Source organism: Odontesthes bonariensis, chromosome 11 (assembly GCF_027942865.1).
Source record: "Odontesthes bonariensis isolate fOdoBon6 chromosome 11, fOdoBon6.hap1, whole genome shotgun sequence".
Classification (NCBI taxonomy): domain Eukaryota; kingdom Metazoa; phylum Chordata; class Actinopteri; order Atheriniformes; family Atherinopsidae; genus Odontesthes; species Odontesthes bonariensis.
This window is the reverse complement of record NC_134516.1, coordinates 28,564,841-28,705,122: the sequence shown is the minus strand read 5'-3', so window position 1 is coordinate 28,705,122 and position 140,282 is coordinate 28,564,841. Positions and strand designations below refer to the sequence as shown.

Genomic DNA, 140,282 nt, shown 5'->3' with positions numbered 1-140,282 from the left:
AATCTGGTAAGATCATGTCAGATTGGGTCAGAAGGAGTTGTTCACAATGGTTGTAAGAATAGAAAGATTTTTTGGGGAAGTCTAGGGGGATTTGATACTATTAGCACTACAGGACAGAATAATCATGTTAATCCAAGAACAGACGGAGTGTACATGCACAGGTGGAGTCGGGAAAACAGGGTAACTGTGGAAAATGGGTTAAGGCAGCACAGGATATGTGGTATAGATGGGCATGGTACACTACGAGAGAACTGACAGCGACGGAGTGTCTCATATGCGCAGACGCTCCAGGAGCATTGCCTGTTGTTGTTCTAGAGCCACACACCTTCAGGGACTGTGCGGTGGTCCAGCAACAGGAATGCTGAGAAGGTAGGTTCACATCGGAAGAGGATAAATGGTTATTGTTTCCTATGTGGGGTATTAAGTGCAGATTGATGTTTGGGCAAAAATAAATTACATAGTTATTTTCAAAATAAGGGAGGGCCACAAATTGGAGTCTTCTTGATTAAGTTTAATCGGAGTACATCACAGGATGGGCCTCCCGCAGATTATAGAGTAGATTACGATGGTGAGTTTGTATGCTTTTGGAACTCGCGTAGGTAATACTACTGTTAAATGAAAACAAGATTTATTAGGATTTATTTATTTGGATCAATAATGCGAAAATATAGAAATGATAATTTTAACGCTATATCTTTTTGGGGATCAGACACACCCTGTAGCTGGGAGTTACTGGATGTGTGGAGGTCATGTTTTGTTAAATGTGTTACCCAACAGGTGGATAGGCCTGGGTGCACTGGTGAGGAAGAACACATCGGTTGTGTTAGTGTATGACAAGGTAAACGAGATGCGAGGTTTGGATGTAGGAGGAGGGGGAGTTAGAGATCTAGTGGTGACTACATCAGGGATAAGCACGTTTACTTGGATGCAATATGACAGCCGAGAGGGATTCCTTTCGAGTTCAAAGCTCGCAGGGAGATTGCAGCTGGATTTGAGGCTGGTTTGCAGGGGATCATAATTAACAAAATGGTGAGTGGATTAATTACATATAATACAACCAACAGAGAATTCTTAGCTACACGAGGGAAGGGTTTGCAGGCTTTGGAGAACAACTACATGAGACGAGTATGATGGCTTGGTAGAACAGACAAGTTTTAGAACGGTTTGGAACGGTTACAACAGCCGTGAAGAAGTTCAGAGAACGGAGAGAGGAGCTGACGTGTGATGCTGGGGGAGGTGAACGGTGGTGGACTGGTCTGTTTGGGATTTTGGGAGAAGGGGGAGCGATGACAGTTAAGGCGGGAATAGCAATATTGTTGATAGTGATAATGGTCTCCCTATTGGGGTGTTGCATTATACCCATTCTGAGAAGGTGTTTGCTGCAAGTGATGTTCGAACAAACAGCGGAAGGAATCTGGAGGCAGATGACCATGCGAGACCAGGTCTAAGGACCAACGCATGGGAGAGCGGGTCAACGAATGAAGGTTACCAACGGACGGTTCACAAGTTTCTTTCCTCGAGGGTGGAACCAAGGTTAGTCTAATAGGGAGAAGAGATGCTGAAGATCTCTTTGATTGGGAGTGACGTACTGGCGACCTCTCCTCCCAGAGTTAGCTTAGCAGTTCCAGACCCAGCCGGACGGATGTTCGGCCAGAAGCAGACGACACCAGAGTACAGGAGATGGGACGGGACTGGAAGAGCTGCATTACATTGCATTTTATTATTATTTGTTGTGTGCTAATCCATAATTTTGTGTATTGTACTTGGTACAAAACTGTGATTAACTGAATTGATGGTGGTGTATTCAGTCTATGTGTATTATCAATCAAAACTGATCACTGATATGTGCATTGCCAATTGTGTTAGTCAACTGTTCGGAGTGCGACCTTGGTAAAGTGGTCGGTCGCCAAGTGGGGTGGGGCCGTAGGTGAGTTTTCCCAAGATAAGAACATGAGTTACGAAAGTAGCAGCCGGTGGGTTTTTCGCACCTATGCACTGCGAACAGTGGACAAGTGTGATGGCAATGTAAAACTTGTAGTGTTGTTGGATTCAATATCGTTTAATTTAATTTAATCATTTAATGTGATTCGGGTACACATATATGTATTCCTTTTCATTTATTCAAAATGGTCCCGTTGATTGATATTGTAGAATTATTAGAATAATTTAGTGTTGATTATGTGAATTAATTATTAATTAACTATGTGGGATGATTTTCTTTTATTTTAGATTATTTCTTTATTAAATCACTGATAAGTGATTTCAGGGGGGACTATGTGGGAGAAGGATGTCATGACATGCTCATGACTTCTGGCCTAGTTACATCCTGGGCCTTGTTGACTGGTTCAGAATATTGTTGATAGTTAGAATGAGCGTGTTTATGATAAACTGCAAAAGCTAGGCGCCTCCAGAGAGGGCCACGTACACTTGTTATGATAAAACGGTATAAAAGGGTGTCACCAGATGAGCTCGTCGGACATTTTGTACATTCTGTGTGCACATTTGCTGTGACGGTTTGTTCAATAAACTTCCCAATGGACGGCTGACCAACGCGGGATTCGACTCTAATTTCTCCACAACATTAGGCGAACGTGACAACCACTACACTACGGAAACCGGCGCAATGCCTATTCACTAGTGTTCCGGAAGCCAAAGAATGAGGTAAGTTTTCCCAAATTTTGTTGCTCGCGGAAAGAGTTTGTGGAGTTGCAACAAATTGAGTCAGAAGTGGGATTGTAACACACTCCTCTGGGAGAGCATGGATAAATAGAAGCATGGTAAATGAATATGCAAGAAGAAACCAAAAAAGATTCAACTAGCAACACAGAGGTGTGACATCACATACCACAGATCCTCTCAGCTGGAATTGAGCACTGGTGTCATTTCACAACTGACTAGCCTACTCAACTGATCTTCTTTCCAGAACGCAACCATGACAGCACACACCTGAAAGTTCCACCGAGATTTGAACTTGGATCACTGGATTCAGAGTCCAGAGTGCTGACCTTTACACCATGGAACTCCTTCCGCAGTCAATTTACGCTCTCAGTCATGCAAATGCTTGACAATGAAAGGGTTTTAACGACGTGATTTTTTTTTGTCAATTTTTCAGTGATACTCTTACAGCTTGTATTCTCAGAATTCGCACGACAGTCAAGCAACACATTCTGTATCTTCTTCAATGGTCAAAGGTTAGAATCAGCCTGTCAAGCGGAGGAACAGGGTTCGATTCCTTGACGGAAGGCTGCCATTTTCGCTCAGCAGCTAGGGATTCGCCAAAGTCCGTTTCACACCATAGCATCAGAAAATCTTTTAAAAACCTGCAAAAATTGACTTTACATGTCAACAATAGCAGATGAGGCTCCCCTCCTATCCATAATTATGAATATGTTGATGTTCCTATCATTAATGTGCAGTCATACATCTTCACACAAGGATGAAATAAATAATGGAGGAGCAAGTAATGTTTCCGCCCAGTTTCGAACTGAGGACCTTTCGCGTGTTAGGCGAATGTGATAACCGCTACACTACGGAAACTGAAGCCATGCCTATTCACTAGTGTTCCGGAAGCCAAAGAATGAGGTAAGTTTTCCCAAATTTTGTTGCTCGCGGAAAGAGTTTGTGGAGTCGCAACAAATTGAGTCAGAAATGGGATTGTAACACACTCCTCTGGGAGAGCATGGATAAATAGAAGCATCGTAAATGAATATGCAAGAAGAAACCAAAAAAGATTCAACTGGCAACACAGAGGTGTGACGTCATATACCACAGATCCTCTCAGCTGGAATTGAGCACTGGTGTCATTTCACAAGTGACAAGCCTACTCAACTCATCTTGTTTCCAGAACGCAACAATGACAGCACACACCTTAAGGTTCCACCGAGATTTGAACTCGGATCACTGGATTCAAAGTCCAGAGTGCTGACCTTTACACCATGGAACCCCTTCCACAGTCAATTTACGCTCTCAGTCATGCAAATGCTTGACAATGAAAGGGTTTTAACACCGTGATTTTTTTTGTCAATTTTTCAGTGATACTCTTACAGCTTGTATTCTCAGAATTGGCACGACAGTCAAGCAACACATTCTGTATCTTTGCTGGTCAAAGGTTATAATCCGCCTGTCAAGCGGAGGAACAGGGTTTGATTCCTTGATGGAAGGTTGCCGTGTGATTGCTGCTGCTTGTGCTTTTTTGTTTGTTCGTTTCTGTGTTTGTTCTCTGCTTGTCTGCTTACAGGTGCTCCTGGTGCCTCTAAGGCTGGATTCCCCACAAAAGCCTTGGATTGTCTTCAGTTTTGTTTTTACAGGTGTAGCAGCTGGTTTTCTGATTTTTCATTGTTTTTTATGTTTGTCTCTTCATATTTCTGTTCCTTTTTTTCCCTTCTTCGCTCTCCCTCTCTCTCTGTCCCCCGGTCCGGTTCGGCACTATCACACTATCACATCATGTTAAGTATTGTAACAAAAATAAATAAATAAAAATAAGGAGTTGATGGAGGGGGCTGCACGGTGGTGTGGTGGTTAGCACAGTCGCCTCACAGCAAGAAGGTTCCAGGTTCAACACCCAGCCGGGGCCTTTCTGTGTGGAGTTTGCATGTTCTCCCCGTGTATGCGTGGGTTCTCTCCGGGTACTCTGGCTTCCTCCCACTGTCCAAAAAATTGTCCTTGAGTGTGAGTGTGAGTGTGAGTGTGCATGGTTGTTTGTCTCTATGTGGCCCTGCGATGGACTGGCAGGGTGTACCCCACCTCTCGCCCATTGACTGCTGGGATAGGCTCCAGCGACCCGACCAACGGATTCAGCGGTATAGATAATGGATGGATGGAAGGAGTTGATGGGCATCAAGGGGAGCTTTACATTCATAAAGCTTCCCTTGGTATAGCAAATGTGTTTGGCATAAACAGTATTCAGATTACAATTCTGCTGCCATAATGCTGGACAGGACAAGGGGTTTAAAAAAAAAAAGAAGTGAGTGCTCATCAAACACAGCAGTCCCCAGGTCAGAGCCAGCCTTCTTTAGCAGTTTGCTCAGTTTCTTTGAGTCGCTGGCTCTGATGCTGCTGCCACAGCAGATGGTGCTGAAGAAAGATGCACTCTGCACCACAGACTCATAAGAGATATGCAACAGGTAAACTCCCAGGTGTTCCTCAGCCACCTCTTCTCCTGGGATGGAGACGCTGTTTGGCTTATTGGTGCTCCTCCTAAAATCAGCAGCTGAGGTGATTATTCCCACACCAGGCCACACAGTGGTTGACCACCTCCCTGCCTCTTGTCCTTCCTTCCCTGGTTACCTGTCAGATTTAAAAAAATAACTGACATTATTCTGTCTTGGGAAACACTGCTGGTGGAAAACATGATACTGGCTGCTGAAAAACTGGCAGAAGTGGACCTTCCAACGTGACAGTGACAGGAAGTAATCAGCTGAAGTCGTCCAGAGATTAACAGAGAACACAAATCAACATTCTGGAATCCGGACTTCACTTCCATCCAGAATCTGTGGTTGGAACCACAGACCAGAAGAGACAGAACAGAAGCCTTCACAAAGCTGTGATGTCATCACTGTAGTGACATCACAATCGATGTCATCTCTGATCTTGTTTGACATCACAAAGTTTATACAGGCCAGACATTTTCACTGCTTTTTCACAGCTGGTCAGGAGTTTATCTGAAGAAACACGTCCAGTTTTTGAAGCAGATTTGAAAGTCACAGCAAACGGTTTTCACATCGCCTAAAAAACACTTAATTACTATCTGAAATAATCATTTTAACAAGCACTTAGAAACAACGCTTACTTACTATCTTAAAAAGTCATTTTGATTTTAAGTTCTTAAAAACAACAAGCAAAATGAGTCAAACCAAGAAATCATCTCCTCCACTTCAGTGGTGTGACATGGCAGACGACGATTTGCCCGAGGGTTTCTACATGTGTCCCATTACTTTTGGCAGTAAGGAAAGTTATGAGGAACCCAGCAACTTTTGGAAAAAGAACAACCCCAGGTCTCTGCTGCAGCTGGGACTCCTCACTCAGAGGATGTCCAGCTCCTGCAGGATCATCTCCAGGCCTCCGTAGTTCCTCCAGTCAAGTGGAAGTTTCCAGTTTCACAAACCGAGGGGATTCCCTCTAACGCCTCTGCTGCCGACCGAGATTATGGATCAGAGAAATGACAGAACTCTTACCGACAGAAGAATGACAAGATCAGCTATTTATAGCATGGGATGGATATTCTGAGGACAAAGCTGCTGAAGAAACATTTCTTTCTGACAGGAGAAAAAGACAGAAGAGTGGCAGCAGAGAGCGGCTGCTCCATGACTGAGGAAAAACTAAAGAAGGTGCAAAACTGTTTGACGTGTGAGCGGCATCTCCGTCAAAAGTGTGAGCAGGAGCTCAAGCAGTGCAACCGAGTCCCTGCAGGATTGTGTGAAACTCTGAAAGCAGCAGCAGCAGAAAGTGAATATCAGTCAGTTCTGAAAGAGGCAGAGAGCTGGAAAGAGCAACTGAAAGAAAAGAGCCACGTTGGTGGAGCGGAACTCTCTCTTAGATTAGCCAGAACTATCGAGAAAAGCCAGGCTTTCTGCGAATCCAGCTTCTAAATAGCACACAGCTTTTAAAGTCTCATTTATGCCTATTTTATGCTTTCAGCGAATCCAGCTCCGTGGAACACCCCTCAGGACTTCCAAAACTTCCAGACTTCCAAACTGGGTTCCAGTTCCTGCTCTTTATTCTTTCATCAGTTTTATGAACCATGTGGTGCTGTGGCTTAGTTGGTCAAAGTGCCTGTCTTGTAAACAGGAGATCCTGGGTTCAAATCCCAGCAGTGCCTTAAGGTGTTATTATGTACGTCAACATGGTGCCATAACTGTTTTCAGGAGTGCTTCAGGAGTGCTGGACTTCCAAAACAGTCTGTACTTGGAGGCACTTCATCTCATGGTTTTAACTATTCTTGAGTTACAGAAAATTAAACTGGGACTATATCCAATGTTTTCACATATAGAGATAATTTGAATAACATCAAGCCCTGATTTATGCAGAGATCACATGAATATAGGAAATAAATCACAAAAACCACTTCCTGAGGTGGATCCAGTTCCTGCTCTTTATTCTTTCATCAGTTTTATGAACCATGTGGCGCTGTGGCTTAGTTGGTCAAAGTTCCTGTCTTGTAAACAGGAGATCCTGGGTTCATAATCCCAGCAGTGCCTGTGGTCCTTCAGAGCTAGCAATGACTTGGCATGAGAAACTGGTTGTTATCAGGGTTCTACTGAATGCTTTACATTGTTGGTCTTCATCAAATGATGGACCTTTCAATTCGCATCATGGTTATTATGAGTCTGTTCTTTTGTCAGACTTGATAAAAAAGTTTTTCGAAGTCACAGTTAGTCTTGGGAGAGTCTCTGGAGCTCGTTTCCTGAAATTGATCCAGTTCCTGCTCTTTATTCTTTCATCAGTTTTATGAACCATCTGGCGCTGTGTTTTAGTTGGTCAAAGTGCCTGTCTTGTAAACAGGAGATCCTGGGTTCAAATCCCAGCAGTGCCTTAAAGGCCTACAGAAAGCTGACACTACACCCAATACATAATGATAATACATACACAGAGGAACAATAATGATCATTGGACTCTACACCAAAACATTTCATAAACGCATGAAATTTGAGATTTTGAATTTGCCGCTAGGAAACCTCCTAGAAAATCCGTGTGACGTCACACGTGCCATGGTTTTTCCTGGCTGCCGTGTTGCCGATTTAGCGACTTTGTCAGAAGACAGAAGCACTGCAGGACGGCGGCAACCCGGCATACCGTCATTTCCTGTCAAAACGGTAGTTTCAAGCTAGCTACAACGAGGGTAGGTTCACTTCCTGTTTTCAAAACAAAAGCACCTTTTTTTTTATCGTAATGGCTTTCCCTATGATAAAAGGCAACGGGTATTTTATTTTGTCAAAATAACCGGAAGTGCGTTGCTCAATGCGGCTAGCTTTAGCAGCGCCGAATTCGTCGGAACAAAATATTTTGTCAGGTTTTCAACACGTTGGGGATCTAAACGACTACTTTCTCACCTGAAAAGTTTCAAATGTTGCGGGGACAGAGGAAGCAGAGAGACCTGCGGTCTTGTGTCTGTGTCTCCCTGTCCGCCTGCCTCCTCTCTGGTGAAATCAGCCGGAGCCATCCAGCCGTGTTCAGCTCCCTGCGGTGCGGACACTCAGGGGGAATCCACCTGGCGGAGAGCGGACACACCGCGGGATGGTTGCCCTGAAATCAGCCGACAGAGCGATCATCAAGAGCCCCGACGTGGACATGATCGCTCTGCCGGCTGATTTCCACTCTCCACCTGGCAGAGTGTGTCCGCTCTCCGCCAGGTGGATTCCTGTCCGACCGCAGGTCTCTCTGCTTCCTCTGCCCCCGGTGGTGTGAGCTGCTGCTGCTGAGGGCCAGTGTTGCCAAAAAAAAATCACAATAAGTAGCTATTGGCTCTCTGAAAAGTCGCTAGAAGTCGCTAGATTGCGTCATGACGTCATAAGTGACGTAACCACGCCCATATTATATATTTTCGCTCCTACCCGAGCCGAAATCAGCCGGCCTGAAGCTGATTTCAGCTCTAAACTCTGTAAACTTTAGCAACATTTGAAACTTTTCAGGCCAGAAAGTAGTCGTTTAGATCCCCAACGTGTTTAAAACCTGCCAAAATACCGGCTATTTACAATTTTGTTCCGACGAATTCGGCGCTACTAAAGCTAGCCGCAGTGAGCAACGCACTTCCGGTTATTTTGACAAAATAAAATACCCGTTGCCTTTTATCATGGGAAAGCCATTACGATAAAAAAAAGGTGCTTTTGTTTTGAAAACAGGAAGTTGTAGCTAGCTTGAAACTGCTGTTTTGACAGGAAATGACGGTATGCCGGGTTGCCGCCGTCCTGCAGTGCTTCTGTCTCGGCTTGTATGGTGTCGCGGGGCAACTGATTTGTCACTCATAAAACAAGTTAAATTGTCGCTAGATTCAGCCAGATTGAGTCCGAAAGTCGCTAGATTATTTTTTTTGTCGCCAGAGATGGCCAAAAGTCGCTAAATCTAGCGACAAAGTCGCTAAATTGGCAACACTGCTGAGGGCAACACACGCACTTCGTACATCTACTCGCAATAAAAACTGCACTGAACCCAACGTTTTATATTTCCAAGCGACGTCCCGCGGCACACATCGAAATTTGCCGTGAAGAAGCTGTCCAGGTCTGGCAAACTGCTGGCTTCGCTACTGGAACTACTGGTATCAGACATGTTTATTGTTTAGTGCACTCGTGACGTCACGCACCTGTCGTTGGTTTGCCAAAATTCGAATCAAAAGTGGTGATAGTTTATTGGGTCTAATCAGGACTATCCAGGGACCTAAAATTATTTTAAAATCATAAAACAATTCCATGGTATATAAGGAATCGATCTGCCATTTCAGTTTTGTGCAAAAAATAACCTCTCTGTAGGCCTTTAAGGTGTTATTATTTACATCAACATGGTGCCATAACTGTTTACAGCAGTGCTTCAGGAGTGCTGGACTTCCAAAGCAGTCTGTACTTGGAGGCACTTCATCTCATGGTTTTAACTATTCTTGAGGTACAGAATCACAAAAAACATTTTCTGAGGTGGATCCAGTTCCTGCTCTTTATTCTTTCATCAGTTTTGTGAACCATGTGGCGCTGTGGCTTAGTTGGTCAAAGTGCCTGTCTTGTAAACAGGAGATCCTGGGTTCAAATCCCAGCAGTTCCTGTGGGCCATCAGAGCTAGCTATGACTTAGCATATAAAACAGCTTATTATCAGCTTTCTACTAAATCCTTTTCACTGGTCCACTTAATGAAAGTGCGTATAAATAGCACACAGCTTTTAAAGTCTCATTTATGCCTATTTTATACTTTCAGAGTGTAATTTTCCTCCGTTCACATAACAAGTCAATTGGTTAGGGTACAGTACGGTGGAGGTTCTCCTCCTGTTACACTACATAACATCAAAATTAATGTACAAACTGTGAAATAGTCAGAGTTAGAGTAAAAGCTGAGGGCAGGACGTCATTTCCTTGAAATATGTAGCGGAAAATAATACTCAAAAGCATAAAAAAAGCCTTGTAAACACAGTAAATGAGTTGGCGTGTAATAAGTACACCGCTTCATGAGATCTGGCTGTAACTGGTGAAAGTGCCTTCCTCATGAACACCAGGGTCTGAGTTGAAGACCCAACAATATCTGCTAAATATGATGAAGTTTTGAACCAATTGGAGGCACTTCTACTCATGGCTTTAACTATTCTTGAGGTACAGAATTACAAAAACCACTTCCTGAAGTGGATCCAGTTCCTGCTCTTTATTCTTTTATCAGTTTTATGAACCATGTGATGCTGTGGCTTAGTTGGTCAAAGTGCCTGTCTCGTAAACAGGAGATCCTGGGTTCAAATCCCAGCAGTGCCTGTGGTCCATCAGAGCAAGCTATGACTTAGCATGAGAAACTGGTAGTTAGCAGGGTTCTACTGAATGCTTTGCATTGTTGCTCTTCATCAAATGATGGACCTTTAAATGAGCATCATGGTCATTTTGAGTCTGTTCTTTGGTCAGACTTGATAAAAAAAAATTTTTGAAGTCACAGTTAGTTTTGGGAGAGTCTCAGGACCTTGTTTCCTGAAATGGATCCAGTTCCTGCTCTTTATTCTTTCATCAGTTTTATGAACCATGTGGCCCTGTGGCTTAGTTGGTCAAAGTGCCTGTCTAGTGTAAAAATTGGCTTTGTTCTTAGACATTATGAATGAAATAGTCTCAGTACTTTTCCATGATGACCTAAAGTGATCCAGGAGTAGGGAGACAAAACAATTGGGAAAGCAAGGGCAGATTCACACGTACACATTGTTTTGGGCTGATCCAGAGAATATGACGAAGCATATTGGACCTACTCATGTCCAATCGTACTCGGTCGAGTGTGAGTCCAACCTATGAGGCTATAAATACAAATGATAACCGGAAGTCGAGGTGCAGTCTGACGGACTTCCTGCGGGATATGATATGCTTTGACGTTCCGGATCAGAATGCTGAACAGACGTTCAGCCAAGAGGAGAACCGAGCACCAAGCAGTGACAGGATTGGACCAGAAGAGACTACATGACATCATAAAAAATTGTATTTGTTCATCTGTTGTATTTCATGTAATCATTAAGCTGATTAATCATTTTGTGGGTATAAAACAACCAATCATTAGTATGACCATTGCCAGTGGGGTGACTCGGCTGTTTGGAGCGGGACCTTAGACTTTGAAAGGTAATGAGTTGGTCGGTCGCCAAGTGGAACTGGGGCCATAGGAGAATTTTTTTTTACGTGATAATTTTTGATAAATCAGTGTTGTGTGTTGTAATGGTACTTGTGGGGGAGCAAGGCCTTGTGAACCACATAGAGTTTTAGGCCATTATGAACAAAGAGTCCACACAGAGGATGGGTTCGGGGCCACATACACACAATACATATAGCAAAATATTATTTTCTACATATAATCTATTAAGAAATGTGCTCATTTGCGGAGTTATTATCAGTTGAGTGAGGAAGGTTTTAAACTTACTAGAAAAGAGTCTCTATTTCTAGAATCTTGATCAATACTCCTGATATAGAAGGTTTTTTGCTAACGCATTAGAATTGTTTTCTACTATTTCCACATGCCTGTGCAATGAAGACTTGCTTGCTGCTGTAATTGCTACAGCAGCACCAACATGGAGATGAATGAATATTGTAGTGGTTTGGAGCCGGCATATAGGGAAAGGTATTTGGCGTTAGTTGAGAAATACATTGGGCGTGACCCATACTTAAAGCTGCGGTCGGCAGCTTTTTTTTAGTCTTATTAGCTTGAACTGTCATGGGATTCTGGAAGTAGAATATAAAATAGGCTGTTTAGGAAAAATAACGAAATCTGTAGCTCCCTCTGAAGCCTGTAATCTTGCTTGCAAAAACCGAGCGCTCCCGGCTGTTTTTAACCAATCAAGTTAGGGTGGAGGAATCCTACCTGTCAATCACAGCTTGTGCACACGCTGCTGAGCGTGAGTCTGCCCCAGCTTGTGTGCGCTCACACTGGTGTGAACTCACGTGCACAACCTCGTCCACAGAGGGGGAGGGGTTTGGGGGGCGATTCGGAGCTTGTTAGAGGTTGGGGGAGGGACCTGAAAGTTGTATCAGTTCGAATTTTCCGACTTTAGACTCGTAATTTTGAAAACCTGCCGACTGCAGCTTTAATGAAAATGTCCGAATTTTCGCAAGACCGGAACGATTTGCCGAATATAGAGGCTGTGGACATAACGAGCTACCTGGTTCTCCAGACGTCTTACTACACCAAGCAACAGATGAAGGCCCACAAAAGTGTGGAGGCATACAACTATTACCACAGCGGATGGATCAGCAAACTCGGAGTAAAACGTCTACAGAATGATTGTGTTTTGGTGTTGGCCAGGGTCAGTTTGTTTTCTGTGTTGTTTATGGTGCATTATACCAATGGAAAATGCAGTGTGTAGTGCAGGGCTGGGCAGTAAAGCAGAACTTAACATGTTGAATGCCGAGCTGTGAATGTTGGCACTCAAATAACAATCAAAAATGTTTATGTTTTGATAAAATGCCGAGATCCAAATATCCAAATGCTGACATTGTGTCTTTGTTAGCCTAATGCACAAGAGAGAGAGAGAGAGAGATTCTGTTGTCAAGAACTTGGGAGCTAATGTGCACTGTTAGCACTTAAGCACTTCGTGGATACTACTGAAACGCGAAGATTGTGACGATGTGACAAATTTGTTTTGTTTAGATCAACCACTCTCAGAGATCGCATGAAACACCGATGGCGGTGTCTTAGCTCTGTGTTTTGGTAACCCAGCTTGACCGTCGGAGCCCAGTCCACTGACTCAGTAGCTAACAACGCGCTGAGGCAGCCTTCAAAACAAAGCCCAAACATAGCCCGTATTACATTACTGTTGATTGGCATTTAACAACATAACACTTTACTGCACTACCACTAAACAGTTAGATTTCGCACATACCTTTGACGAAGTGGTCACCGCAGACACGAGCATTTGCAGATTCAGTTCCTCCAGTCTGTAAACGTAGGTTGGCTATCCACTTTTGGCGGCGTTGTTTTATTAGTTTTTTCCATTTCTCACCTCTATGGGCGATAACCTTAGGTACTCGATAGTAACCCTTTCCCTTCTCTCAGTGTGACCGATTGCTACATCCAAAAACGCCACAAAACTGAGGCATTTTGGGTAAAAAAGTGGCAGACAAAACACAGTGTTTTCAATGGGATCCAGCTTCAGTTGCTCACCACTTAGGTTCCAGTGTTGTGCGTGAACGAGTTCAAAAGAACGCTTTCATTGAACACGCTCATTTTTTCGTGAACGTTGAACTGAACGCAACACATTTTTTAATAAAGAACTTGAACGTAAATTAGTTCACATTATGTGTCATGAACGGCAGACATTGTAAATGAACGTTGGAATTTGTTTTCCATTGAAAACTGAGTGACATCTGTTTTCTGTTTTGAAACGCAACAAGAGAAATTCCTCCCTCCTGTATTCTCGCTAGTGCCGCTTAAATCATGTATCACCAGACAGAAATGGTTTTGACATTGGGTGTGCAATGCATTGCGGGCAACGTAGTGTCCAGCTGAGAATAGTTGAATAACATACTGGCTTCCGCACGACTTTACCCGTGATTAATTGCGCGCGGAGGGCTGGAGGAGCGAGAGAGAGAGAGAGAGAGAGAGAGAGCAATGACGAGAGTGAGAGAAAGCGCTGCAATTTTTAAAAAAAGGTTAGTGGAAGTGATGGCACGGAGACAGACACCGATTCTCCTTATGAACATTTAAAACAATTTTACACTCTTGCAAACCAAGACCCCGACGGCAAAAATCTTACTTTTCTGTGTAAGATATGTCCACCTGCGCAGCAAAAACAAGTTAGGGCATCAACAACGTCCTTCTCGAATTTGAAACGGCACATTGAGTTAAAACATCCATCCAGTGTGAATGCATATATGCACGCCCTCGATGGTCATAAGGGAGGAAAGGGAAAAAAGACCCCCTGCCAACCCCAAACGCAAATGACACTGCCAACTGGTCTACCTTGTCTGTACTGCTGCAAGTTTCATCACCTGGTAAGAAACCCACAATTGCAGTGTCATGAGCAATGTCTACAATGAGCAGTTTCAAAGAACATATAGTGATTTCTAGCTCGTAGTGTGAAAAAAAGTATTTATTTGAATATCTCACGAAAAACGTAAAATGAACTGAACTTTGAACTAGTTCAGAATTAAAATTGTGGACTTTGAACGTGAACTGTTCACTTTGAGCATGTATGAACTGAACTTGAACTAGTTCAGAAAAGCTGTGAACTGGAACAACACTGTTAGGTTCGCGCGCTTAGAAAATACGGAAGTGAAGTCAAGAGAAACCCTCCTATAAACACTTCATTTTCAATTGAATTACTCCGGTCCATTCTTGAATTAAGGAACCAAATCTAACAATAGATAAAAATGTATTTGCAAGGAATTTCTATTTAATTTCTACCTAATTTGAGCATTTACATGGCTTTGAAGTGAAAGAGTACGACACTCTGGGACAGACCACATTCACTGCATAAATGTGAAGCCTCATTTTTGTGGGCAAATCACTCTCAGATCACCTCAAAGGAGTCACTCCTGATTCTTGTGCTCAAAAGTGCTTCTCTTTGGGGTTGTCTTGGTAGTGAAAATGTACAAGATCTGAAACTTTGAAACAAAATGGATTACTTCTAGGGATGACATGTGATTTTCCAAGTCAAATAGAAGATCAATATTGTGGTCACGATTAGAATGACACTTATTTTCTATCAGAAGCGAGACTTTGTCATGATAAGTGCCCTAATAGAAACACTGAGCTGTTCCTCATTATAGTAAGTGCTTCTTGTTGGGGTAGTTTCATGACCTGCAGATCTTCCTTATGTGAGCTGAACGGCGAGCTCACCGTTATCCACTTTTTTTTGAGAACATGGTGGAAAGTCGTGTTAAGTTTGGGTGAGATTCTGAACAGACTCCTTCGGCGATTGAAGACTGTCTTCCAAAGAATAAGAAATGATCTCAAGTAGTCGTGTGGATACCTCAGTAGGACATGCACTTCAACTTTATGCACATTCTTTGGAGAAAATGGTGGAAAGTGCATGAGGTTGGGGTGGGATTCTTGCCTCACTGTATGATGAATCCAGACTCTTAAATCTTTCCACAGTGTGGGGAGCCAATTTACAATCCACCCACTTTTTCTGTCTCTTACACTTGATACCAGACTGTACATTTGGTTTTGTCTTGTTTTGAAGTACGTGTGATGGAACTCCAACTGGAGGCTTCCTCCGTCAAACAAGTTTCATGGAGCAAACTTGCAGAAAGCTGATTGATCACTCATCAACACCTAACTGCCCTCATGTCTGCATTCATTCCAAAACGATTCTTCTTTGAATGGTTGTTTAATGGCCCATTGCCTTGACCATAGAAACCTTGTGGAAAAGGAAGGTGGAGTTTGTTGGAACCACAAACACTGAGCATATAAACTGGGCAACTCTGTTTAACACACTCACCCAGTTGGAAACGCAACGTGGAGGACACAAGAAAGTGAAAGTGAAAGTGAAGAAACTGGAGCCAGGAGAAATTCATGTAAGAAAAAAATCTGATTCACTGTCTGTGCTGACTTGTGTTTGAGTTCAGGAAGTGCTTCTGGTTGGGGCGATTGTACACGACAAATGCTATTGACTGTAACTGAAGCTAGCAGATGAGTGTATCACATGGAGACCACCTCAAACAGACACACTGATGGTTCTTGATTTCATAAGTGCTTCTCTTTTGGGGTTGTTTCGCTTGTGAGATTTTCTTCAATAAGACATGACTGTTCTTTCCTGAATTTGTCCCCAACATTACCTTAACACAGGCACTGACTACATTTCTTCAAAAAGTAAGTGCTACTTGTTGGGGTAATCTTGCAAACGGCTCTCATTCAAAGATCCTACTACAAAATATGAACTATAGATAAAAATGTATTTGCAAGGAATTTCTATTTAATTTCTACCTAATTTGAGCATTTACATGGCTTTGAAGTGTGCAACACTCTGGGACGGACCACATCCACTGCGTAAATGTGAAGCCTTATTTTTGAGGGCAAATCACTCTCAGATCACCTCAAAGGAGTCACTCCTGATTCTTGTGCTCATTCCAAAACGATTCTTCTTTGAATGGTTGTTTAATGGCCCATTGCCTGGACCTCAGAAACCTTGTGGAAAAGGAAGGTGGAGTTTGTTGGAACCACAAACACTGAGCATATAAACTGGGCAACTCTGTTCAACACACTCACCCAGTTGGAAACGCAACGGGGAGGACACAAGAAAGCATCAACTGGAGCCAGGAGAAATTCATGTAAGAAAAAAATCTGATTCATTGTCTGTGCTGACTTGTGTTTGAGTTCAGGAAGTGCTTCTGGTTGGGGCGATTGTACACGACAAATGCTATTGACTGTAACTGAAGCTAGCAGATGAGTGTATCACATGGAGACCACCTCAAACAGACACAATGATGGTTATTGATTTCATAAGTGCTTCTCTTTTGGGGTTGTTTCGCTTGTGAGATTTCCTTCAATAAGACATGACTGTTCTTTCCTGAATTTGTCCCCAACATTACCTTAACACAGGCACTGACTACATTTCTTCAAAAAGTAAGTGCTACTTGTTGGGGTAATCTTGCAGACGGCTCTCATTCAAAGAACCTACTACAAAATATGAACTATAGATAAAAATGTAATTGCAAGGAATTTCTATTTAATTTCTACCTAATTTGAGCATTTACATTGCTTTGAAGTGAAAGAGTGCGACACTCTGGGACAGACCAAATCCACTGCGTAAATGTGAAGCCTCATTTTTGTGGGCAAATCACTCTCAGATCACCTCAAAGGAGTCACTCCTGATTCTTGTGCTCAAAAGTGCTTCTCTTTGGGGTTGTCTTGGTAGTGAAAATGTACAAGATCTGAACCTTTGAAACAAAATGGATTACTTCTAGGGATGACATGTGATTTTCCAAGTCAAGTAGAAGATCAATATTGTGGCCACGATTAGAATGACACTTGTTTTCTATCAGAAGCGAGACTTTGTCATGATAAGTGCCCTAACAGAAACACTGAGCTGTTCCTCATTATAGTAAGTGCTTCTTGTTGGGGTAGTTTCATGACCTGCGGATCTTCCTCGTGTGAGCTGAACGGCAAGCTCACCGTTATCCACTTTTTTTTGAGAACATGGTGGATAGTCGTGTTAAGTTTTGTGAGATTCTGAACAGACTCCTTCAGCGATTGAAGACTGTCTTCCAAAGAATAAGAAATGATCTCAAATAGTCGTGTGGATACCTCAGTAGGACATGCACTTCAACTTTATGCACATTTTTTGGCAAAAATGGTGGAAAGTGCTTTGAAGTTGGGGTGTGATTCTTAACTGACTGCTTCAGCAATTGAAGACATTTCCTGGACTGTCTTCTAAATAGTAGGAAACTCTTGAAGATTCACATGGATTCCTAAGTAGGACATGCACTTCAACTTTATGCACATTCTTTGGAGAAAATGGTGGAAAGTGCTTTGAAGTTGGGGTGTGATTCTTAACTGACTGCTTCAGCAATTGAAGACATTTCCTGGACTGTCTTCTAAATAGTAGGAAACTCTTGAAAATTCATGTGGATTCCTCAGTAGGACATGCACTTCAACTTTATGCACATTCTTTGGAGAAAATGGTGGAAAGTGCATGAGGTTGGGGTGGGATTCTTGCCTCACTGTATGATGAATCCAGACTCTTAAATCTTTTCACAGTGTGGGGAGCCAATTTACAATCCTCCCACTTTTTCTGTCTCTTACACTTGATACCAGACTATACATTTGGTTTTGTCTTGTTTTGAAGTACGTGTGATGGAACTCCAACTGGAAGCTTCCTTTGTCAAACAAGTTTCATGGAGCAAACCTGCAGAAAGCTGACTGATCACTCATCAACACCTAACTGCCCTCATGTCTGCATTCATTCCAAAACGATTCTTCTTTGAATGGTTGTTTAATGGCCCATTGCCTGGACCATAGAAACCTTGTGGAAAAGGAAGGTGGAGTTTGTTGGAACCACAAACACTGAGCATATAAACTGGGCAACTCTGTTCAACACACTCACCCAGTTGGAAACGCAACGTGGAGGACACAAGAAAGTGAAAGTGAAAGTGAAGAAACTGGAGCCAGGAGAAATTCATGTAAGAAAAAAATCTGATTCACTGTCTGTGCTGACTTGTGTTTGAGTTCAGGAAGTGCTTCTGGTTGGGGCGATTGTACACGACAAATGCTATTGACTGTAACTGAAGCTCGCAGATGAGTGTATCACATGGAGACCACCTCAAACAGACACACTGATGGTTCTTGATTTCATAAGTGCTTCTCTTTTGGGGTTGTTTCGCTTGTGAGATTTTCTTCAATAAGACATGACTGTTCTTTCCTGAATTTGTCCCCAACATTACCTTAACACAGGCACTGACTACATTTCTTCAAAAAGTAAGTGCTACTTGTTGGGGTAATCTTGCAAACGGCTCTCATTCAAAGATCCTACTACAAAATATGAACTATAGATAAAAATGTATTTGCAAGGAATTTCTATTTAATTTCTACCTAATTTGAGCATTTACATGGCTTTGAAGTGTGCAACACTCTGGGACGGACCACATCCACTGCGTAAATGTGAAGCCTTATTTTTGAGGGCAAATCACTCTCAGATCACCTCAAAGGAGTCACTCCTGATTCTTGTGCTCATTCCAAAACGATTCTTCTTTGAATGGTTGTTTAATGGCCCATTGCCTGGACCTCAGAAACCTTGTGGAAAAGGAAGGTGGAGTTTGTTGGAACCACAAACACTGAGCATATAAACTGGCCAACTCTGTTCAACACACTCACCCAGTTGGAAACGCAACGGGGAGGACACAAGAAAGCATCAACTGGAGCCAGGAGAAATTCATGTAAGAAAAAAATCTGATTCATTGTCTGTGCTGACTTGTGTTTGAGTTCAGGAAGTGCTTCTGGTTGGGGCGATTGTACACGACAAATGCTATTGACTGTAACTGAAGCTAGCAGATGAGTGTATCACATGGAGACCACCTCAAACAGACACAATGATGGTTATTGATTTCATAAGTGCTTCTCTTTTGGGGTTGTTTCGCTTGTGAGATTTCCTTCAATAAGACATGACTGTTCTTTCCTGAATTTGTCCCCAACATTACCTTAACACAGGCACTGACTACATTTCTTCAAAAAGTAAGTGCTACTTGTTGGGGTAATCTTGCAGACGGCTCTCATTCAAAGAACCTACTACAAAATATGAACTATAGATAAAAATGTAATTGCAAGGAATTTCTATTTAATTTCTACCTAATTTGAGCATTTACATTGCTTTGAAGTGAAAGAGTGCGACACTCTGGGACAGACCAAATCCACTGCGTAAATGTGAAGCCTCATTTTTGTGGGCAAATCACTCTCAGATCACCTCAAAGGAGTCACTCCTGATTCTTGTGCTCAAAAGTGCTTCTCTTTGGGGTTGTCTTGGTAGTGAAAATGTACAAGATCTGAACCTTTGAAACAAAATGGATTACTTCTAGGGATGACATGTGATTTTCCAAGTCAAGTAGAAGATCAATATTGTGGCCACGATTAGAATGACACTTGTTTTCTATCAGAAGCGAGACTTTGTCATGATAAGTGCCCTAACAGAAACACTGAGCTGTTCCTCATTATAGTAAGTGCTTCTTGTTGGGGTAGTTTCATGACCTGCGGATCTTCCTCGTGTGAGCTGAACGGCAAGCTCACCGTTATCCACTTTTTTTTGAGAACATGGTGGATAGTCGTGTTAAGTTTTGTGAGATTCTGAACAGACTCCTTCAGCGATTGAAGACTGTCTTCCAAAGAATAAGAAATGATCTCAAATAGTCGTGTGGATACCTCAGTAGGACATGCACTTCAACTTTATGCACATTTTTTGGCAAAAATGGTGGAAAGTGCTTTGAAGTTGGGGTGTGATTCTTAACTGACTGCTTCAGCAATTGAAGACATTTCCTGGACTGTCTTCTAAATAGTAGGAAACTCTTGAAGATTCACATGGATTCCTAAGTAGGACATGCACTTCAACTTTATGCACATTCTTTGGAGAAAATGGTGGAAAGTGCTTTGAAGTTGGGGTGTGATTCTTAACTGACTGCTTCAGCAATTGAAGACATTTCCTGGACTGTCTTCTAAATAGTAGGAAACTCTTGAAAATTCATGTGGATTCCTCAGTAGGACATGCACTTCAACTTTATGCACATTCTTTGGAGAAAATGGTGGAAAGTGCATGAGGTTGGGGTGGGATTCTTGCCTCACTGTATGATGAATCCAGACTCTTAAATCTTTTCACAGTGTGGGGAGCCAATTTACAATCCTCCCACTTTTTCTGTCTCTTACACTTGATACCAGACTATACATTTGGTTTTGTCTTGTTTTGAAGTACGTGTGATGGAACTCCAACTGGAAGCTTCCTTTGTCAAACAAGTTTCATGGAGCAAACCTGCAGAAAGCTGACTGATCACTCATCAACACCTAACTGCCCTCATGTCTGCATTCATTCCAAAACGATTCTTCTTTGAATGGTTGTTTAATGGCCCATTGCCTGGACCATAGAAACCTTGTGGAAAAGGAAGGTGGAGTTTGTTGGAACCACAAACACTGAGCATATAAACTGGGCAACTCTGTTCAACACACTCACCCAGTTGGAAACGCAACGTGGAGGACACAAGAAAGTGAAAGTGAAAGTGAAGAAACTGGAGCCAGGAGAAATTCATGTAAGAAAAAAATCTGATTCACTGTCTGTGCTGACTTGTGTTTGAGTTCAGGAAGTGCTTCTGGTTGGGGCGATTGTACACGACAAATGCTATTGACTGTAACTGAAGCTAGCAGATGAGTGTATCACATGGAGACCACCTCAAACAGACACACTGATGGTTCTTGATTTCATAAGTGCTTCTCTTTTGGGGTTGTTTCGCTTGTGAGATTTTCTTCAATAAGACATGACTGTTCTTTCCTGAATTTGTCCCCAACATTACCTTAACACAGGCACTGACTACATTTCTTCAAAAAGTAAGTGCTACTTGTTGGGGTAATCTTGCAAACGGCTCTCATTCAAAGATCCTACTACAAAATATGAACTATAGATAAAAATGTATTTGCAAGGAATTTCTATTTAATTTCTACCTAATTTGAGCATTTACATGGCTTTGAAGTGTGCAACACTCTGGGACGGACCACATCCACTGCGTAAATGTGAAGCCTTATTTTTGAGGGCAAATCACTCTCAGATCACCTCAAAGGAGTCACTCCTGATTCTTGTGCTCATTCCAAAACGATTCTTCTTTGAATGGTTGTTTAATGGCCCATTGCCTGGACCTCAGAAACCTTGTGGAAAAGGAAGGTGGAGTTTGTTGGAACCACAAACACTGAGCATATAAACTGGCCAACTCTGTTCAACACACTCACCCAGTTGGAAACGCAACGGGGAGGACACAAGAAAGCATCAACTGGAGCCAGGAGAAATTCATGTAAGAAAAAAATCTGATTCATTGTCTGTGCTGACTTGTGTTTGAGTTCAGGAAGTGCTTCTGGTTGGGGCGATTGTACACGACAAATGCTATTGACTGTAACTGAAGCTAGCAGATGAGTGTATCACATGGAGACCACCTCAAACAGACACAATGATGGTTATTGATTTCATAAGTGCTTCTCTTTTGGGGTTGTTTCGCTTGTGAGATTTCCTTCAATAAGACATGACTGTTCTTTCCTGAATTTGTCCCCAACATTACCTTAACACAGGCACTGACTACATTTCTTCAAAAAGTAAGTGCTACTTGTTGGGGTAATCTTGCAGACGGCTCTCATTCAAAGAACCTACTACAAAATATGAACTATAGATAAAAATGTAATTGCAAGGAATTTCTATTTAATTTCTACCTAATTTGAGCATTTACATTGCTTTGAAGTGAAAGAGTGCGACACTCTGGGACAGACCAAATCCACTGCGTAAATGTGAAGCCTCATTTTTGTGGGCAAATCACTCTCAGATCACCTCAAAGGAGTCACTCCTGATTCTTGTGCTCAAAAGTGCTTCTCTTTGGGGTTGTCTTGGTAGTGAAAATGTACAAGATCTGAACCTTTGAAACAAAATGGATTACTTCTAGGGATGACATGTGATTTTCCAAGTCAAGTAGAAGATCAATATTGTGGCCACGATTAGAATGACACTTGTTTTCTATCAGAAGCGAGACTTTGTCATGATAAGTGCCCTAACAGAAACACTGAGCTGTTCCTCATTATAGTAAGTGCTTCTTGTTGGGGTAGTTTCATGACCTGCGGATCTTCCTCGTGTGAGCTGAACGGCAAGCTCACCGTTATCCACTTTTTTTTGAGAACATGGTGGATAGTCGTGTTAAGTTTTGTGAGATTCTGAACAGACTCCTTCAGCGATTGAAGACTGTCTTCCAAAGAATAAGAAATGATCTCAAATAGTCGTGTGGATACCTCAGTAGGACATGCACTTCAACTTTATGCACATTTTTTGGCAAAAATGGTGGAAAGTGCTTTGAAGTTGGGGTGTGATTCTTAACTGACTGCTTCAGCAATTGAAGACATTTCCTGGACTGTCTTCTAAATAGTAGGAAACTCTTGAAAATTCATGTGGATTCCTCAGTAGGACATGCACTTCAACTTTATGCACATTCTTTGGAGAAAATGGTGGAAAGTGCATGAGGTTGGGGTGGGATTCTTGCCTCACTGTATGATGAATCCAGACTCTTAAATCTTTTCACAGTGTGGGGAGCCAATTTACAATCCTCCCACTTTTTCTGTCTCTTACACTTGATACCAGACTATACATTTGGTTTTGTCTTGTTTTGAAGTACGTGTGATGGAACTCCAACTGGAAGCTTCCTTTGTCAAACAAGTTTCATGGAGCAAACCTGCAGAAAGCTGACTGATCACTCATCAACACCTAACTGCCCTCATGTCTGCATTCATTCCAAAACGATTCTTCTTTGAATGGTTGTTTAATGGCCCATTGCCTGGACCATAGAAACCTTGTGGAAAAGGAAGGTGGAGTTTGTTGGAACCACAAACACTGAGCATATAAACTGGGCAACTCTGTTCAACACACTCACCCAGTTGGAAACGCAACGTGGACGACACAAGAAAGCATAAACTGGACCCAGGAGAAATTCATGTAAGAAAAAAATCTGATTCATTGTCTCTGCTGACTTGTGTTTGAGTTCAGGAAGTGCTTCTGGTTGGGGCGATTGTACACGACAAATGCTATTGACTGTAACTGAAGCTAGCAGATGAGTGTATCACATGGAGACCACCTCAAACAGACACACTGATGGTTATTGATTTCATAAGTGCTTCTCTTTTGGGGTTGTTTCGCTTGTGAGATTTTCTTCAATAAGACATGACTGTTCTTTCCTGAATTTGTCCCCAACATTACCTTGACACAGGCACTGACTACATTTCTTCAAAAAGTAAGTGCTACTTGTTGGGGTAATCTTGCAGACGGCTTTCATTCAAAGAACCTACTACAAAATATGAACTATAGATAAAAATGTATTTGCAAGGAATTTCTATTTAATTTCTACCTAATTTGAGCATTTACATGGCTTTGAAGTGAAAGAGTGCGACACTCTGGGACAGACCAAATCAACTGCATAAATGTGAAGCCTCATTTTTGTGGGCAAATCACTCTCAGATAACCTCAAAGGAGTCACTCCTGATTCTTGTGCTCAAAAGTGCTTCTCTTTGGGGTTGTCTTGGTAGTGAAAATGTACAAGATCTGAACCTTTGAAACAAACTGGATTACTTCTAGGGATGACATGTGATTTTCCAAGTGAAGTAGAAGATCAATATTGTGGCCACGATTAGAATGACTCTTATTTTCTATCAGAAGCGAGACTTTGTCATGATAAGTGCCCTAATAGAAACACTGAGCTGTTCCTCATTATAGTAAGTGCTTCTTGTTGGGGTAGTTTCATGACCTGCAGATCTTCCTTGTGTGAGCTGAACGGCAAGCTCACTGTTATCCACTTTTTTTTGAGAACATGGTGGAAAGTCGTGTTAAGTTTGGGTGACATTCTGAACAGACTCCTTCAGCGATTGAAGACATTTCCTGGACTGTCTTCCAAAGAATAAGAAATTATCTCAAACAGTCGTGTGGACACCTCAGTAGGACATGCACTTCAACTTTATGCACATTCTTTGGCGAAAATGGTGGAAAGTGCTTTGAAGTTGGGGTGTGATTCTTAACTGACTGCTTCAGTGATTGAAGACATTTCCTGGACTGTCTTCTAAATAGTAGGAAACTCTTGAAGATTCACATGGATTCCTCAGTAGGACATGCACTTCAACTTTATGCACATTCTTTGGAGAAAATGGTGGAAAGTGCATGAGGTTGGGCTGGGATTCTTGCCTCACTGTATGATGAATCCAGACTCTTAAATCTTTCCACAGTGTGGGGAGCCAATTTACAATCCACCCACTTTTTCTGCCTCTTACACTTGATACCAGACTGTACATTTGGTTTTGTCTTGTTTTGAAGTACGTGTGATGGAACTCCAACTGGAGGCTTCCTTTGTCAAACAAGTTTCATGGAGCAAACCTGCAGAAATCTGATTGATCACTCATCAACACCTAACTGCCCTCATGTCTGCATTCATTCCAAAACGATTCTTCTTTGAATGGTTGTTTAATGGCCCATTGCCTGGACCATAGAAACCTTGTGGAAAAGTAAGGTGGAGTTTGATGGAACCACAAACACTGAGCATATAAACTGGGCAACTCTGTTCAACACACTCACCCAGTTGGAAACGCAACGTGGAGGACACAAGAAAGCATCAACTGGAGCGAGGAGAAATTCATGTAAGAAAAAAATCTGATTCATTGTCTCTGCTGACTTGTGTTTGAGTTCAGGAAGTGCTTCTGGTTGGGGCGATTGTACACGACAAATGCTATTGACTGTAACTGACGCTAGCAGATGAGTGTATCACATGGAGACCACCTCAAACAGACACACTGATGGTTCTTGATTTCATAAGTGCTTCTCTTTTGGGGTTGTTTCGCTTGTGAGATTTTCTTCAATAAGACATGACTGTTCTTTCCTGAATTTGTCCCCAACATTACCTTAACACAGGCACTGACTACATTTCTTCAAAAAGTAAGTGCTACTTGTTGGGGTAATCTTGCAGACGGCTCTCATTCAAAGATCCTACTACAAAATATGAACTATAGCTAAAAATGTATTTGCAAGGAATTTCTATTTAATTTCTACCTAATTTGAGCATTTACATGGCTTTGAAGTGAAAGAGTGCGACACTCTGGGACAGACCACATCCACTGCGTAAATGTGAAGCCTCATTTTTGAGGGCAAATCACTCTCAGATCACCTCAAAGGAGTCACTCCTGATTCTTGTGCTCAAAAGTGCTTCTCTTTGGGGTTGTCTTGGTAGTGAAAATGTACAAGATCTGAACCTTTGAAACAAACTGTGGATTACTTCCAGGGATGACATGTGATTTTCCAAGATCAATATTGTGGCCACGATTAGAATGACACTTGTTTTCTATCAGAAGCGAGACTTTGTCATGATAAGTGCCCTAATAGAAACACTGAGCTGTTCCTCATTATAGTAAGTGCTTCTTGTTGGGGTAGTTTCATGACCTGCAGATCTTCCTCGTGTGAGCTGAACGGCAAGCTCACCGTTATCCACTTTTTTTGAGAACATGGTGGAAAGTCCTGTTAAGTTTGGGTGAGATTCTGAACAGACTCCTTCAGCGATTGAAGACATTTCCTGGACTGTCTTCCAAAGGATAAGAAATGATCTCAAATAGTCGTGTGGATACCTCAGTAGGACATGCACTTCAACTTTATGCACATTCTTTGGCGAAAATGGTGGAAAGTGCTTTGAAGTTGGGGTGTGATTCTTAACTGACTGCTTCAGCTATTGGACAAGTTTCCAGGACTGTCAACCAAATAGTAGGAAACTCTTGAAGATCCATGTGGATTCCTCAGTAGGACATGCACTTCAACTTTATGCACATTCTTTGGAGAAAATGGTGGAAAGTGCATGAGGTTGGGGTGGGATTCTTGCCTCACTGTATGATGAATCCAGACTCTTAAATCTTTCCACAGTGTGGGGAGCCAATTTACAATCCTCCCACTTTTTCTGTCTCTTACACTTGATACCAGACTATACATTTGGTTTTGTCTTGTTTTGAAGTACGTGTGATGGAGCTCCAACTGGAAGCTTCCTTTGTCAAACAAGTTTCATGGAGCAAACCTGCAGAAAGCTGATTGATCACTCATCAACACCTAACTGCCCTCATGTCTGCATTCATTCCAAAACGATTCTTCTTTGAATGGTTGTTTAATGGCCCATTGCCTGGACCATAGAAACCTTGTGGAAAAGGAAGGTGGAGTTTGTTGGAACCACAAACACTGAGCATATAAACTGGGCAACTCGGTTCAACACACTCACCCAGTGGGAAACGCAACATGAAGGACACAAGAAAGCATCAACTGGAGCCAGGAGAAATTCATGTAAGAAAAAAATCTGATTCATTGTCTCTGCTGACTTGTGTTTGAGTTCAGGAAGTGCTTCTGGTTGGGGCGATTGTACACGACAAATGCTATTGACTGTAACTGAAGCTAGCAGATGAGTGTATCACATGGAGACCACCTCAAACAGACACACTGATGGTTCTTGATTTCATAAGTGCTTCTCTTTTGGGGTTGTTTCGCTTGTGAGATTTTCTTCAATAAGACATGACTGTTCTTTCCTGAATTTGTCCCCAACATTACCTTAACACAGGCACTGACTACATTTCTTCAAAAAGTAAGTGCTACTTGTTGGGGTAATCTTGCAGACGGCTCTCATTCAAAGATCCTACTACAAAATATGAACTATAGCTAAAAATGTATTTGCAAGGAATTTCTATTTAATTTCTACCTAATTTGAGCATTTACATGGCTTTGGAGTGAAAGAGTGCGACACTCTGGGACAGACCAAATCCACTGCGTAAATGTGAAGCCTCATTTTTGTGGGCAAATCCCTCTCAGATCACCTCAAAGGAGTCACTCCTGATTCTTGTGCTCAAAAGTGCTTCTCTTTGGGGTTGTCTTGGTAGTGAAAATGTACAAGATCTGAACCTTTGAAACAAACTGGATTACTTCTAGGGATGACATGTGATTTTCCAAGTCAAGTAGAAGATCAATATTGTGGCCACGATTAGAATGACACTTATTTTCTATCAGAAGCGAGACTTTGTCATGATAAGTGCCCTAATAGAAACACTGAGCTGTTCCTCATTATAGTAAGTGCTTCTTGTTGGGGTAGTTTCATGACCTGCAGATCTTCCTTATGTGAGCTGAACGGCGAGCTCACCGTTATCCACTTTTTTTTGAGAACATGGTGGAAAGTCGTGTTAAGTTTGGGTGAGATTCTGAACAGACTCCTTCGGCGATTGAAGACATTTCCTGGACTGTCTTCCAAAGAATAAGAAATGATCTCAAGTAGTCGTGTGGATACCTCAGTAGGACATGCACTTCAACTTTATGCACATTCTTTGGAGAAAATGGTGGAAAGTGCATGAGGTTGGGGTGGGATTCTTGCCTCACTGTATGATGAATCCAGACTCTTAAATCTTTCCACGGTGTGGGGAGCCAATTTACAATCCACCCACTTTTTCTGTCTCTTACACTTGATACCAGACTATACATTTGGTTTTGTCTTGTTTTGAAGTACGTGTGATGGAACTCCAACTGGAAGCTTCCTTTGTCAAACAAGTTTCATGGAGCAAACCTGCAGAAAGCTGATTGATCACTCATCAACACCTAACTGCCCTCATGTCTGCATTCATTCCAAAACGATTCTTCTTTGAATGGTTGTTTAATGGCCCATTGCCTGGACCATAGAAACCTTGTGGAAAAGGAAGGTGGAGTTTGTTGGAACCACAAACACTGAGCATATAAACTGGGCAACTCTGTTCAACACACTCACCCAGTTGGAAACGCAACGTGGATGACACAAGAAAGCATAAACTGGACCCAGGAGAAATTCATGTAAGAAAAAAATCTGATTCATTGTCTCTGCTGACTTGTGTTTGAGTTCAGGAAGTGCTTCTGGTTGGGGCGATTGTACACGACAAATGCTATTGACTGTAACTGAAGCTAGCAGATGAGTGTATCACATGGAGACCACCTCAAACAGACACACTGATGGTTATTGATTTCATAAGTGCTTCTCTTTTGGGGTTGTTTCGCTTGTGAGATTTTCTTCAATAAGACATGACTGTTCTTTCCTGAATTTGTCCCCAACATTACCTTAACACAGGCACTGACTACATTTCTTCAAAAAGTAAGTGCTACTTGTTGGGGTAATCTTGCAGATGGCTTTCACTCAAAGATTCTACTACAAAATATGAACTATAGATAAAAATGTATTTGCAAGGAATTTCTATTTAATTTCTACCTAATTTGAGCATTTACATGGCTTTGAAGTGAAAGAGTGCGACACTCTGGGACAGACCACATCCACTGGGTAAATGTGAAGCCTCATTTTTTGGGGTTGTCTTGGTAGTGAAAATGTACAAGATCTGAACCTTTGAAACAAAATGGATTACTTCTAGGGATGACATGTGATTTTCCAAGTCAAGTAGAAGATCAATATTGTGGCCACGATTAGAATGACACTTATTTTCTATCAGAAGCGAGACTTTGTCATGATAAGTGCCCTAATAGAAACACTGAGCTGTTCCTCATTATAGTAAGTGCTTCTTGTTGGGGTAGTTTCATGACCTGCAGATCTTCCTCGTGTGAGCTGAACGGCAAGCTCACCGTTATCCACTTTTTTTGAGAACATGGTGGAAAGTCGTGTTAAGTTTTGTGAGATTCTGAACAGACTCCTTCAGCGATTGAAGACTGTCTTCCAAAGAATAAGAAATGATCTCAAATAGTGGTGTGGATACCTCAGTAGGACATGCACTTCAACTTTATGCACATTCTTTGGCGAAAATGGTGGAAAGTGCTTTGAAGTTGGGGTGTGATTCTTAACTGACTGCTTCAGTGATTGAAGACATTTCTTGGACTGTCTTCTAAATAGTAGGAAACTCTTGAAGATTCACGTGGATTCCTCAGTAGGACATGCACTTCAACTTTATGCACATTCTTTGGAGAAAATGGTGGAAAGTGCATGAGGTTGGGGTGGGATTCTTGCCTCACTGTATGATGAATCCAGACTCTTAAATCTTTCCACAGTGTGGGGAGCCAATTTACAATCCACCCACTTTTTCTGTCTCTTACACTTGATTCCAGACTATACATTTGGTTTTGTCTTGTTTAAAGTACGTGTGATGGAACTCCAACTGGAAGCTTCCTTTGTCAAACAAGTTTCATGGAGCAAACCTGCAGAAAGCTGATTGATCACTCATCAACACCTAACTTCCCTCATGTCTGCATTCATTCCAAAACGATACTTCTTTGAATGGTTGTTTAATGGCCCATTGCCTGGACCATAGAAACCTTGTGGAAAAGGAAGGTGGAGTTTGTTGGAACCACAAACACTGAGCATATAAACTGGGCAACTCTGTTCAACACACTCACCCAGTTGGAAACGCAACGGGGAAGACACAAGAAAGCATCAACTGGAGCGAGGAGAAATTCACGTAAGAAAAAAATCTGATTCACTGTCTGTGCTGACTTGTGTTTGAGTTCAGGAAGTGCTTCTGGTTGGGGCGATTGTACACGACAAATGCTATTGACTGTAACTGAAGCTAGCAGATGAGTGTATCACATGGAGACCACCTCAAACAGACACACTGATGGTTCTTGATTTCATAAGTGCTTCTCTTTTGGGGTTGCTTGCTTGTGAGATTTTCTTCAATAAGACATGACTGTTCTTTCCTGAATTTGTCCCCAACATTACCTTAACACAGGCACTGACTACATTTCTTCAAAAAGTAAGTGCTACTTGTTGGGGTAATCTTGCAGATGGCTTTCACTCAAAGATTCTACTACAAAATATGAACTATAGATAAAAATGTATTTGCAAGGAATTTCTATTTAATTTCTACCTAATTTGAGCATTTACATGGCTTTGAAGTGAAAGAGTGCGACACTCTGGGACAGACCAAATCCACTGCATAAATGTGAAGCCTCATTTTTTGGGGTTGTCTTGGTAGTGAAAATGTACAAGATCTGAACCTTTGAAACAAAATGGATTACTTCTAGGGATGACATGTGATTTTCCAAGTCAAGTAGAAGATCAATATTGTGGCCACGATTAGAATGACACTTATTTTCTATCAGAAGCGAGACTTTGTCATGATAAGTGCCCTAATAGAAACACTGAGCTGTTCCTCATTATAGTAAGTGCTTCTTGTTGGGGTAGTTTCATGACCTGCAGATCTTCCTCGTGTGAGCTGAACGGCAAGCTCACCGTTATCCACTTTTTTTGAGAACATGGTGGAAAGTCGTGTTAAGTTTTGTGAGATTCTGAACAGACTCCTTCAGCGATTGAAGACTGTCTTCCAAAGAATAAGAAATGATCTCAAATAGTGGTGTGGATACCTCAGTAGGACATGCACTTCAACTTTATGCACATTCTTTGGCGAAAATGGTGGAAAGTGCTTTGAAGTTGGGGTGTGATTCTTAACTGACTGCTTCAGTGATTGAAGACATTTCCTGGACTGTCTTCTAAATAGTAGGAAACTCTTGAAGATTCACGTGGATTCCTCAGTAGGACATGCACTTCAACTTTATGCACATTCTTTGGAGAAAATGGTGGAAAGTGCATGAGGTTGGGGTGGGATTCTTGCCTCACTGTATGATGAATCCAGACTCTTAAATCTTTCCACAGTGTGGGGAGCCAATTTACAATCCCCCCACTTTTTCTGTCTCTTACACTTGATACCAGACTGTACATTTGGTTTTGTCTTGTTTTGAAGTACGTGTGATGGAACTCCAACTGGAAGCTTCCTTTGTCAAACAAGTTTCATGGAGCAAACCTGCAGAAAGCTGATTGATCACTCATCAACACCTAACTTCCCTCATGTCTGCATTCATTCCAAAACGATACTTCTTTGAATGGTTGTTTAATGGCCCATTGCCTGGACCATAGAAACCTTGTGGAAAAGGAAGGTGGAGTTTGTTGGAACCACAAACACTGAGCATATAAACTGGGCAACTCTGTTCAACACACTCACCCAGTTGGAAACGCAACGGGGAAGACACAAGAAAGCATCAACTGGAGCGAGGAGAAATTCATGTAAGAAAAAAATCTGATTCACTGTCTGTGCTGACTTGTGTTTGAGTTCAGGAAGTGCTTCTGGTTGGGGCGATTGTACACGACAAATGCTATTGACTGTAACTGAAGCTAGCAGATGAGTGTATCACATGGAGACCACCTCAAACAGACACACTGATGGTTATTGATTTCATAAGTGCTTCTCTTTTGGGGTTGTTTCGCTTGTGAGATTTTCTTCAATAAGACATGACTGTTCTTTCTTGAATTTGTCCCCAACATTACCTTAACACAGGCACTGACTACATTTCTTCAAAAAGTAAGTGCTACTTGTTGGGGTAATCTTGCAGATGGCTTTCACTCAAAGATTCTACTACAAAATATGAACTATAGATAAAAATGTATTTGCAAGGAATTTCTATTTAATTTCTACCTAATTTGAGCATTTACATGGCTTTGAAGTGAAAGAGTGCGACACTCTGGGACAGACCACATCCACTGGGTAAATGTGAAGCCTCATTTTTTGGGGTTGTCTTGGTAGTGAAAATGTACAAGATCTGAACCTTTGAAACAAAATGGATTACTTCTAGGGATGACATGTGATTTTCCAAGTCAAGTAGAAGATCAATATTGTGGCCACGATTAGAATGACACTTATTTTCTATCAGAAGCGAGACTTTGTCATGATAAGTGCCCTAATAGAAACACTGAGCTGTTCCTCATTATAGTAAGTGCTTCTTGTTGGGGTAGTTTCATGACCTGCAGATCTTCCTCGTGTGAGCTGAACGGCAAGCTCACCGTTATCCACTTTTTTTGAGAACATGGTGGAAAGTCGTGTTAAGTTTTGTGAGATTCTGAACAGACTCCTTCAGCGATTGAAGACTGTCTTCCAAAGAATAAGAAATGATCTCAAATAGTGGTGTGGATACCTCAGTAGGACATGCACTTCAACTTTATGCACATTCTTTGGCGAAAATGGTGGAAAGTGCTTTGAAGTTGGGGTGTGATTCTTAACTGACTGCTTCAGTGATTGAAGACATTTCTTGGACTGTCTTCTAAATAGTAGGAAACTCTTGAAGATTCACGTGGATTCCTCAGTAGGACATGCACTTCAACTTTATGCACATTTTTTGGAGAAAATGGTGGAAAGTGCATGAGGTTGGGGTGGGATTCTTGCCTCACTGTATGATGAATCCAGACTCTTAAATCTTTCCACAGTGTGGGGAGCCAATTTACAATCCACCCACTTTTTCTGTCTCTTACACTTGATACCAGACTATACATTTGGTTTTGTCTTGTTTTGAAGTACGTGTGATGGAACTCCAACTGGAGGCTTCCTTTGTCAAACAAGTTTCATGGAGCAAACCTGCAGAAAGCTGATTGATCACTCATCAACACCTAACTTCCCTCATGTCTGCATTCATTCCAAAACGATACTTCTTTGAATGGTTGTTTAATGGCCCATTGCCTGGACCATAGAAACCTTGTGGAAAAGGAAGGTGGAGTTTGTTGGAACCACAAACACTGAGCATATAAACTGGGCAACTCTGTTCAACACACTCACCCAGTTGGAAACGCAATGTGGAGGACACATGAAAGCATCAACTGGAGCGAGGAGAAATTCATGTAAGAAAAAAATCTGATTCACTGTCTGTGCTGACTTGTGTTTGAGTTCAGGAAGTGCTTCTGGTTGGGGCGATTGTACACGACAAATGCTATTGACTGTAACTGAAGCTAGCAGATGAGTGTATCACATGGAGACCACCTCAAACAGACACACTGATGGTTATTGATTTCATAAGTGCTTCTCTTTTGGGGTTGTTTCGCTTGTGAGATTTTCTTCAATAAGACATGACTGTTCTTTCTTGAATTTGTCCCCAACATTACCTTAACACAGGCACTGACTACATTTCTTCAAAAAGTAAGTGCTACTTGTTGGGGTAATCTTGCAGATGGCTTTCACTCAAAGATTCTACTACAAAATATGAACTATAGATAAAAATGTATTTGCAAGGAATTTCTATTTAATTTCTACCTAATTTGAGCATTTACATGGCTTTGAAGTGAAAGAGTGCGACACTCTGGGACAGACCACATCCACTGGGTAAATGTGAAGCCTCATTTTTTGGGGTTGTCTTGGTAGTGAAAATGTACAAGATCTGAACCTTTGAAACAAAATGGATTACTTCTAGGGATGACATGTGATTTTCCAAGTCAAGTAGAAGATCAATATTGTGGCCACGATTAGAATGACACTTATTTTCTATCAGAAGCGAGACTTTGTCATGATAAGTGCCCTAATAGAAACACTGAGCTGTTCCTCATTATAGTAAGTGCTTCTTGTTGGGGTAGTTTCATGACCTGCAGATCTTCCTCGTGTGAGCTGAACGGCAAGCTCACCGTTATCCACTTTTTTTGAGAACATGGTGGAAAGTCGTGTTAAGTTTTGTGAGATTCTGAACAGACTCCTTCAGCGATTGAAGACTGTCTTCCAAAGAATAAGAAATGATCTCAAATAGTGGTGTGGATACCTCAGTAGGACATGCACTTCAACTTTATGCACATTCTTTGGCGAAAATGGTGGAAAGTGCTTTGAAGTTGGGGTGTGATTCTTAACTGACTGCTTCAGTGATTGAAGACATTTCTTGGACTGTCTTCTAAATAGTAGGAAACTCTTGAAGATTCACGTGGATTCCTCAGTAGGACATGCACTTCAACTTTATGCACATTTTTTGGAGAAAATGGTGGAAAGTGCATGAGGTTGGGGTGGGATTCTTGCCTCACTGTATGATGAATCCAGACTCTTAAATCTTTCCACAGTGTGGGGAGCCAATTTACAATCCACCCACTTTTTCTGTCTCTTACACTTGATACCAGACTATACATTTGGTTTTGTCTTGTTTTGAAGTACGTGTGATGGAACTCCAACTGGAGGCTTCCTTTGTCAAACAAGTTTCATGGAGCAAACCTGCAGAAAGCTGATTGATCACTCATCAACACCTAACTTCCCTCATGTCTGCATTCATTCCAAAACGATACTTCTTTGAATGGTTGTTTAATGGCCCATTGCCTGGACCATAGAAACCTTGTGGAAAAGGAAGGTGGAGTTTGTTGGAACCACAAACACTGAGCATATAAACTGGGCAACTCTGTTCAACACACTCACCCAGTTGGAAACGCAATGTGGAGGACACATGAAAGCATCAACTGGAGCGAGGAGAAATTCATGTAAGAAAAAAATCTGATTCATTGTCTCTGCTGACTTGTGTTTGAGTTCAGGAAGTGCTTCTGGTTGGGGCGATTGTACACGACAAATGCTATTGACTGTAACTGAAGCTAGCAGATGAGTGTATCACATGGAGACCACCTCAAACAGACACACTGATGGTTATTGATTTCATAAGTGCTTCTCTTTTGGGGTTGTTTCGCTTGTGAGATTTTCTTCAATAAGACATGACTGTTCTTTCTTGAATTTGTCCCCAACATTACCTTAACACAGGCACTGACTACATTTCTTCAAAAAGTAAGTGCTACTTGTTGGGGTAATCTTGCAGATGGCTTTCACTCAAAGATTCTACTACAAAATATGAACTATAGATAAAAATGTATTTGCAAGGAATTTCTATTTAATTTCTACCTAATTTGAGCATTTACATGGCTTTGAAGTGAAAGAGTGCGACACTCTGGGACAGACCACATCCACTGGGTAAATGTGAAGCCTCATTTTTTGGGGTTGTCTTGGTAGTGAAAATGTACAAGATCTGAACCTTTGAAACAAAATGGATTACTTCTAGGGATGACATGTGATTTTCCAAGTCAAGTAGAAGATCAATATTGTGGCCACGATTAGAATGACACTTATTTTCTATCAGAAGCGAGACTTTGTCATGATAAGTGCCCTAATAGAAACACTGAGCTGTTCCTCATTATAGTAAGTGCTTCTTGTTGGGGTAGTTTCATGACCTGCAGATCTTCCTCGTGTGAGCTGAACGGCAAGCTCACCGTTATCCACTTTTTTTGAGAACATGGTGGAAAGTCGTGTTAAGTTTTGTGAGATTCTGAACAGACTCCTTCAGCGATTGAAGACTGTCTTCCAAAGAATAAGAAATGATCTCAAATAGTGGTGTGGATACCTCAGTAGGACATGCACTTCAACTTTATGCACATTCTTTGGCGAAAATGGTGGAAAGTGCTTTGAAGTTGGGGTGTGATTCTTAACTGACTGCTTCAGTGATTGAAGACATTTCTTGGACTGTCTTCTAAATAGTAGGAAACTCTTGAAGATTCACGTGGATTCCTCAGTAGGACATGCACTTCAACTTTATGCACATTTTTTGGAGAAAATGGTGGAAAGTGCATGAGGTTGGGGTGGGATTCTTGCCTCACTGTATGATGAATCCAGACTCTTAAATCTTTCCACAGTGTGGGGAGCCAATTTACAATCCACCCACTTTTTCTGTCTCTTACACTTGATACCAGACTGTACATTTGGTTTTGTCTTGTTTTGAAGTACGTGTGATGGAACTCCAACTGGAAGCTTCCTTTGTCAAACAAGTTTCATGGAGCAAACCTGCAGAAAGCTGATTGATCACTCATCAACACCTAACTTCCCTCATGTCTGCATTCATTCCAAAACGATACTTCTTTGAATGGTTGTTTAATGGCCCATTGCCTGGACCATAGAAACCTTGTGGAAAAGGAAGGTGGAGTTTGTTGGAACCACAAACACTGAGCATATAAACTGGGCAACTCTGTTCAACACACTCACCCAGTTGGAAACGCAACGGGGAAGACACAAGAAAGCATCAACTGGAGCGAGGAGAAATTCATGTAAGAAAAAAATCTGATTCACTGTCTGTGCTGACTTGTGTTTGAGTTCAGGAAGTGCTTCTGGTTGGGGCGATTGTACACGACAAATGCTATTGACTGTAACTGAAGCTAGCAGATGAGTGTATCACATGGAGACCACCTCAAACAGACACACTGATGGTTATTGATTTCATAAGTGCTTCTCTTTTGGGGTTGTTTCGCTTGTGAGATTTTCTTCAATAAGACATGACTGTTCTTTCTTGAATTTGTCCCCAACATTACCTTAACACAGGCACTGACTACATTTCTTCAAAAAGTAAGTGCTACTTGTTGGGGTAATCTTGCAGATGGCTTTCACTCAAAGATTCTACTACAAAATATGAACTATAGATAAAAATGTATTTGCAAGGAATTTCTATTTAATTTCTACCTAATTTGAGCATTTACATGGCTTTGAAGTGAAAGAGTGCGACACTCTGGGACAGACCACATCCACTGGGTAAATGTGAAGCCTCATTTTTTGGGGTTGTCTTGGTAGTGAAAATGTACAAGATCTGAACCTTTGAAACAAAATGGATTACTTCTAGGGATGACATGTGATTTTCCAAGTCAAGTAGAAGATCAATATTGTGGCCACGATTAGAATGACACTTATTTTCTATCAGAAGCGAGACTTTGTCATGATAAGTGCCCTAATAGAAACACTGAGCTGTTCCTCATTATAGTAAGTGCTTCTTGTTGGGGTAGTTTCATGACCTGCAGATCTTCCTCGTGTGAGCTGAACGGCAAGCTCACCGTTATCCACTTTTTTTGAGAACATGGTGGAAAGTCGTGTTAAGTTTTGTGAGATTCTGAACAGACTCCTTCAGCGATTGAAGACTGTCTTCCAAAGAATAAGAAATGATCTCAAATAGTGGTGTGGATACCTCAGTAGGACATGCACTTCAACTTTATGCACATTCTTTGGCGAAAATGGTGGAAAGTGCTTTGAAGTTGGGGTGTGATTCTTAACTGACTGCTTCAGTGATTGAAGACATTTCTTGGACTGTCTTCTAAATAGTAGGAAACTCTTGAAGATTCACGTGGATTCCTCAGTAGGACATGCACTTCAACTTTATGCACATTTTTTGGAGAAAATGGTGGAAAGTGCATGAGGTTGGGGTGGGATTCTTGCCTCACTGTATGATGAATCCAGACTCTTAAATCTTTCCACAGTGTGGGGAGCCAATTTACAATCCACCCACTTTTTCTGTCTCTTACACTTGATACCAGACTGTACATTTGGTTTTGTCTTGTTTTGAAGTACGTGTGATGGAACTCCAACTGGAGGCTTCCTTTGTCAAACAAGTTTCATGGAGCAAACCTGCAGAAAGCTGATTGATCACTCATCAACACCTAACTTCCCTCATGTCTGCATTCATTCCAAAACGATACTTCTTTGAATGGTTGTTTAATGGCCCATTGCCTGGACCATAGAAACCTTGTGGAAAAGGAAGGTGGAGTTTGTTGGAACCACAAACACTGAGCATATAAACTGGGCAACTCTGTTCAACACACTCACCCAGTTGGAAACGCAATGTGGAGGACACATGAAAGCATCAACTGGAGCGAGGAGAAATTCATGTAAGAAAAAAATCTGATTCACTGTCTGTGCTGACTTGTGTTTGAGTTCAGGAAGTGCTTCTGGTTGGGGCGATTGTACACGACAAATGCTATTGACTGTAACTGAAGCTAGCAGATGAGTGTATCACATGGAGACCACCTCAAACAGACACACTGATGGTTATTGATTTCATAAGTGCTTCTCTTTTGGGGTTGTTTCGCTTGTGAGATTTTCTTCAATAAGACATGACTGTTCTTTCTTGAATTTGTCCCCAACATTACCTTAACACAGGCACTGACTACATTTCTTCAAAAAGTAAGTGCTACTTGTTGGGGTAATCTTGCAGATGGCTTTCACTCAAAGATTCTACTACAAAATATGAACTATAGATAAAAATGTATTTGCAAGGAATTTCTATTTAATTTCTACCTAATTTGAGCATTTACATGGCTTTGAAGTGAAAGAGTGCGACACTCTGGGACAGACCACATCCACTGGGTAAATGTGAAGCCTCATTTTTTGGGGTTGTCTTGGTAGTGAAAATGTACAAGATCTGAACCTTTGAAACAAAATGGATTACTTCTAGGGATGACATGTGATTTTCCAAGTCAAGTAGAAGATCAATATTGTGGCCACGATTAGAATGACACTTATTTTCTATCAGAAGCGAGACTTTGTCATGATAAGTGCCCTAATAGAAACACTGAGCTGTTCCTCATTATAGTAAGTGCTTCTTGTTGGGGTAGTTTCATGACCTGCAGATCTTCCTCGTGTGAGCTGAACGGCAAGCTCACCGTTATCCACTTTTTTTGAGAACATGGTGGAAAGTCGTGTTAAGTTTTGTGAGATTCTGAACAGACTCCTTCAGCGATTGAAGACTGTCTTCCAAAGAATAAGAAATGATCTCAAATAGTGGTGTGGATACCTCAGTAGGACATGCACTTCAACTTTATGCACATTCTTTGGCGAAAATGGTGGAAAGTGCTTTGAAGTTGGGGTGTGATTCTTAACTGACTGCTTCAGTGATTGAAGACATTTCTTGGACTGTCTTCTAAATGGTAGGAAACTCTTGAAGATTCACGTGGATTCCTCAGTAGGACATGCACTTCAACTTTATGCACATTTTTTGGAGAAAATGGTGGAAAGTGCATGAGGTTGGGGTGGGATTCTTGCCTCACTGTATGATGAATCCAGACTCTTAAATCTTTCCACAGTGTGGGGAGCCAATTTACAATCCACCCACTTTTTCTGTCTCTTACACTTGATACCAGACTGTACATTTGGTTTTCTCTTGTTTTGAAGTACGTGTGATGGAACTCCAACTGGAGGCTTCCTTTGTCAAACAAGTTTCATGGAGCAAACCTGCAGAAAGCTGATTGATCACTCATCAACACCTAACTTCCCTCATGTCTGCATTCATTCCAAAACGATACTTCTTTGAATGGTTGTTTAATGGCCCATTGCCTGGACCATAGAAACCTTGTGGAAAAGGAAGGTGGAGTTTGTTGGAACCACAAACACTGAGCATATAAACTGGGCAACTCTGTTCAACACACTCACCCAGTTGGAAACGCAATGTGGAGGACACATGAAAGCATCAACTGGAGCGAGGAGAAATTCATGTAAGAAAAAAATCTGATTCACTGTCTGTGCTGACTTGTGTTTGAGTTCAGGAAGTGCTTCTGGTTGGGGCGATTGTACACGACAAATGCTATTGACTGTAACTGAAGCTAGCAGATGAGTGTATCACATGGAGACCACCTCAAACAGACACACTGATGGTTATTGATTTCACAAGTGCTTCTCTTTTGGGGTTGTTTCGCTTGTGAGATTTTCTTCAATAAGACATGACTGTTCTTTCCTGAATTTGTCCCCAACATTACCTTAACACAGGCACTGACTACATTTCTTCAAAAAGTAAGTGCTACTTGTTGGGGTAATCTTGCAGATGGCTTTCACTCAAAGATTCTACTACAAAATATGAACTATAGATAAAAATGTATTTGCAAGGAATTTCTATTTAATTTCTACCTAATTTGAGCATTTACATGGCTTTGAAGTGAAAGAGTGCGACACTCTGGGACGGACCACATCCACTGCATAAATGTGAAGCCTCATTTTTTGGGGTTGTCTTGGTAGTGAAAATGTACAAGATCTGAACCTTTGAAACAAAATGGATTACTTCTAGGGATGACATGTGATTTTCCAAGTCAAGTAGAAGATCAATATTGTGGCCACGATTAGAATGACACTTATTTTCTATCAGAAGCGAGACTTTGTCATGATAAGTGCCCTAATAGAAACACTGAGCTGTTCCTCATTATAGTAAGTGCTTCTTGTTGGGGTAGTTTCATGACCTGCAGATCTTCCTCGTGTGAGCTGAACGGCAAGCTCACCGTTATCCACTTTTTTTGAGAACATGGTGGAAAGTCGTGTTAAGTTTTGTGAGATTCTGAACAGACTCCTTCAGCGATTGAAGACTGTCTTCCAAAGAATAAGAAATGATCTCAAATAGTGGTGTGGATACCTCAGTAGGACATGCACTTCAACTTTATGCACATTCTTTGGCGAAAATGGTGGAAAGTGCTTTGAAGTTGGGGTGTGATTCTTAACTGACTGCTTCAGTGATTGAAGACATTTCTTGGACTGTCTTCTAAATGGTAGGAAACTCTTGAAGATTCACGTGGATTCCTCAGTAGGACATGCACTTCAACTTTATGCACATTTTTTGGAGAAAATGGTGGAAAGTGCATGAGGTTGGGGTGGGATTCTTGCCTCACTGTATGATGAATCCAGACTCTTAAATCTTTCCACAGTGTGGGGAGCCAATTTACAATCCACCCACTTTTTCTGTCTCTTACACTTGATACCAGACTGTACATTTGGTTTTCTCTTGTTTTGAAGTACGTGTGATGGAACTCCAACTGGAGGCTTCCTTTGTCAAACAAGTTTCATGGAGCAAACCTGCAGAAAGCTGATTGATCACTCATCAACACCTAACTTCCCTCATGTCTGCATTCATTCCAAAACGATACTTCTTTGAATGGTTGTTTAATGGCCCATTGCCTGGACCATAGAAACCTTGTGGAAAAGGAAGGTGGAGTTTGTTGGAACCACAAACACTGAGCATATAAACTGGGCAACTCTGTTCAACACACTCACCCAGTTGGAAACGCAATGTGGAGGACACATGAAAGCATCAACTGGAGCGAGGAGAAATTCATGTAAGAAAAAAATCTGATTCACTGTCTGTGCTGACTTGTGTTTGAGTTCAGGAAGTGCTTCTGGTTGGGGCGATTGTACACGACAAATGCTATTGACTGTAACTGAAGCTAGCAGATGAGTGTATCACATGGAGACCACCTCAAACAGACACACTGATGGTTATTGATTTCACAAGTGCTTCTCTTTTGGGGTTGTTTCGCTTGTGAGATTTTCTTCAATAAGACATGACTGTTCTTTCCTGAATTTGTCCCCAACATTACCTTAACACAGGCACTGACTACATTTCTTCAAAAAGTAAGTGCTACTTGTTGGGGTAATCTTGCAGATGGCTTTCACTCAAAGATTCTACTACAAAATATGAACTATAGATAAAAATGTATTTGCAAGGAATTTCTATTTAATTTCTACCTAATTTGAGCATTTACATGGCTTTGAAGTGAAAGAGTGCGACACTCTGGGACGGACCACATCCACTGCATAAATGTGAAGCCTCATTTTTTGGGGTTGTCTTGGTAGTGAAAATGTACAAGATCTGAACCTTTGAAACAAAATGGATTACTTCTAGGGATGACATGTGATTTTCCAAGTCAAGTAGAAGATCAATATTGTGGCCACGATTAGAATGACACTTATTTTCTATCAGAAGCGAGACTTTGTCATGATAAGTGCCCTAATAGAAACACTGAGCTGTTCCTCATTATAGTAAGTGCTTCTTGTTGGGGTAGTTTCATGACCTGCAGATCTTCCTCGTGTGAGCTGAACGGCAAGCTCACCGTTATCCACTTTTTTTGAGAACATGGTGGAAAGTCGTGTTAAGTTTTGTGAGATTCTGAACAGACTCCTTCAGCGATTGAAGACTGTCTTCCAAAGAATAAGAAATGATCTCAAATAGTGGTGTGGATACCTCAGTAGGACATGCACTTCAACTTTATGCACATTCTTTGGCGAAAATGGTGGAAAGTGCTTTGAAGTTGGGGTGTGATTCTTAACTGACTGCTTCAGTGATTGAAGACATTTCTTGGACTGTCTTCTAAATAGTAGGAAACTCTTGAAGATTCACGTGGATTCCTCAGTAGGACATGCACTTCAACTTTATGCACATTTTTTGGAGAAAATGGTGGAAAGTGCATGAGGTTGGGGTGGGATTCTTGCCTCACTGTATGATGAATCCAGACTCTTAAATCTTTCCACAGTGTGGGGAGCCAATTTACAATCCACCCACTTTTTCTGTCTCTTACACTTGATACCAGACTGTACATTTGGTTTTGTCTTGTTTTGAAGTACGTGTGATGGAACTCCAACTGGAGGCTTCCTTTGTCAAACAAGTTTCATGGAGCAAACCTGCAGAAAGCTGATTGATCACTCATCAACACCTAACTTCCCTCATGTCTGCATTCATTCCAAAACGATACTTCTTTGAATGGTTGTTTAATGGCCCATTGCCTGGACCATAGAAACCTTGTGGAAAAGGAAGGTGGAGTTTGTTGGAACCACAAACACTGAGCATATAAACTGGGCAACTCTGTTCAACACACTCACCCAGTTGGAAACGCAATGTGGAGGACACATGAAAGCATCAACTGGAGCGAGGAGAAATTCATGTAAGAAAAAAATCTGATTCACTGTCTGTGCTGACTTGTGTTTGAGTTCAGGAAGTGCTTCTGGTTGGGGCGATTGTACACGACAAATGCTATTGACTGTAACTGAAGCTAGCAGATGAGTGTATCACATGGAGACCACCTCAAACAGACACACTGATGGTTCTTGATATCATAAGTGCTTCTCTTTTGGGGTTGTTTCGCTTGTGAGATTTTCTTCAATAAGACATGACTGTTCTTTCCTGAATTTGTCCCCAACATTACCTTAACACAGGCACTGACTACATTTCTTCAAAAAGTAAGTGCTACTTGTTGGGGTAATCTTGCAGATGGCTTTCACTCAAAGATTCTACTACAAAATATGAACTATAGATAAAAATGTATTTGCAAGGAATTTCTATTTAATTTCTACCTAATTTGAGCATTTACATGGCTTTGAAGTGAAAGAGTGCGACACTCTGGGACGGACCACATCCACTGCATAAATGTGAAGCCTCATTTTTTGGGGTTGTCTTGGTAGTGAAAATGTACAAGATCTGAACCTTTGAAACAAAATGGATTACTTCTAGGGATGACATGTGATTTTCCAAGTCAAGTAGAAGATCAATATTGTGGCCACGATTAGAATGACACTTATTTTCTATCAGAAGCGAGACTTTGTCATGATAAGTGCCCTAATAGAAACACTGAGCTGTTCCTCATTATAGTAAGTGCTTCTTGTTGGGGTAGTTTCATGACCTGCAGATCTTCCTCGTGTGAGCTGAACGGCAAGCTCACCGTTATCCACTTTTTTTGAGAACATGGTGGAAAGTCGTGTTAAGTTTTGTGAGATTCTGAACAGACTCCTTCAGCGATTGAAGACTGTCTTCCAAAGAATAAGAAATGATCTCAAATAGTGGTGTGGATACCTCAGTAGGACATGCACTTCAACTTTATGCACATTCTTTGGCGAAAATGGTGGAAAGTGCTTTGAAGTTGGGGTGTGATTCTTAACTGACTGCTTCAGTGATTGAAGACATTTCCAGGACTGTCTTCTAAATAGTAGGAAACTCTTGAAGATTCACGTGGATTCCTCAGTAGGACATGCACTTCAACTTTATGCACATTCTTTGGAGAAAATGGTGGAAAGTGCATGAGGTTGGGGTGGGATTCTTGCCTCACTGTATGATGAATCCAGACTCTTAAATCTTTCCACAGTGTGGGGAGCCAATTTACAATCCACCCACTTTTTCTGTCTCTTACACTTGATACCAGACTGTACATTTGGTTTTGTCTTGTTTTGAAGTACGTGTGATGGAACTCCAACTGGAAGCTTCCTTTGTCAAACAAGTTTCATGGAGCAAACCTGCAGAAAGCTGATTGATCACTCATCAACACCTAACTTCCCTCATGTCTGCATTCATTCCAAAACGATACTTCTTTGAATGGTTGTTTAATGGCCCAATGCCTGGACCATAGAAACCTTGTGGAAAAGGAAGGTGGAGTTTGTTGGAACCACAAACACTGAGCATATAAACTGGGCAACTCTGTTCAACACACTCACCCAGTTGGAAACGCAACGGGGAAGACACAAGAAAGCATCAACTGGAGCGAGGAGAAATTCACGTAAGAAAAAAATCTGATTCACTGTCTGTGCTGACTTGTGTTTGAGTTCAGGAAGTGCTTCTGGTTGGGGCGATTGTACACGACAAATGCTATTGACTGTAACTGAAGCTAGCAGATGAGTGTATCACATGGAGACCACCTCAAACAGACACACTGATGGTTCTTGATTTCATAAGTGCTTCTCTTTTGGGGTTGCTTGCTTGTGAGATTTTCTTCAATAAGACATGACTGTTCTTTCCTGAATTTGTCCCCAACATTACCTTAACACAGGCACTGACTACATTTCTTCAAAAAGTAAGTGCTACTTGTTGGGGTAATCTTGCAGATGGCTTTCACTCAAAGATTCTACTACAAAATATGAACTATAGATAAAAATGTATTTGCAAGGAATTTCTATTTAATTTCTACCTAATTTGAGCATTTACATGGCTTTGAAGTGAAAGAGTGCGACACTCTGGGACAGACCAAATCCACTGCATAAATGTGAAGCCTCATTTTTTGGGGTTGTCTTGGTAGTGAAAATGTACAAGATCTGAACCTTTGAAACAAAATGGATTACTTCTAGGGATGACATGTGATTTTCCAAGTCAAGTAGAAGATCAATATTGTGGCCACGATTAGAATGACACTTATTTTCTATCAGAAGCGAGACTTTGTCATGATAAGTGCCCTAATAGAAACACTGAGCTGTTCCTCATTATAGTAAGTGCTTCTTGTTGGGGTAGTTTCATGACCTGCAGATCTTCCTCGTGTGAGCTGAACGGCAAGCTCACCGTTATCCACTTTTTTTGAGAACATGGTGGAAAGTCGTGTTAAGTTTTGTGAGATTCTGAACAGACTCCTTCAGCGATTGAAGACTGTCTTCCAAAGAATAAGAAATGATCTCAAATAGTGGTGTGGATACCTCAGTAGGACATGCACTTCAACTTTATGCACATTCTTTGGCGAAAATGGTGGAAAGTGCTTTGAAGTTGGGGTGTGATTCTTAACTGACTGCTTCAGTGATTGAAGACATTTCTTGGACTGTCTTCTAAATAGTAGGAAACTCTTGAAGATTCACGTGGATTCCTCAGTAGGACATGCACTTCAACTTTATGCACATTTTTTGGAGAAAATGGTGGAAAGTGCATGAGGTTGGGGTGGGATTCTTGCCTCACTGTATGATGAATCCAGACTCTTAAATCTTTCCACAGTGTGGGGAGCCAATTTACAATCCACCCACTTTTTCTGTCTCTTACACTTGATACCAGACTGTACATTTGGTTTTGTCTTGTTTTGAAGTACGTGTGATGGAACTCCAACTGGAGGCTTCCTTTGTCAAACAAGTTTCATGGAGCAAACCTGCAGAAAGCTGATTGATCACTCATCAACACCTAACTTCCCTCATGTCTGCATTCATTCCAAAACGATACTTCTTTGAATGGTTGTTTAATGGCCCATTGCCTGGACCATAGAAACCTTGTGGAAAAGGAAGGTGGAGTTTGTTGGAACCACAAACACTGAGCATATAAACTGGGCAACTCTGTTCAACACACTCACCCAGTTGGAAACGCAATGTGGAGGACACATGAAAGCATCAACTGGAGCGAGGAGAAATTCATGTAAGAAAAAAATCTGATTCACTGTCTGTGCTGACTTGTGTTTGAGTTCAGGAAGTGCTTCTGGTTGGGGCGATTGTACACGACAAATGCTATTGACTGTAACTGAAGCTAGCAGATGAGTGTATCACATGGAGACCACCTCAAACAGACACACTGATGGTTCTTGATATCATAAGTGCTTCTCTTTTGGGGTTGTTTCGCTTGTGAGATTTTCTTCAATAAGACATGACTGTTCTTTCCTGAATTTGTCCCCAACATTACCTTAACACAGGCACTGACTACATTTCTTCAAAAAGTAAGTGCTACTTGTTGGGGTAATCTTGCAGATGGCTTTCACTCAAAGATTCTACTACAAAATATGAACTATAGATAAAAATGTATTTGCAAGGAATTTCTATTTAATTTCTACCTAATTTGAGCATTTACATGGCTTTGAAGTGAAAGAGTGCGACACTCTGGGACGGACCACATCCACTGCATAAATGTGAAGCCTCATTTTTTGGGGTTGTCTTGGTAGTGAAAATGTACAAGATCTGAACCTTTGAAACAAAATGGATTACTTCTAGGGATGACATGTGATTTTCCAAGTCAAGTAGAAGATCAATATTGTGGCCACGATTAGAATGACACTTATTTTCTATCAGAAGCGAGACTTTGTCATGATAAGTGCCCTAATAGAAACACTGAGCTGTTCCTCATTATAGTAAGTGCTTCTTGTTGGGGTAGTTTCATGACCTGCAGATCTTCCTCGTGTGAGCTGAACGGCAAGCTCACCGTTATCCACTTTTTTTGAGAACATGGTGGAAAGTCGTGTTAAGTTTTGTGAGATTCTGAACAGACTCCTTCAGCGATTGAAGACTGTCTTCCAAAGAATAAGAAATGATCTCAAATAGTGGTGTGGATACCTCAGTAGGACATGCACTTCAACTTTATGCACATTCTTTGGCGAAAATGGTGGAAAGTGCTTTGAAGTTGGGGTGTGATTCTTAACTGACTGCTTCAGTGATTGAAGACATTTCTTGGACTGTCTTCTAAATAGTAGGAAACTCTTGAAGATTCACGTGGATTCCTCAGTAGGACATGCACTTCAACTTTATGCACATTCTTTGGAGAAAATGGTGGAAAGTGCATGAGGTTGGGGTGGGATTCTTGCCTCACTGTATGATGAATCCAGACTCTTAAATCTTTCCACAGTGTGGGGAGCCAATTTACAATCCACCCACTTTTTCTGTCTCTTACACTTGATACCAGACTGTACATTTGGTTTTGTCTTGTTTTGAAGTACGTGTGATGGAACTCCAACTGGAGGCTTCCTTTGTCAAACAAGTTTCATGGAGCAAACCTGCAGAAAGCTGATTGATCACTCATCAACACCTAACTTCCCTCATGTCTGCATTCATTCCAAAACGATACTTCTTTGAATGGTTGTTTAATGGCCCATTGCCTGGACCATAGAAACCTTGTGGAAAAGGAAGGTGGAGTTTGTTGGAACCACAAACACTGAGCATATAAACTGGGCAACTCTGTTCAACACACTCACCCAGTTGGAAACGCAATGTGGAGGACACATGAAAGCATCAACTGGAGCGAGGAGAAATTCATGTAAGAAAAAAATCTGATTCACTGTCTGTGCTGACTTGTGTTTGAGTTCAGGAAGTGCTTCTGGTTGGGGCGATTGTACACGACAAATGCTATTGACTGTAACTGAAGCTAGCAGATGAGTGTATCACATGGAGACCACCTCAAACAGACACACTGATGGTTATTGATTTCATAAGTGCTTCTCTTTTGGGGTTGTTTCGCTTGTGAGATTTTCTTCAATAAGACATGACTGTTCTTTCCTGAATTTGTCCCCAACATTACCTTAACACAGGCACTGACTACATTTCTTCAAAAAGTAAGTGCTACTTGTTGGGGTAATCTTGCAGATGGCTTTCACTCAAAGATTCTACTACAAAATATGAACTATAGATAAAAATGTATTTGCAAGGAATTTCTATTTAATTTCTACCTAATTTGAGCATTTACATGGCTTTGAAGTGAAAGAGTGCGACACTCTGGGACGGACCACATCCACTGCATAAATGTGAAGCCTCATTTTTTGGGGTTGTCTTGGTAGTGAAAATGTACAAGATCTGAACCTTTGAAACAAAATGGATTACTTCTAGGGATGACATGTGATTTTCCAAGTCAAGTAGAAGATCAATATTGTGGCCACGATTAGAATGACACTTATTTTCTATCAGAAGCGAGACTTTGTCATGATAAGTGCCCTAATAGAAACACTGAGCTGTTCCTCATTATAGTAAGTGCTTCTTGTTGGGGTAGTTTCATGACCTGCAGATCTTCCTCGTGTGAGCTGAACGGCAAGCTCACCGTTATCCACTTTTTTTGAGAACATGGTGGAAAGTCGTGTTAAGTTTTGTGAGATTCTGAACAGACTCCTTCAGCGATTGAAGACTGTCTTCCAAAGAATAAGAAATGATCTCAAATAGTGGTGTGGATACCTCAGTAGGACATGCACTTCAACTTTATGCACATTCTTTGGCGAAAATGGTGGAAAGTGCTTTGAAGTTGGGGTGTGATTCTTAACTGACTGCTTCAGTGATTGAAGACATTTCTTGGACTGTCTTCTAAATAGTAGGAAACTCTTGAAGATTCACGTGGATTCCTCAGTAGGACATGCACTTCAACTTTATGCACATTTTTTGGAGAAAATGGTGGAAAGTGCATGAGGTTGGGGTGGGATTCTTGCCTCACTGTATGATGAATCCAGACTCTTAAATCTTTCCACAGTGTGGGGAGCCAATTTACAATCCACCCACTTTTTCTGTCTCTTACACTTGATACCAGACTGTACATTTGGTTTTGTCTTGTTTTGAAGTACGTGTGATGGAACTCCAACTGGAGGCTTCCTTTGTCAAACAAGTTTCATGGAGCAAACCTGCAGAAAGCTGATTGATCACTCATCAACACCTAACTTCCCTCATGTCTGCATTCATTCCAAAACGATACTTCTTTGAATGGTTGTTTAATGGCCCATTGCCTGGACCATAGAAACCTTGTGGAAAAGGAAGGTGGAGTTTGTTGGAACCACAAACACTGAGCATATAAACTGGGCAACTCTGTTCAACACACTCACCCAGTTGGAAACGCAATGTGGAGGACACATGAAAGCATCAACTGGAGCGAGGAGAAATTCATGTAAGAAAAAAATCTGATTCACTGTCTGTGCTGACTTGTGTTTGAGTTCAGGAAGTGCTTCTGGTTGGGGCGATTGTACACGACAAATGCTATTGACTGTAACTGAAGCTAGCAGATGAGTGTATCACATGGAGACCACCTCAAACAGACACACTGATGGTTCTTGATATCATAAGTGCTTCTCTTTTGGGGTTGTTTCGCTTGTGAGATTTTCTTCAATAAGACATGACTGTTCTTTCCTGAATTTGTCCCCAACATTACCTTAACACAGGCACTGACTACATTTCTTCAAAAAGTAAGTGCTACTTGTTGGGGTAATCTTGCAGATGGCTTTCACTCAAAGATTCTACTACAAAATATGAACTATAGATAAAAATGTATTTGCAAGGAATTTCTATTTAATTTCTACCTAATTTGAGCATTTACATGGCTTTGAAGTGAAAGAGTGCGACACTCTGGGACGGACCACATCCACTGCATAAATGTGAAGCCTCATTTTTTGGGGTTGTCTTGGTAGTGAAAATGTACAAGATCTGAACCTTTGAAACAAAATGGATTACTTCTAGGGATGACATGTGATTTTCCAAGTCAAGTAGAAGATCAATATTGTGGCCACGATTAGAATGACACTTATTTTCTATCAGAAGCGAGACTTTGTCATGATAAGTGCCCTAATAGAAACACTGAGCTGTTCCTCATTATAGTAAGTGCTTCTTGTTGGGGTAGTTTCATGACCTGCAGATCTTCCTCGTGTGAGCTGAACGGCAAGCTCACCGTTATCCACTTTTTTTGAGAACATGGTGGAAAGTCGTGTTAAGTTTTGTGAGATTCTGAACAGACTCCTTCAGCGATTGAAGACTGTCTTCCAAAGAATAAGAAATGATCTCAAATAGTGGTGTGGATACCTCAGTAGGACATGCACTTCAACTTTATGCACATTCTTTGGCGAAAATGGTGGAAAGTGCTTTGAAGTTGGGGTGTGATTCTTAACTGACTGCTTCAGTGATTGAAGACATTTCTTGGACTGTCTTCTAAATAGTAGGAAACTCTTGAAGATTCACGTGGATTCCTCAGTAGGACATGCACTTCAACTTTATGCACATTCTTTGGAGAAAATGGTGGAAAGTGCATGAGGTTGGGGTGGGATTCTTGCCTCACTGTATGATGAATCCAGACTCTTAAATCTTTCCACAGTGTGGGGAGCCAATTTACAATCCACCCACTTTTTCTGTCTCTTACACTTGATACCAGACTGTACATTTGGTTTTGTCTTGTTTTGAAGTACGTGTGATGGAACTCCAACTGGAGGCTTCCTTTGTCAAACAAGTTTCATGGAGCAAACCTGCAGAAAGCTGATTGATCACTCATCAACACCTAACTTCCCTCATGTCTGCATTCATTCCAAAACGATACTTCTTTGAATGGTTGTTTAATGGCCCATTGCCTGGACCATAGAAACCTTGTGGAAAAGGAAGGTGGAGTTTGTTGGAACCACAAACACTGAGCATATAAACTGGGCAACTCTGTTCAACACACTCACCCAGTTGGAAACGCAATGTGGAGGACACATGAAAGCATCAACTGGAGCGAGGAGAAATTCATGTAAGAAAAAAATCTGATTCACTGTCTGTGCTGACTTGTGTTTGAGTTCAGGAAGTGCTTCTGGTTGGGGCGATTGTACACGACAAATGCTATTGACTGTAACTGAAGCTAGCAGATGAGTGTATCACATGGAGACCACCTCAAACAGACACACTGATGGTTATTGATTTCATAAGTGCTTCTCTTTTGGGGTTGTTTCGCTTGTGAGATTTTCTTCAATAAGACATGACTGTTCTTTCCTGAATTTGTCCCCAACATTACCTTAACACAGGCACTGACTACATTTCTTCAAAAAGTAAGTGCTACTTGTTGGGGTAATCTTGCAGATGGCTTTCACTCAAAGATTCTACTACAAAATATGAACTATAGATAAAAATGTATTTGCAAGGAATTTCTATTTAATTTCTACCTAATTTGAGCATTTACATGGCTTTGAAGTGAAAGAGTGCGACACTCTGGGACGGACCACATCCACTGCATAAATGTGAAGCCTCATTTTTTGGAGTTGTCTTGGTAGTGAAAATGTACAAGATCTGAACCTTTGAAACAAAATGGATTACTTCTAGGGATGACATGTGATTTTCCAAGTCAAATAGAAGATCAATATTGTGGCCACGATTAGAATGACACTTATTTTCTATCAGAAGCGAGACTTTGTCATGATAAGTGCCCTAATAGAAACACTGAGCTGTTCCTCATTATAGTAAGTGCTTCTTGTTGGGGTAGTTTCATGACCTGCAGATCTTCCTCGTGTGAGCTGAACGGCAAGCTCACCGTTATCCACTTTTTTTGAGAACATGGTGGAAAGTCGTGTTAAGTTTTGTGAGATTCTGAACAGACTCCTTCAGCGATTGAAGACTGTCTTCCAAAGAATAAGAAATGATCTCAAATAGTGGTGTGGATACCTCAGTAGGACATGCACTTCAACTTTATGCACATTCTTTGGCGAAAATGGTGGAAAGTGCTTTGAAGTTGGGGTGTGATTCTTAACTGACTGCTTCAGTGATTGAAGACATTTCCAGGACTGTCTTCTAAATAGTAGGAAACTCTTGAAGATTCACGTGGATTCCTCAGTAGGACATGCACTTCAACTTTATGCACATTCTTTGGAGAAAATGGTGGAAAGTGCAAGAGGTTGGGGTGGGATTCTTGCCTCACTGTATGATGAATCCAGACTCTTAAATCTTTCCACAGTGTGGGGAGCCAATTTACAATCCACCCACTTTTTCTGTCTCTTACACTTGATACCAGACTGTACATTTGGTTTTGTCTTGTTTTGAAGTACGTGTGATGGAACTCCAACTGGAAGCTTCCTTTGTCAAACAAGTTTCATGGAGCAAACCTGCAGAAAGCTGATTGATCACTCATCAACACCTAACTTCCCTCATGTCTGCATTCATTCCAAAACGATACTTCTTTGAATGGTTGTTTAATGGCCCAATGCCTGGACCATAGAAACCTTGTGGAAAAGGAAGGTGGAGTTTGTTGGAACCACAAACACTGAGCATATAAACTGGGCAACTCTGTTCAACACACTCACCCAGTTGGAAACGCAACGGGGAAGACACAAGAAAGCATCAACTGGAGCGAGGAGAAATTCACGTAAGAAAAAAATCTGATTCACTGTCTGTGCTGACTTGTGTTTGAGTTCAGGAAGTGCTTCTGGTTGGGGCGATTGTACACGACAAATGCTATTGACTGTAACTGAAGCTAGCAGATGAGTGTATCACATGGAGACCACCTCAAACAGACACACTGATGGTTCTTGATTTCATAAGTGCTTCTCTTTTGGGGTTGCTTGCTTGTGAGATTTTCTTCAATAAGACATGACTGTTCTTTCCTGAATTTGTCCCCAACATTACCTTAACACAGGCACTGACTACATTTCTTCAAAAAGTAAGTGCTACTTGTTGGGGTAATCTTGCAGATGGCTTTCACTCAAAGATTCTACTACAAAATATGAACTATAGATAAAAATGTATTTGCAAGGAATTTCTATTTAATTTCTACCTAATTTGAGCATTTACATGGCTTTGAAGTGAAAGAGTGCGACACTCTGGGACAGACCAAATCCACTGCATAAATGTGAAGCCTCATTTTTTGGGGTTGTCTTGGTAGTGAAAATGTACAAGATCTGAACCTTTGAAACAAAATGGATTACTTCTAGGGATGACATGTGATTTTCCAAGTCAAGTAGAAGATCAATATTGTGGCCACGATTAGAATGACACTTATTTTCTATCAGAAGCGAGACTTTGTCATGATAAGTGCCCTAATAGAAACACTGAGCTGTTCCTCATTATAGTAAGTGCTTCTTGTTGGGGTAGTTTCATGACCTGCAGATCTTCCTCGTGTGAGCTGAACGGCAAGCTCACCGTTATCCACTTTTTTTGAGAACATGGTGGAAAGTCGTGTTAAGTTTTGTGAGATTCTGAACAGACTCCTTCAGCGATTGAAGACTGTCTTCCAAAGAATAAGAAATGATCTCAAATAGTGGTGTGGATACCTCAGTAGGACATGCACTTCAACTTTATGCACATTCTTTGGCGAAAATGGTGGAAAGTGCTTTGAAGTTGGGGTGTGATTCTTAACTGACTGCTTCAGTGATTGAAGACATTTCTTGGACTGTCTTCTAAATAGTAGGAAACTCTTGAAGATTCACGTGGATTCCTCAGTAGGACATGCACTTCAACTTTATGCACATTCTTTGGAGAAAATGGTGGAAAGTGCAAGAGGTTGGGGTGGGATTCTTGCCTCACTGTATGATGAATCCAGACTCTTAAATCTTTCCACAGTGTGGGGAGCCAATTTACAATCCACCCACTTTTTCTGTCTCTTACACTTGATACCAGACTGTACATTTGGTTTTGTCTTGTTTTGAAGTACGTGTGATGGAACTCCAACTGGAGGCTTCCTTTGTCAAACAAGTTTCATGGAGCAAACCTGCAGAAAGCTGATTGATCACTCATCAACACCTAACTTCCCTCATGTCTGCATTCATTCCAAAACGATACTTCTTTGAATGGTTGTTTAATGGCCCATTGCCTGGACCATAGAAACCTTGTGGAAAAGGAAGGTGGAGTTTGTTGGAACCACAAACACTGAGCATATAAACTGGGCAACTCTGTTCAACACACTCACCCAGTTGGAAACGCAATGTGGAGGACACATGAAAGCATCAACTGGAGCGAGGAGAAATTCATGTAAGAAAAAAATCTGATTCACTGTCTGTGCTGACTTGTGTTTGAGTTCAGGAAGTGCTTCTGGTTGGGGCGATTGTACACGACAAATGCTATTGACTGTAACTGAAGCTAGCAGATGAGTGTATCACATGGAGACCACCTCAAACAGACACACTGATGGTTATTGATTTCATAAGTGCTTCTCTTTTGGGGTTGTTTCGCTTGTGAGATTTTCTTCAATAAGACATGACTGTTCTTTCCTGAATTTGTCCCCAACATTACCTTAACACAGGCACTGACTACATTTCTTCAAAAAGTAAGTGCTACTTGTTGGGGTAATCTTGCAGATGGCTTTCACTCAAAGATTCTACTACAAAATATGAACTATAGATAAAAATGTATTTGCAAGGAATTTCTATTTAATTTCTACCTAATTTGAGCATTTACATGGCTTTGAAGTGAAAGAGTGCGACACTCTGGGACGGACCACATCCACTGCATAAATGTGAAGCCTCATTTTTTGGGGTTGTCTTGGTAGTGAAAATGTACAAGATCTGAACCTTTGAAACAAAATGGATTACTTCTAGGGATGACATGTGATTTTCCAAGTCAAGTAGAAGATCAATATTGTGGCCACGATTAGAATGACACTTATTTTCTATCAGAAGCGAGACTTTGTCATGATAAGTGCCCTAATAGAAACACTGAGCTGTTCCTCATTATAGTAAGTGCTTCTTGTTGGGGTAGTTTCATGACCTGCAGATCTTCCTCGTGTGAGCTGAACGGCAAGCTCACCGTTATCCACTTTTTTTGAGAACATGGTGGAAAGTCGTGTTAAGTTTTGTGAGATTCTGAACAGACTCCTTCAGCGATTGAAGACTGTCTTCCAAAGAATAAGAAATGATCTCAAATAGTGGTGTGGATACCTCAGTAGGACATGCACTTCAACTTTATGCACATTCTTTGGCGAAAATGGTGGAAAGTGCTTTGAAGTTGGGGTGTGATTCTTAACTGACTGCTTCAGTGATTGAAGACATTTCTTGGACTGTCTTCTAAATAGTAGGAAACTCTTGAAGATTCACGTGGATTCCTCAGTAGGACATGCACTTCAACTTTATGCACATTTTTTGGAGAAAATGGTGGAAAGTGCATGAGGTTGGGGTGGGATTCTTGCCTCACTGTATGATGAATCCAGACTCTTAAATCTTTCCACAGTGTGGGGAGCCAATTTACAATCCACCCACTTTTTCTGTCTCTTACACTTGATACCAGACTGTACATTTGGTTTTGTCTTGTTTTGAAGTACGTGTGATGGAACTCCAACTGGAGGCTTCCTTTGTCAAACAAGTTTCATGGAGCAAACCTGCAGAAAGCTGATTGATCACTCATCAACACCTAACTTCCCTCATGTCTGCATTCATTCCAAAACGATACTTCTTTGAATGGTTGTTTAATGGCCCATTGCCTGGACCATAGAAACCTTGTGGAAAAGGAAGGTGGAGTTTGTTGGAACCACAAACACTGAGCATATAAACTGGGCAACTCTGTTCAACACACTCACCCAGTTGGAAACGCAATGTGGAGGACACATGAAAGCATCAACTGGAGCGAGGAGAAATTCATGTAAGAAAAAAATCTGATTCACTGTCTGTGCTGACTTGTGTTTGAGTTCAGGAAGTGCTTCTGGTTGGGGCGATTGTACACGACAAATGCTATTGACTGTAACTGAAGCTAGCAGATGAGTGTATCACATGGAGACCACCTCAAACAGACACACTGATGGTTATTGATTTCATAAGTGCTTCTCTTTTGGGGTTTTTTCGCTTGTGAGATTTTCTTCAATAAGACATGACTGTTCTTTCCTGAATTTGTCCCCAACATTACCTTAACACAGGCACTGACTACATTTCTTCAAAAAGTAAGTGCTACTTGTTGGGGTAATCTTGCAGATGGCTTTCACTCAAAGATTCTACTACAAAATATGAACTATAGATAAAAATGTATTTGCAAGGAATTTCTATTTAATTTCTACCTAATTTGAGCATTTACATGGCTTTGAAGTGAAAGAGTGCGACACTCTGGGACGGACCACATCCACTGCATAAATGTGAAGCCTCATTTTTTGGGGTTGTCTTGGTAGTGAAAATGTACAAGATCTGAACCTTTGAAACAAAATGGATTACCTCTAGGGATGACATGTGATTTTCCAAGTCAAGTAGAAGATCAATATTGTGGCCACGATTAGAATGACACTTATTTTCTATCAGAAGCGAGACTTTGTCATGATAAGTGCCCTAATAGAAACACTGAGCTGTTCCTCATTATAGTAAGTGCTTCTTGTTGGGGTAGTTTCATGACCTGCAGATCTTCCTCGTGTGAGCTGAACGGCAAGCTCACCGTTATCCACTTTTTTTGAGAACATGGTGGAAAGTCGTGTTAAGTTTTGTGAGATTCTGAACAGACTCCTTCAGCGATTGAAGACTGTCTTCCAAAGAATAAGAAATGATCTCAAATAGTGGTGTGGATACCTCAGTAGGACATGCACTTCAACTTTATGCACATTCTTTGGCGAAAATGGTGGAAAGTGCTTTGAAGTTGGGGTGTGATTCTTAACTGACTGCTTCAGTGATTGAAGACATTTCTTGGACTGTCTTCTAAATAGTAGGAAACTCTTGAAGATTCACGTGGATTCCTCAGTAGGACATGCACTTCAACTTTATGCACATTCTTTGGAGAAAATGGTGGAAAGTGCATGAGGTTGGGGTGGGATTCTTGCCTCACTGTATGATGAATCCAGACTCTTAAATCTTTCCACAGTGTGGGGAGCCAATTTACAATCCACCCACTTTTTCTGTCTCTTACACTTGATACCAGACTGTACATTTGGTTTTGTCTTGTTTTGAAGTACGTGTGATGGAACTCCAACTGGAGGCTTCCTTTGTCAAACAAGTTTCATGGAGCAAACCTGCAGAAAGCTGATTGATCACTCATCAACACCTAACTTCCCTCATGTCTGCATTCATTCCAAAACGATACTTCTTTGAATGGTTGTTTAATGGCCCATTGCCTGGACCATAGAAACCTTGTGGAAAAGGAAGGTGGAGTTTGTTGGAACCACAAACACTGAGCATATAAACTGGGCAACTCTGTTCAACACACTCACCCAGTTGGAAACGCAATGTGGAGGACACATGAAAGCATCAACTGGAGCGAGGAGAAATTCATGTAAGAAAAAAATCTGATTCACTGTCTGTGCTGACTTGTGTTTGAGTTCAGGAAGTGCTTCTGGTTGGGGCGATTGTACACGACAAATGCTATTGACTGTAACTGAAGCTAGCAGATGAGTGTATCACATGGAGACCACCTCAAACAGACACACTGATGGTTATTGATTTCATAAGTGCTTCTCTTTTGGGGTTGTTTCGCTTGTGAGATTTTCTTCAATAAGACATGACTGTTCTTTCCTGAATTTGTCCCCAACATTACCTTAACACAGGCACTGACTACATTTCTTCAAAAAGTAAGTGCTACTTGTTGGGGTAATTTTGCAGATGGCTTTCACTCAAAGATTCTACTACAAAATATGAACTATAGATAAAAATGTATTTGCAAGGAATTTCTATTTAATTTCTACCTAATTTGAGCATTTACATGGCTTTGAAGTGAAAGAGTGCGACACTCTGGGACGGACCACATCCACTGCATAAATGTGAAGCCTCATTTCTTGGGGTTGTCTTGGTAGTGAAAATGTACAAGATCTGAACCTTTGAAACAAAATGGATTACTTCTAGGGATGACATGTGATTTTCCAAGTCAAGTAGAAGATCAATATTGTGGCCACGATTAGAATGACACTTATTTTCTATCAGAAGCGAGACTTTGTCATGATAAGTGCCCTAATAGAAACACTGAGCTGTTCCTCATTATAGTAAGTGCTTCTTGTTGGGGTAGTTTCATGACCTGCAGATCTTCCTCGTGTGAGCTGAACGGCAAGCTCACCGTTATCCACTTTTTTTGAGAACATGGTGGAAAGTCGTGTTAAGTTTTGTGAGATTCTGAACAGACTCCTTCAGCGATTGAAGACTGTCTTCCAAAGAATAAGAAATGATCTCAAATAGTGGTGTGGATACCTCAGTAGGACATGCACTTCAACTTTATGCACATTCTTTGGCGAAAATGGTGGAAAGTGCTTTGAAGTTGGGGTGTGATTCTTAACTGACTGCTTCAGTGATTGAAGACATTTCCTGGACTGTCTTCTAAATAGTAGGAAACTCTTGAAGATTCACGTGGATTCCTCAGTAGGACATGCACTTCAACTTTATGCACATTCTTTGGAGAAAATGGTGGAAAGTGCATGAGGTTGGGGTGGGATTCTTGCCTCACTGTATGATGAATCCAGACTCTTAAATCTTTCCACAGTGTGGGGAGCCAATTTACAATCCCCCCACTTTTTCTGTCTCTTACACTTGATACCAGACTGTACATTTGGTTTTGTCTTGTTTTGAAGTACGTGTGATGGAACTCCAACTGGAAGCTTCCTTTGTCAAACAAGTTTCATGGAGCAAACCTGCAGAAAGCTGATTGATCACTCATCAACACCTAACTTCCCTCATGTCTGCATTCATTCCAAAACGATACTTCTTTGAATGGTTGTTTAATGGCCCATTGCCTGGACCATAGAAACCTTGTGGAAAAGGAAGGTGGAGTTTGTTGGAACCACAAACACTGAGCATATAAACTGGGCAACTCTGTTCAACACACTCACCCAGTTGGAAACGCAACGGGGAAGACACAAGAAAGCATCAACTGGAGCGAGGAGAAATTCACGTAAGAAAAAAATCTGATTCACTGTCTGTGCTGACTTGTGTTTGAGTTCAGGAAGTGCTTCTGGTTGGGGCGATTGTACACGACAAATGCTATTGACTGTAACTGAAGCTAGCAGATGAGTGTATCACATGGAGACCACCTCAAACAGACACACTGATGGTTCTTGATTTCATAAGTGCTTCTCTTTTGGGGTTGCTTGCTTGTGAGATTTTCTTCAATAAGACATGACTGTTCTTTCCTGAATTTGTCCCCAACATTACCTTAACACAGGCACTGACTACATTTCTTCAAAAAGTAAGTGCTACTTGTTGGGGTAATCTTGCAGATGGCTTTCACTCAAAGATTCTACTACAAAATATGAACTATAGATAAAAATGTATTTGCAAGGAATTTCTATTTAATTTCTACCTAATTTGAGCATTTACATGGCTTTGAAGTGAAAGAGTGCGACACTCTGGGACAGACCAAATCCACTGCATAAATGTGAAGCCTCATTTTTTGGGGTTGTCTTGGTAGTGAAAATGTACAAGATCTGAACCTTTGAAACAAAATGGATTACTTCTAGGGATGACATGTGATTTTCCAAGTCAAGTAGAAGATCAATATTGTGGCCACGATTAGAATGACACTTATTTTCTATCAGAAGCGAGACTTTGTCATGATAAGTGCCCTAATAGAAACACTGAGCTGTTCCTCATTATAGTAAGTGCTTCTTGTTGGGGTAGTTTCATGACCTGCAGATCTTCCTCGTGTGAGCTGAACGGCAAGCTCACCGTTATCCACTTTTTTTGAGAACATGGTGGAAAGTCGTGTTAAGTTTTGTGAGATTCTGAACAGACTCCTTCAGCGATTGAAGACTGTCTTCCAAAGAATAAGAAATGATCTCAAATAGTGGTGTGGATACCTCAGTAGGACATGCACTTCAACTTTATGCACATTCTTTGGCGAAAATGGTGGAAAGTGCTTTGAAGTTGGGGTGTGATTCTTAACTGACTGCTTCAGTGATTGAAGACATTTCTTGGACTGTCTTCTAAATAGTAGGAAACTCTTGAAGATTCACGTGGATTCCTCAGTAGGACATGCACTTCAACTTTATGCACATTCTTTGGAGAAAATGGTGGAAAGTGCAAGAGGTTGGGGTGGGATTCTTGCCTCACTGTATGATGAATCCAGACTCTTAAATCTTTCCACAGTGTGGGGAGCCAATTTACAATCCACCCACTTTTTCTGTCTCTTACACTTGATACCAGACTGTACATTTGGTTTTGTCTTGTTTTGAAGTACGTGTGATGGAACTCCAACTGGAGGCTTCCTTTGTCAAACAAGTTTCATGGAGCAAACCTGCAGAAAGCTGATTGATCACTCATCAACACCTAACTTCCCTCATGTCTGCATTCATTCCAAAACGATACTTCTTTGAATGGTTGTTTAATGGCCCATTGCCTGGACCATAGAAACCTTGTGGAAAAGGAAGGTGGAGTTTGTTGGAACCACAAACACTGAGCATATAAACTGGGCAACTCTGTTCAACACACTCACCCAGTTGGAAACGCAATGTGGAGGACACATGAAAGCATCAACTGGAGCGAGGAGAAATTCATGTAAGAAAAAAATCTGATTCACTGTCTGTGCTGACTTGTGTTTGAGTTCAGGAAGTGCTTCTGGTTGGGGCGATTGTACACGACAAATGCTATTGACTGTAACTGAAGCTAGCAGATGAGTGTATCACATGGAGACCACCTCAAACAGACACACTGATGGTTATTGATTTCATAAGTGCTTCTCTTTTGGGGTTGTTTCGCTTGTGAGATTTTCTTCAATAAGACATGACTGTTCTTTCCTGAATTTGTCCCCAACATTACCTTAACACAGGCACTGACTACATTTCTTCAAAAAGTAAGTGCTACTTGTTGGGGTAATCTTGCAGATGGCTTTCACTCAAAGATTCTACTACAAAATATGAACTATAGATAAAAATGTATTTGCAAGGAATTTCTATTTAATTTCTACCTAATTTGAGCATTTACATGGCTTTGAAGTGAAAGAGTGCGACACTCTGGGACGGACCACATCCACTGCATAAATGTGAAGCCTCATTTTTTGGGGTTGTCTTGGTAGTGAAAATGTACAAGATCTGAACCTTTGAAACAAAATGGATTACTTCTAGGGATGACATGTGATTTTCCAAGTCAAGTAGAAGATCAATATTGTGGCCACGATTAGAATGACACTTATTTTCTATCAGAAGCGAGACTTTGTCATGATAAGTGCCCTAATAGAAACACTGAGCTGTTCCTCATTATAGTAAGTGCTTCTTGTTGGGGTAGTTTCATGACCTGCAGATCTTCCTCGTGTGAGCTGAACGGCAAGCTCACCGTTATCCACTTTTTTTGAGAACATGGTGGAAAGTCGTGTTAAGTTTTGTGAGATTCTGAACAGACTCCTTCAGCGATTGAAGACTGTCTTCCAAAGAATAAGAAATGATCTCAAATAGTGGTGTGGATACCTCAGTAGGACATGCACTTCAACTTTATGCACATTCTTTGGCGAAAATGGTGGAAAGTGCTTTGAAGTTGGGGTGTGATTCTTAACTGACTGCTTCAGTGATTGAAGACATTTCTTGGACTGTCTTCTAAATAGTAGGAAACTCTTGAAGATTCACGTGGATTCCTCAGTAGGACATGCACTTCAACTTTATGCACATTTTTTGGAGAAAATGGTGGAAAGTGCATGAGGTTGGGGTGGGATTCTTGCCTCACTGTATGATGAATCCAGACTCTTAAATCTTTCCACAGTGTGGGGAGCCAATTTACAATCCACCCACTTTTTCTGTCTCTTACACTTGATACCAGACTGTACATTTGGTTTTGTCTTGTTTTGAAGTACGTGTGATGGAACTCCAACTGGAGGCTTCCTTTGTCAAACAAGTTTCATGGAGCAAACCTGCAGAAAGCTGATTGATCACTCATCAACACCTAACTTCCCTCATGTCTGCATTCATTCCAAAACGATACTTCTTTGAATGGTTGTTTAATGGCCCATTGCCTGGACCATAGAAACCTTGTGGAAAAGGAAGGTGGAGTTTGTTGGAACCACAAACACTGAGCATATAAACTGGGCAACTCTGTTCAACACACTCACCCAGTTGGAAACGCAATGTGGAGGACACATGAAAGCATCAACTGGAGCGAGGAGAAATTCATGTAAGAAAAAAATCTGATTCACTGTCTGTGCTGACTTGTGTTTGAGTTCAGGAAGTGCTTCTGGTTGGGGCGATTGTACACGACAAATGCTATTGACTGTAACTGAAGCTAGCAGATGAGTGTATCACATGGAGACCACCTCAAACAGACACACTGATGGTTATTGATTTCATAAGTGCTTCTCTTTTGGGGTTTTTTCGCTTGTGAGATTTTCTTCAATAAGACATGACTGTTCTTTCCTGAATTTGTCCCCAACATTACCTTAACACAGGCACTGACTACATTTCTTCAAAAAGTAAGTGCTACTTGTTGGGGTAATCTTGCAGATGGCTTTCACTCAAAGATTCTACTACAAAATATGAACTATAGATAAAAATGTATTTGCAAGGAATTTCTATTTAATTTCTACCTAATTTGAGCATTTACATGGCTTTGAAGTGAAAGAGTGCGACACTCTGGGACAGACCAAATCCACTGCATAAATGTGAAGCCTCATTTTTTGGGGTTGTCTTGGTAGTGAAAATGTACAAGATCTGAACCTTTGAAACAAAATGGATTACCTCTAGGGATGACATGTGATTTTCCAAGTCAAGTAGAAGATCAATATTGTGGCCACGATTAGAATGACACTTATTTTCTATCAGAAGCGAGACTTTGTCATGATAAGTGCCCTAATAGAAACACTGAGCTGTTCCTCATTATAGTAAGTGCTTCTTGTTGGGGTAGTTTCATGACCTGCAGATCTTCCTCGTGTGAGCTGAACGGCAAGCTCACCGTTATCCACTTTTTTTGAGAACATGGTGGAAAGTCGTGTTAAGTTTTGTGAGATTCTGAACAGACTCCTTCAGCGATTGAAGACTGTCTTCCAAAGAATAAGAAATGATCTCAAATAGTGGTGTGGATACCTCAGTAGGACATGCACTTCAACTTTATGCACATTCTTTGGCGAAAATGGTGGAAAGTGCTTTGAAGTTGGGGTGTGATTCTTAACTGACTGCTTCAGTGATTGAAGACATTTCTTGGACTGTCTTCTAAATAGTAGGAAACTCTTGAAGATTCACGTGGATTCCTCAGTAGGACATGCACTTCAACTTTATGCACATTCTTTGGAGAAAATGGTGGAAAGTGCATGAGGTTGGGGTGGGATTCTTGCCTCACTGTATGATGAATCCAGACTCTTAAATCTTTCCACAGTGTGGGGAGCCAATTTACAATCCACCCACTTTTTCTGTCTCTTACACTTGATACCAGACTGTACATTTGGTTTTGTCTTGTTTTGAAGTACGTGTGATGGAACTCCAACTGGAGGCTTCCTTTGTCAAACAAGTTTCATGGAGCAAACCTGCAGAAAGCTGATTGATCACTCATCAACACCTAACTTCCCTCATGTCTGCATTCATTCCAAAACGATACTTCTTTGAATGGTTGTTTAATGGCCCATTGCCTGGACCATAGAAACCTTGTGGAAAAGGAAGGTGGAGTTTGTTGGAACCACAAACACTGAGCATATAAACTGGGCAACTCTGTTCAACACACTCACCCAGTTGGAAACGCAATGTGGAGGACACATGAAAGCATCAACTGGAGCGAGGAGAAATTCATGTAAGAAAAAAATCTGATTCACTGTCTGTGCTGACTTGTGTTTGAGTTCAGGAAGTGCTTCTGGTTGGGGCGATTGTACACGACAAATGCTATTGACTGTAACTGAAGCTAGCAGATGAGTGTATCACATGGAGACCACCTCAAACAGACACACTGATGGTTATTGATTTCATAAGTGCTTCTCTTTTGGGGTTGTTTCGCTTGTGAGATTTTCTTCAATAAGACATGACTGTTCTTTCCTGAATTTGTCCCCAACATTACCTTAACACAGGCACTGACTACATTTCTTCAAAAAGTAAGTGCTACTTGTTGGGGTAATTTTGCAGATGGCTTTCACTCAAAGATTCTACTACAAAATATGAACTATAGATAAAAATGTATTTGCAAGGAATTTCTATTTAATTTCTACCTAATTTGAGCATTTACATGGCTTTGAAGTGAAAGAGTGCGACACTCTGGGACGGACCACATCCACTGCATAAATGTGAAGCCTCATTTCTTGGGGTTGTCTTGGTAGTGAAAATGTACAAGATCTGAACCTTTGAAACAAAATGGATTACTTCTAGGGATGACATGTGATTTTCCAAGTCAAGTAGAAGATCAATATTGTGGCCACGATTAGAATGACACTTATTTTCTATCAGAAGCGAGACTTTGTCATGATAAGTGCCCTAATAGAAACACTGAGCTGTTCCTCATTATAGTAAGTGCTTCTTGTTGGGGTAGTTTCATGACCTGCAGATCTTCCTCGTGTGAGCTGAACGGCAAGCTCACCGTTATCCACTTTTTTTGAGAACATGGTGGAAAGTCGTGTTAAGTTTTGTGAGATTCTGAACAGACTCCTTCAGCGATTGAAGACTGTCTTCCAAAGAATAAGAAATGATCTCAAATAGTGGTGTGGATACCTCAGTAGGACATGCACTTCAACTTTATGCACATTCTTTGGCGAAAATGGTGGAAAGTGCTTTGAAGTTGGGGTGTGATTCTTAACTGACTGCTTCAGTGATTGAAGACATTTCCTGGACTGTCTTCTAAATAGTAGGAAACTCTTGAAGATTCACGTGGATTCCTCAGTAGGACATGCACTTCAACTTTATGCACATTCTTTGGAGAAAATGGTGGAAAGTGCATGAGGTTGGGGTGGGATTCTTGCCTCACTGTATGATGAATCCAGACTCTTAAATCTTTCCACAGTGTGGGGAGCCAATTTACAATCCCCCCACTTTTTCTGTCTCTTACACTTGATACCAGACTGTACATTTGGTTTTGTCTTGTTTTGAAGTACGTGTGATGGAACTCCAACTGGAAGCTTCCTTTGTCAAACAAGTTTCATGGAGCAAACCTGCAGAAAGCTGATTGATCACTCATCAACACCTAACTTCCCTCATGTCTGCATTCATTCCAAAACGATACTTCTTTGAATGGTTGTTTAATGGCCCATTGCCTGGACCATAGAAACCTTGTGGAAAAGGAAGGTGGAGTTTGTTGGAACCACAAACACTGAGCATATAAACTGGGCAACTCTGTTCAACACACTCACCCAGTTGGAAACGCAACGGGGAAGACACAAGAAAGCATCAACTGGAGCGAGGAGAAATTCATGTAAGAAAAAAATCTGATTCACTGTCTGTGCTGACTTGTGTTTGAGTTCAGGAAGTGCTTCTGGTTGGGGCGATTGTACACGACAAATGCTATTGACTGTAACTGAAGCTAGCAGATGAGTGTATCACATGGAGACCACCTCAAACAGACACACTGATGGTTATTGATTTCATAAGTGCTTCTCTTTTGGGGTTGTTTCGCTTGTGAGATTTTCTTCAATAAGACATGACTGTTCTTTCTTGAATTTGTCCCCAACATTACCTTAACACAGGCACTGACTACATTTCTTCAAAAAGTAAGTGCTACTTGTTGGGGTAATCTTGCAGATGGCTTTCACTCAAATATTCTACTACAAAATATGAACTATAGATAAAAATGTATTTGCAAGGAATTTCTATTTAATTTCTACCTAATTTGAGCATTTACATGGCTTTGAAGTGAAAGAGTGCGACACTCTGGGACGGACCACATCCACTGCATAAATGTGAAGCCTCATTTTTTGGGGTTGTCTTGGTAGTGAAAATGTACAAGATCTGAACCTTTGAAACAAAATGGATTACTTCTAGGGATGACATGTGATTTTCCAAGTCAAGTAGAAGATCAATATTGTGGCCACGATTAGAATGACACTTATTTTCTATCAGAAGCGAGACTTTGTCATGATAAGTGCCCTAATAGAAACACTGAGCTGTTCCTCATTATAGTAAGTGCTTCTTGTTGGGGTAGTTTCATGACCTGCAGATCTTCCTCGTGTGAGCTGAACGGCAAGCTCACCGTTATCCACTTTTTTTGAGAACATGGTGGAAAGTCGTGTTAAGTTTTGTGAGATTCTGAACAGACTCCTTCAGCGATTGAAGACTGTCTTCCAAAGAATAAGAAATGATCTCAAATAGTGGTGTGGATACCTCAGTAGGACATGCACTTCAACTTTATGCACATTCTTTGGCGAAAATGGTGGAAAGTGCTTTGAAGTTGGGGTGTGATTCTTAACTGACTGCTTCAGTGATTGAAGACATTTCTTGGACTGTCTTCTAAATAGTAGGAAACTCTTGAAGATTCACGTGGATTCCTCAGTAGGACATGCACTTCAACTTTATGCACATTCTTTGGAGAAAATGGTGGAAAGTGCATGAGGTTGGGGTGGGATTCTTGCCTCACTGTATGATGAATCCAGACTCTTAAATCTTTCCACAGTGTGGGGAGCCAATTTACAATCCACCCACTTTTTCTGTCTCTTACACTTGATACCAGACTGTACATTTGGTTTTGTCTTGTTTTGAAGTACGTGTGATGGAACTCCAACTGGAAGCTTCCTTTGTCAAACAAGTTTCATGGAGCAAACCTGCAGAAAGCTGATTGATCACTCATCAACACCTAACTTCCCTCATGTCTGCATTCATTCCAAAACGATACTTCTTTGAATGGTTGTTTAATGGCCCATTGCCTGGACCATAGAAACCTTGTGGAAAAGGAAGGTGGAGTTTGTTGGAACCACAAACACTGAGCATATAAACTGGGCAACTCTGTTCAGCACACTCACCCAGTTGGAAACGCAACGGGGAAGACACAAGAAAGCATCAACTGGAGCGAGGAGAAATTCATGTAAGAAAAAAATCTGATTCACTGTCTGTGCTGACTTGTGTTTGAGTTCAGGAAGTGCTTCTGGTTGGGGCGATTGTACACGACAAATGCTATTGACTGTAACTGAAGCTAGCAGATGAGTGTATCACATGGAGACCACCTCAAACAGACACACTGATGGTTCTTGATTTCATAAGTGCTTCTCTTTTGGGGTTGTTTCGCTTGTGAGATTTTCTTCAATAAGACATGACTGTTCTTTCTTGAATTTGTCCCCAACATTACCTTAACACAGGCACTGACTACATTTCTTCAAAAAGTAAGTGCTACTTGTTGGGGTAATCTTGCAGATGGCTTTCACTCAAGTGCTACAAAATATGAACTATAGATAAAAATGTATTTGCAAGGAATTTCTATTTAATTTCTACCTAATTTGAGCATTTACATGGCTTTGAAGTGAAAGAGTGCGACACTCTGGGACAGACCAAATCCACTGCATAAATGTGAAGCCTCATTTTTTGGGGTTGTCTTGGTAGTGAAAATGTACAAGATCTGAACCTTTGAAACAAAATGGATTACTTCTAGGGATGACATGTGATTTTCCAAGTCAAATAGAAGATCAATATTGTGGCCACGATTAGAATGACACTTATTTTCTATCAGAAGCGAGACTTTGTCATGATAAGTGCCCTAATAGAAACACTGAGCTGTTCCTCATTATAGTAAGTGCTTCTTGTTGGGGTAGTTTCATGACCTGCAGATCTTCCTCGTGAAACAAGTTTCATGAAGCAAACCTGCAGAAAGCTGATTGATCACTCAAAGTGAGGACATTTAGTTTCTGGGTTACCAGGTAGATCATTACTGAGAGTTTTCAAAGAATGAAGAAGTAAAGGAAGTAAATCAGATCCTCTATGTGTCCAATGAGTGTGATCCTGACCGTATTCAAACCAGTCAAACTTCTGCTTAGTTCAGGTTCAGTTGAAGATTTAGTCAGTGGTGTTATTTATTTAGCCATTTACAAATCTGAAAAGCAGATCATAAAGCAACTGAAGTTTGGTGGATTAAAGCCTGCTGTTTAAAGCACAGAGCAACGTCACCTCCCAAACCCAACCTGCCACTGGCTCTAAAGGAGAGGAGCCTGTTAGCGGAGGGCCCTGCTCAGAGTCCTGCTTTAGTGAACTACAGCAACCAAGTAAACCTGCCAGACTTCTGTTGGGATCAGACTGATCTATGAGGGCTTCAAGATTCCATAAAGAGAAACATGCAGCTGGACCTAAATAAAACTTACAGAGAACTTACAGGAGAGGTTTTTAATGCTTTCATGCATCAATCTTTACTTCATTGGCTCCCTCCATGGGATTCAAATTTGGAACATTTTTCTAATAAAATAAAAAGATGTCAACGCTCAAAAAGCACCTTTATTATTGTTTTACTCTGTAATATATAGGATCCATAAACTCATTTATCACCAGCTCTATCAGCATGGAGAGAATCCTCTTTTCTCCCAAAAGATCCCCGGTGCTGCTCCTGAGGTGTTTCTGTAAGTTTATCACACCAGCTGGTGAAATGATATGAGTCCCTCTACAGTTGTTGGAGATATCAGCTGAGATTCAAACTAAAAGACACATTTTGTGTCTGAAACTGTGAGAGACTGTTCAAGTGGGACTGAAAGCAGATTCAGAGGGTTGTGATGTATGTGTTTCCACCCAAATGATCTGATAACTGTCAGAGATGCAGCAGTGCTATGAAATCCACTTTAGAAGCTGCAGTTATTGGACACAATGAAAGCTGAGCATCTCTGTGGCTCAGAGGAAAACTGAGCAACAAATGTTGTCAGTCTAAAGCTGAAATACTAAAGAATACTGCTCCTTATGTGGAACAAACCAAACTCCAGAGAAGCTGGAAGCACCACTGCGACTGAACTTGTGACATCATCACAGTTTACGCAACTTCCTCCAACATCTATGTCTCTTGAGGCCTTTACAAAATATATTTCTGACACTGATTTTTCTGATGAAGTGCTTTGTTTTATTGCCACTTAAATGAAGCAAACAATGCCCTTGTCGTTTAAACTGCACCAGCGTTGATTTATCTCTGTAATGTCTTGTGTTCTGTTCTGGGTGTTCATTCATTACAGATTGTCCAAATAGTGAAATCTAAGTGAAAAGAAGCCCTGATATAAAGCAGAACTATTCATGATGAATGCTCTTAACCTGTTGTAGTTTCAGTGAATGTGATCAACACTCTGCAGCTGGTGTATTTAAGGTGATTTCTGTAGTTTATATAGAAATATTCTATAGTTTATATAACTTACAAATGAGGACATAACGATGCAGCTAACAACAAAGCTAACAATAAGCTACATAGAAGGGAAAGCATCAGCCAGGCTCTGTCAGAGGTGACAGTGTAGAAACAGAGTGCAGCATAGAGGGAAGTACAGGTTAAGTGGTAGATTACATTTCTACACCTGAACAGGGACTTGAACCCTGGACCCTCAGATTAAAAGTCTGATGCTCTACCATCTGAGCTATCCAGGCCCTATGAGAGTGTGTCTGAGTGACAGCTGACATCTGAAACACTTCCTGAGTCCAAAGCTGTGACGCTGTTTTCTGAACAAACGCCTGGTTGATGTGAACTTGTGTTGCAGCCACTGAGCATAAAGAAGAAGGCCTTCATGGAGGGAAACAGGGAGCTAAGGAGGAGTGTGAAGAAAAAAGGAAGAGAGCAAGTCGGTGGGAAACTATCTGCAGCAGAACAGTGTGAGGGATGTGTGGTCAGGAATGGAAAAGCTCACAGGCTTTGGGATAATGTGGGATCAGACAGATGGAAGAGTTCAGACAAACTCAGCATGCTGCTGCCTCCTGCTACAGACCTCACATCCTCCATGTACCAACAGCTGCCCTGCCACACCTCAGCACATCTACATGAAACTATCACATCTATAGGAAAATAAACTATCGCCTCATCTGGATACAAACAAAAGAGATGATTGTGGATTTTAGGAGGAGCAGCAGGCAGCTGAACAGCGTCTCCATCCTCGGTGAAGAGGTGGTTGAGGATTACAGATACCTGAGGGTTCACCTGGACAGCAGACTGGACTGGAAATGCAACACTGAGGCTGTCTACAAGATGGGACATTCAGTAAACTATTCCTATAACTGTATGTATGCTAACCGAGTTGGCATGGGTTGGTGCACTAAACACATGTTACAGAGTTTAATATTTCTGCATCTTTTAGTAAAAACAGGAAAGAATGAGTGTATATTTCCAGCCAAATTCCCAATAAAGCTGCTCTCATCAGCAGTTCAGAATATTTGATCATTTATATTGATAATTTCATATTTATATATGTAAATAAAATACATAATACTCACAAGAGTTCCTGATTATTATCTATTTATGGACATAACACTGAGATGCTCCATATGTTAGTGCATTGTTGCCAGTTAACTGCAGCCTTGCAGCTTTCAGCAGCAGCTGTTACCGCTGAGCAATCAGTTCCCTCTGCACTGAGGATCATATGAAAGCAGCTCCTGCAGCTTCAGGTTAGTGTCACAGGGCTCTGAACTTTGTGTTAGTGCAGTTTGGCAGCAGCAGGTCCCAGGCAAGCTTTAATTATATTGCAGCAGAATGAGGTGAGTAACTGCTAGTCTATCCCAGTGCTTCTAAGTGGTGGCACTGAACCTCTGCTGCCTTAAATGTCTGAGGCAAGCAGAACCTCATTTGGTGGCAGCATTACACTATGAATATGCAGTTAAGCTCAACAGGAGTGGGCATGTTAAGGGGAGGTGGTGGTTGGACCCCACTGGTCTCTAAATGTACTCAGAACTTCATATGAGATGTCCCTGTTTCTGCAGGGTTTTGTGGATATCTTGTGTGCTGATTGGAAGCATCGCCTGCATTCCTGCACAAAGCGGTAAGCTGATCCCAATCAAAGCTCAGCAACTAAAAGCAGTTTAAATTGACTCGGGATGTAAATGGAAGGCTGATCTTTATTCTCCGTTTCCTCACCCATGTATTCAGTTTATGGGCAAGCTCTATCTAAGCCAACGTATCAGAAAGCAGCTGGAACCAGTGGTTCTGCAGCACAGCAGCATGGTGCTCAGGGAGGTCAGTCTGGAGCTCCTGGCAGCAATTACCAGTTTGAAGATGGGAGCTGGAGCCTTTCATCTGACACCAGCGGCGAGGACGAGCCAGTCTTCACTCCTGTGACCGACGAGGATCAAGTCTACGCTTACAAATCTCGGTCCCGCTACAACCAGAAGCGTGTGCTGTTCAGCCAGTTCCGCTACAGCCCAACAGAATCTGAGCCAGACCACGGCAAAACATCTCAGCACAAGGTTCCAGTTCAGAGCGGCTTCTGAGGATCTTTCTGGTGAGGCTCATTTTACTCTGCATGTGTGCTCTCTGTAGCTGCTGCTAGGTGACTGACTTTCTTTGTCTTGCAGATCTGCATATTCTAGAGGCATCGCTGCTGCTGCCGCTTGAATAAATGGCTTTAACTTGAATACCTTGTTGCTCCATCAAATGGCTCCTAGCTGTCTCTGGGTCATCCAGTTGTGGGTTGGAGGGGATAGTTGAGGGCCTGATGGGTTTACATGACTTAATCCTATAAATAAGGTGTTGGCATTAACTTAAGGACAGTATCTGCTCAAAGGTGAGCTTGTGACGGTCTTAACGGCTTCAGCTTGGAATGCATTCCCAACTAAAAATGGTTGAAAAGCCAACTGCAGCTCTCTGACAGCAGTGGGTAAAGGTGTGGCCTTGAGCTCTATCAGAAGATTCCACTGCTGCATATTGTGCTGAGGGGGAAACCTTTCCACTCTGTAGCAGTCCTCACCCTACAGCTCTGGGTAAGGGCAGACCCATCAGATGCTGGGGCCATGTGAAACCTGGGCAGTATTTTCTGCGAGTCCATGACCGAGGATGGCTTCATAACTATCTTCTGTGGCTGCAAAGGTCTTGTACTCTGAATACTTGTAATGAAGCTTGTGCTGCACAAATCAAAAGATGTGGCAGCTACTTTAAGTGGCTTGGGAACAAAATTTATTGGCTCAATGTTGACACTTACTCACTACCTGGAAGTAAGTTAGATCAGGTGGTGGGGGCAAACATCTAGTGGAGGACCCTGTTCATGACATCTTAAACACAAGGTTGAGTATTTTTATTAAATCTATACATTACCATTGAGGTTGGGTCATGGAAACTGAAAGGAGCCTCTCAGCCTCAATAGCAGAGGTGTGGCCAGAAGGTCATCATTGCCTATCAGGACAGTAGCATAGGACCTGCTTGTGAATATTGGCATGTAGGGAAAAATTAAAGCTGAAGAAAAGGCCTTTTGTGTTGGGTTGTTCAGGAGGTTGACCTGAAGCAGGTACCAGGTGGCCAAAAGGGCTGCATCATCAGTAGCTGCTCAAGCTAAAATTCAGGGATGGGAAGAATTTGTCATCTGTTCCCATTTCTTTGGTTGCATCTATAAAATAACAGTTTGACATGCATGAAATGGCATTTCTGCAGAAAACAGGTGATTCCCTGAGATGCATCTGGACCTTCAGCTGTTCAATGAAGCCTCATCAGAAATGGTCTCCATGGAAGGGTGGCTGTCAAGAAGCCGTTCTTAAGGAGGGGAAACGGGGAGAAAAGGCTGAGCTATGCCAAAGGACACGAGAAGTGGACTGAAAATCAGTGGCAACAGGTCTGATGGAGGGATGAATCCTCCCCAGAGCCTGGGGAGGGTTAGAATAAATGTATTAAATTAATGAATAAATCAAACAAGTCTCATGGATTCTGTTCATTACATCAGATTTTACAGATCAAACATCTATTTTGTTCTACATTTGGATGCAAGAAGGCGAGCCAGGTGTTGGAATATATTCAGTTAAGGCGTGAGCTGTACAACCACACAGTGGACTGTGCACAAAAGCATTCCCTATCCTGTCTGGAACATGAACAAACATGTCTGATTAATACTGGGCATAATGCAACATCAAATGTTCCATCTATATGTGAGAATCAGATGTCTTACCTGGTCGTCCCTACAGCAAGGACACTGCCTGTGGGGACTACTTGCACATAGTCGACATATAATTAAAAGAAAAACTTCTGTGGACTTGTTTCCACACTTTAAGTCACTCACATTGTTAACCTGCAGGTTGCAGTTTAAATATGAACATGATAAAGTCTGGTCTTTGTTGGATTTTATGAAAGTAATTATGAGGACAGATGATGTGAACTACTGTAACAAATGTTAGTTTTCAGAATTAAAACAACCTGGGGATATAAATATTCTCATTTTCATGAATAAATATGAAGTTCAGGTGTGACAGTCAACATTTTACAGTAAAAAAAGACTTTCTCAGAAACTTAGACCCATATTAAAAAAGAGCATTATTCAAATAGACATATTTTCCCTTTTTAAATGAGTTAAAAATGTAACTTTAACTTCAGTGTATTTTCAGTACAGTTCCACCTCACTGATGGCTGGTAAAGCCTCCACAGTACAAAGAACAGAAAACAGTCGCCTACAGACTATAAAGTGCTCAAATGTCACATTTCCCATGTTGGAAGTTTGCTGTGTCACAGGGAGTCTGTGGGAGTCTTTGGTTGTTCTCACAAGGCAACAAGTTTTCAGGAGGAATGATGGAAATCCACAGAAATCATCAAGACAAATTTGAGAAACAGTTACAGATATGAACAAAATGATGGCACAAGGTGCTTTAAACATTTAACCTCCGTTATGTCCTGTTTAATCAAGTTCATCTGAAATAAATCTAAGATCTCCTCCATATCACTTAATAAAAGAGCAGCTCTGCATCATGTTGTCTCACGTTTCTACATCTCAGCTCAGATATTAATCTGAGCTTTAAACATCTCAGAGTGCGCAGAAGGCAGTTAGCGTGACTTTAGGAAGAATACACCCTCTGCTATGTTCCAAACACATCCATGCTTCTAGATCCTCTGGATGAGAGAGCTGCAGAGCTCCTTATTCCTGCCAAGGAGTCAACATTATTTTAGAGTTATTTCCAGAACTCAGCAGGTTAACTTACTAAGACTCCAGTCTTATGTCACACTGAGCTCACTTTTTCCCCCTTGAAACCCAACTAGCAGCTCCCACTAGTGAAGTGGACAAGTGAAGTGTTGGACCCCAATTTCATGGCTGTTATATACGTCATGTATACGTCATATACGTTATAACCTGGAGTCCTTCAGACCAAATCTCTGCCACTCCCCTCACACTCCCCAGCCAGAGATTAGGGGCCCACAGTGATCTGCAGGACTTTGGTCCAGATGTTTAACACCGTATCTGACCAAGCGTAATTCACCTTCTTTAAAACATCCCATGTTCATTCCTCACATGTTGCAACAAACCTTTTTAAATGTCAGAAGTGTTCATTTTCAGAGCTGAATTGAATGCAGCACGATCTGACTGGGTCCCAGGTGAGGTTTATGAGTGTAATTAGAGCAGGTAGAGCACCAATATAAAGTCAGCTGCAGCCTCAGATGAGTTACAGCACAAATCTTCTCTCAACAGCAGTCACTAGATTGCTGTTTTTGGCCAGTTTTATCTGAATTGTGTTGCTTCTGTTTTGTCTTGTTCAACATGATGTTTAAGGTTTTCTTCAGGCGAGTCTTCATGTTTAATGGTTTAGCTTTTTGTTCTCCCATATACTAAAGTTTCTTTCTTTTCTTTTGAAATCCAAACAGGATTTCCTGGCTTTGTGTCCTGCTCTTCAGCATTGGAACATGTTATCCCCCCCAGAAAAGCAAGTATATCAACATTTAGGTGCAGTTTATATAAAGGCAGCCAACATGGGAAGTTGTTTAGTCTTGACATGCTCAACCCATGATGTTGGTAGGAATGAGAGGGAAGAGGGTCTGCAACTATATTAATCATGCAGCACCAAATCTTACAATATGTTAGACTTCAGGTTTAATGACCCAGTTGAACTGCAGATACTCCTTTAGCTTTGTTTTTTTTTACTAAACATATTGGCAGTGATACAGAGGCTACTGACAGCATGACTAACCATGCTGTCATACTTTGCTTCAACTAATTTCTGGGCTCAGGTCAAAACAGCGGCTCCTCTGGCTCCGGCAGCGGATCCTCTGGCTCTGGTAGTAGCACGTCTTTGTCTGGCTACGGCAGCGGCTCCTCTGGGTCTGGCTCCGGCAGCGTCTCCTCTGGCTCTGGCTCCGGCAGCGTCTCCTCTGGCTCTGGCTCCGGCAGCGTCTCCTCTGGCTCTGGCTCCGGCAGCGTCTCCTCTGGGTCTGGCTACGGCAGCGGCTCCTCTGGCTACGGCAGCGGCTCCTCTGGGTCTAATGCTGGCTTTACTGCACAGGACGCAGACTTTGCTCGTTTCCTTGCTGCCCTAATGAACTTGAAGATCGGCAGTTCTTTCCCACAGTCTGTCTGGACCTCCGACCAGGTCCCTAAGGACACATCTGAGACGCGCACTGTATACCCTTCATCCCACATCGTCCAGTCCAGCAATGGCTACCAACGAGCCCGCGACTCCAGTTCGTACGCCAAATACTCCCAGGATGCTTTTCACCACGTTGATGCCAAGACTGGGTCTAAAGGGCAGAAGTTGTACTAAGGTAAAGCTGGACTCGTGTCTGAAGTATTGAGACTCCTGTATCAATACTGACCCCTTCTGTTTTCTGCAGGTGACTCTCATGGACACTTCCATGGAGATTCCAACATGTGGCTGAACTCTGACAAAATAAACTTGACCAATAAAATTAGGTTGTCTGTGTATTGAATACTTTAACTCAAGGTTTGTTTTCACTTCATAAGGATTGAGTCTTCACCACACCCACTGAGGCTGACTCTGCTTTTGAAGGGCAAACTGAATACTTCTGCTTTAAATTCCACCACTACATGTTTCCTTCTCCTCATGGTTGAATTGCATTACACAAACCCAGACCAAAATAACTTGAAGCTCAGTACAGTGGCCCTGCTTGACCTTGCACCATGAAGGTGTTTCAGTTAAATCTGCACTCGCTGGCCTTTTCCAAGCTTTAATTGCATGTGACTCATTAGCCTATGCTACGTAGCCTTGCCCCTCCTCTGCTTGGCACCACTTGGTGTCTTCTGTGTGCCTCATCAGAGCCATACATCTCTCTTAACCAACTGTCTTGACTTGCCCTCTGTGTGCGGCCTTTATTCATCTCACCTGAGACACCAGCTGGAGGGCTTATGCCACTGTTCTTCAGACTCGGTCTGAAGCACGCGGATGAAGTGCTTCGAGCGGCTAGTCAGGACATGCATATGCTCCTCCCTCCCCGACACCCTGGACCCTCTTCAATTCACCTACAGGCAAAACAGATCAACCGATGACGGTGCACACCGCCCTCTCCCACTTGGATAAAGTTGGCACATACGTGAGGATGCCGTTTGTGGATTATAGCTCTGCGTTTAACACGATTATGCCCGCCAAGCTCAAGATCCTGGGTCTTAACAACTCCATCTGTAACTGGATCCTGAACTTCGTGACGGTCAGGCCCCAAGTGGTGAGAATGGGGAACCTCACTTCCTCCGAACTTACCCTGAGCACAGGAGCCCCCCAAGGCTGCGTGCTCAGCCCCCTGCTCTACGCCTTGTTCACACATGACTGTGTGGCCACTTTAAACTCCAACGTCATCATCAAATTTGCTGATGACACCGTCCTGGGTCTCATCTCCAACAACGATGAGACTGCCTACAGGGAGGAGGTCAGTACCTTGGCTACCTGGTGCCAAGAGAACAACCTCTCTGTCAACATCGGCAAGACGAAGGAGATGATTGTAGACTATAGGAAACGGCAGGAGGGGCACGCCCCCATTCACATCAACGGGGCTGAGGTGGAGAGGGTTTCCCATTTCAAATTCCTCGGCGTGCACATCAGCGATGACCTAACCTGGAGTAGACATTCTGACATGACAGTGAAAACTGCCCAGAAGTGCCTTTATTTTCTGAGGAGACTCAAGTTTGGCATGTCTACTGAAACTCTCACCAACTTCTATAGATGCACCGTCGAGAGCATCCTCTCCGGCTGCATCACTGCATGGTTCGGCAGCTGCTCTGCTGAGGACCGTAAGGCCCTCCAGAGGGTGGTGAAGACAGCCGAGCGCATCACCAGCTCCTCCCTCCCCCCGTGCAAGGCATCTACCACACAAGATGCCTGAGAAAAGCACGGAAAATCACTAAGGACTATAGCCACCCCTCATATGGACTGTTCAACCTTCTGCCATCTGGTAGACGCTACCGGAGCATCCGGGCTCGGACAAGGCAGATTTATTTTTTATGCACAATTTTTCTACTTTATCTTCTTCCTTGGTTTTCATTCACCCTTCTCAATTTATTTAATGCTGTTGGCGACGCCTCGTCACCAAGAATTTCAATGTATAGTATGACCCTGTGTCTCTGTACAAATGACAATAAATCTTGAACAAGGCATCACATCTTCCCATGTGTGGGACATTCATCCTACACAAGACTTAAATCTCTCCTTTGTGCATTGTTTTTCCTGACTCCACCTGAAGTGCACACATGAAGATGCATTCTCAAATGCCCTTGAGTGCAAAGCTATATGATCAATTTGGAGGTCTGGAAGCTGACACCCTCTCTACCTTTAAGATTATGCCTTAAACTTTGTTTAAATCAGAACAATGGCTAATGGGATTCCAATATCAGCACTTTTCTCCTTAAATCAGTCTAACATGGAATGCTGGGAGAAGACCGAATTACATGCATTTCAGATCAGTAAAATGTATCAAATCTGATAACCGGGACGTCTTATGTGCAGATGTTTACTTTTCTACAGATACCTTTTATAGTGTAAAGTGCTGTGGGATTAATTGCATTTTACACATCGTTAGGACTTAGTTTTGGTCCCTTCATTGTGTTAGTTAGCACAAGGCTTGATGTCATTTCCCGTTGGTTGTATTTTCAAAATAAATGTCAAAAACTGACTTTTGCTTCAGAGATCGGGCGTGTTCAGGGCTGTGTGGCCGTATGCGAGAGCAGTGGTCACAAACAAGCTTTTTATAGATAGAGAAACATCTATTATTACTGTATTCTGACTCCTAAAGTAGAACTATACTGTTTAGAACAGATGCAGTTTATGAGGACGTCATCAAATTGAGCTTCCTTGGTTTCTCTGTGACAATGAACACAAAACTACACACAGGGAACAGAGGAGCTTGACAGACACTAAGTTATCTGAGAGTCCCATTTTCAGCTGCAGAGAACAATCACATCAGGGAAGTCAATGTGCAGGCTCAACAGCAGCCTCTCAAGCCAGCTCTCTGGTAAAAATAGGGGAAACTCTTCGCTCTACAGCCTGCAGGGGGCACTGACCTACAATTAAATCACTTCACGGGAAGATTTTTGGAACAAATTCTTTAGAAACTGAAGATGACAAATCTACGATGATCATTGCAATCACACAGTCTTAAAGTGGAGCTTCTTATGTTTCTATGCAGCTGAGCACTCACATCATGATGACTGGCGCGTGGAGAAATCCTGCTCTTCAGCACATTTTATTTCACATCCTATAACGTTTAAAGTTCACATTTTTTTAGCTTTGATGCTGCTTCCCGTCATCAAAACCTTGGCATCTGGTGTGCAATTTAATGCAGTAAACACACGCAACACATCCTCTCGCTTAGAGTTGCTCCAACATCATTCCTGGACCATTTATGAGCAAAAACTGCTGGATAGAAATTGAAAGCTCGATGAGGAGCTGGGTACTGGGAGAGCACCATTAGTTCTACCAATACTTTGCTCAGTGAGTTAGAGCAGAATAGCAAATGAAAGATTTCACGTTTACTCAGTAAACCATGTACACTTCCAACTGTACAAGGACTTGATAAAGCTTACCCAGGATACCAACTAGGAAATTTGGCTTCCCATTTAGAAGTTGTAAATTCAGAGGATGCAACATCAATAGGCATGTTCTGGCACAACTGCAGAACCTGCCATTACAGAGTGGAAAGGCAACAAGTTGCCTATTAAAGCACAATAGTAGAGTGGTACAGGGTAGGGTTGTCAAAGAATATTCTAAATTTGAATAGAATGACGGGGTCTGGGACAGGTCACAGGAGTCGCACTGTCTGGTAAAGCGTCACTGCTGAAAGTTGACTTATGTGAAGATGGCAGAAAGTTCAGGGCCCAACTCAACTGCAGGCGCAGAGAAAGTGATTTTAATCCCCAAAAATATGAAAAATCCTTTCTGGAAATACTTCAGATATTGGTCGGTTGACATATTTTGGAGCCTCAAGTTAAAGTTGTATGGAAGCTACGGTTAGCTTATCATTCGACCACCAGCAACATGTTACATCTTGAAAATGTGCACCCAAATGAACATGGCATTGAAGTGTATGGACTCAGACAAAATGGAGGAGCAGGCCTTACTGAGTTCATTTGGGTACACGGCTGCATAAGTTCATGGTGTGCATAATTGTTGCGCACGCCTCCGTGTAAGGTACGGACATAGACTGAGAAATAAACACAACCAAATAAGGAAAGATTTGAACGGAGACATCCTTAAGTTAGACCATATCTCTTGGCTAAATGCCTGGATCAAGACAGCGGCCTTGAGCAAGGTACGCTCTTAAAAGAGAGGCTTCCCTTCAGGACAGGGAGAGGGTTTTTCATCTGGCTAATTGACACACTCTCTCCGGGAGATGCATCTTTTCTGTAAATTTGAGACGGACCTGACGACAGAAATAAAGATTTTTGTTCGACTAAGTCCGTGTCGGCAGACCTCTTCACCACTCATTTCTACATCGCCGACCTTCCCTCATTTACTACAGCATAATATTAAACTCAAATACGTTTAAACTACCTATACAAGTAGTTATGTCTCGTAGTTTGTCTTGCCATTGACACAATGCTGTCATCAGCTGGCTGATATAAAGCCCCCAGATGTGTATCAGACATGCGCAAATACAGATTTTTTATTTTTCCCCCCCATTTTAAAAAGATTTTTTGAACATGAGCAATTTTTACAGTCATAATATATGGATACTGGGAGACAAAAATATAAATCATGTTCATTAACTACTGGCTAGCCATTACTTTAGCATTCCGTCTGCAGGGTTTGGGGAAAAAACCCTGACAAGATCATATGACAACACAGCACTGGCTGTGGCTTAACTGCAGAAGAATATTTAAGGAGTATCCAGCCAAGTATTTCAAGCACAACGTTGGTTTGGCAAGCCTTCCGGTTGGCGACCGTGCACTTAGCAGTCTGTGCCCGGAGTTACGTGGTGGCACAAAGTTTTACCAATTTCAAGCATGCACTGCATAGAAGGGGTTGCATCTGGCTGCCATGTACAGGTGTAGAGAAATGGCTGTAAAGGATGCTGTAGCTAATTGCTATTGTCAATTGAGCAATGGGTGCAACTATTTAACACCTTCATAGCAATTCCTCTCAAGATGCAGAGCTTTGAGAAGCCATGCTTGAAACCAAAAGCAGAATGTCCGAGTCAAATATGACAGGCGATGCCTGCCATTTGCCTTGAACCCAGATGGTGTACACAGGACATTGTTTCCCTTAGTCAATCATTCTGAAGTGAGATCATGTGACAAGATTTTATTCAAAGACTAAAAAGAATCTTGTGCCGTTGAAGTCAGCTTTCCAATCTGAAACAGAACCAGATTAGTTACAGCATTGAGATAAAGACATTTGCAGGTACCACTCAACATACCCTCTGCACATCATGTTCAGCTCTAGCGGGCACTTGGGAAGAACTTTTTCTGCTGCCCAGAACCATGGCTGTCAGTAATATGCTCCTTCAAGTAGTGGACATCCTGAAAGTAGTCTTTGCCCTTCTCATGCTGCTGGCTGAAGGTGCTGTAGGTTCCAGAGGGGTACAAGCCATACAAAAGCCTGTAGTCAAAGTTAGGAGATCCACCCACACCAAAGCGTGGCACCAGTACGGTTGCGGATCCCGATCCAGACCCTTGGCGGTCATCCGGGTAGCCGAATTCCTCCGTCTGCTGCTGGTAATTCCCGAGTTCAGCTTCCTTGGTGACACTGGAGGTCTCCCCTGACTGGAGGACAGGGCCAGGTGGTGACAGAGGGGCTGCAGGGAGAACGTCAGTGAGGCTGAGGGCTTGGGCTGCCGCATCCTCAAAGACTGAGGGAGCAATAGCCCACTGGGTTTCTGTGTGGAGAGATTTCACAATTAGTCATTTTCACAGCAGAAGTTCTGAAAGCAGAGTCTTAACATCAGATTCCTAGGACGTAAAGTTAAAAGCTCCACTCCAAACATTTTGGGCCATCTACACTCCAAGCAGAAGATTTACCTTGTGGTCCAGATTGGGCAGCTCCAGGTTGCAGAGCGCCAGCGTCAGATCCTACGTCAACAGGCACATAAGTGACAGTAGAGTATCCTGTTGCAGGCAGGCCAGAGCTCAAGCTGCTCAATGCTGGACCCGTCTGAACAGCCTGTGGGACACCAGAAGCTTGCACAGCCATTTGCACGGGCACAACGGAGCCAGAGCTGCTGAATCTTGGGTCTGCCTGAAGATAACCTTGGAAAAGGCCAGGAGCTTGGACGAAACCGGGAGCTTGGACAACCAGTTGCGTTGGCACAAATGAGCCATAGCCACTGAGTCTTGGGTCTGCCTTAAGAACAGGTTGACTTAGACCAGAGGCTTGCACAGGTGTGGCCATATAAACGTCACTGGAAGCAGTGTAGGGCACGGTCACCGGGCGGCCAGCGGCTGCTCCCTGGTAAGAGCCAAAATTACCTGCAGCTCTTGTGCCGCTGCTGCTCTGGCCTGCTGATTTTGAACCTGGGTGCATGAGAACAAGTTTAGCAGAAGCTAATTCAAGCAAGCATGTAATGTTTTACCACAACAGATGATAGCACACCTTTAGTGGGAAAACCCCATGTAGCAGCAGTCAACAAGGCAAAGAGGGAAACCCTGAAATTATGTACAACAAAGAGTAAGAATGCAATATTAACTAATGTTTCCAATCAATCAAACAAAAACTGTGAAAGACAGCTTGTGCTTATACCTCAGGAAGAACCCAGCAGCTGTCATGGTGAAAACAAGCTATGAGAGGAAACAGCAAGGGTGAAGGTTTATAAATAATGCCACAGACCAGCCCAGACCAATCAAAGCTTAACGTGCTAACAACAGACAGCTGCTTGTGAGGGACTATCAGGACAGGTGGACGCTGGAGGCTCATTTGGTTGCTCTGGTATCAGCCTCATTCAGTGAGGTTACATGGCACTGAAAGAATCGGATTAAGGGCTAAATTACAATAAGACTGACTTATTAAGTTCATGTATACACCTTAATCTGACAAAAAATTGGATCGGATCGGGTTACTCTCGATCGGATCGAGACCCCGAGATAACTCGGTTGTGCATCGCGTTTGTGCAATAAGCAGCTCCTCACAAACAAAATGTAGAGGGACGTAGCGTAATCTTGCCCTTCGTTCGCAATCTTTCTCGAATGCCTGAGTTTGTTGTTGTTGGTGGTGGTGAAGAGGTCAACCGGAAGTGGCTCTATTAGCAATAGTTGAAACGGGTACAGCGCCACCTATCGTACCGGGGTATGACGTGCTTTGTACTTATGATTCGATTCATTCACCTCCATATATCCAAGGATAATTACCCTTGCTCAAATAAGGAGCATAACCCAACCATAGCTATAATGGAATTAATCTCATCACATAGACCCACTGAATATCACCTCTCACCTCCACCCTCCTGTCTGTGCTAAAGGCACTTAGTCACTGCCAAATATTGTACTGTCTGTTGTTGTGCACTTATTCTGAGTTTCTGTCAGAATTCTCAGATTTTCTATTTAGTTACATGTAGAAGCTGAAAAAAACTAGATGTTGAGTTTGCACACCGACACACTCACACATTTAACAAGTTAACTGAGGCCTGTAGAGTCTGAGATGTAGCTCTTATTGGTCCTTTAAAGGAGACATGTTTTGCCCTTTTTTGGTACAATTTCCCGAGGTCTTACTGAAATGTATGAGACAGGTCAGGAGCTCCTGGTCTTATTGGCCAAGTTTTCCCCCAAAAGTGTATTTTATTTCCTAAACATGATGCTTTTCTAACTTTAACCCAGTACTTTTAATGTTTTACACCTTTCGACCAAGTAGTTTTGGAAAAAAAGGTGAAAAACGAATGAAGGAAACAACGGTCTCACAGCAGTTCAAAGACTGGTGTCAAACACAAGTCCCGTGTTTAGGAGATGGTTGACTATCCTCTGCATCCTTTTTAGGCTACGGCTACACGAAAACGAAACGAGGTTTTTTTTAAAAACGGGTACGAAAATTATTGCGTCCACACGGGGAAGCTTATGTGTCCTCATGGAAACGATCAAAACGATCAAAACGATCAAAACGATGCAGTACACACGAAACACCTCTAGGTGCGCTGTAAGCCACCCCCACCGGTTACACCAGAACAATAGAAGAAGCAATGCGCATGCGTGTACGCCCCTACTTCTACCAGCGCGAAGCTCACGTTGTTTCTTCAACAACGCTGCTGTAGTTAGCAGTTTCTGCAGCAGTGCTGCTATCAATGTTGTGGGGTCCATGATGATCGCTGTCTGTCCTTGTTGTGTTGTCTTCTTCCGGATTTTGAATGGAAGCCGCTTTTTGTTCTGGTCACTGACGTATGTGTATACGTCACTGCGTTAGCCACGTGGCTATGACGCAGATGTAAACGAAAATGTTTTCGCTGTAACAATGGAAACGAAACGACCCCGTTTTCAAACTTGTTAAATGTGTGAGTGGGTCGGTGTGAAAACTCAACATCTAGGATGTTATTTCCAGCTTCTACGTTTAACTGAAATAGAAAATCTGAGAATTACGACAATTTGGGTAGAGCTATTTTACGACAGTAAAATATTTGACAGTGACTAAGTGCCTTTAGCACAGACAGGAGGGTGGAGCCGAGAGGAGACAATGAGGCTGATACCAGAGCAACCAAATGAGCCTCCAGCGTCCACCTGTCCTGATAGTCCCTCACAAGCAGCTGTCTGTTGTTAGCACGTTAAGCTTTGATTGGTCTGGGCTGGTCTGTGGCATTATTTATAAACCTTCACCCTTGCTGTTTCCTCTCATAGCTTGTTTTCACCATGACAGCTGCTGGGTTCTTCCTGAGGTATAAGCACAAGCTGTCTTTCACAGTTTTTGTTTGATTGATTGGAAACATTAGTTAATATTGCATTCTTACTCTTTGTTGTACATAATTTCAGGGTTTCCCTCTTTGCCTTGTTGACTGCTGCTACATGGGGTTTTCCCACTAAAGGTGTGCTATCATCTGTTGTGGTAAAACATTACATGCTTGCTTGAATTAGCTTCTGCTAAACTTGTTCTCATGCACCCAGGTTCAAAATCAGCAGGCCAGAGCAGCAGCGGCACAAGAGCTGCAGGTAATTTTGGCTCTTACCAGGGAGCAGCCGCTGGCCGCCCGGTGACCGTGCCCTACACTGCTTCCAGTGACGTTTATATGGCCACACCTGTGCAAGCCTCTGGTCTAAGTCAACCTGTTCTTAAGGCAGACCCAAGATTCAGTGGCTATGACTCATTTGTGCCAACGCAACTGGTTGCCCAAGCTCCTGGCCTTGTCCAAGCTCCTGGCCTTGTCCAAGGTGCTCTTCAGGCAGACCCAAGATTCAGCAGCTCTGGCTCCGTTGTGCCCGTGCAAATGGCTGTGCAAGCTTCTGGTGTCCCACAGGCTGTTCAGACGGGTCCAGCATTGAGCAGCTTGAGCTCTGGCCTGCCTGCAACAGGATACTCTACTGTCACTTATGTACCTGTTGACGTAGGATCTGACGCTGGCGCTCTGCAACCTGGAGCTGCCCAATCTGGACCACAAGGTAAATCTTCCGCTTGGAGTGTAGATGGCCCAAAATATGTTTGGAAGCCTAAAGGTGTCTGTGTGTTTTCATGTAGTCACTAGCAAATCTTGCTTAGTTAAGACTCTGTGGTTTCAGAACTTCTGCTGTGAAAAGGACTAATTGTGAAATGTCTCCACACAGAAACCCAGTGGGCTATTGCTCCCTCAGTCTTTGAGGATGCGTCAGCCCAAGCCCTCAGCCTCACTGACGTTCTCCCTGCAGCCCCTCTGTCACCACCTGGCCCTGTCCTCCAGTCAGGGGAGACCTCCAGTGTCACCAAGGAAGCTGAACTCGGGAATTACCAGCAGCAGACGGAGGAATTCGGCTACCCGGATGACCGCCAAGGGTCTGGACCGGGATCTGCAACCGTACTGGTGCCACGCTTTGGTGTGGGTGGATCTCCTAACTTTGACTACAGGCTTTTGTATGGCTTGTACCCCTCTGGAACCTACAGCACCTTCAGCCAGCAGCATGAGAAGGGCAAAGACTACTTTCAGGATGTCCACTACTTGAAGGAGCATATTACTGACAGCCATGGTTCTGGGCAGCAGAAAAAGTTCTTCCCAAGTGCCCGCTAGAGCTGAACATGATGTGCAGAGGGTATGTTGAGTGGTACCTGCAAATGTCTTTATCTCAATGCTCTAACTAATCTGGTTCTGTTTCAGATTGGAAAGCTGAATCCCAACGGCACAAGATTCTTTTTAGTCTTTGAATAAAATCTTGTCAAATGATCTCGCTTCAGAATGATTGACTAAGGGAAACAATGGCCTGTGTACACCATCTGGGTTCAAGGCAAATGGCATGCATCACCTGTCATATTTGACTCGGACATTTCAGCAGTGACGCTTTACCAGACGGTGCGACTCCTGTGACCTGTCCCTGACCCCGTCATGCAGTGTGCCGACTCAAGGCAGATGGCGGCTGCGCAGATGTTTTTCAACATTCGAATATTAATTTTCACCTTTGTTTTTTTTTTAAAACCTATTCAAATTTAGAATATTCTTTGACAACCCTAACCCTACTATTGTGCTTTAATAGGCAACTTGTTGCCTTTCCACTCTGTAATGGCAGGTTCTGCAGTTGTGCCAGAACATGCCTATTGATGTTGCATCCTCTGAATGCAATAATAAAGAATTACAGTAGTCAAATCCTGAAATAACAAATGCCTGGAGCAGTTTTACTGCATCACTGAGACGTTCCTGATTTTAACAATATTACAAAGGTGAAAGAAGGCAGTCCTAGAAACCTGTTTTATGTGCCTTGAATGATAACTTCTGGTCAAATAACTCCAAGGTTCCTCACTGTAGAACTATCTTACCATCCATTTACTTTACTCAATGTATCCAGTTTAGGGTAGTGGAAGCCTTTAGCCCAGTGATACTATTTTTTTTCCACAAGAGCCACATTGGCAGAGCAAAATCAAGGGAAGAGCAACTTTTGACAACATACTAAGTCCCCTTTTGCAAATATGCATTTCTACATATAAAACATCCCACAAAAAAAGAAACACAGCCAATATATTTTCAATTAAGACCGCATTTACCTGAATACTGGAATCCTTAATACTCAATACTGGAAGCTGGCATGCATGTCCTTGACTTTCTTCATGTTGTATTTGTAGTTTGTTGCAATCATAGTGAGACATTCAAGATGAGCATGGTTGAGTCCTTTTTTTTTTTAAATTAAAAACCGACCCATTGTGCCTGCATCTCGCTAAAGGAGCTAGCGTGCACTGTGGTCAAGTGTGACGGTGGTTTAAGCGGGCTGCGTTGCCAGGTTTAACAGAGCCCCCTTTAGGAAACACCATTAAGCCTTAATAAAAATACTTAATACTGTGCAGTATTCGCTGTATGTTATTTGAAAAAATTTGTTATTGTTACCATATTGTTATGAGCTACTATGCGAGTGCGAGCCACCAATTAAAGCTTGAGGAGCCGCGCAATGAGTATCTCTGCTTTAGCCTATCCCTGCTGCCAATTGAAAGAGTCAGGGTACACCCTGGACAGCTTTCCAGTACACTCTGCAAAAGGTCTAATAATTTCCACACTTCCATTCACTGAGACTCTGCTAGAACTGTTTGGAGACCTTTTCTAGAGGGCTGTATCAGAGAGCACTTTGAAAGTTTGATTGTGCCAACTATTGCTAGGTTAATAGCAAGTGATCTGAATCGAAGGAGTTAAAAAAATATTTTGTAAATTGATCATGTAGCTTTGCACTCGAGGGAATTTGAAAAGGCATCTTCCACATGTGGTAGAATCAGGAAAACAAAAGCAGAGGAGATATTTAAGTCTCGTGTAGGATGAAAACCAACATGGGAAGATGTGATGCCATGTTAAGGACCGAGTCTGTATGAAGCACAGTGTCCTAGCCCTCCAGCTGGTGTCCCAGGTGAGATGAACAAAGGCCGCACACACAGGGGGCAAGTCGAGACAGTTGGTTAAGAGGGATGTATGGCTCTGATGAGGCACACAAAAACACCAAGTGGTGCCAAGCAGAGGGGCAAGGCTACGTAGCATAGGCTAACGAGTCATATGCAATTAAAGCTTGGAAAAGGCCAGCGAGTGCAGATTTAACTGAAACACCTTCATGGTGCAAGGTCAAGCAGGGCCACTGTATTGAGCTTCAAGTTATTTTGGTCTGGGTTTGTGTAATGCAATTCAACCATGAGGAGAAGGAAACATGTAGTGGTGGAATTTAAAGCAGCAGTATTCAGTTTGCCCTTCAAAAGCAGAGTCAGCCTCAGTGGGTGTGGTGAAGACTCAATCCTCTATGAAGTGAAAACAAACCTGGAGTTAAAGTATTCTGATGTCAGCGCTCGATACACAGACAACCTCATTTTATTGGTCAAGTTTATTTTGCCAGAGTTCAGCCACATGTTGGAATCTCCATGGAAGTGTCCATGAGAGTCACCTGCAGAAAACAGAAGGGGTCAGTATTGATACAGGAGTCTCAATACTTCAGACACTAGTCCAGCTTTACCTTAGTACAACTTCTGCCCTTTAGACCCAGTCTTGGCATCAACGTGGTCAAAAGCATCCTGGGAGTATTTGGCGTACGAACTGGAGTCGCGGGCTCGTTGGTAGCCATTGCTGGACTGGACGATGTGGGATGAAGGGTATACAGTGCGCACCTCAGATGTGTCCTTAGGGACCTGGGGCCGGATTCACAAAGCATTCTTAAGAAAAAAAAAGTTCTTAACTGGTACTTTTATCTTAACTTTTGTCATAAGAAAAAAGCTAAGAACATTCCATATTCACAAATAAAATTCTTAAGTTTTTTCTTAACTTTCATGTTATCTTTTGTCTTAAGAACGATGTTAAGAATAATTGATATTCTTGAAAGCTTAGTTCTTAAGATTCTTCTTAGTTTTCCTCTTAACTTTAAGACAACCCTTCACCACATCTTAACACAGCAACAGAAAAAAGGTAAGCCTCTAATATTATTTATTTGAACACATTTCTACAAAAAAGAGAGAATCTTTGTTTAAACTTATGTTATGTAAGTTTGTTACCAATGTTTTTGTGTATGTTTTATTAATTATATTGGGTAGGTTATATACATTAGGCTCCAACTTACTGTTAGCTATTATTTACAATGGGCCTTAGCCTTAGCATGTTTAGTATATAGGCTATTGAATGTAGCCCACAGCACTGAGATATGTTGACCATAGATCATGAGGCCAAGGCCTATTTAAGTTAATAATTTAATCAGTCATTTCATTACGCTACAGTCGTATAGTGTGGATTATTTATTAATGACTATAATGTACACACTGACTGACTTTTAATGACTATGTAGAGGCCTAAACATTAATTGATTACTGACCTTGTTGTCTCTTCCAATTTCTAGATGGAGATGTTATGGCTTGCAGCTAGGGAGGAAAATCCACGAAGGCCTCTAAGAGACAGGATGGACCCCCTTAGACTGCCTGACCATATGTTAATGAGGCAGTACAGGCTCCCCAGGCCTGCAATTTTATTTGTCATACGTCTACTGGCGAATGATCTACAGAGGCCGACAAGACGCTCATCACCCCTCCCTGTAGCCTTACAGGTTATGCTGGCCTTAAGGTTTTTTGCGTCGGGGACTTTCCAGATGGTGCTAGGGGGCACTTTAGGGGCCAGCCAGTCCTCGGTGTGCCGTGCTGTGAGGGATGTGACAACTGCTTTGTGTAGGAGAGCGGGGATGTTTATTAAGTTCCCCACAACTGCAGCACAATGCATCACCACCAAGCAGCACTTTTCAGATATTGCGGGTTTCCCAAATGTGTTGGGGGCAGTTGATGGGACCCACGTTGCAATTAAAGTAAGTCAGGGTTGTTTTGTAAAATGTGCATACTCCTTAATTGTATTGAGAGTTAAAGATTATTTGTTTTATTTACAAAATGCTTCTGTTTTATAGGCACCACATGAGAATGAGGAGTTGTATGTGAACAGAAAGAACTATCATTCCATCAACGTCCAAGTCATCTGTGATGCAACACTCAAAGTGATTGACCTTGTGGCAAAGTGGCCAGGGAGCACCCATGACTCCTTCATGCTGAGCAATTCCGGGACCGGCATAAAATTTAATGAAGGAGAAATGCCAGATGGGTGGCTACTAGGTATGGAATTATACCACAGATTTCTAAATGTACTTTATGTGTTGTTGTTTACAGCATTATCATAATAGACCTTCATGTCATACCGGTATAGGTGACAGTGGCTACCCCCTGAGGCCGTGGCTCATGACACCAATTCTGCACCCGGCCTCTGTGGCAGAAGAGCGCTACACCAGGGCACAATGTAAAACAAGGAGTGTTGTTGAAAGATGCATCGGTGTGGTTAAATCCCGATTTCGCTGTATAGACCGCTCCGGAGGAGTGCTGCAACACTGCCCTGGAAAGGCATGCAAAATTATAGCATGTGCATTCATATTGCATAATGTCTGCTTAGCATATCATGATCCCCTACCCAACATCCCCCCCAATGATGACCATGAGGAAGAGGAAGAGGAAGAAGACGGCCTTAATCGCCAATCAGGAATGGAAGTAAGGCAGGATCTCATCCGACAACGATTTACATAGGCCTAATGTACATAACTCTTTGTTTTGGCATACAATAAATCCATTAAACATTCAATATGTGCATCATTGAAATTTTTATTTTAATATTCTCTTTTTTTTAGTTCAAGTTTTTCTTTGGCAATTTCTAATCTCTGTTTCTCCACCTCCAAAAGCTGCTCTTGTACTCGGCGTAGTGCAGAGAGTTCTTGCAGGATTTTGGCCTGCAGTGACAACATCTCCTCTGTCTTGTTGTTTACTGCTATGTCAGGCAATAGGCCTGAAAAGGACAGAATCGGGGACATCATTGATGGAGACAGGACATCATCGGGGTTCTGTAACAATATACAAAACAAATTCCTAAATGGTTAGGTGTTGAAGAAAAGAAAACATTTAAAGCAACACAATGTAGCAATAGCTAATCGTGATGATTCGCGAACGATATACTAGCGACCAGTGTTGGGTAAGTTACTTTAAAAATGTAATCCGTTACAGTTACAAGTTACCTTGTTTAAAATGTAATTGTAGTGTAACTTTTTGGATTACTTAAAAAAAGTAATGTAACTAATTACTTTTGGATTACTTTTACCTATTTATGGTATAGGATAATCTGTATATTATATGTATGATTCCATCTGTATTTATCACATTTATTTATACCATGCTATTTTTCTTTTCATTGTACTGCCATAACTACATTATACATTCTCTGCACATACATGCATTTCCCTTGGTAATTGATCTATTCTGCACATATCTATTAACCATCTTTCCTTACACTAGCTGTAAATAACTGCATTTTATCTCTAAATACTGCATGCTATACAATCTGCACGCGTTACACTTGATAAGATGCCAAACTGCATTTCATTAATACATGTGCAATGACAATGAAGTGCTCTACTTTAATAAATAAGCAAAGTAAGACTTTTACATCACATTTTATTTTTCTTTGCACACCCTTGCTTGTGTGTGTGCGCCAGTACTTCCGGTGAAAACTTCCGGTGATTTGACAGCTAGCTCGTCAGGTTAGGGCCAGTGGCCGTAAACAAAGGTTAACTTATAGCCGAGAAGAAAGATGATAATATAACGTAGCTAAAAAGACTAGCTTTCTTCAGTAGCCTAATGCTTACCGATTTAGCAAGCCTAGCAGCCTCGTTGCTAATGCTAGCCGCCGTAACGTTACCAAACATACCCGACGTCAAGGAGTTGGCTGAGCAGGGGCAAGATTATGGGGCTGGCAGAGTTAACTTCATAATGGGTGAGTGCAGGTTTCAATCACTTGTTTTCATTCTTTCACAGGATTGATTCACTTCGTTGGTTTATCCGATTGCTGGCCGCCGAGCCATTATGTGTCTGGGTTTGTGTAGGTTACTGATCATGGTTGTTAGCAGTCGATAGTCAGGTTGTGTGATGTGTGTGTGAGTGTGTATTTTTTCTATGGGTACATGCCATTGACTGTATGAGCGGTCTGTGCTCGTTTTTTTATAGCCGTTTTTGTAAGGTAAAATCGCTAACCCTAACCCTATTTCTTAGGGTAAAATAGTTACATTGGATTGATTTAACACAGGTCAGTGTGTGAAATCAGGTGGTGCATAACCGCTTTAAGTTAACTTACTTCTTGTTCCTCGGAGTTGGGGACTTGCGTTGTAAAGGACTGGGGGTCTGCTGGTACATCGTACAGAAATACAACAGAATCTGTAACAGAATCAAGGACACTATTAAATATGACAGGTACATCTGTGTGATAACAACTGTGTTGTACTGTGTTAAACTCGGCAATAGTACTATCTAGGCATATTGCCTATAGAAACAACGTCTTTATACATTGTAACAAGTCATCGATATGGCTAGCTGAGTTACCTTCGTTGTTGTCTGTTGCTGCTCCAGTGTCCAGTCCTCCCTCCTCTCCCGTCACGGACCTCTCCCCGATTATTGACAGTATTTTCTGTTCGATGGGATCAAGGTGAATAGTACACACCCCCCCACCCGTCTTCCCCTGTTCCCTAGCCCTTTCGGCTCCCTTTTTTTTGGCCAGCGACTTAATGTCCGCCCACTTTTTTTTTACAGCTTCGGCGTCTCTGCTAAACCCTCCCACAGATGACACAGACTGGGCGACCCTCGCCCACCCCCTCTTCTTATTTTCGGCAGTCACCCCCATGTTGTCAAACTTCCCTAGAAGAAGTCTCTTCCTCCCCGCGACCTCCTCCACCAAAACCTCCAATTCCTGCTTGGAGAAATTTCTCGACCGCTTTGCCTCCATCTTCACAAATATCGTTATTGCCGTTGGTCTCGCGCAAGTTTTTTCCCAACATTCTTCTTAAGTCATAAAAATACGAAGTTCCTAAGAAATGCCATTGTTCTTACGAAAATATTGAGGAATTTCACTTAAGATAAATCTTAGGAACTTCCTAATTTTTTTCTTAAGAATCTTCCTAAGATTTATCTTAAGAATAGTTTTGTGAATCCGGCCCCAGGAAGTTAACCAGCTTGGGCTGCTGCTGCTGCTGCTGATTGGTTGGCACACAGCTCTGTTTGGTTTTGGCTCTCAGGGACTGCTTTTGCATTTGACATAGCCAAACTGCATGCGCCTGGAGAAGCCAAAAGGCTTACAGCACCTGGTATTCCCAGGCGGTCTCCCATCCAAGTACTAACCAGGCCCTACTCTGCTTGGCTTCTGAGATCGGACGAGATCAGGCGTGCTCAGGGCAGTGTGGCCGTAAGCCAGCAAAGGAATCACAAACCAGCTTTTTATAGATTCTGAAACAGAATCTGTTATTGTATTCTGACTTCTAAAATAGAACGATAGTGTTTAGAGAAGACGCAGTTTATGAGCATGTCGTGGGATTGAGCTTCCCTGGTTTCTCTATATGACAACGGACACAAAACTACACACAGGGAACAGAGGCTTTTGACAGACACTAAGTTATCTGAGAGTCCCATTTTCAGCTGCAGAGAACAATCACATCAGGGAAGTCAACGTGCAGGCTCAACAGCAGCCTCTCAAGCCAGCTCTCTGGTAAAATAGGGGAAACGTATGGTTCCAGCACCTATATAACATATATTTGTCACAGGGACTGTGGCTTACGGCCACACCGCCCTGAACACGCCCGATCTCGTCCGATCTCGGAAGCCAAGCAGGGTCGGGCCTGGTTAGTACTTGGATGGGAGACCGCTTGGGAATACCAGGTGCAGTAAGCTTTTTTCTCTTCTCTCTGCGGCCTGCATGTAACATCTGACCATCACCGTGTGCCACACAGACACCAGGAAGTTAACCAGCTTGGGCTGCTGCTGCTGCTGATTGGTTGGCACACACCTCTGTTTGGTTTTGGCTCTCAGGGACTGCTTTTGCATTTGACGTAGCCAAACTGCATGCGCCTGGAGAAGCCAAAAGGCTTACAGCACCTGGTATTCCCAGGCGGTCTCCCATCCAAGTACTAACCAGGCCCGACTCTGCTTGGCTTCTGAGATCGGACGAGATCAGGCATGTTCAGGGCGGTGTGGCCGTAAGCCAGCAAAGGAATCACAAACCAGCTTTTTATAGATTCTGAAACAGAATCTGTTATTGTATTCTGACTTCTAAAATAGAACGATAGTGTTTAGAGAAGACGCAGTTTATGAGCATGTCGTGGGATTGAGCTTCCCTGGTTTCTCTATATGACAACGGACACAAAACTACACACAGGGAACAGAGGCTTTTGACAGACACTAAGTTATCTGAGAGTCCCATTTTCAGCTGGAGAGAACAATCACATCAGGGAAGTCAATGTGCAGGCTCAACAGCAGCCTCTCAAGCCAACTCTCTGGTAAAATAGGGGAAACGTATGGTTCCAGCACCTATATAACATATATTTGTCACAGGGACTGTGGCTCACGGCCACACCGCCCTGAACACGCCCGATCTCGTCCGATCTCGGAAGCCAAGCAGGGTCGGGCCTGGTTAGTACTTGGATGGGAGACTGCTTGGGAATACCAGGTGCAGTAAGCTTTTTTCTCTTCTCTCTGCGGCCTGCATGTAACATCTGACCATCACCGTGTGCCACACAGACACCAGGAAGTTAACCAGCTTGGGCTGCTGCTGCTGCTGCTGCTTGGTTGGCACACACCTCTGTTTGGTTTTGGCTCTCAGGGACTGCTTTTGCATTTGACGTAGCCAAACTGCATGCGCCTGGAGAAGCCAAAAGGCTTACAGCACCTGGTATTCCCAGGCGGTCTCCCATCCAAGTACTAACCAGGCCCGACTCTGCTTGGCTTCTGAGATCGGACGAGATCAGGCGTGCTCAGGGCAGTGTGGCCGTAAGCCAGCAAAGGAATCACAAACCAGCTTTTTATAGATTCTGAAACAGAATCTGTTATTGTATTCTGACTTCTAAAATAGAACGATAGTGTTTAGAGAAGACGCAGTTTATGAGCATGTCGTGGGATTGAGCTTCCCTGGTTTCTCTATATGACAACGGACACAAAACTACACACAGGGAACAGAGGCTTTTGACAGACACTAAGTTATCTGAGAGTCCCATTTTCAGCTGCAGAGAACAATCACATCAGGGAAGTCAACGTGCAGGCTCAACAGCAGCCTCTCAAGCCAGCTCTCTGGTAAAATAGGGGAAACGTATGGTTCCAGCACCTATATAACATATATTTGTCACAGGGACTGTGGCTTACGGCCACACCGCCCTGAACACGCCCGATCTCGTCCGATCTCGGAAGCCAAGCAGGGTCGGGCCTGGTTAGTACTTGGATGGGAGACCGCTTGGGAATACCAGGTGCAGTAAGCTTTTTTCTCTTCTCTCTGCGGCCTGCATGTAACATCTGACCATCACCGTGTGCCACACAGACACCAGGAAGTTAACCAGCTTGGGCTGCTGCTGCTGCTGATTGGTTGGCACACACCTCTGTTTGGTTTTGGCTCTCAGGGACTGCTTTTGCATTTGACGTAGCCAAACTGCATGCGCCTGGAGAAGCCAAAAGGCTTACAGCACCTGGTATTCCCAGGCGGTCTCCCATCCAAGTACTAACCAGGCCCGACTCTGCTTGGCTTCTGAGATCGGACGAGATCAGGCGTGCTCAGGGCAGTGTGGCCGTAAGCCAGCAAATGAATCACAAACCAGCTTTTTATAGATTCTGAAACAGAATCTGTTATTGTATTCTGACTTCTAAAATAGAACGATAGTGTTTAGAGAAGACGCAGTTTATGAGCATGTCGTGGGATTGAGCTTCCCTGGTTTCTCTATATGACAACGGACACAAAACTACACACAGGGAACAGAGGCTTTTGACAGACACTAAGTTATCTGAGAGTCCCATTTTCAGCTGCAGAGAACAATCACATCAGGGAAGTCAATGTGCAGGCTCAACAGCAGCCTCTCAAGCCCACTCTCTGGTAAAATAGGGGAAACGTATGGTTCCAGCACCTATATAACATATATTTGTCACAGGGACTGTGGCTTACGGCCACACCGCCCTGAACACGCCCGATCTCGTCCGATCTCGGAAGCCAAGCAGGGTCGGGCCTGGTTAGTACTTGGATGGGAGACCGCTTGGGAATACCAGGTGCTGTAAGCTTTTTTCTCTTCTCTCTGCGGCCTGCATGTAACATCTGACCATCACCGTGTGCCACACAGACACCAGGAAGTTAACCAGCTTGGGCTGCTGCTGCTGCTGATTGGTTGGCACACACCTCTGTTTGGTTTTGGCTCTCAGGGACTGCTTTTGCATTTGACGTAGCCAAACTGCATGCGCCTGGAGAAGCCAAAAGGCTTACAGCACCTGGTATTCCCAGGCGGTCTCCCATCCAAGTACTAACCAGGCCCGACTCTGCTTGGCTTCTGAGATCGGACGAGATCAGGCATGCTCAGGGCGGTGTGGCCGTAAGCCAGCAAAGGAATCACAAACCAGCTTTTTATAGATTCTGAAACAGAATCTGTTATTGTATTCTGACTTCTAAAATAGAACGATAGTGTTTAGAGAAGACGCAGTTTATGAGCATGTCGTGGGATTGAGCTTCTCTGGTTTCTCTATATGACAACGGACACAAAACTACACACAGGGAACAGAGGAGCTTGACAGACAGTTATCTGAGAGTCCCATTTTCAGCTGCAGAGAACAATCACATCAGGGAAGTCAATGTGCAGGCTCAACAGCAGCCTCTCAAGCCAGCTCTCTGGTAAAATAGGGGAAACGTATGGTTCCAGCACCTATATAACATATATTTGTCACAGGGACTGTGGCTTACGGCCACACCGCCCTGAACACGCCCGATCTCGTCCAATCTCGGAAGCCAAGCAGGGTCGGGCCTGGTTAGTACTTGGATGGGAGACCGCTTGGGAATACCAGGTGCTGTAAGCTTTTTTCTCTTCTCTCTGCGGCCTGCATGTAACATCTGACCATCACCGTGTGCCACACAGACACCAGGAAGTTAACCAGCTTGGGCTGCTGCTGCTGCTGATTGGTTGGCACACACCTCTGTTTGGTTTTGGCTCTCAGGGACTGCTTTTGCATTTGACGTAGCCAAACTGCATGCGCCTGGAGAAGCCAAAAGGCTTACAGCACCTGGTATTCCCAGGCGGTCTCCCATCCAAGTACTACCCAGGCCCGACTCTGCTTGGCTTCTGAGATCGGACGAGATCAGGCGTGCTCAGGGCGGTGTGGCCGTAAGCCAGCAAAGGAATCACAAACCAGCTTTTTATAGATTCTGAAACAGAATCTGTTATTGTATTCTGACTTCTAAAATAGAACGATAGTGTTTAGAGAAGACGCAGTTTATGAGCATGTCGTGGGATTGAGCTTCCCTGGTTTCTCTATATGACAACGGACACAAAACTACACACAGGGAACAGAGGAGCTTGACAGACAGTTATCTGAGAGTCCCATTTTCAGCTGCAGAGAACAATCACATCAGGGAAGTCAATGTGCAGGCTCAACAGCAGCCTCTCAAGCCAGCTCTCTGGTAAAATAGGGGAAACGTATGGTTCCAGCACCTATATAACATATATTTGTCACAGGGACTGTGGCTTACGGCCACACCGCCCTGAACACGCCCGATCTCGTCCGATCTCGGAAGCCAAGCAGGGTCGGGCCTGGTTAGTACTTGGATGGGAGACCGCTTGGGAATACCAGGTGCAGTAAGCTTTTTTCTCTTCTCTCTGCGGCCTGCATGTAACATCTGACCATCACCGTGTGCCACACAGACACCAGGAAGTTAACCAGCTTGGGCTGCTGCTGCTGCTGATTGGTTGGCACACACCTCTGTTTGGTTTTGGCTCTCAGGGACTGCTTTTGCATTTGACGTAGCCAAACTGCATGCGCCTGGAGAAGCCAAAAGGCTTACAGCACCTGGTATTCCCAGGCGGTCTCCCATCCAAGTACTAACCAGGCCCGACTCTGCTTGGCTTCTGAGATCGGACGAGATCAGGCGTGCTCAGGGCAGTGTGGCCGTAAGCCAGCAAAGGAATCACAAACCAGCTTTTTATAGATTCTGAAACAGAATCTGTTATTGTATTCTGACTTCTAAAATAGAACGATAGTGTTTAGAGAAGACGCAGTTTATGAGCATGTCGTGGGATTGAGCTTCCCTGGTTTCTCTATATGACAACGGACACAAAACTACACACAGGGAACAGAGGCTTTTGACAGACACTAAGTTATCTGAGAGTCCCATTTTCAGCTGCAGAGAACAATCACATCAGGGAAGTCAACGTGCAGGCTCAACAGCAGCCTCTCAAGCCAGCTCTCTGGTAAAATAGGGGAAACGTATGGTTCCAGCACCTATATAACATATATTTGTCACAGGGACTGTGGCTTACGGCCACACCGCCCTGAACACGCCCGATCTCGTCCGATCTCGGAAGCCAAGCAGGGTCGGGCCTGGTTAGTACTTGGATGGGAGACCGCTTGGGAATACCAGGTGCAGTAAGCTTTTTTCTCTTCTCTCTGCGGCCTGCATGTAACATCTGACCATCACCGTGTGCCACACAGACACCAGGAAGTTAACCAGCTTGGGCTGCTGCTGCTGCTGATTGGTTGGCACACACCTCTGTTTGGTTTTGGCTCTCAGGGACTGCTTTTGCATTTGACGTAGCCAAACTGCATGCGCCTGGAGAAGCCAAAAGGCTTACAGCACCTGGTATTCCCAGGCGGTCTCCCATCCAAGTACTAACCAGGCCCGACTCTGCTTGGCTTCTGAGATCGGACGAGATCAGGCATGCTCAGGGCGGTGTGGCCGTAAGCCAGCAAAGGAATCACAAACCAGCTTTTTATAGATTCTGAAACAGAATCTGTTATTGTATTCTGACTTCTAAAATAGAACGATAGTGTTTAGAGAAGACGCAGTTTATGAGCATGTCGTGGGATTGAGCTTCCCTGGTTTCTCTATATGACAACGGACACAAAACTACACACAGGGAACAGAGGCTTTTGACAGACACTAAGTTATCTGAGAGTCCCATTTTCAGCTGCAGAGAACAATCACATCAGGGAAGTCAATGTGCAGGCTCAACAGCAGCCTCTCAAGCCCACTCTCTGGTAAAATAGGGGAAACGTATGGTTCCAGCACCTATATAACATATATTTGTCACAGGGACTGTGGCTCACGGCCACACCGCCCTGAACACGCCCGATCTCGTCCGATCTCGGAAGCCAAGCAGGGTCGGGCCTGGTTAGTACTTGGATGGGAGACTGCTTGGGAATACCAGGTGCAGTAAGCTTTTTTCTCTTCTCTCTGCGGCCTGCATGTAACATCTGACCATCACCGTGTGCCACACAGACACCAGGAAGTTAACCAGCTTGGGCTGCTGCTGCTGCTGATTGGTTGGCACACACCTCTGTTTGGTTTTGGCTCTCAGGGACTGCTTTTGCATTTGACGTAGCCAAACTGCATGCGCCTGGAGAAGCCAAAAGGCTTACAGCACCTGGTATTCCCAGGCGGTCTCCCATCCAAGTACTAACCAGGCCCGACTCTGCTTGGCTTCTGAGATCGGACGAGATCAGGCGTGCTCAGGGCAGTGTGGCCGTAAGCCAGCAAATGAATCACAAACCAGCTTTTTATAGATTCTGAAACAGAATCTGTTATTGTATTCTGACTTCTAAAATAGAACGATAGTGTTTAGAGAAGACGCAGTTTATGAGCATGTCGTGGGATTGAGCTTCCCTGGTTTCTCTATATGACAACGGACACAAAACTACACACAGGGAACAGAGGAGCTTGACAGACACTAAGTTATCTGAGAGTCCCATTTTCAGCTGCAGAGAACAATCACATCAGGGAAGTCAATGTGCAGGCTCAACAGCAGCCTCTCAAGCCCACTCTCTGGTAAAATAGGGGAAACGTATGGTTCCAGCACCTATATAACATATATTTGTCACAGGGACTGTGGCTTACGGCCACACCGCCCTGAACACGCCCGATCTCGTCCAATCTCGGAAGCCAAGCAGGGTCGGGCCTGGTTAGTACTTGGATGGGAGACCGCTTGGGAATACCAGGTGCTGTAAGCTTTTTTCTCTTCTCTCTGCGGCCTGCATGTAACATCTGACCATCACCGTGTGCCACACAGACACCAGGAAGTTAACCAGCTTGGGCTGCTGCTGCTGCTGATTGGTTGGCACACACCTCTGTTTGGTTTTGGCTCTCAGGGACTGCTTTTGCATTTGACGTAGCCAAACTGCATGCGCCTGGAGAAGCCAAAAGGCTTACAGCACCTGGTATTCCCAGGCGGTCTCCCATCCAAGTACTACCCAGGCCCGACTCTGCTTGGCTTCTGAGATCGGACGAGATCAGGCGTGCTCAGGGCGGTGTGGCCGTAAGCCAGCAAAGGAATCACAAACCAGCTTTTTATAGATTCTGAAACAGAATCTGTTATTGTATTCTGACTTCTAAAATAGAACGATAGTGTTTAGAGAAGACGCAGTTTATGAGCATGTCGTGGGATTGAGCTTCCCTGGTTTCTCTATATGACAACGGACACAAAACTACACACAGGGAACAGAGGAGCTTGACAGACAGTTATCTGAGAGTCCCATTTTCAGCTGCAGAGAACAATCACATCAGGGAAGTCAATGTGCAGGCTCAACAGCAGCCTCTCAAGCCAGCTCTCTGGTAAAATAGGGGAAACGTATGGTTCCAGCACCTATATAACATATATTTGTCACAGGGACTGTGGCTTACGGCCACACCGCCCTGAACACGCCCGATCTCGTCCGATCTCGGAAGCCAAGCAGGGTCGGGCCTGGTTAGTACTTGGATGGGAGACCGCTTGGGAATACCAGGTGCAGTAAGCTTTTTTCTCTTCTCTCTGCGGCCTGCATGTAACATCTGACCATCACCGTGTGCCACACAGACACCAGGAAGTTAACCAGCTTGGGCTGCTGCTGCTGCTGATTGGTTGGCACACACCTCTGTTTGGTTTTGGCTCTCAGGGACTGCTTTTGCATTTGACGTAGCCAAACTGCATGCGCCTGGAGAAGCCAAAAGGCTTACAGCACCTGGTATTCCCAGGCGGTCTCCCATCCAAGTACTAACCAGGCCCGACTCTGCTTGGCTTCTGAGATCGGACGAGATCAGGCGTGCTCAGGGCAGTGTGGCCGTAAGCCAGCAAAGGAATCACAAACCAGCTTTTTATAGATTCTGAAACAGAATCTGTTATTGTATTCTGACTTCTAAAATAGAACGATAGTGTTTAGAGAAGACGCAGTTTATGAGCATGTCGTGGGATTGAGCTTCCCTGGTTTCTCTATATGACAACGGACACAAAACTACACACAGGGAACAGAGGCTTTTGACAGACACTAAGTTATCTGAGAGTCCCATTTTCAGCTGCAGAGAACAATCACATCAGGGAAGTCAACGTGCAGGCTCAACAGCAGCCTCTCAAGCCAGCTCTCTGGTAAAATAGGGGAAACGTATGGTTCCAGCACCTATATAACATATATTTGTCACAGGGACTGTGGCTTACGGCCACACCGCCCTGAACACGCCCGATCTCGTCCGATCTCGGAAGCCAAGCAGGGTCGGGCCTGGTTAGTACTTGGATGGGAGACCGCTTGGGAATACCAGGTGCAGTAAGCTTTTTTCTCTTCTCTCTGCGGCCTGCATGTAACATCTGACCATCACCGTGTGCCACACAGACACCAGGAAGTTAACCAGCTTGGGCTGCTGCTGCTGCTGATTGGTTGGCACACACCTCTGTTTGGTTTTGGCTCTCAGGGACTGCTTTTGCATTTGACGTAGCCAAACTGCATGCGCCTGGAGAAGCCAAAAGGCTTACAGCACCTGGTATTCCCAGGCGGTCTCCCATCCAAGTACTAACCAGGCCCGACTCTGCTTGGCTTCTGAGATCGGACGAGATCAGGCATGCTCAGGGCGGTGTGGCCGTAAGCCAGCAAAGGAATCACAAACCAGCTTTTTATAGATTCTGAAACAGAATCTGTTATTGTATTCTGACTTCTAAAATAGAACGATAGTGTTTAGAGAAGACGCAGTTTATGAGCATGTCGTGGGATTGAGCTTCCCTGGTTTCTCTATATGACAACGGACACAAAACTACACACAGGGAACAGAGGCTTTTGACAGACACTAAGTTATCTGAGAGTCCCATTTTCAGCTGCAGAGAACAATCACATCAGGGAAGTCAATGTGCAGGCTCAACAGCAGCCTCTCAAGCCCACTCTCTGGTAAAATAGGGGAAACGTATGGTTCCAGCACCTATATAACATATATTTGTCACAGGGACTGTGGCTCACGGCCACACCGCCCTGAACACGCCCGATCTCGTCCGATCTCGGAAGCCAAGCAGGGTCGGGCCTGGTTAGTACTTGGATGGGAGACTGCTTGGGAATACCAGGTGCAGTAAGCTTTTTTCTCTTCTCTCTGCGGCCTGCATGTAACATCTGACCATCACCGTGTGCCACACAGACACCAGGAAGTTAACCAGCTTGGGCTGCTGCTGCTGCTGATTGGTTGGCACACACCTCTGTTTGGTTTTGGCTCTCAGGGACTGCTTTTGCATTTGACGTAGCCAAACTGCATGCGCCTGGAGAAGCCAAAAGGCTTACAGCACCTGGTATTCCCAGGCGGTCTCCCATCCAAGTACTAACCAGGCCCGACTCTGCTTGGCTTCTGAGATCGGACGAGATCAGGCGTGCTCAGGGCAGTGTGGCCGTAAGCCAGCAAATGAATCACAAACCAGCTTTTTATAGATTCTGAAACAGAATCTGTTATTGTATTCTGACTTCTAAAATAGAACGATAGTGTTTAGAGAAGACGCAGTTTATGAGCATGTCGTGGGATTGAGCTTCCCTGGTTTCTCTATATGACAACGGACACAAAACTACACACAGGGAACAGAGGAGCTTGACAGACACTAAGTTATCTGAGAGTCCCATTTTCAGCTGCAGAGAACAATCACATCAGGGAAGTCAATGTGCAGGCTCAACAGCAGCCTCTCAAGCCCACTCTCTGGTAAAATAGGGGAAACGTATGGTTCCAGCACCTATATAACATATATTTGTCACAGGGACTGTGGCTTACGGCCACACCGCCCTGAACACGCCCGATCTCGTCCGATCTCGGAAGCCAAGCAGGGTTGGGCCTGGTTAGTACTTGGATGGGAGACCGCTTGGGAATACCAGGTGCTGTAAGCTTTTTTCTCTTCTCTCTGCGGCCTGCATGTAACATCTGACCATCACCGTGTGCCACACAGACACCAGGAAGTTAACCAGCTTGGGCTGCTGCTGCTGCTGATTGGTTGGCACACACCTCTGTTTGGTTTTGGCTCTCAGGGACTGCTTTTGCATTTGACGTAGCCAAACTGCATGCGCCTGGAGAAGCCAAAAGGCTTACAGCACCTGGTATTCCCAGGCGGTCTCCCATCCAAGTACTAACCAGGCCCGACTCTGCTTGGCTTCTGAGATCGGACGAGATCAGGCATGCTCAGGGCGGTGTGGCCGTAAGCCAGCAAAGGAATCACAAACCAGCTTTTTATAGATTCTGAAACAGAATCTGTTATTGTATTCTGACTTCTAAAATAGAACGATAGTGTTTAGAGAAGACGCAGTTTATGAGCATGTCGTGGGATTGAGCTTCCCTGGTTTCTCTATATGACAACGGACACAAAACTACACACAGGGAACAGAGGCTTTTGACAGACACTAAGTTATCTGAGAGTCCCATTTTCAGCTGGAGAGAACAATCACATCAGGGAAGTCAATGTGCAGGCTCAACAGCAGCCTCTCAAGCCAACTCTCTGGTAAAATAGGGGAAACGTATGGTTCCAGCACCTATATAACATATATTTGTCACAGGGACTGTGGCTCACGGCCACACCGCCCTGAACACGCCCGATCTCGTCCGATCTCGGAAGCCAAGCAGGGTCGGGCCTGGTTAGTACTTGGATGGGAGACTGCTTGGGAATACCAGGTGCAGTAAGCTTTTTTCTCTTCTCTCTGCGGCCTGCATGTAACATCTGACCATCACCGTGTGCCACACAGACACCAGGAAGTTAACCAGCTTGGGCTGCTGCTGCTGCTGATTGGTTGGCACACACCTCTGTTTGGTTTTGGCTCTCAGGGACTGCTTTTGCATTTGACGTAGCCAAACTGCATGCGCCTGGAGAAGCCAAAAGGCTTACAGCACCTGGTATTCCCAGGCGGTCTCCCATCCAAGTACTAACCAGGCCCGACTCTGCTTGGCTTCTGAGATCGGACGAGATCGGGCGTGCTCAGGGCGGTGTGGCCGTAAGCCAGCAAAGGAATCACAAACCAGCTTTTTATAGATTCTGAAACAGAATCTGTTATTGTATTCTGACTTCTAAAATAGAACGATAGTGTTTAGAGAAGACGCAGTTTATGAGCATGTCGTGGGATTGAGCTTCCCTGGTTTCTCTATATGACAACGGACACAAAACTACACACAGGGAACAGAGGCTTTTGACAGACACTAAGTTATCTGAGAGTCCCATTTTCAGCTGCAGAGAACAATCACATCAGGGAAGTCAATGTGCAGGCTCAACAGCAGCCTCTCAAGCCAGCTCTCTGGTAAAATAGGGGAAACGTATGGTTCCAGCACCTATATAACATATATTTGTCACAGGGACTGTGGCTTACGGCCACACCGCCCTGAACACGCCCGATCTCGTCCGATCTCGGAAGCCAAGCAGGGTCGGGCCTGGTTAGTACTTGGATGGGAGACCGCTTGGGAATACCATGTGCAGTAAGCTTTTTTCTCTTCTCTCTGCGGCCTGCATGTAACATCTGACCATCACCGTGTGCCACACAGACACCAGGAAGTTAACCAGCTTGGGCTGCTGCTGCTGCTGCTGATTGGTTGGCACACACCTCTGTTTGGTTTTGGCTCTCAGGGACTGCTTTTGCATTTGACGTAGCCAAACTGCATGCGCCTGGAGAAGCCAAAAGGCTTACAGCACCTGGTATTCCCAGGCAGTCTCCCATCCAAGTACTACCCAGGCCATACTCTGCTTGGCTTCTGAGATCGGACGAGATCAGGCGTGCTCAGGGCGGTGTGGCCGTAAGCCAGCAAAGGAATCACAAACCAGCTTTTTATAGATTCTGAAACAGAATCTGTTATTGTATTCTGACTTCTAAAATAGAACGATAGTGTTTAGAGAAGACGCAGTTTATGAGCATGTCGTGGGATTGAGCTTCCCTGGTTTCTCTATATGACAACGGACACAAAACTACACACAGGGAACAGAGGCTTTTGACAGACACTAAGTTATCTGAGAGTCCCATTTTCAGCTGCAGAGAACAATCACATCAGGGAAGTCAATGTGCAGGCTCAACAGCAGCCTCTCAAGCCAGCTCTCTGGTAAAAATAGGGGAAACGTATGGTTCCAGCACCTATATAACATATATTTGTCACAGGGACTGTGGCTTACGGCCACACCGCCCTGAACACGCCCGATCTCGTCCGATCTCGGAAGCCAAGCAGGGTCGGGCCTGGTTAGTACTTGGATGGGAGACAGCTTGGGAATACCAGGTGCTGTAAGCTTTTTTCTCTTCTCTCTGCGGCCTGCATGTAACATCTGACCATCACCGTGTGCCACACAGACACCAGGAAGTTAACCAGCTTGGGCTGCTGCTGCTGCTGATTGGTTGGCACACACCTCTGTTTGGTTTTGGCTCTCAGGGACTGCTTTTGCATTTGACGTAGCCAAACTGCATGCGCCTGGAGAAGCCAAAAGGCTTACAGCACCTGGTATTCCCAGGCGGTCTCCCATCCAAGTACTACCCAGGCCCGACTCTGCTTGGCTTCTGAGATCGGACGAGATCAGGCGTGCTCAGGGCGGTGTGGCCGTAAGCCAGCAAAGGAATCACAAACCAGCTTTTTATAGATTCTGAAAAAGAATCTGTTATTGTATTCTGACTTCTAAAATAGAACGATAGTGTTTAGAGAAGACGCAGTTTATGAGCATGTCGTGGGATTGAGCTTCCCTGGTTTCTCTATATGACAACGGACACAAAACTACACACAGGGAACAGAGGCTTTTGACAGACACTAAGTTATCTGAGAGTCCCATTTTCAGCTGCAGAGAACAATCACATCAGGGAAGTCAATGTGCAGGCTCAACAGCAGCCTCTCAAGCCAGCTCTCTGGTAAAATAGGGGAAACGTATGGTTCCAGCACCTATATAACATATATTTGTCACAGGGACTGTGGCTTACGGCCACACCGCCCTGAACACGCCCAATCTCGTCCGATCTCGGAAGCCAAGCAGGGTCGGGCCTGGTTAGTACTTGGATGGGAGACCGCTTGGGAATACCAGGTGCAGTAAGCTTTTTTTCTCTTCTCTCTGCGGCCTGCATGTAACATCTGACCATCACCGTGTGCCACACAGACACCAGGAAGTTAACCAGCTTGGGCTGCTGCTGCTGATTGGTTGGCACACACCTCTGTTTGGTTTTGGCTCTCAGGGACTGCTTTTGCATTTGACGTAGCCAAACTGCATGCGCCTGGAGAAGCCAAAAGGCTTACGGTAGGCGTCCACTATTCCGGCACGTCAACGTAACTCGCCGGATCGGATGCCTAGTCTCGCCGTGTTGCTGCTGCAGTGGGCGTGTACAGAGGGGCTTGTATACGATGTTGTAGATAGAACATACGGGCTCCGGGGGAAAGTAAATAACTTGTGATTTTAACCAACCGAAGTTTCTCCCTTTGAGTTTTGGAGGGAAATGAATGTGTATAAATCGTCAGCAATGGAACATTATTTCGTATTTCACCATGGCTGTGGATCTGCGAGCGAGGAGAGCTGCTGTGCTGCCGCTGCAACACAGGAGATCACATGATCTACTGTCATTGGACAACGCACTCCGTCTGCCGTGGCAAATTTGCATAAAGTTCAGCCGAGCCCAACTTTTTGACGTGCCGCAGGTCCGCCGCTCGCCGTGCCGGAATCCCAGCATGCTTTGCGAGCACGGCGACAACGATCGGCCGGATTTCATTGAAAATGAATTGAATGCGTTGGATACGGCTTGACGTGCCGGAATAGTGGACGCCTACCGTTACAGCACCTGGTATTCCCAGGCGCGCTCCCCTCCAAGTCCCTATCGCGACCAATGGTTGAGCGCTGTTGAGCACAGTTGAGCGAATGGTTGAGCCCTGTTGAGCACAGTTGAGCGCTCAACCCGCCAATCATTGAGCAGGGATTTTCCGCCGCCAATCATTGAGCAGGGATTTTCCGCCAATCAGCATCATGCCTGTCGCCACCTGTCCCGTTCGTCATTTCAGCCGTCATTTCGCTCACGTAAGTTTAATCTTCTTCAGTGTACATTAAACTATCTCGGTGCTGGTTTTGATGAATGAAAAGATTCTCTGAAAATTGGCAACTTCCTGCGTCAGAAACGTCATTGTTTACATATACGTTGTATAGACAACGTAGGCAATTGACAACCTGCCTTCCGGTAGTTTGGCATCTTATTGTTGTGAGAATTTATGCACATTCTATCACTTTTATCATTATGACAGCATTTTAACAAATCTATAACCTATTGTAGTTGTGAAACTTATGATTGTCAATCTATTATATATCTTAGTTTACCTAATCAGTTGACTATAATCCGTTTTACTATCAAAACATGCTAGCTAGCTAGCTATGTATCTAAAACTGGACAAAATACGATTCTTGTACAGCTGTATTGGAAAACTGAATTATGTTTGAAATATTTTTAATGTGAATCAAACAGTGTATCAACAGTACATCTATCCTTGATTTATACAATGCTTTGTTAATTTGTGACCTGAATAACAAATGTTTACAAGTGAAAAACAATAGACGGGAGAAAAAAATCGAGATATACAAAATAATAGATGAATAAAATAAAATAAAGAAATGGAAAACTGAATGAATTGATATTTGTTTATGTTGTAAAGGTCAAACATGGAGAAGAAGAGCCACGAGTGCAGTGTGTGCAACAGGACTTTCACTGAGAAGTCTAACCTGACTATAGGCACAAGAAGCTTCATGCTCCAAAGCAGTGGTTCCCAACCCTGGTCCTCAAGGCACACTGCCCTGCATGTTTCCCATGTTTCCCTGCTCCAGCACACCTGATTCAGATAATTGGGTCAGGTCTGAAAGCTCTCCAGAAGGCTGAGCACGACCCATTCATTTGAATCAGGTGTGCTGGAGCAGCACAGCATCCTAATTACCACAAGAACATAGGCATAAGCCTAATAATATAGGCAATGTACTACAGGTAAATAGGATAGAAAATTTAAGTATCAAATATCTACATGAAACCTCCCAGGCTTGTTCCTTACAAACAATATTTTTTATAGCAACAATCTTTAACCTGACTTTTATCAACATTTTCAGATTTCTACATCTGAAATGTATGCAAATTAGCACATAATTAATGATGTAAGACCTAATTTGCATGGAAAAACATAGCATTAACACAGTAATAACATAATCTCATCAGTCTACATCAACTCAAACTATGCAAATAATGCAAACAACATTCAGCAGCCAAGTGGATTTCAATCATCCAGCCCTCATGCATGCATGACATCTCTGTAAATAAAAGTTGAGGCCAGTGAACACCAGGGGGAGTCCTTCTTTTTGATCCTTTTTTGATCGATCCCAGGTTGAGCAATAGGGACTTGGGGGGGTCATGAGCCATTCCCAGGCGGTCTCCCATCCAAGTACTAACCAGGCCCGACTCTGCTTGGCTTCTGAGATCGGACGAGATCAGGCGCGCTCAGGGCGGTGTGGCCGTAAGCCAGCAATGGAATCACAAACCAGCTTTTTATAGATTCTGAAACAGAATCTGTTATTGTATTCCGACTTCTAAAATAGAACTATACCGTTTAGAGAAGACGCAGTTTATGAGCATGTCGTGGGATTGAGCTTCCCTGGTTTCTCTATATGACAACGGACACAAAACTACACACAGGGAACAGAGGAGCTTGACAGACACTAAGTTATCTGAGAGTCCCATTTTCAGCTGCAGAGAACAATCACATCAGGGAAGTCAACGTGCAGGCTCAACAGCAGCCTCTCAAGCCAGCTCTCTGGTAAAAATAGGGGAAACGTATGGTTCCAGCACCTATATAACATATATTTGTCACAGGGACTGTGGCTTACGGCCACACTGCCCTGAACACGCCCGATCTCGTCCGATCTCGGAAGCCAAGCAGGGTCGGGCCTGGTTAGTACTTGGATGGGAGACCGCTTGGGAATACCAGGTGCTGTAAGCTTTTTTCTCTTCTCTCTGTGGCCTGCATGTAACATCTGACCATCACCGTGTGCCACACAGACACAGACACCAGGAAGTTAACCAGCTTGGGCTGCTGCTGATTGGTTGGCAGACACCTCTGTTTCTGTTTGGCTCTCAGTCTCCATGTTGCTGATCCTGGATCTGCTGAGATGTCCCAGCAGGCCATTGTTGGCTTTGATCCTCATACATTTAACTTTGTCCTGAGAAAGGACAAGTTCCAAAAAGTCAAACAGGGACTACTTTTGCATTTGACGTAGCCAAACTGCATGCGCCTGGAGAAGCCAAAAGGCTTACAGCACCTGGTATTCCCAGGCAGTCTCCCATCCAAGTACTAACCAGGCCTGACTCTGCTTGGCTTCTGAGATCGGACGAGATCAGGCGTGCTTTTTTTTTTTTTTCTCTTTTATTATCTAAAAGCACAAATTTCAAAATACATCAAATCACATATCTACATGTATACTCATTTGAACCATGTATACACATATATTATTTACAATACAGTTAAAGCAAAAACACAAATTTGTGAGGCCATCATTTGGTCTTCTCCCTCTCTTCCATCCCACAGACCTTCTCACCAAACCATATAAATGGAACCAAAAGACAGAAATCCAATATGACAAAACAAAAAATTAGTGAGACAGCCCGTAGTTCTTCACTTCCCTCTCGCCCACAGGCCCCCTCACCAAACCATTGAAATAAATAAACACATTTAAAGCCACCCTTGCTCTACCCAAAGTCTAACTTCACACCCCCATCCCCAATCTGTATGAACGTGCTCCCCTCCACAAAACCCTCGGTGAACTCTTCTACCCCCAAGTGTGTTAAAACCCCGTGCACGTCTCTTTTCGTGATGCTTTTAAAGATACTCCACACCTCCACTTTCTTTCTTTCATAATGTGCTATGTCCCTCCTCATTTTTACTGCATACCTGGCGTGACTCAAAACATAGTTCAGCAGATTTACATTCTTCCCTTCCATCCTTCCCCTCACTCCAAACAACCACACCTCTCTCCAGCCCGTGTCCCCCCACACTTCTTTATCCCAACATCTGTTTATTAGCTCTTTCATTTTCTTGAAATACCCGACCAGTTCCCCACATTCAACAAACTCATGCATACACGTTTCCACCCCCACACCGCACACATCACATTCTTTCCTTACATTCACATCAAACCTACTTATTACTAAATTATTAAAAATCCTGTTGTGCCTCAACATAAAATTAAAGTTTTCGCATTCTGGCGTATTGCACTTAACCCTTAGGTTTTTCCATATTCCCTTTTCATCCATGTCCCCCATCACCCTCTCCCACACTTTCTCCGCTGCCGGTCTCTTTATTTCTTTCCTTCTCAGACTCCTGTATATCACCCTTGCTTTCACACTCATTACATTCATCCTCCCCTCCCCTTCCCCCACATACATTCCCATTTCTCCAGCTTCATTTTCATTTTCCCCCACCTCACCCGCAATCATTTTCACCCATTCACTCGGCATTCCCTCCCTTATTTATCAGTCGATATGATAAACTGGAAAAAACGACCCAGACCTGCTGGACCCAATGGCCAGTTGTCATTGCGGTAAGTTACCAAAACAAAATTTTGTTGAGATTTGTTATCTATTGGTTGAATGAAAAAACGTACCGTGTAAGCTATAATAACTAATAGTCCACAGTGTAACTATTATAATGTGCACTTATAATAATGTGACCCGGATACGCAGCGTCTCCATTGGAGTTTGTATGTCTAATCCTGCAGCTAGGAGCCAGAGTTTTGTTCTTTCCAGATCTTTTATTGGAAAATAATGGAAACTTTTTGGAACCCATCTATGGGCTCTATTGTTGCAATTAGCAAAGGCACACTGATTTACCATGTTGCCACGTAGTTGGTTTATAATCCGCTCGCAGCAAACTCGCTCGATCCAAACGCAGCAGATGTAGAACTAGCTTGGAACTAGCAGCTGAGTTAGTTACATCAAAACTGCCGAGAGTAAGGTACAATTCCGCTGACCACTATAAACTAGTCCCTCATATGATAAAAATCCATGTAATGCAAGGTCAGTTTTATTTCAAACATTACTCTATCACCACAAACCTTTACATCCACTGCCTGACATAATAATTGATTGCTTTGAGTGTTTATTGAATTGGGCAAGACTGTTTTCTTGTGGCAGGCTACCAAAAGTCGATCACTTGCGCTAGCTTAGCAACAGCGACCAGTGGTTTCACAAGGGCTGCATGGAATTAAAAAAAAAAAAAAGAAAACATCTGTACACATTTCTTACACTCTGGTTGACTCGGAAATGAGGTTCAATGTCGAAAATTCCGGAGTACCGCTTTAAAAGACCTTCTCACCCTTCACTGTCCTTCACGCTCTCTCCGTTCCTCCAACACCAACCTTCTTCACACTCCCAGAACTGGCTCCCGCACCATGGGAGACCGGGCCTTTTCCTGCGCTGCCCCTCGGCTGTGGAACGCTCTGCCTCCACATCTGAGGGCTCCACAGACTGTGGAACACTTTAAAATAGGCCTGGAAACCTTTCTTTTTACCCAATGTTTTTAATGATCTCCCTTTGAATGCTCTGTCCTGTATTTATTTCGTTTTATCATTTAAAGGACTCACTACTTTTATTTGTGTATTTTATTTGCATTTTACTGTCCCTGCTTTTGAACCTAATATCTGTCTTTTATCCCACTGTAGCACTTTGAGATTTTATTGTAAATGTAAAGTGCCTTACACATAAAATGTATTATTATTATTATAATAACACCTTAAGGCACTGCTGGGATTTGAACCCAGGATCTCCTGTTTACTAGACAGGCACTTTGGCCAACTAAGCCACAGCACCACATGGTTCATAAAACTGATGAAAGAATAAAGAGCAGGAACTGGATCCATTTCCGGAAATGAGCTCCAGAGACTCTCCCAAAACTAACTGGGACTTCTAAAAACACTTTTATGAAGTCTGACCAAAGAACAGACTCATAATAACCATGATACTCATTTAAAGGTCCATCATTTGATGAAGAGCAACAATGCAAAGCATTCAGTAGAACCCTGATAACAACCGGTTTCTCATGCTAAGTCATAGCTAGCTCTGAAGGACCACAGGCACTGCTGGGATTTGAACCCAGGATCTCCTGTTTACTAGACAGGCACTTTGACCAACTAAGCCACAGCGCCACATGGTTCATAAAACTGATGAAAGAATAAAGAGCAGAAACTGGATCCACCTCAGGAAGTGGTTTTTGTGATTCTGTACCTCAAGAATAGTTAAAGCCATGAGTAGAAGTGCCTCCAGTTGGTTCAAAACTTCATCATATTTTGCAGATATTTTTGGGTTTTCTACTCAGACCCTGGTGTTCATGAGGAAGTCACTTTCACCAGTTACAGCCAGATCTCATGAAGCGGTGTACTTATTACACGCCAACTCATTTACTGTGTTGTTACAAGGCTTTTTTATGCTTTTGCGTATTTTTTTCCGCTACATATTTAAAGGAAATGACGTCCTGCCCTCAGCTTTTACTCTAACTCTGACTATTTCACAGTTTGTACGTTCATTTTGATGTTATGTAGTGTGACAGGAGGAGAACCTCCACCGTACTGTACCCTAACCATTTGACTTGTTATGTGAACGGAGGAAAATTACACTCTGAAAGCATAAAATAGGCATAAATGAGACTTTAAAAGCTGTGTGCTATTTATACGCACTTTCATTAAGTGGACCAGTGAAAATGATTTAGTAGAAAGCTGATAATAAGCTGTTTCATATGCAAAGTAATAGCTTACTCTGAAAGACCCACAGGCACTGCTGGGATTTGAACCCAGGATCTCCTGTTTACTAGACAGGCACTTTGACCAACTAAGCCACAGCGCCACATGGTTCATAAAACTGATGAAAGTATAAAGAGCAGGAACTGGATCCACCTCAGGAAGTGTTTTTTGTGATTTATTTCCGAAATTCATGTGATCTCTGCATAAATCATGGCTTGATGTTGTTCAAATTATCTCTATATGTGAAAAAATTGGATATAGTCCAAGTTTAATCTTCTGTAACTCAAGAATAGTTAAAGCCATGAGATGATGTGCCTCCAAGTACAGACTGCTTTGGAAGTCCAGCACTCCTGAAGCACTGCTGTAAACAGTTATGGCACCATGTTGATGTACATAATAACACCTTAAGGCACTGCTGGGATTTGAACCCAGGATCTCCTGTTTACTAGACAGGCACTTTGACCAACTAAGCCACAGCGCCACATGGTTCATAAAACTGATGAAAGAATAAAGAGCAGGAACTGGATCCACCTCAGGAAGTGGTTTTTGTGATCTATTTCCGAAATTCATGTGATCTCTGCATAAATCAGGGCGTGATGTTATTCAAATTATCTTTATATGTGAAAACATTGGATATAGTCCCAGTTCAATCTTCTGTAACTCAAGAATAGTTAAAGCCATGAGATGAAGTGTCTCCAAGTACAGACTGCTTTGGAAGTCCAGCACTCCTGAAGCTCTGCTGTAAACAGTTATGGCCCCATGTTGATGTACATAATAACACCTTAAGGCACTGCTGGGATTTGAACCCAGGACCTCCTGTTTACTAGACAGGCACTTTGACTAACTAAGCCACAGCACCACATGGTTCATAAAACTGATGAAAGAATAAAGAGCAGGAACTGGATCCATTTCAGAAAATGTTTTTTGTGATTCTGTACCTCAAGAATAGTTAAAGCCATGAGTAGAAGTGCCTCTAATTGGTTCAAAACTTCATCATATTTTGCAGATATTGTTGGGTATTGTTTGGTCCGCATTGCCGGCATTAAGTCGGACATGTTTCCTGTGAGGGTTGGACTCCGTCAGGGCTGCCCTTTGTCACCGATTCTGTTCATAATTTTTATGGACAGAATTTCTAGGCGCAGCCAGGGCGTTGAGGGGGTCCGGTTTGGCGACCTCAGAATCGGGTCTCTGCTTTTTGCGGACGATTTGGTTCTGTTGGCGTCGTCGGGCCGTGACCTTCAGCTCTCACTGGAGCGGTTCGCAGCCGAGTGTGAAGCGGCTGGGATGACCATCAGCACCTCCAAATCTGAGACCATGGTCTTCGGCCGGAAAAGGGTGGAATGCTCTCTCCGGGTCGGGAATGAGATCCTTCCCCAAGTGGAGGAGTTCAAGTATCTCGGGGTCTTGTTCACGAGTGAGGGACGAATGGAACAGGAGATTGACAGGCGGATCGGTGCGGCGGTGCGGCGTCTGCAGTGATGCGGGCTCTGCATCGGCCCGTCGTGGTGAAGAAGGAGCTGAGCCAGAAGGAGAAGCTCTCGATTTACCGGTCAATCTACGTTCCTACCCTTACCTATGGTCACGAGCTGTGGGTAGTGACCGAAAGAACGAGATCGCGAATACAAGCGGCCGAAATGAGTTTCCTCCGCAGGGTGTCTGGGCTCTCCCTTAGAGATAGGGTGAGAAGCTCGGTCATCCGGGAGGGGCTCGGAGTAGAACCGCTGCTCCTCCGTATCGAGAGGAGTCAGATGAGGTGGCTCGGGCATCTGGTGAGAATGCCTCCTGGACGCCTCCAGGTGTTCCGGGCCCGTCCCACTGGGAGGAGGCCCCGGGGAAGACCCAGGACACGTTGGAGAGACTATGTCTCTCGGCTGGCCTGGGAACGCCTCGGGGTCCCCCCAGAAGAGCTGGAGGAAGTGGCCGGGGACAGGGACGTCTGGGTCTCTGTGCTCAAGCTGCTGCCCCCGCGACCCGATCCCCGGAGAAGCGGAAGATAATGGATGGATGGATGGATGGATTGTTGGGTTTTCAACTCAGATCCTGGTGTTCATGAGGAAATCACTTTCACCAGTTACAGCCAGATCTCATGAAGCGGTGTACTTATTACACGCCAACTCATTTACTGTGTTTTTACAAGGCTTTTTTATGCTTTTGCGTATTATTTTCCGCTACATATTTCAAGGAAATGACGTCCTGCCCTCAGCTTTTACTCTAACTCTGACTATTACACAGTTTGTACGTTCATTTTGATGTTATGTAGTGTGACAGGAGGAGAACCTCCACCGTACTGTACCCTAACCATTTGACGTGTTATGTGAACGGAGGAAAATTACACTCTGATATAAAAAAAGGCATAAATGAGACTTTAAAAGCTGTGTGCTATTTATACGCACTTTCATTAAAGCTGCCGTTGGCAGGTTTTCAAAATTCCGACTCTAAAGTCGGAAAATTCGAACTGATACAACTTTCAGGTCCCTCCCTCTCTGTGGACGAGGTTGTGCACGTGAGTTCACACCAGTGTGCGCGCACACAAGCTGGGGGCAGACTCACGCTCAGCATGGAAGACGTGGTTGGTGACTGTTCTGCTCAGATAATAGATAAATAATAAACCTAACGTGATTGGTTAAAAACAGCCGGGAGCGCTCGATTTTTGCAGGCACGATTACAGGCTTCAGAGGGAGCTACAGAATTCGGGATTTTTCCTAAACAGCCTATTTAATATTCTACTTCCAGAATCCCATGACAGTTCAAGCTAATATGACTAAAAAAAAGTTGCCGACGACAGCTTTAAGTGGACCAGTGAAAAGGATTTAGTATAAAGCTGACAATAAGCTGTTTTATATGCTAAGTCATAGCTTGCTCTGAAGGCCCACAGGTACTGCTGGGATTTGAACCCAGGATCTCCTGTTTACTAGACAGGCACTTTGACCAACTAAGCCACAGCACCACATGGTTCATAAAACTGATGAAAGAACAAAGAGCAGGAACTGGATCCATTTCCGGAAATGAGCTCCAGAGACTCTCCCAAAACTGACTGGGACTTCTAAAAACATTTTTATCAAGTCTGACCAAAGAACAGACTCATAATAACCATGATGCTCATTTAAAGGTCCATCATTTGATGAAGACCAACAACGCAAAGCATTCAATAGAACCCTGATAACAACCGGTTTCTCATGCTAAGCCACAGCGCCACATGGTTCATAAAACTGATGAAAGAATAAAGAACAGGAACTGGAACCCAGTTTGGAAGTCTGGAAGTTTTGGAAGTCCTGAGGGGTGTTCCACGAAGCTGGATTCGCAGAAAGCCTGGCTTTTCTCGATAGTTCTGGCTAATCTAAGAGAGAGTTCCGCTCCACCAACGTGGCTCTTTTCTTTCAGTTGCTCTTTCCAGCTCTCTGCCTCTTTCAGAACTGACTGATATTCACTTTCTGCTGCTGCTGCTTTCAGAGTTTCACACAATCCTGCAGTGACTCGGTTGCACTGCTTGAGCTCCTGCTCACACTTTTGACGGAGATGACGCTCACACGTCAAACAGTTTTGCACCTTCTTTAGTTTTTCCTCAGTCATGGAGCAGCCGCTCTCTGCTGCCACTCTTCTGTCTTTTTCTCCTGTCAGAAAGAAATGTTTCTTCAGCAGCTTTGTCCTCAGAATATCCATCCCATGCTATAAATAGCTGATCTTGTCATTCTTCTGTCGGTAAGAGTTCTGTCATTTCTCTGATCCATGATCTCGGTCGGCAGCAGAGGCGTTAGAGGGAATCCCCTCGGTTTGTGAAACTGGAAACTTCCACTTGACTGGAGGAACTACGGAGGCCTGGAGATGATCCTGCAGGAGCTGGACATCCTCTGAGTGAGGAGTCCCAGCTGCAGCAGAGACCTGGGATTGTTCTTTTTCCAACAGTTGCTGGGTTCCTCATAACTTTCCTTACTGCCAAAAGTAATGGGACACGTGTAGAAACCCTCGGGCAAATCGTCGTCTGCCATGTCACACCACTGAAGTGGAAGAGATGATTTCTTGGTTTGACTCATTTTGCTTGTTGTTTGTAAGTACTTAAAATCAAAATGACTATTCAAGATAGTAAGTAAACATTTTTTCTAAGTGCTTGTTAAAACAACTATTTAAGATACTAATAAAGTCTTTTTTAGGCGATGTGAAAACCGTTTGCTGTGACTTTCAAATCTGCTTCAAAAACTGGACGTGTTTCTTCAGATAAACTCCTGACCAGCTGTGAAAAAGCAGTGAAAATGTCTGGCCTGTATAAACTTTGTGATGTCAAACAAGATCAGAGATGACATCGATTGTGATGTCACAACAGTGATGACATCACAGCTTTGTGAAGGCTTCTGTTCTGTCTCTTCTGGTCTGTGGTTCCAACCACAGATTCTGGATGGAAGTGAAGTCCGGATTCCAGAATGTTGATTTGTGTTCTCTGTTAATCTCTGGACGACTTCAGCTGATTACTTCCTGTCACTGTCACGTTGGAAGGTCTTCCACCAGCAGTGTTTCCCAAGACAGAATAATGTCAGTTTGTTTAAAATGTTGCCAAAATAAACTATTACAATTACATCAAATGTCATCTCAGGGCACTTCAGTAATAAAGTCCAATTCAGGCCAATTGGAGTTCAATTCATTGTAATTATAATCCAATTCATTCAATTCAGAATGAATCCAATTCATTCATACAGAGCAATTCAAAAACTATTTCCTCACTAAGGAAACCAACAGATGGCACCGAACTCGCACTATTTTAATTAGATAGAACTTTTAATAGTTCTAAGATCATATCTTTCTGGCTTTATTTGCATTTTACAAAGAGTCCCGAGTAATTATGAAAGTGGGGTTTTAATTTGAAGAAAAAGCCTCAAAATACTTCCTAACTGACCTGATCTGGCTGCTGAAGCTCAGCTCTGAGTCCATAATAACACCCAGATTCCTGCTTGGTTTGTGGTTTTTAACATCACAGCCTGAAGCTGAGCTCAGATTTTTAACAGCTGACAATGACCTCTGTTTTCTCTTTGTTTAGCTGCAGGAAGTTCTGGATCATCCGGTTGGTTATTTGTTGGAGGCTCTTTGCTGGGCCAGTTATTCCTCTGTGCCAGCAGCTGAGCACCAGTTCTGCCAAAACTAACAGGAAACATCATCCTGCACCGCTGGATTATCAACAAGTAATACTGACCAAGTCAGGAGATTAAAAAGGATGCAGAGGATAGTCAACCATCTCCTAAACACGGGACTTGTGTTTGACACCAGTCTTTGAACTGCTGTGTGACCGTTGTTTCCTTCATTCGTTTTTTTACCTTTTTTTCCAGAACTACTTGGTCGAAAGGTGTAAAACATTAAAAGTACTGGGTTAAAGTTAGAAAAGCATCATGTTTAGGAAATAAAATACACTTTTGGGGGAAAAACTTGGCCAACAAGACCAGGAGCTCCTGACCTGTCTCACACATTTCAGTAAGACCTCGGGAAATTGTACCAAAAAGGGCAAAACATGTCTCCTTTAAAGGACCAATAAGAGCTACATCTCAGACTCTACAGGCCTCAGTTAACTTGTTAAATGTGTCAGTGGGTCGGTGTGAAAACTCAACATCTAGGATGTTATTTCCAGCTTCTACGTTTAACTGAAATAGAAAATCTGAGAATTACGACAATTTGGGTAGAGCTATTTTACGACAGTAAAATATTCGGCAGTGACTAAGTGCCTTTAGCACAGACAGGAGGGTGGAGGCGAGAGGAGACAATGAGGCTGATCCCAGACCAACCAGATGAGCCTCCAGCGTCCACCTGTCCTGATAGTCCCTCACAAGCAGCTGTCTGTTGTTAGCACGTTAAGCTTTGATTGGTCTGGGCTGGTCTGTGGCATTATTTATAAACCTTCACCCTTGCTGTTTCCTCTCATAGCTTGTTTTCACCATGACAGCTGCTGGGTTCTTCCTGAGGTATAAGCACAAGCTGTCTTTCACAGTTTTTGTTTGATTGATTGGAAACATTAGTTAATATTGCATTCTTACTCTTTGCTGTACATAATTTCAGGGTTTCCCTCTTTGCCTTGTTGACTGCTGCTACATGGGGTTTTCCCACTAAAGGTGTGCTATCATCTGTTGTGGTAAAACATTACATGCTTGCTTGAATCAGCTTCTGCTAAACTTGTTCTCATGCACCCAGGTTCAAAATCAGCAGGCCAGAGCAGCAGCGGCACAAAAGCTGCAGGTAATTTTGGCTCTTACCAGGGAGCAGCCGCTGGCCGCCCGGTGACCGTGCCCTACACTGCTTCCAGTGACGTTTATATGGCGACACCTGTGCAAGCCTCTGGTCTAAGTCAACCTGTTCTTCAGGCAGACCCAAGATTCAGTGGCTATGGCTCATTTGTGCCAACGCAACTGGTTGCCCAAGCTCCTGGCCTTGTCCAAGCTCCTGGCCTTGTCCAAGCTCCTGGCCTTGTCTAAGCTCCTGGCCTTGTCTAAGCTCCTGGCCTTGTCCAAGCTCCTGGCCTTGTCCAAGCTCCTGGCCTTGTCCAAGCTCCTGGCCTTGTCCAAGCTCCTGGCCTTGTCCAAGCTCCTGGCCTTGTCCAAGCTCCTGGCCTTGTCCAAGGTGCTCTTCAGGCAGACCCAAGATTCAGCAGCTCTGGCTCCGTTGTGCCCGTGCAAATGGCTGTGCAAGCTTCTGGTGTCCCACAGGCTGTTCAGACGGGTCCAGCATTGAGCAGCTTGAGCTCTGGCCTGCCTGCAACAGGATACTCTACTGTCACTTATGTACCTGTTGACGTAGGATCTGACGCTGGCGCTCTGCAACCTGGAGCTGCCCAATCTGGACCACAAGGTAAATCTTCCGCTTGGAGTGTAGATGGCCCAAAATATGTTTGGAAGCCTAAAGGTGTCTGTGTGTTTTCATGTAGTCACTAGCAAATCTTGCTGAGTTAAGAATATGTTAAGACTCTATGCTATCAGAACTTCTGCTGTGAAAAGGACTAATGATGAAATGTCTCCACACAGAAACCCAGTGGGCTATTGCTCCCTCAGTCTTTGAGGATGCGTCAGCCCAAGCCCTCAGCCTCACTGACGTTCTCCCTGCAGCCCCTCTGTCACCACCTGGCCCTGTCCTCCAGTCAGGGGAGACCTCCAGTGTCACCAAGGAAGCTGAACTCGGGAATTACCAGCAGCAGACGGAGGAATTCGGCTACCCGGATGACCGCCAAGGGTCTGGACCGGGATCTGCAACCGTACTGGTGCCACGCTTTGGTGTGGGTGGCTCTCCTAACTTTGACTACAGGCTTTTGTACGGCTTGTACCCCTCTGGAACCTACAGCACCTTCAGCCAGCAGCATGAGAAGGGCAAAGACTACTTTCAGGATGTGCACTACTTGAAGGAGCATATTACTGACAGCCATGGTTCTGGGCAGCAGAAAAAGTTCTTCCCAAGTGCCCGCTAGAGCTGAACATGATGTGCAGAGGGTATGTTGGGAGTGGTACCTGCAAATGTCTTTATCTCAATGCTCTAACTAATCTGGTTCTGTTTCAGATTGGAAAGCTGAATCCAACGGCACAAGATTCTTTTTAGTCTTTGAATAAAATCTTGTCAAATGATCTCGCTTCAGAATGATTAAGGGAAACAATGTCCTGTGTACACCATCTGGGTTCAAGGCAAATGGTAGGCATCGCCTGTCATATTTGACTCGGACATTCTGCTTTTGGTTTCTAACATGGCTTCTCAAAGCTCTGCATCTTGAGAGGAATTGCATGGCAGTGTTAAATAGTTGCTTAATTGACTATAGCGATCAGCTACAGCATCCTTTACAGCCATTTCTCTACACCTGTACATGGCAGCCAGACACTACCCCTTCTAGAGGAGTAGTAGAGTGTACTTTATTGTCCCCAGGGGGAAATTTGTCTTGGGCTTCCAACAATCACTGCATAACATACAGCACTCACACACTCAGCATACAACATAAACATAGAACATAAGACTGTGCAGCGCATGTCTATCTGTCATTGAGCATTCTTATGGCAGATGGGATAAAGGAGTTCTTATATTTGTTGAGTCTGCAGTTCAATGTCCTAAAACGTCTACCTGAGGGTAGCAGAGTGAATTCATTGTGCAGAATGTGTGTGGGGTCCCCTAGAATCTTCAGTGCCTCCCTGAGCACTGACTTTTCATAGATGGACTGCATATATCCCTGATCTTGGTGACCAATCTTCAGTGCAGTTTTAACCAAACGCCCCAACTTGGTTTTTAACGGAACAGTCAGATTACCATACCACGTTTGCACACCATACTGTATCACACTTTCTAAGATCATTTGGAAAAATAAAAACAGAAACCTATTATTAACACCATACAGCCTTAGTCGTTTTAAAAAGTACATCCTCTGTTGGAGCTTGGTACAGAGGCTCTCAATATGGACTTGCCATGTTAGTGAACTGTCCATGAAGACACCCAGGTATTTATGAGGGGACCTGACATATGGGGGTGTTATGGATGTGTACTGCATTTGTGTTTGAAACTACTCTTGGATCAAATATCATTTCCTGAGTTTTTTTCACATTGACAACAAGATGATGGGCATCACACCAGTCAACAAACTGTTCTATCTCCGAATGGTATGGTGCTGTTTCCTGATCCTTATGTAGTAGCCCCAGGATTGCAGTGTCATCTGAGAACTTGACAATGTAGTTGTGTGGGTGAGTACTCACACACTCATTTGTGTAGATAGTGAAGAGGACGGGAGAGCTCACACAACCTTGAGGAGCCCCTGTGCTTATGCACTTAGTTTGTGAGGCTGTATTATGGACTCTGACATACTGCGTCCTATTTGTTAAAAAGGAATAGTACCACTTTATGATAAAAGAGCTAACACCCATGTTCTTTAGTGTCTCTAGTAGTAAAAATGGCTGAATTGTATTAAAAGCTGAGCTAAAATCAATAAAAAGTAAACGAGCGTAGGCCTTTGGGTTCTCCAGATGTTTCAGTACAAGATGGGTGATGCTGCTTACAGCATCATTTGTACTACGCTGATGCTTATAGGAAAACTGCCATGGGTCTAGTTTTGGGTTGACCTCGGTTTTTAAAAGGGACACCATATATTTTTCAAAGCATTTCATGACTATAGACGTCAATGCAATTGGTCTAAAATCATTGTTTTCTGTGGGGCAGGGCTTTTTGGGGACCGGTGTAATAGCTGCCTTTTTCCAAAGCGCTGGTACAGTGTGGGAGTCAAGAGACCGCTGAAAAATCGGACACCAGGCTGGAGTGAGCTCCTCTGCACAGGATTTTAGGAGGCGGGCGGATATCCCATCTGGCCCCATGGCCTTTCTAGTGCACACCTTCTTAAATAAGGACTGTATTTTTGGACAGTCTACCTCGTGGACATTAGTCTCATTATTTAAAGAACTTAAAACAAGCATACATTCATTATTAAAATCATGAGTTTCAAATCTGAGATAAAAATTGTTCAATTCGTCTGCCTTGCTGTGGTTGTCAGATGTGCTTATGTCAACTTTACTTGGGCGCATGTTTACAGTACTTTTCATTGCATCCCAAAGTTTCCTGGAGTTCATGTTTACAAATTGGGTTTCTATTATGTCCCTTTGACGGTTCCTGGCTTGCCTTAGTAGTTGATTGAGTTCCCTTTGTACAATTTTCAGTTCCAACTTGTCTTTCTTCCTGAAAGCTGCATTTTTCCTGTTAATGCAGTTTTTAATGTCTTTAGTTATGTAGGGCTTATTGTTTGGGTAGACCACAACTTGTTTTTTATGAAGAACGCTGTCCACACAATAATTAATATAGTCAGTGATCGTGTCTGTGGTCACATTTATATCTACGTCGTGGAAGACTTCCCAGTCTGTGCATAAAAAGCAGCCTTTGAGGGATTCTATCCCTTCCTCTGTCCACAGGGTTACAGTTTTCACCTGAGGCTTGCTTCGTTTTAACATAGTTTTATATGTTGGAATTAAATGAACGACATTGTGATCCGAGTTTGCCAGGGGAGGTTTAGGCTTGGCGATGTAAGCATTGTTGATGTTACCGTAGCACTTGTCGAGAGTTCTATTTTCGCGTGTGCTACACTTGACATACTGCTCGAACCCAGATAGCATAAGCTCTAATTTGCAATGGTTAAAGTCTCCCATAATAAATACAGGAGCGCCTGGAGAACGTTGTAGTTCGTTGTGTACACAATCCGCGATGTGAGTAGCAGCTCGTGCTGCGTTTCCACTTGGGGGTACATAGACAATGCACACAGACACACTGCCAAACTCCCTTGGTAGATGAAAAGGGCTGAAGTGCAAGTGCAAAAGTTCCACGTCAGGAGAGCAAGACGATTGCCTAACTGTGTATTGTTTGCACCAGCTGTTACTCACATACACCGCCATGCCACCTCCTCTGCGTTTCCCGGATTCTTCTGTCCTGTCTGCCCGTATTAGCGAAAATCCTTCAATGTCAACCAAAGAGTTTTGTATGTCTCGGTGGAGCCAAGTCTCCGTGATGGCCAGCAGGCTCGCGGTGCGGTACTCAAAGCATGTCTTGGTGTCAACCCGAAGCTCGTCAATCTTGGCCCGGAGAGATCTCGCGTTGCAGAGAATCATAGAAGGCAGGGGAGGCCGATTGCCTCTCCTCAGCAGGCGCTGCCGCACTCCACCGCGCCTGCCCCGCTTCCTGGGCCGCGCTCGCGTTGGCTGTAGTCTCACGCACTCCGATAGATCCACCACGGGGGGGAGTCCAGCTGATCGCAGCGCCAGCAGTGCGTCTCTGGTGTAGGAGATAGGTGGTTGGGCCTCCTTGGCCCCGACGTGAGTTTGGCAGGGAGTGCAAAGTCCAGCGATAATTAGGACGAGGTACAAACAGTGGATTATTTTTGCCATGTCTCACGTTCTGCAGCACACACTCACCAATCGCGCACATAAAAAATAAACGCAAACGCACGTACAAAGACAGACTAAATGACGAAAGACGGTGCAGTGAAGGCAAGCCCGGGTCGCAAGCAGAGCAGCGCCACCGGCTCCATATATAGGTTGCTGAGTGCACGGTAGCCAACCTGAAGGCTTGCCAAACAAACGTTGTGCTTGAAATACTTGGCTGGATACTCCTTAAATATTCTTCTGCAGTTAAGCCAGTGCTGTCTTCAGCAGTCTTGTCATATGATGACCTTGTCTGGGTCCCCCCCCCCCGAACCCTGCAGATGGAATGCTAAAGTAATGGCAAGCCAGTGGATAATGAACATTTCTATTTTTCTCTCTGGGTATCCATATACCAGGGTTGTCAATGATTGAATATTCCTTCTAAAACGATGTATTCAGACATCTGTATTAGCACATGTCAATGACACACATGTGCATCTGTTGGCTTTCAAACTGCCAGGCAACGGCAGCTTTACGTCTAACGGGACAAACTGACTTCTTGTATAGGTGGTTTATTCAAGTTTAAACATTTAACAATTTGTTTCATGTTATGCCAAGTCCATTTGGGTGAACATTTTCAAGAATTAACCATGTTGCTGGTGGTCGAATGATAAGCTAACTGTAGCTCGTATACAACTTTGTCTTGGCTCAAATTTTTCCATCAACTGACAAATCTGAAGTATTTCAGGCGGGGCTATATTTATATTTTGGGGGTTAAAATCACTTTCTTTGTGCCTGCAGTCGAGTTGGGTTCTGAACTTTCTGCCATCTTTATGTGAATCAACTTTCAGCAGTGACGCTTTACCAGACAGTGTGACTCCTGTGACCTGACCCTGACCCCGTCATGCAGTGTGCCGACTCAAGGCAGACGGCGGCTGCGCAGATGTTTTTCCACATTCGATATAAATTTTCACCTTCGAATGTCTGTTTTTAAAACCTATTTGAATTTAGAATATTCTTTGACCATCCTACCCTGTACCACTCTACTATTGTGCTTTAATAGGCCACTTGTTGCCTTTCCACTCTGTAATGGCAGGTTCTGCAGTTGTGCCAGAACATGCCTATTGATGTTGCATCCTCTGAATGCAATAATAAAGAATTACAGTAGTCAAATCCTGAAGTAACAGATGCATGGAGCAGTTTTACTGCCTCACTGAGACAGGACATTCCTGATTTCAACAATATTACGAAGGTGAAAGAAGGCAGTCCTAGAAACCTGTTTTATATGCGAGTCAAATGATAAATTCTGGTCAAAAATAACTCCAAGGTTCCTCACTGTAGAACTATCTTACCATCCATTTACTTTACTCAATGTATCCAGTTTAGGGTAGTGGAAGCCTTTAGCCCAGTGATACTATTTTTTTTTCACAAGAGCCACATTGGCAGAGCAAAATCAAGGGAAGAGCCACTTTTATGACAACATACTAAGTCCCCTTTTGCAAATATGCATTTCTACATATAAAACATCCCACAAAAAAAAGAAACAACACAGCCAATACATTTTCAATTAAGACCGCATTTACCTGAATACTGGAATCCTTAATACTCAATACTGGAAGCTGGCATGCATGTCCTTGACTTTCTTCATGTTGTATTTGTAGTTTGTTGTAATCATAGTGAGACATTCAAGATGAGCATGGTTTTTGTCCTTTTAATTAAAAAAAAAAAAAGACCCATTGTGCCTGCATCTCGCGCTGGCTAAAGGAGCTAGCGGGCACTGCGGTCAAGTGTGACGGTGGTTTAAGCAGGCTGCGTTGCCAGGTTTAACAGTGCCCCCTTTAGGAAACACCATTAAGCCTTAATAAAAATACTTCATACTGTGCAGTATATCTCCAGTCCATCACTCAGCAAAAGGTCTAATAATTTCCACACTTCCATTCACTGAGACTCTGCTAGAACTGTTTGGAGACCTTTGAGGGCCTTATCAGAGAGCCTACTTTCATTGTGCCAACTAATGCTAATTTAATAGCAAGTGATCTGAATCAAAGGAGTTAGAAAATATTTTGCAAATTGATCATGTAGCTTTGCACTCGAGGGAATTTGAAAAGGCATCTTCCACATGTGGTAGAATCAGGAAAACAAAAGCAGAGGAGATATTCAAGTCTTGTGTAGGATGAAAACCAACATGGGAAGATGTGATGCCATGTTAAGGACCGAGTCTGTATGAAGCAAAGTGGCCGCACACACAGAAGGCAAGTTGAGACAGTTGGTTAAGAGGGATGTATGGCTCTGATGAGGCACACAGAAGACACCAAGTGGTGTCAAGCAGAGGGGCAAGGCTACGTAGCATAGGCTAATGAGTCACATGCAATTAAAGCTTGGAAAAGGCCAGCGAGTGCAGATGCAACTGAAACACCTTCATGGCACAAGGTCAAGCAGGGCCACTGTACTGAGCTTCAAGTTATTTTGGTCTGGGTTTGTGTAATGCAAGTCAACCAAGTATTCAATACACAGACCTCATTTTATTGGTCAAGTTTATTTTGCCAGAGTTCAGCCACATGTTGGAATCTCCATGGAAGTATCCATGAGAGTCACCTGCAGAAAACAGAAGGGGTCAGTATTGATACAGGAGTCTCAATACTTCAGACACTAGTCCAGCTTTACCTTAGTACAACTTCTGCCCTTTAGACCCAGTCTTGGCATCAACGTGGTCAAAAGCATCCTGGGAGTATTTGGCGTACGAACTGGAGTCGCGGGCTCGTTGGTAGCCATTGCTGGACTGGACGACGTGGGATGAAGGGTATACAGTGCGCATCTCAGATGTGTCCTTAGGGACCTGGTCGGAGGTCCAGGCAGACTGTGGGAAAGAACTGTCGATCTTCAAGTTCATTAGGGCAGCAAGGAAACGAGCAAAGTCTGCGTCCTGCGCAGTAAAGCCAGCATTAGACCCAGAGGAGCCGCTGCCGTAGCCAGACCCAGAGGAGACGCTGCCGTAGCCAGAGCCGCTGCCGTAGCCAGACCCAGAGGTGCTGCCGCCGTAGCCAGACCCAGACGTGCTACTACCAGAGCCAGAGGAGCCACTATTTTGACCTGAGCCCAGAAATTAGTTGAAGCAAAGTATGACAGCATGGTTAGTCATGCTGTCAGTAGCCTCTGTATCACTGCCAATATGTTTAGTAACAAAAAACAAAGCTAAAGGAGTATCTGCAGTTCAAGTGGGTCATTAAACCTGAAGTCTAATATATTGTAAGATTTGGTGCTGCATGATTAATATAGTTGCAGACCCTCTTCCCTCTCATTCCTACCAACATCATGGGTTGAGCATGTCCAGACTAAACAACTTCCCATGTTGGCTGCCTTTATATAAACTGCACCTAAATGTTGATATACTTGCTTTTCTGGGGGGGATAACATGTTCCAATGCTGAAGAGCAGGACACAAAGCCAGGAAATCCTGTTTGGATTTCAAAAGAAAAGAAAGAAACTTTAGTATATGGGAGAACAAAAACCTAAACCATTAAACATGAAGACTCACCTGAAGAAAACCTTAAACAACATGTTGAACAAGACAAAACAGAAGCAACACAATTCAGATAAAACTGGTCAAAAACAGCAATCTAGTGACTGCTGTTGAGAGAAGATTTGTGCTGTAACTCATCTGAGGCTGCAGCTGACTTTATATTGGTGCTCTACCTGCTCTAATTACACTCATAAACCTCACCTGGGACCCAGTCAGATCGTGCTGCATTCAATTCAGCTCTGAAAATGAACACTTCTGACATTTAAAAAGGTTTGTTGCAACATGTGAGGAATGAACATGGGATGTTTTAAAGAAGGTGAATTACGCTTGGTCAGATACGGTGTTAAACATCTGGACCAAAGTCCTGCAGATCACTGTGGGCCCCTAATCTCTGGCTGGGGAGTGTGAGGGGAGTGGCAGAGATTTGGTCTGAAGGACTCCAGGTTATAACCTCGGTTCTAATACGTCACAAAGTCGTCACAGCCATGAAATTGGGGTCCAACACATCACTTGTCCACTTCACTAGTGGGAGCTGCTAGTTGGGTTTCAAGGGGAAAAAAGTGAGCTCAGCGTGACATAAGACTGGAGTCTTAGTAAGTTAACCTGCTGAGTTCTGGAAATAACTCTAACATAATGTGGACTCCTTGGCAGGAATAAGGAGCTCTGCAGCTCTCTCATCCAGAGGATCTAGAAGCATGGATGCGTTTGGAACATAGCAGAGGGTGTATTCTTCCTAAAGTCACGCTAACTGCCTTCTGCGCACTCTGAGATGTTTAAAGCTCAGATTAATATCTGAGCTGAGATGTAGAAACGTGAGACAACATGATGCAGAGCTGCTCTTTTATTAAGTGATATGGAGGAGATCTTAGATTTATTTCAGATGAACTTGATTAAACAGGACATAACGGAGGTTAAATGTTTAAAGCACCTTGTGCCATCATTTTGTTCATATCTGGAAGTGTTTCTCAAATTTGTCTTGATGATTTCTGTGGATTTCCATCATTCCTCCTGAAAACTTGTTGCCTTGTGAGAACAACCAAAGACTCCCACAGACTCCCTGTGACACAGCAAACTTCCAACATGGGAAATGTGACATTTGAGCACTTTATAGTCTGTAGGCGACTGTTTTCTGTTCTTTGTACTGTGGAGGCTTTACCAGCCATCAGTGAGGTGGAACTGTACTGAAAATACTCTGAAGTTAAAGCTACATTTTTAACTCATTTAAAAGGGAAAATATGTCTATTTGAATAATGATCTTTTTTAATATGGGTCTAAGTTTCTGAGAAAGTTTTTTTTTACTGTAAAATGTTGACTGTCACACCTGAACTTCATATTTATATATGAAAATGAGAATTTATATCCCCAGGTTGTTTTAATTCTGAAAACTAACATTTGTTACAGTAGTTCACATCATCTGTCCTCATAATTACTTTCATAAAATCCAACAAAGACCAGACTTTATCAAGTTTATATTTAAACTGCAACCTGCAGGTTAACAATGTGAGTGACTTAAAGTGTGGGAACAAGTCCAGAGAAGTTTCTTTTAATTATGTCAATATATGTCGACTATGTGCAAGTATATGTCCAGGTAAGACATCTGATTCTCACATATAGATGGAACATTTGATGTTGCATTATGCCCAGTATTAATCAGTACAGCTCACGACTTAACTGAATATATTCCAACACCTGGCTCGTCTTCTTGCATGCAAATGTAGAACAAAATTGATGTTTGCCCCCACCACCTGATCCAACTTCCAGGTAGTGAGTAGTTGACAACATTGAGCCTATAAATTTTGTTTCCAAGTCACTAAATGCAAGTAGCTGCCACATCTATTGATTTGTGCAGCACAAGCTTCATTACAAGTATTCAAAGGACAAGACCTTTGAAACCACAGAAGATAGTTATGAAGCCATCCTCGGTCATGGACTTGCAGAAACTACTGTCCAGGTTTCACATGGCCCCAGCATCTGATGGGTCTGCCCTTACCCAGAGCTGTAGGGTGAGGATTGCTACAGAGTGTAAAGGTTTCCCCCTCAGCACAATATGCAGCAGTGGAATATTCTGATAGACCTGAAGGCCACATCTTTACCCACTGCTGTCAGAGAGCTGCAGTTGGCTTTTCAGCCATTTTTAGTTGGGAATGCATTCCAAGCTGAAGCCATTGAGACCTTCACAAGCTCACCTTTGAGCAGAAACTGTCCTTAAAGGCCTACAGAAAGGTGATTTTTTGCACAAAACTGAAATAGCAGATCGATTCCTTATATACCATGGAATTTTTTTATGATTTTAAAATAATTTTAGGCCCCTGGATAGTCCTGATTAGGCCCAATAAACTATCACCAAATTTGACTCGAATTTGGCAAACTGGAACGACAGGTGCGTGACGTCACGAGTGCCAGCTGCTGGAACAACCCCCAGTAGTTCTAGTAGCGAAGCCAGCAGTTTGCCAGACCTGGACAGCTTCTTCACAGTAAATTTCGATGTGTGCCGCGGGACGTCGCTTGGAAATATAAAACGTTGGGTTCAGTGCAGTTTTTATTGCGAGTAGAAGTGTGTGTGTTGCCCTCAGCAGCAGCAGCTCACACCACCGGGGGCAGAGGAAGCAGAGAGACCTGCGGTCGGACAGGAATCCACCTGGCGGAGAGCGGACACACTCTGCCAGGTGGAGAGTGGAAATCAGCCGGCAGAGCGATCATGTCCACGTCGGGGCTCTTGATGATCGCTCTGTCGGCTGATTTCAGGGCAACCATCCCGCGGTGTGTCCGCTCTCCGCCAGGTGAATTCCGCCTGAGTGTCCGCACCGCAGGGAGCTGAACACGGCGGGATGGCTCCGGCTGATTTCACCAGAGAGGAGGCAGGCGGACAGGGAGACACAGACACAAGACCGCAGGTCTCTCTGCTTCCTCTGTCCCCGCAACATTTGAAACTTTTCAGGTGAGAAAGTAGTCGTTTAGATCCCCAACGTGTTGAAAACTTGACAAAATACCGACTGTTTACCATTTTGTTCCGACGAAGTCGGCGCTGCTAAAGCTAGCCGCAGTGAGTAACGCACTTCCGGTTATTTTAACAAAATAAAATACCCGTTGCCTTTTATCATAGGGAAAGCCATTACGTGCTGTTGTTTTGAAAACAGAAAGTGAACCTACCCTCGTTGTAGCTAGCTTGAAACTGACGTTTTGGCAGGAAATGACGGTATGCCGGGTTGCCGCCGTCCTGCAGTGCTTCTTTGATTTATTTGCTTGCTTTTGATTGAGCCCGAAAGTCGCTAGATTATTTTTTTGTGTCGCCAGAGATGGCCAAAAGTCGCTAAATTGGCAACACTGAGGCAGCCAGGAAAAACCATGGCACTTGTGACGTCGCACGGAAGCCCCGCCCCCAGTCTGGAATTCCAGGAAGGTTTCCTAGCGGCAAATTCAAAATAGCAAATTTCATGCATTTATGAAATGTTTTGGTGTAGAGTCCAATGATCATTATTGTTCCTCTGTGTATGTATTATCATTATGTATTGGGTGTAGTGTCAGCTTTCTGTAGGCCTTTAAGTTAATGCCAACACCTTATTTATAGGATTAAGTCATGTCAACCTGTCAGGCCCTCAATTATCCCCTCCAACCCACAACTGGATGATCCAGAGACAGCTAGGAGCCATTTGATGGAGCAACAAGGTATTCAAGTTAAAGCCATTTATTCAAGCGGTAGCAGCAGCGATGCCTCTAGAATATGCAGATCTGCAAGACAAAGAAAGTCAGTCACCTACCAGCAGCTACAGAGAGCACACATGCAGAGTAAAATGAGCCTCACCAGAAAGGTCCTCAGAAGCCGCTCTGAACTTGAACCTTGTGCTGAGATGTTTTGCCGTGGTCTGGCTCAGATTCTGTTGGGCTGTAGCGGAACTGGCTGAACAGCACACGCTTCTTGTTGTAGCGGGACCGAGATTTGTAAGCGTAGACTTGATCCTCGTCGGTCACAGGAGTGAAGACTGGCTCGTCCTCGCCGCTGGTGTCAGATGAAAGGCTCCAGCTCCCATCTTCAAACTGGTAATTGCTGCCAGGAGCTCCAGACTGACCTCCCTGAGCGCCATGCTGCTGTGCTGCAGAACCACTGGTTCCAGCTGCTTTCTGATACGTTGGCTTAGATAGAGCTTGTCCATAAACTGAATACATGGGTGAGGAAACAGAATTAAGATCAGCCTTCTATTTACACCCGAGTCAATTTAAACTGCTTTTAGTTGCTGAGATTTGATTGGGATCAGCTTACCGCTTTGTGCAGGAATGCTTCCAATCAGCACACAAGAAATCCACAAAACCCTGCAGAAACAGGGACATCTCATATGAAGTTCTGAGTACATTTAGAGACCAGTGGGGTCCAACCACCACCTCCCCTTAACATGCCCAGTCCTGTTGAGCTTAACTGCATATTCATAGTGTAATGCTGCGACCAAATGAGGTTCTGCTTGCCTCAGACATTTAAGGCAGCAGAGGTTCAGTGCCACCACTTAGAAGCACTGGGATAGACTAGAAGTTACTCACCTCATTCTGGTGCAATATAATTAAAGCTTGCCTGGGACCTGCTCCTGCCAAACTGCACTAACACAAAGTTCAGAGCCCTGTGACACTAACCTGAAGCTGCAGGAGCTGCTTTCATATGATCCTCAGTGCAGAGGGAACTGATTGCTCAGCGGTAACAGCTGCTGCTGAAAGGTGCAAGGCTGCAGTTAACTGGCAACAATGGACTAACATATGGAGCATCTCAGTGTTATGTCAATAAATAGATAATAATCAGGAACTCTTGTGAGTATTATGTATTTTATTAACATGTATAAATATGAAATTATAAAAATAAATGATCAAATATTCTGAACTGCTGATATACGTGATAATAATAACAATAACAATGGAAGCTGCTCTCAATACGTGAAATGCCTCTCATAGTTCATTATTAGTAGGCTAATTGATAAATAAACATCCTGCTGCTGAATATGTGTTTAAAAATAAATAAATCAGAAGGAAACCTGCAGAAGAAAGTCTTCTAACAGCTGTCTCTCTGTGTTTATTGGCATACAGCACGGTTAGTGAGATCCAGATCCATGTGGGCACTCAGGACGGATTTAAATAGCGACTCTGAATGGACGGTAAACCCGCACTGAAGACCCAGTGAGCCAAAGCACGGCCGCCACTGAAACATATATTTGAAACCTGTCAATATGCTAACTTTGTGTGTTTACCTCTATAACTGATGTTATATGTAAAACAGAGCACGTGGTCAATTAGCTTTTTAAAAATCTTTCTTTTAAAGAAAACGATCAAAACAAGAGTTTTTCTGGAAGAGATTTAAATAAGTTCTGAATATGCATTGAAGAGAGGTTACATTTGAGTCTATTTTCTTTGTACAAAACTTAAAACAAAAACCTGAAGTCTGCACACTGAGAAAAACTGGTTTTGAGGATATTTATGAAATTTCCTCCTAATAACCAACTTGGGTCGGTGTCCCCAGTGGAACATTTTATTTGTAGTCTGCAGGTTTCATGTTTTCAGCTGGAGATGGATGCTTTTTGTTCTGTATGTTACATATTTTTATCTTGATCAGGACATTCAGAACACTTGCATGCACAGGTAAGTGGAATTGAGCATTCTGGTGTCATTTCACAACTGACTAGCCTACTCAACTCATCTTCTTTCCAGAACTCAACCATGACAGCACACACCTGCAGGTTCCACCGAGATCTGAACTCGGATCACTGGATTCAAAGTCCAGAGTGCTGACCTTTACAGTCAAGCAACACATTCTGTATCTTCTTCAATGGTCAAAGGTTAGAATCCGCCTGTCAAGCGGAGTAACAGGGTTCGATTCCTTGACCGAAGGCTGCCATTTTCGCTCAGCAGCTTGGGATTCGCCAAAGTCCGTTTCAAACCACAGCATTGGAAAATCTTTTGAAAACTTGCAAAAATGTACTTTACATGTCAAGAATAGCAGATGAGGCTCCCCTCCTATCCATAATTATGAATATGTTGATGTTGCTATCATTAACGTGCAGTCATACATCTTCACACAAGGATGAAATAAATAAAGGAGGAGCAAGTAATGTTTCCACCCAGTTTTGAACTGAGGACCTTTTGCGTGTTAGGCAAACGTGATAACCACTACACTACGGAAACTGGCTCTATGCCTATTCACTAGTGTTCCGGAAGCCAAAGAATGAGGTAAGTTTTCCCAAATTTTGTTGCTCGCGGAAAGAGATTGTGGAGTCGCAACAAATTGAGTCAGAAGTGGGATTGTAACACACTCCTGTGGGAGAGCATGGATAAATAGAAGCATCGTAAATGAATATGCAAGAGGACACCAAAAAAGATTCAACTAGCAACACAGAGGTGTGACGTCACATACCACAGATCCTCTCAGCTGGAATTGATCAATCGTGCAATCTGATGTTATTTCACAACTGACTAGCCTACTCAACTCATCTTCTTTCCAGAACACAACCATGACAGCAAACACCTGAAGGTTCCACCGAGATTTGAACTCGGATCACTGGATTCAGAGTCCAGAGTGCTGACCTTTACACCATGGAACCCCTTCCACAGTCAATTTACGCTCTCAGTCATGCAAATGCTTGACAATGAAAGGGTTTTAGCGACGTGATTTTTTTTGTCAATTTTTCAGTGATACTCTTACAGCTTGTATTCTCACAATTGGCACGACAGTCAAGCAACACATTCTGTATCTTCTTCAATGGTCAAAGGTTAGTATCCGCCTGTCAAGCGGAGGAACAGGGTTCGATTCCTTGACGGAAGGTTGCCATTTTTGCTCAGCAGCTAGGGATTCGCCAAAGTCTGTTTCACACCATAGCATCAGAAAATCTTTTTAAAAACCTGCAAAAATTGACTTTACATGTCAAGAATAGCAGATGAGGCTCCCCTCCTATCCATAATTATGAATATGTTGATGTTGCTATCATTAACGTGCAGTCATACATCTTCACACAAGGATGAAATAAATAAAGGAGGAGCAAGTAATGTTTCCGCCCAGTTTTGAACTGAGGACCTTTTGCGTGTTAGGCAAACGTGATAACCACTACACTACGGAAACTGGCTCTATGCCTATTCACTAGTGTTCCGGAAGCCAAAGAATGAGGTAAGTTTTCCCAAATTTTGTTGCCAGCGGAAAGAGTTTGTGGAGTCGCAACAAATTGAGTCAGAAGTGGGATTGTAACACACTCCTGTGGGAGACCATGGATAAATAGAAGCATCGTAAATGAATATGAGAGAAGAAACCAAAAAAGATTCAACTAGCAACCCAGAGGTGTGACGTCACATACCACAGACCTTCCCAGCTGGAATTGATCATCTGACTAGCCTACTCAACTCATCTTCTTTCCAGAACACAACCATGACAGCACACACCTGAAGGTTCCACCGAGATTTGAACTCGGATCACTGTATTCAGAGTCCAGAGTGCTGACCTTTACTCCATGGAACCCCTTCCACAGTCAATTTACCCTCTCAGTCATGCAAATGCTTGACAATTCGCTGGTCAAAGGTTAGAATTCGCCTGTCAAGCGGAGGAACAGGATTCGATTCCTTGATGGAAGGTTGCCATGTGATTGCTGCTGCTTGTGCTTTTTTGTTTGTATGTTTGTTCTCTGCTTGTCTGCTTGACCAAAAGCTGCTTTTTTTAACTTAGGAAAATGGTGTCACGGGATGATTTGGAGCTGATTATGCATGCATTTGTGTCTTCGCGTTTGGACTATTGTAATAGTCTGTTTTCATGTCTGAACAAGAAGGAGCTTTCTCGCCTGCAGTTGGTGCAAAACTCTGCTGCGAGAATTCTGACCCGCTCAAATAGGAGGACTCACATAACTCCTGTTCTTAAAGCTCTTCATTGGCTACCAGTTTCCTCTAGGATCAATTTTAAAATTTTGGTTTTAACTTTCCAAGCATTGCATGGTCAGGCTCCACCCTACATCAGAGATCTGATCCAGCCTTACACCCCAGCTAGGGTTCTGAGGTCTGTGGATCAGAATCTTCTGATGGTGCCACGCACGCGTTTCCGGACCAGAGGAGACCGATCCTTCCAGGCTGTTGCTCCCAGGCTTTGGAACGATCTTCCGCTCTCTCTGCGCTCGATGGAGTCTGTTGACGCCTTCAAAAGGCAACTTAAGACCTTTTTATTTGTTCAGGTTTTTTCTTAATTTTCTTAACTTTCTTAATTTTCTTAATTATCTTAATTGTCTTGGGCTGCTATGATTGTCACTGAGTTGCTTTGGCCTTTTTAAACTTATACTTTTATGTACTTCTTAAACTGTGTTTTTTTTCTATTGTACCTGTAAAGCGCTTTGTGACCCTGGTCTGTGAAAGGCGCTGTACAAATAAAAATTACTTACTTACTTACAGGTGCTCCTGGTGCCTCTAAGGCTGGATTCCCACAAAAGCCTTGGATTGTCTTCAGTTTTGTTTTTACAGGTGAAGCAGCTGGTTGTCTGATTTTTCATTGTTGTCTATGTTTGTCTCTTCATATTTCTGTTCCTTTTCTTCCCTTCTTCACTCTCCCTCTCTCTCTGTCCCCCATTCCAGTTCGGCACTATCACACTATCACATCATGTTTAGTATTGTAACAAAAATAAATCAATAAAAATAAGGAGCTGATGGGCATCAAGGGGAGCGTTACATTCATAAAGCTTCCCTTGGTATAGCAAATGTGTTTGGCATAAACGGTATTCAAATTACAATTCTGCTGCCATAATGCTGGACAGGACAAGGGGTTTAAAAAAAAAAAAGAAGTGAGTGCTCATCAAACACAGCTCCAAAGCAGTCCCCAGGTCAGAGCCAGCCTTCTTTAGCAGTTTGCTCAGTTTCTTTGAGTCGCTGGCTCTGATGCTGCTGCCACAGCAGATGGTGCTGAAGAAAGATGGCACTCTGCACCACAGACTTATAAGAGATATGCAACAGGTAAACTCCCAGGTGTTCCTCAGCCACCTCTTCTCCTGGGATGGAGACGCTGTTTGGCTTATTGGTGCTCCTCCTAAAATCAGCAGCTGAGGTGATTATTCCCACACCAGGCCACACAGTGGCTGACCACCTCCCTGCCTCTTGTCCTTCCTTCCCTGGTTACCTGTCAGATTTTATTACTCATTTTAAAAGCTTTGAATAGTTGGACGGTTGCCTCTGTCTATGATCTGTGAACTCCTTACTCCCCTGATTGCTGCTCACACGGCCCACTGTTTAATATAACTGAGCTGTTCATTAGATGGAAATGAATCCCTGCATACTCCTAAAAATCACTTTATTTTGAGGCTTTTTCTTCTAATTAAAACCCCACTTTCATAATTACTCGGGACTCTTTGTAAAATGCAAATAAAACCAGAAAGATATGATCTTAGAACTATTAAAAAGTTCTATCTAATTAGAAATAGGGCAAGTTCGGTGCCATCTGTTGGTTTCCTTAGAGAGGAAATAGTTTTTAAATAGCTCTGAATGAATGAATTGGATTAATTCTGATTATAATTACAATGAATTGAACTCCAATTGGCCTGAATTGGACTTTATTATTGAAGTGCCCTGAGATGACATTTGTTGTAATTGTAATAGTTTATTTTGGCAACATTTGAAACAAACTGACATTATTCTGTCTTGGAAAACACTGCTGGTGGAAAACATGATACTGGCTGCTGAAAAACTGGCAGAAGTGGACCTTCCAACGTGACAGTGACAGGAAGTAATCAGCTGAAGTCGTCCAGAGATTAACAGAGAACACAAATCAACATTCTGGAATCCGGACTTCACTTCCATCCAGAATCTGTGGTTGGAACCACAGACCAGAAGAGACAGAACAGAAGCCTTCACAAAGCTGTGATGTCATCACTGTAGTGACATCACAATCCATGTCATCTCTGATCTTGTATGACATCACAAAGTTTATACAGGCCAGACATTTTCACTGCTTTTTCACAGCTGGTCAGAAGTTTATCTGAAGAAACACGTCCAGTTTTTGAAGCAGATTTGAAAGTCACAGCAAACGGTTTTCACATCGCCTAAAAAACAATAATTACTATCTAAAATAATCATTTTAACAAGCACTTAGAAACAACGCTTACTGTTTCCCTTCCTTAAGAACGGCTTCCTGACAGCCACCCTTCCATGGAGCCCATCTCTGATGAGGCTCGGGCCAACAGCCGATGGATCAGCTGAAGGTCCAGATGCATCTCTCAGCTCCTGTGTCAGGTCTTTGCTGGATTTTTTCCTCTTTCTTCAGGACATCACTTTCAGATATTGTTCATCTTCTGTAGATAGTTTTTTAGGTCTGACACTTCTCCTTTTGTCCTCCACTTGTCCAGTTTCCTCAGATGTTTTAAGGACACACTGCAGAGCAAGACGCTGGAGCAGATTCTGGCAGGCGCTGACGCTCAGAACTGTGACAGCGACACAAAGGAAGCTCATTTAGAAACACCTCCTGGGACGTCTGAGGAGAGCCCATCTGCACCTGTTCAAAACGTGGCAAAGAAAGCCCTCAAAGTGTGCCCCGTTTGCTCTAAAGCATTTGATTGTGTCAGAACACTGAACAGACACACACAGTGCCACACGGACGATCGGCCCTGTCACTGCATCCACTGCAACGAGCATTTTAAACACATGCACGGGCTGAAAAGACACCAGATTTACGCCATTTGCCAGAAGAGGAGCACCCGTTTCTTTTGGAGAAAAGAGTCAAGAGCAGAAGTGAGCGGCACCGACCACCAACAGGGGTCGTCGCTGAAGATACCCGTGTGGTGCTCAAACTGCGGCAAACACTTCCAGTACGCGTCCGCCCTGAAGGAGCACCAGGAGAACCTCGTGGAAATGAGGGACCTCATGAAATGTGACGACTGCGGGAAGGAATTCAAGAGCATGACGATGCTCAACGTGCACCAGAGGATTCACGAGCCGCTGTACTGAGTTACATTCATCAGCCGCTTCAGTCAGATTGCCAAACACCTTATTATCCTTTATGAAACACTTAGGTTGATCTGGTGATCAAGGCTTATTCACCATTACATTATTTAGGATGTTCCATGTGCGCCTCATATTATTTTGATTTATTTGTAACATTTTATCATAATGTTGCTTTTTTGCTTGCCTCAACATGTTGCTCAGCCTGTTTTTGTACATCTCAGCGTTTTTCAGCAACCTCTGTTCTAGTTTTGATGAAGTTTCCATAAAGTTTATTTTTCTTCTTACATGCATTTTTAATGCCTTTGTTATCCGAGGTTTCTCAGCATAACTATGCTTATGTGAACATAAACCTGTTGGACAGTGTATATCACAGAGAGATAAATAACAGTTGAAGAATGAATTGTCTGCAGTGTTTACTTCATCTGTATGAAACTCATTCCACTCTTGTTTTAAAGCTCATTTCTGAAGCATTAATTGCTTTAACAGTCCTTACCCTTTCATATCTACGCTTTTCTGTTTTCTTCCTCTGTAGCTGATCATTAAATGTTGCAAATACAGCTGAATGATCACTCTCATCACTTATTACCAAACCACTATTTATACCAGTGTCCAAGGAATGTGTAAAAATGTTGTCAGTTAATGTTGCACTATCTGTGGCTGCTCTGCTCGGCTTTGTGATCAGTGGATACAAGCCTCTACCGTATAACGCAGCCAAGAAATCACAAGTTTGTTTAGGAGTATGTACCTTTAAGAGGTCCATGTTGAACTCACCACAGATCACAAGTGTTTTATTATCTGCTATAATTGTCTGTTCCAACGCTTCAGTCTTGTGCCTCTTGTTTAAAACTTAATAACAATTGCAGGCTTGGATTTGTTATCCTTTCATGCAAAAGTGCAGCAAGCTGATATCTGTTGATTTTCAAGATGAATGTCCTTACTTGCCTTGAAGTGAACCACTTGTTCATTTACATCCTCCACTCAACCTGATAGCCATTAAATACTGTGTCTTCTGAGCTGGTTTGGTGGTTCAACAACAAAACAAATGTAATGAAGTTTTAAAACTGCAGCGAAAGAGATGGAATAATGGAGATCTGACACATTACGAACTACAGGACAGTTAGGATTAGCTGCTGTTTGCATGGAGATAAAACAGGTTTTAAAGGTGTTGCAGCTAACATTCAGAAACACTTGGTGTAACTCCAGAGCACCAGAGCCTCTGACCAAAAGAGAAACTAATATAAACTTATTTACCTGAAGAACTTCAGCAGCTCATAAGGCCCTTTATCTGGAGAGTGGGTGGCTCTGGTCTTATCTGGCTCTTTGCTAGAGGCCTTTTAGGCCAGAGGATGTGAGCTCTTAGGATTACCATGACCTGGATGAGTGAGAATCTTCATCAACATGCTGTGTGTGCTGATGCTAACTGTAAAGATGTGAAGCTCAGACAGGAGAGCTGCTTGTTGTATGAGGACACAGTGTGTGTCTTATATGGAGGTGGAAGCCTGGCTCAAATATAGAAATCATTTCTTTGTATGTTACTGATTTAAATGTGTCCTCTCAGTGGCTGTGAAGTACAGTCAGTAATACTGAGCGGGACTCTGCATTGATGGAGATGTGTCTCCCTCTGGTGGCGAATAGAGGAACTGCATGATGTCAGTTTGATGAAGCGTTCAACTAAAGGAGGAAGTGAAAGTCTTCCAGTGGTTCCTGCAGAATCCTGACTTACTGGATGGTTTCCTGCCATGAAAAAGCTCCGTCTGCAGAAGACGAGCAGAACGGAGCCAGCGGGCCTGATGCTGCAGATGTGCTGAACACCACAGATGCAATGGTTGGGACAAAGATGGTTGGAGAGAAGACACAGAGGAGTGAAGGCCATCTGTAGAAAGAAAAGCACCTCCAGATCTGCTGTCTGATGCTGATATCAGTGAAAATGGGCTTCTTCTTCTCCTGTCTGATGATGTGCTCAGTAATTTCAGTGATACATCCCTCAGGTTCAGCCTGGGTTGGTCTGGTGAACACCTTTACTTTCTCTCACAGCCTGCTGTGTTTTTCACTGACTGATTCCATCTGAGTTATGAAGGCAAAACAGGAAACTATGAAAAGATGAGAAAAACATCTGGATTGGACTGATGTGTGTGTGTCCCGTTACTTTAGAAAGCCTGAACTTATAAAGGTTCCTATGGTGACCATGTGTTCTGATAGTGTTGTATGAGTTTTATAAACTCTGAGGTGTCAAACAGAAGCTGTGAACATTACAAGTGTCGCTGCTGCCTCCAGAACCACTTCCGCTACACCGGCTTCAGGAGCCAGTAGGAACTTTGTCCGTCTCTGACGTCATAAGTAATAACCAATGGGAGAGCAGCTGAGCGTTTGGAACAAGCCCCGCCCCCTCACTGGCTGCTTCTGCCGGGGTGAAGCACAGAGATAAATCCTCGTTCCCCCTGTCAAAGACACCTTTATGCCCACTGAATCCAGTCTGAGGAGAACTCTGAAATGTTTCAGCTCACAGGAAAGTTGTCTACAAGAACAAACACAAGAGGCTTCATGCTTTTAAGTGTATACAGTAGAAAGTTTTCAGCCGTTTGGAGGAGCAGACAGGAGTCCAGCAGCTGAGGAGTGAATCCCAAAAAACTGATTCAACATGCCTAAAAAGACAACATATGGAAACTCAAGTGTCCGCTACACGTGGGATGTTTCCTCTGCTGTACTGACACCTTCGCTCTCAGAGAAAAGCCCTCATTCCTCATTTAGGCTCCCTGGACACCGCAGCTGTTGGTCTGTTTTCTCTGTGTGACTCTGGTGTTTAACATGTTAGTTAAAACATCAAAGCCACACATTAAAGCAATACTATGTAACATTTCTACCTTAAAATAGCAGCTTGCAAAAAATTGTGCGGCTAGAATGAGTTTTAATATTACGATTGGCCTGTCTCCTGTGCCCTTCGGGGGTCTGAGTTGGAAAAACTGCGCTATGTAACTTTGCTGGACCGGCCCGGGAGTACTTCGACTT

At 43.1% G+C, this 140,282-nt stretch overlaps 52 non-coding genes across 52 annotated transcripts; 23 read left to right on the top strand and 29 right to left on the bottom strand.

Annotated features, from left to right (window-relative positions):
• Nucleotides 1-3,464: 3,464 nt before the first annotated feature.
• trnav-aac (transfer RNA valine (anticodon AAC)) lies at nucleotides 3,465-3,537 on the bottom strand. The gene has a single exon. It is a non-coding gene; the product is annotated as a tRNA-Val (tRNA).
• A 334-nt stretch (nucleotides 3,538-3,871) lies between these two features.
• On the bottom strand, nucleotides 3,872-3,943 carry trnaq-uug (transfer RNA glutamine (anticodon UUG)). Its single transcript has one exon. It is a non-coding gene; the product is annotated as a tRNA-Gln (tRNA).
• A 2,800-nt stretch (nucleotides 3,944-6,743) lies between these two features.
• trnat-ugu (transfer RNA threonine (anticodon UGU)) lies at nucleotides 6,744-6,817 on the top strand. The gene has a single exon. It is a non-coding gene; the product is annotated as a tRNA-Thr (tRNA).
• A 304-nt stretch (nucleotides 6,818-7,121) lies between these two features.
• On the top strand, nucleotides 7,122-7,196 carry trnat-ugu (transfer RNA threonine (anticodon UGU)). The gene has a single exon. It is a non-coding gene; the product is annotated as a tRNA-Thr (tRNA).
• A 261-nt stretch (nucleotides 7,197-7,457) lies between these two features.
• On the top strand, nucleotides 7,458-7,531 carry trnat-ugu (transfer RNA threonine (anticodon UGU)). The gene has a single exon. It is a non-coding gene; the product is annotated as a tRNA-Thr (tRNA).
• A 2,139-nt stretch (nucleotides 7,532-9,670) lies between these two features.
• On the top strand, nucleotides 9,671-9,744 carry trnat-ugu (transfer RNA threonine (anticodon UGU)). The gene has a single exon. It is a non-coding gene; the product is annotated as a tRNA-Thr (tRNA).
• Nucleotides 9,745-10,362: 618 nt separating this feature from the next.
• Nucleotides 10,363-10,436, top strand: trnat-cgu (transfer RNA threonine (anticodon CGU)). The gene has a single exon. It is a non-coding gene; the product is annotated as a tRNA-Thr (tRNA).
• Nucleotides 10,437-69,060: 58,624 nt separating this feature from the next.
• On the bottom strand, nucleotides 69,061-69,133 carry trnak-uuu (transfer RNA lysine (anticodon UUU)). The gene has a single exon. It is a non-coding gene; the product is annotated as a tRNA-Lys (tRNA).
• Nucleotides 69,134-92,109: 22,976 nt separating this feature from the next.
• On the bottom strand, nucleotides 92,110-92,228 carry LOC142393324 (5S ribosomal RNA). The gene has a single exon (XR_012771934.1). It is a non-coding gene; the product is annotated as a 5S ribosomal RNA (ribosomal RNA).
• Nucleotides 92,229-92,585: 357 nt separating this feature from the next.
• On the top strand, nucleotides 92,586-92,704 carry LOC142393022 (5S ribosomal RNA). The gene has a single exon (XR_012771646.1). It is a non-coding gene; the product is annotated as a 5S ribosomal RNA (ribosomal RNA).
• Nucleotides 92,705-92,896: 192 nt separating this feature from the next.
• On the bottom strand, nucleotides 92,897-93,015 carry LOC142393122 (5S ribosomal RNA). Its single transcript, XR_012771742.1, has one exon. It is a non-coding gene; the product is annotated as a 5S ribosomal RNA (ribosomal RNA).
• Nucleotides 93,016-93,372: 357 nt separating this feature from the next.
• Nucleotides 93,373-93,491, top strand: LOC142393495 (5S ribosomal RNA). The gene has a single exon (XR_012772094.1). It is a non-coding gene; the product is annotated as a 5S ribosomal RNA (ribosomal RNA).
• Nucleotides 93,492-93,686: 195 nt separating this feature from the next.
• On the bottom strand, nucleotides 93,687-93,805 carry LOC142393404 (5S ribosomal RNA). The gene has a single exon (XR_012772010.1). It is a non-coding gene; the product is annotated as a 5S ribosomal RNA (ribosomal RNA).
• A 357-nt stretch (nucleotides 93,806-94,162) lies between these two features.
• On the top strand, nucleotides 94,163-94,281 carry LOC142393021 (5S ribosomal RNA). The gene has a single exon (XR_012771645.1). It is a non-coding gene; the product is annotated as a 5S ribosomal RNA (ribosomal RNA).
• A 192-nt stretch (nucleotides 94,282-94,473) lies between these two features.
• On the bottom strand, nucleotides 94,474-94,592 carry LOC142393403 (5S ribosomal RNA). The gene has a single exon (XR_012772009.1). It is a non-coding gene; the product is annotated as a 5S ribosomal RNA (ribosomal RNA).
• A 357-nt stretch (nucleotides 94,593-94,949) lies between these two features.
• On the top strand, nucleotides 94,950-95,068 carry LOC142394080 (5S ribosomal RNA). Its single transcript, XR_012772478.1, has one exon. It is a non-coding gene; the product is annotated as a 5S ribosomal RNA (ribosomal RNA).
• Nucleotides 95,069-95,260: 192 nt separating this feature from the next.
• LOC142393336 (5S ribosomal RNA) lies at nucleotides 95,261-95,379 on the bottom strand. Its single transcript, XR_012771945.1, has one exon. It is a non-coding gene; the product is annotated as a 5S ribosomal RNA (ribosomal RNA).
• A 353-nt stretch (nucleotides 95,380-95,732) lies between these two features.
• LOC142393111 (5S ribosomal RNA) lies at nucleotides 95,733-95,851 on the top strand. The gene has a single exon (XR_012771731.1). It is a non-coding gene; the product is annotated as a 5S ribosomal RNA (ribosomal RNA).
• A 192-nt stretch (nucleotides 95,852-96,043) lies between these two features.
• On the bottom strand, nucleotides 96,044-96,162 carry LOC142393057 (5S ribosomal RNA). The gene has a single exon (XR_012771679.1). It is a non-coding gene; the product is annotated as a 5S ribosomal RNA (ribosomal RNA).
• Nucleotides 96,163-96,515: 353 nt separating this feature from the next.
• Nucleotides 96,516-96,634, top strand: LOC142393020 (5S ribosomal RNA). Its single transcript, XR_012771644.1, has one exon. It is a non-coding gene; the product is annotated as a 5S ribosomal RNA (ribosomal RNA).
• Nucleotides 96,635-96,826: 192 nt separating this feature from the next.
• Nucleotides 96,827-96,945, bottom strand: LOC142393402 (5S ribosomal RNA). The gene has a single exon (XR_012772008.1). It is a non-coding gene; the product is annotated as a 5S ribosomal RNA (ribosomal RNA).
• Nucleotides 96,946-97,302: 357 nt separating this feature from the next.
• LOC142393019 (5S ribosomal RNA) lies at nucleotides 97,303-97,421 on the top strand. Its single transcript, XR_012771643.1, has one exon. It is a non-coding gene; the product is annotated as a 5S ribosomal RNA (ribosomal RNA).
• A 192-nt stretch (nucleotides 97,422-97,613) lies between these two features.
• LOC142393335 (5S ribosomal RNA) lies at nucleotides 97,614-97,732 on the bottom strand. The gene has a single exon (XR_012771944.1). It is a non-coding gene; the product is annotated as a 5S ribosomal RNA (ribosomal RNA).
• A 357-nt stretch (nucleotides 97,733-98,089) lies between these two features.
• LOC142393494 (5S ribosomal RNA) lies at nucleotides 98,090-98,208 on the top strand. Its single transcript, XR_012772093.1, has one exon. It is a non-coding gene; the product is annotated as a 5S ribosomal RNA (ribosomal RNA).
• A 192-nt stretch (nucleotides 98,209-98,400) lies between these two features.
• LOC142393401 (5S ribosomal RNA) lies at nucleotides 98,401-98,519 on the bottom strand. Its single transcript, XR_012772007.1, has one exon. It is a non-coding gene; the product is annotated as a 5S ribosomal RNA (ribosomal RNA).
• Nucleotides 98,520-98,876: 357 nt separating this feature from the next.
• On the top strand, nucleotides 98,877-98,995 carry LOC142393110 (5S ribosomal RNA). Its single transcript, XR_012771730.1, has one exon. It is a non-coding gene; the product is annotated as a 5S ribosomal RNA (ribosomal RNA).
• Nucleotides 98,996-99,187: 192 nt separating this feature from the next.
• On the bottom strand, nucleotides 99,188-99,306 carry LOC142393056 (5S ribosomal RNA). The gene has a single exon (XR_012771678.1). It is a non-coding gene; the product is annotated as a 5S ribosomal RNA (ribosomal RNA).
• A 353-nt stretch (nucleotides 99,307-99,659) lies between these two features.
• Nucleotides 99,660-99,778, top strand: LOC142393018 (5S ribosomal RNA). Its single transcript, XR_012771642.1, has one exon. It is a non-coding gene; the product is annotated as a 5S ribosomal RNA (ribosomal RNA).
• A 192-nt stretch (nucleotides 99,779-99,970) lies between these two features.
• LOC142393400 (5S ribosomal RNA) lies at nucleotides 99,971-100,089 on the bottom strand. The gene has a single exon (XR_012772006.1). It is a non-coding gene; the product is annotated as a 5S ribosomal RNA (ribosomal RNA).
• Nucleotides 100,090-100,446: 357 nt separating this feature from the next.
• On the top strand, nucleotides 100,447-100,565 carry LOC142393017 (5S ribosomal RNA). Its single transcript, XR_012771641.1, has one exon. It is a non-coding gene; the product is annotated as a 5S ribosomal RNA (ribosomal RNA).
• Nucleotides 100,566-100,757: 192 nt separating this feature from the next.
• Nucleotides 100,758-100,876, bottom strand: LOC142393334 (5S ribosomal RNA). The gene has a single exon (XR_012771943.1). It is a non-coding gene; the product is annotated as a 5S ribosomal RNA (ribosomal RNA).
• Nucleotides 100,877-101,233: 357 nt separating this feature from the next.
• On the top strand, nucleotides 101,234-101,352 carry LOC142393493 (5S ribosomal RNA). Its single transcript, XR_012772092.1, has one exon. It is a non-coding gene; the product is annotated as a 5S ribosomal RNA (ribosomal RNA).
• A 192-nt stretch (nucleotides 101,353-101,544) lies between these two features.
• Nucleotides 101,545-101,663, bottom strand: LOC142393398 (5S ribosomal RNA). The gene has a single exon (XR_012772004.1). It is a non-coding gene; the product is annotated as a 5S ribosomal RNA (ribosomal RNA).
• A 357-nt stretch (nucleotides 101,664-102,020) lies between these two features.
• On the top strand, nucleotides 102,021-102,139 carry LOC142393513 (5S ribosomal RNA). The gene has a single exon (XR_012772112.1). It is a non-coding gene; the product is annotated as a 5S ribosomal RNA (ribosomal RNA).
• A 192-nt stretch (nucleotides 102,140-102,331) lies between these two features.
• LOC142393333 (5S ribosomal RNA) lies at nucleotides 102,332-102,450 on the bottom strand. The gene has a single exon (XR_012771942.1). It is a non-coding gene; the product is annotated as a 5S ribosomal RNA (ribosomal RNA).
• A 357-nt stretch (nucleotides 102,451-102,807) lies between these two features.
• Nucleotides 102,808-102,926, top strand: LOC142393492 (5S ribosomal RNA). Its single transcript, XR_012772091.1, has one exon. It is a non-coding gene; the product is annotated as a 5S ribosomal RNA (ribosomal RNA).
• Nucleotides 102,927-103,118: 192 nt separating this feature from the next.
• LOC142393456 (5S ribosomal RNA) lies at nucleotides 103,119-103,237 on the bottom strand. The gene has a single exon (XR_012772060.1). It is a non-coding gene; the product is annotated as a 5S ribosomal RNA (ribosomal RNA).
• A 357-nt stretch (nucleotides 103,238-103,594) lies between these two features.
• LOC142393447 (5S ribosomal RNA) lies at nucleotides 103,595-103,713 on the top strand. The gene has a single exon (XR_012772052.1). It is a non-coding gene; the product is annotated as a 5S ribosomal RNA (ribosomal RNA).
• Nucleotides 103,714-103,908: 195 nt separating this feature from the next.
• Nucleotides 103,909-104,027, bottom strand: LOC142393517 (5S ribosomal RNA). Its single transcript, XR_012772116.1, has one exon. It is a non-coding gene; the product is annotated as a 5S ribosomal RNA (ribosomal RNA).
• Nucleotides 104,028-104,385: 358 nt separating this feature from the next.
• LOC142393246 (5S ribosomal RNA) lies at nucleotides 104,386-104,504 on the top strand. Its single transcript, XR_012771859.1, has one exon. It is a non-coding gene; the product is annotated as a 5S ribosomal RNA (ribosomal RNA).
• A 192-nt stretch (nucleotides 104,505-104,696) lies between these two features.
• On the bottom strand, nucleotides 104,697-104,815 carry LOC142393055 (5S ribosomal RNA). Its single transcript, XR_012771677.1, has one exon. It is a non-coding gene; the product is annotated as a 5S ribosomal RNA (ribosomal RNA).
• Nucleotides 104,816-105,172: 357 nt separating this feature from the next.
• On the top strand, nucleotides 105,173-105,291 carry LOC142393467 (5S ribosomal RNA). The gene has a single exon (XR_012772071.1). It is a non-coding gene; the product is annotated as a 5S ribosomal RNA (ribosomal RNA).
• Nucleotides 105,292-108,090: 2,799 nt separating this feature from the next.
• On the top strand, nucleotides 108,091-108,209 carry LOC142392454 (5S ribosomal RNA). Its single transcript, XR_012771105.1, has one exon. It is a non-coding gene; the product is annotated as a 5S ribosomal RNA (ribosomal RNA).
• A 2,790-nt stretch (nucleotides 108,210-110,999) lies between these two features.
• trnat-agu (transfer RNA threonine (anticodon AGU)) lies at nucleotides 111,000-111,073 on the bottom strand. Its single transcript has one exon. It is a non-coding gene; the product is annotated as a tRNA-Thr (tRNA).
• A 261-nt stretch (nucleotides 111,074-111,334) lies between these two features.
• On the bottom strand, nucleotides 111,335-111,408 carry trnat-agu (transfer RNA threonine (anticodon AGU)). The gene has a single exon. It is a non-coding gene; the product is annotated as a tRNA-Thr (tRNA).
• Nucleotides 111,409-112,028: 620 nt separating this feature from the next.
• Nucleotides 112,029-112,102, bottom strand: trnat-agu (transfer RNA threonine (anticodon AGU)). The gene has a single exon. It is a non-coding gene; the product is annotated as a tRNA-Thr (tRNA).
• Nucleotides 112,103-112,406: 304 nt separating this feature from the next.
• Nucleotides 112,407-112,480, bottom strand: trnat-agu (transfer RNA threonine (anticodon AGU)). Its single transcript has one exon. It is a non-coding gene; the product is annotated as a tRNA-Thr (tRNA).
• A 304-nt stretch (nucleotides 112,481-112,784) lies between these two features.
• On the bottom strand, nucleotides 112,785-112,858 carry trnat-agu (transfer RNA threonine (anticodon AGU)). The gene has a single exon. It is a non-coding gene; the product is annotated as a tRNA-Thr (tRNA).
• A 2,014-nt stretch (nucleotides 112,859-114,872) lies between these two features.
• trnat-agu (transfer RNA threonine (anticodon AGU)) lies at nucleotides 114,873-114,946 on the bottom strand. The gene has a single exon. It is a non-coding gene; the product is annotated as a tRNA-Thr (tRNA).
• Nucleotides 114,947-132,433: 17,487 nt separating this feature from the next.
• On the bottom strand, nucleotides 132,434-132,506 carry trnav-aac (transfer RNA valine (anticodon AAC)). The gene has a single exon. It is a non-coding gene; the product is annotated as a tRNA-Val (tRNA).
• Nucleotides 132,507-132,850: 344 nt separating this feature from the next.
• On the bottom strand, nucleotides 132,851-132,922 carry trnaq-cug (transfer RNA glutamine (anticodon CUG)). Its single transcript has one exon. It is a non-coding gene; the product is annotated as a tRNA-Gln (tRNA).
• Nucleotides 132,923-133,364: 442 nt separating this feature from the next.
• trnav-aac (transfer RNA valine (anticodon AAC)) lies at nucleotides 133,365-133,437 on the bottom strand. The gene has a single exon. It is a non-coding gene; the product is annotated as a tRNA-Val (tRNA).
• Nucleotides 133,438-140,282: the final 6,845 nt, after the last annotated feature.